Source organism: Pelobates fuscus, chromosome 3 (assembly GCF_036172605.1).
Source record: "Pelobates fuscus isolate aPelFus1 chromosome 3, aPelFus1.pri, whole genome shotgun sequence".
In the NCBI taxonomy this organism is placed as follows: Eukaryota; Metazoa; Chordata; class Amphibia; order Anura; family Pelobatidae; genus Pelobates; species Pelobates fuscus.
The window spans coordinates 282,660,959-282,805,137 of NC_086319.1; the positions used below are offsets into that span (position 1 = coordinate 282,660,959).

General features: G+C 41.6%; 1 protein-coding gene across 2 annotated transcripts; it reads left to right on the forward strand.

The window, feature by feature from the left end:
- The first annotated feature begins 11,934 nt into the window (after nt 1-11,934).
- Nucleotides 11,935-99,707, forward strand: ARHGAP25 (Rho GTPase activating protein 25). 2 transcript variants are annotated; one of them, XM_063448638.1, is made up of 11 exons: nt 11,935-12,263; nt 52,318-52,520; nt 62,421-62,508; nt 69,188-69,301; nt 76,141-76,348; nt 77,379-77,511; nt 81,887-81,960; nt 83,500-83,621; nt 84,190-84,389; nt 88,860-89,425; nt 98,994-99,707. In XM_063448638.1, the coding sequence occupies exons 1-11, from the start codon at nt 12,203-12,205 to the stop codon at nt 99,199-99,201; spliced, it is 1,977 nt and encodes a 658-aa protein (XP_063304708.1). In that variant the 5' UTR covers nt 11,935-12,202; the 3' UTR covers nt 99,202-99,707. The 2 variants fall into 2 exon arrangements, with proteins under 2 accessions (XP_063304708.1, XP_063304709.1); XM_063448639.1 differs by lacking the exons at nt 11,935-12,263; nt 52,318-52,520; nt 62,421-62,508; nt 69,188-69,301 and adding an exon at nt 71,314-71,525.
- Nucleotides 99,708-144,179: the final 44,472 nt, after the last annotated feature.

A 144,179-nucleotide genomic window follows, 5' to 3' on the forward strand; every position in this document is an offset into this window, starting at 1 on the left:
AAATAATAATCTTTTGACAGCAATGATTCCCTTGTGATATCACACAATGAAATGGGTAAAAAAAAAATCTAATTTAAATATATTTCAGTTTTTATTGATTTACTTACAGCATATTCATAACAAGAGCAAAATGACACATAGCAGGGTGTTATTAAGTCAGTTAAAAACATTGGATCATCGGTCCAGAAAATGGAAATGATACAAATTAATCATGTTGCAAACATTTTATCTTCACAATAAACAAAGATCTGGAGGTTGGGGGAAACCTACGATTATACGATGAGATCTGGGAGGGGGTTTTCTCCTAAACTAGTAATGCTAGTGTGAATCCTTTTTTATTTTTTTTTTAATAACATTGTTAAGTAGTTGTAGACAATTTTATAAGATCAATAAGAGAGATCAAGATAAACCCCATTCAACAATTACAAGACCTATGGCAACAAGTCATAATACAGTAACAATTTACAGCTCCTTGCTTTTCTGAGGTCGGATTGGTCTGGCTGGTGATCAGGAGGCCATGAGTGTATCTATGTAGTAAGGAAGATATATATGATCACCCATTGAGAGTTATGTTTATGCAATATACCATGAAACATGGAAATCAACAGTATTAGGCCACTCTCTTATAGCTACTTTTCCAAATGGCGGTGTATTAGAGAAACAGGTAGACATTCTTTGCCACAGGTATTTTTAGAAAGAAAAAAAAACTTTAGACACAACAGGGTAATCCCTAAATCCTGGACTGTTAGGGGTACTTGAGGACTGGGTTGGGAACCCCTGTTCTAATGCAATTCATTGCTTATGGGGAGAAGCTGCCCTCCAGTCCACCGGACGCTGACGATGGGAAGCCCTTTAGAAGTTTTATAGGTCAGGCATCGCAATCCCCCTCATTTTTCTAGGTTGAATCAACACACTGTGTCGCAACTTTGGCAACCGATTGCCCCATGTAAATGTGGAAAACCGCACAAGTGTTTTTTGTATAAGAGTAGTTTTAAAAAGTTACAAGAGGTGTGGGAGAACATTAATTTTCAGTATGCTAATGTGCCCTAACCATGTCAAATGTGGCATTTACCAATGTTTTGGTGAAACAGGTCCTTGGTAGATGCCAGGAGAAATTAACTCTCAGGTATTTTAAACAATTTTAAATAAAATGTTTTAATGGATCATAAAGGGAGGCAGGGATTGAAAGATCCAGAATTTCAGATTTTGTCATGTAAATCTTAAGATTGCTAAGGGACTCAAATTGATGAAATTCCTGTATAATATGAGGAATGAAAATGATAGGTTGTGTAACGAGGAACAAGGGGTCATCCACATAAGCAAAGACTTTGTATTTTCTCTGTGTTGAAACAATGAGTAGGCACATGGGTGTGAATACACATCAGAAAGAGTTATAGTGATATGGCAAAGAGTATTGGGAAAGCGGGGCATCCATGCCTTTTTCCATTGGAAATGTTAATTGGCTCTTATTAAGAACTGTTTAGATTAATCCTTGCAGTGGGTAATGTGTACAGTGCCCCAATCCATTTGGATTTGATAGCAAGTCTAAATGTTTTGATTTTCTTTTTTTGCATCGTTTGGTTTTTTGCATTGGAAGAAGAAGAAGTCTATGTGACTCTAAAACTTATGAGGAGAACTGTAAAGGTAAAATCTTTGTCCCCTGGGTACTGTGGTCACCAGCAATCCGAGATACAAAGATTGTGTTGTGAAAGTTTGTGTTTTTAAGTGATTAAAAGCTGTAATATCATTTCCTAACTGGAGTAATACCAGTATATTTCGGGAGACTGATAATCAGTGTATGTATATTATCTCATTGCTGATCCTCACACATGTAATTGTAGCACACCACACCATTTATTTTGCCTTTTGAGTTTATCACGTTTTTTTTAGTCAACCGGGGTGTTGGTGACAACAAGGAGACTCACTATACTTCTTGTGCTTTTGTATCTGCGATATAGTTAAGCATTTCATCTTGTGTACCTAGTCCCGCAATTAAATCTTAAACCATCCCTCTCTGCTGGACACAACCTTGCTCAGCAATGTTGTCTGGAGGGTAAGGGAGATTCTATCAGTGAGCTGGCCTTGCTTTTGCAGTTGTTGCCATGTTGAGAAAATGAGATAACTAGACAATGGATCCGGCCAGCCATGGTTGGTCAAGCTGTTCAGGTCTGTCTCAGGTTGCAATAGACTCAGTCCTCGGTTAGTATTGATTTATAGGCCAAACGAGTGCAGCTACGGTATTCCATGCCTTTGAGTAGGGTTTGCAAGCACCAAGTCTGGATGCACCAGGACCAGATAACAGTGTGGATTCCTCCTTTTGTTTGAGTATTTATCCCTGTCCATCTTGTGCTCACCTTGATCAGTGTATGTATTCTCTCCTCTTTTGGATCCTCTAAAATCTTTCTCTATCGATGTATTGCTCCCAACTCGAGCCTGTATTTCTTTCTATCTAGTGTCCTTCTAGTGTCATCTATCATTCCATTGTATCTTCTGTACATCAAATGCACAGTCTCTATTCCTCCCCTGTAATGCATGCTCCAAAGTCTCCCCTTGTACAGTCTACAACTCTACATGGTTTGTACACATATCTCCTGGTACAAGGGTAGAGCATGGTATGACAACAAGGTCTCGGCATGGGCCTATACTGTGTCTCGGTCCCTTACTACAGTGTCACCCATACTTATTGTGGCCCTTTTAAGCTCTAAAACAAAAGCATCAGTATGATTCCCTCTATGTAAGCACGTGACCTAAAGAGGAATGAGAAGTTTAAAAGCTGTGATTAAATAAAAAGGAGAAATGTTTAAAACACCCATAACAAGTTTGTAATAGAGAAGTGTTCTGTTTGCACATGTTCATTCAGATCTTCACTGGATCTCACACTATTCAAAAGAAGCTGGGGAAATAATAAAAAAGTATTCTTGATTTAACAATCATGAGACTGTAAAACCAATAATTTTAGCTCAATAAAGTGCAGTTATACGTGGCAGTAAGAATCCCAGACAAAAAGAAATGATACATGGGCCAATGCAATATAATTGGTTGTTATTAGACTCTTGGCAGGAACTGGTAAGCTAAAATACACAGACCTGCATACAATTTTTTTTTAAATGCTGTATTTCTTTCACTTTTTTTTTTTTTAAATCTATATACGATTCTCCAAAGGTACAAAACAACATTTGAAACAATTGTTTGGTAAAAAAATCAAAACATTATTTTCTGCTGTCTGCAAATTTGTTTAAAGCAGCACTGTCGCCGCCTCTGAAAAATTAATATTTCATACAGATAGAATCTTTATGAAACACTCATGACCTTGCCCTTCGATAAATCCCCACTCAGGTCTCAAAATATTTTTAAATAGGTTCTTATCTGCCGTCACATTCTATGTTTCTATGTTTCCTTATCTTTTTTCGATTGATGATACTCCCTCTGTGCTGCTGCCTGATCCCTCCAATGACGTCATTGTGGGGGCATTGCTTCCACGATGAATGTCCAATCCAATGGTCCTCATAGAGTTGTATCAGGGATGAGGTGAGTGTGGCCAGCAAGCAGGGCCTGTGCAAGTATTTTTGGCTACACAGACAAAGATGCATTTTGTCGCCCACCCCTTCCCAATCCAAAAAAGCATCTTTACCTGTATGTCTCTTAATCCTCCTCTTGAATTTCTTCCCCCCTTTTGTGTTTCTTATGCTTTCTGAATATCTCTTACTTCACTCAGCCCCTTTGTGTGTATCTTTCTACCTCAGCTCCTTTGCGTGTCTCTTATTTTACTCAGTTCTCTTTCTCCCCTTTCCCAACCTTTCTGTGTCTCTTCCCCTCTCCCAGCCCATTTGGGTGTCTTTTTCTCCTCTTCCCTGTCCCCTCTATGTCTCTTTCTCTCCTTCCCAGCCCCTCTGTGTGTCTCTTCCCCCAGCACCTTGTCCCTTTCTCCCTCCAGCCTCTCTGTGTTTCTTCCTCCCTCCAGTCCTTCTGGGTGTCTCCCCTCCAGTTTCCACCTGTCTCTTTTATCCCTTCCCCAGCCCATGTCTGTCTCTTTCATCACCCCAGCCCCTTTTGTGTGTCTCCTTCTCCCCTTCCCATCTCCTATGAATGTCTCTTCCTCCAGCCCCTCTGTGTCTCTTTTGCTCCTTTCCCTAGCTCCTGTCTGTCTCTTTTGCTCCTTCCCCAGCAAGTCTGGGGAAAGTAAGTGTGGGAGAAAGTCTGGGCAAAGGCTGTATCTGTGGAGTTGCTCTATATTTGCCTGCATGCATTGGCCAGCTCCTTCACACTACAATACATCAGAAAGCTACTAAGGGATGGAGCAGGAAATTAGGCATTATTCTAGTTTAGTGACCGAATAATGTACATTTTGTAAAAGACAGGAGGCAAATATCTACTTATCTTTTTCTACTGAAACCTCCAGCAGCATAGAAACAGTTAACAATAGATAAATACAAATCAACCAATCAGAGAGCATGACAGCAGTATGTATTGTAAGCAGGCTCCTCCCAACTCCTCTTTCTTTGCTGCTTGCCTCCCAGGTGAGTCTATTCTAAATATAATCTCCTACATTTTGGCTTTTATTCATATATGATATATTTGTGATCTTATATTTTATTATATTATATTTGTTTTTCCTTATACACCTTCAACTAAGTACCCTATTAGTACTTGTTAAATTATTGTCCTTCCACTTTTACTGTTTGGCAGTTTTATACTGCTCCCCTATCCTGTGATGTGCTCTGGCACTCTACATATTTTGCCTTCTCCTCCTCTGGAGCTCCACTGCCGCCGTACTAGTCAGCGGCGGCATTTTTACACTCATTCCCGGCCTAACCCTTGTAGCCATCACATTAGACTGTCAGAAGTCCAACCGGCCCATTCATACGCATCATATTGTGACGCGATGGCTTTTCCCACACTTTTTGTTTGCGGCGACCATCTTACGATCGCGCTGCACTTTAACCATTTTTTTCCATTCGTAAACTGCAGAACACTACAGGGCGGTTGCAAGCTCTGCCTGCTCCTTGTCTAGCGATCAGGTACGTTTTTATTTCAGATTTAATAGTGTATTTCCTCTACTCCAATCCATTACCATGTATTCTTAGTGCTATATATTTTCTTTAATGCAGATTTCTGCCAGATGAACACTGGACAATTCTGTGGCTGACCACTACATATTAAATTGATTTATTATCTAATTCACACAGTGACCCCTGTATTTTTCATTTAATTAAACCTTACAATTGGGTGACCCCCTGTTTACATATATCTAAACTCCCTAACCAGGGATATATTTTGTGGGTGACCCTCACTGCATCAATTTGACTGTGACCATTTTTCTAGTTTACCTAAATGATTTGCCATTTAGCTTATCCCTCCTGGAACATTAACCCTGTTACATATCTTAGTATCATCAGCAAAAAGACATACCTTACCATCAAGTCCTTCTGCAATATCACTAATAAAAATATTAAAGAGAATGGGTCCAAGTACAGATCCCTGAGGTACCCCACTGGTGACAAGCCCAAGCTTTGAATATACTCCATTGACTACAACCCTCTGTTGCCTGTCACTCAGCCACTGCCTTACCCATTCTACAATATTGGAATCCAAACTTAAAGATTGCAGTTTATTGATAAGCCTTTTATGTGCAACAATGTCAAAAGCCTTGCTGAAATCTAGGTAAGCAATGTCTACTGCACCACCCTGATCTATTATTTTAGTTACCCAATCAAAAAAATCAACAAGATTAGTTTGGCATGATCTCCCTGAAGTAAACCCATGTTGTCGCTGATCTTGAAATCCATGTGTTTTTAGATGTTCAACAATCCTATCCTTTAACATGGTTTCCATTACTTTCCCCACTACTGAAGTAAGGCTTACTGGCCTATAGTTGCCCGACTCCTCTCTACTACCTTTCTTGTGAATGGGCACCACTTTTGCTAACTTTCAATCTTCTGGGACTACTCCTGTTAACAATGATTGGTTAAATAAATCTGTTAATGGTTTTGCTAGTACACCACTAAGCTATTTTAATAACTTTGGGTGTATTCCATCCAGTCCCATTGACTTATTTGTCTTTACTTTTGACAGTTGAAATAAAACCTCTTCCTCTGTAAACTCAAATGTAATAAATAGCTCATTTGTCCTTTTTCCTAACTGAGGTCCCTTTCCTTCATTTTAATCTGTAAATACTGAACAAAAATATTAATTGAGGCAGTCAGGTAGACCTTTATCCTCTTCTACATACCTTCCTTCTTTTGTTTTTTAATCTAACTAATATTTGTTTTACTTTCCTTTTCTCATTTGTGTATCTAAATAATGTTTTGTCCCCTTTTTTTTTTTACTGACTGTGCTATTTTCTCTTCTATGTGTGATTTGGAAGCCCTTATAACTTGCTTAGCCTCTTTCTGCCTAATCTTATAGAGCATTCTGTCTTCCTCACTCTAGGTTTTTTATAATTACTAAATGCTAACTTTTTGTTTTTTACTATTTTGGCCACATCTGCGGAGTACCATAGTGGTTTCTTGAATTTTTTGCTTTTACTGACAAGCCTAATGCAATTTTGTTTTGCCTTCAGCGGTGCAACTTTTAAATAATCCAATTTCTCTTGGATTCCATTTAAATTGCTCCAATTTGATAATGACTCCTTTACACGTAATCTAATTTTAGAAAAGTCTGTTTTTTTAAAGTGTAAAACTTTTGTTTTTGTGTGGTGTGACTCAGTCACTGTTCTTATATTAAACCACACTGACTGATGATCACTGGATCCTAAACTTTCACCTACAGTAATATCTGATACCAAATCTCCATTTGTTAAAACTAAATCTAGTATGGCCTCCTTATGAGTTGGCTCCTCAACGACTTTTCTTAGAGACAATCCCAGTAGGGAGTTTAGAATATGTGTGCGCCTGGCACAAGTAGCTAATTTTGTTTTCCAATTCACATCAGGAAGATTAAAGTCACCCATGATGATAACTTCCCCCTTCACTGTCATTTTAGCTATTTCCTCAACTAGTTGATTATCTAACTCTCCTACACGAGTTACTGTGTGATTACCAAAGTCTATCATAACCCAAACGGACTCCATGTTCGCCTCACTAACTTTTATTAGGCTAGATTTTATGCTATCCATCACATACAGGGCCACCCCTCTCCCTTTCTTGCCTTCCCTGTCTTTTCTATATAAAGAGTACCCTGATATTGCTATGTCCTAGTCATTTTTCTCATTAAACCATGTCTCAGTAACAGCGACTAAATCTACATTATCAATTGCCATTATTGCCACAAGTTCATGGATATTATTCCCTAAACTGCAAGCATTTGTAGACATTACTCTAAGCTTATACTTTTTTAACACACTTGCTAAACGCACCTTCTGTCCTTGTTTTGGAGGGCAATTGGATTCATGTTTTATCACCCTTTTGCCCCCCCCCCCCCCCCCACTTTAAATACGTCCTAGCAAAACCTCTGAACTGCTCACTGAGAACATTTGTTCCCTTTTGAGAAAGATGCAAACCATCTTTTTTGTACAGTTTATTTCTATTCCAAACAGAGCTACCATGAGAATGAGGCGAGGTGAATAATTTAAATCAAACAAATCTTAAATTTTTAGTCCTCCTGAATACCTCAGATTACCTCCAGTTTATCTCCAGAATATCTCCAACCACACACTTAGAAGCAACACTCTCCAGAATATCTCCAACCACACACTTAGAAGCAACACTCTCCAGAATATCTCCAACCACACACTTAGAAGCAGCACTCTCCAGAATATCTCCAACCACACACTTAGAAGCAACACTCTCCAAAATATCTCCAACCACACACTTAGAAGCAGCACTTAGATGAAGCAACCAAGCTATATTAGCCAAGCTAATAACAACAACCCTTATATAACTCCTAAAATCACCACCCTCTAGGAATGTTTAACACCTGGGTAGGCTTATACTTATTTGCAAACAATAGCTAATTAACTAGCAATCAATAGTAAGTATTTAGCTAATCAAATCAAATGCCTTACCAAATTACCAACAGGGAATCAAACCTGGTACAATCAGTAACCTTTTCCTACAGATGAATCTTACCTGTAACAGTAAAAAAAATAAAACTCTTAGCAAACTCTTGACAGTTGAAGCTTCTGTAAAACTCTCCAGAATATCTCCAACCACACACTTAGAAGCAGCACTTAGATGAAGCAACCAACCTATGCTGATGACAACAACCCTTATATAACTCCTAAAATCACTACCAACTAGGAATGTTTTACACCTGGGTAGGCCTATGCTTATTTGCAAACAATAGCTACAATGCCACGATGAATGTTCAAATCAATGGTCCTCATAGAGGTGCATCGGGGATGAGGTGTGCATGTCCTGCAAACAGGGCTACATAGGTGAAGATGCATTTTGCCCCCTTTCTTCCCCACCCCAAAAAAATGCATCTTCACCTGTGTGTCCCTTAATCCCCTGTCTTGAATTTCTTACCCCTTTTATGTTTCCTGTCCTCTCTCGTGAATGTCTCTTGCTTCACTCAGCTTCTTCTGTGTGTAAATGTGTCTGTTTTGTCTGTGTGTTGTGTGTGTCTGTCATGGTCCTCTGAGTGTGTCAGTGCCCTATGTTTGTGTGTCAGTGTTCGTGTCCTGTGTGTGTAAATGTGTGTGTCGTTCATTATGTATGCTACTATGTGTGTCAGTGTCCTCTGTGTATAAATGTGACTGTGTTGGCGTGTGTCAGTATTTGCTCAGTGTAACTATTAAGTGTTTATATTTTCATTTTGTGACTTTTATACTTCAGATTAATAGTCCATACACTTCTCCTTATATACTCAATATTCATATTATGTTGTTATTGTTCTTCAATATGGTATTAACTTAAATATCAGTGTCTACATGTCTCATTTAGAATTGAAATAACGGGAGAGGGGAGACCCTGCTGCGACTGTGCATCGTTGGTGGTATAGCAGGAGTGCTCAGGCAAGAAGGAAACTTAGCTCTTTCCCATTCTTGCCCGGCACCCATGGTGGCAGATCCTCTGCCCCTCCTGCAGGCAGCCAAAGGAACTGCAGGAGAGCCTGCGGAGATGACATCAATGTCATAAACAGCGTCTTGTAACACCAGCAGCCTGGAATTACAGGAGAATAATTAAGTGACTGGGAGAGGTCACACAAAAATATAAGCAAGCAAAGGGAAGTAAGTGGCGGATGGAGGGAAAAATATGAAAACAATTGTGTGAGGCAGGGGGCAGAACAGCAGAACAGGAAATGGAAGGGTGGAGAGAAGAGACAAACAAGTGAGGTGAAGTGGTAAAGAAGAGGGGAGCAAGTGAGGGGTTGGGAATAAAGAGAAGGGGTACACACGAGGGAAGAGGGGAACAAGAAGAGGGATACAAGTGAAGGTTGGGGGGAAAGGACTGGTATATGTGAGAAAAGGGGAAAGGAGGAAAAGAGAAGGGATACAAGTGAGGGAAGTGGGAATGGGAAGAGGGGAACAATTGGAGAAAGAGATGGCTATGGGGAGAGGGGCATAATTAGGAAAAAGGTGGTAGAGAAAGATAAACAGGGTCAGATAAGAATTGGAAACAAGATACACAAACACACCCACACACACACTAAATACCCACATATGTACACTAAAACTCCACACAAGCTACTGTGTGCACACTGGCACTCCATAAAAACACAACACTAAATTTATACACTAGCACTCTACACAAATATACCCGTCAATCACAAGCAGTCACTAACACTTCATTTAAATAAACTCCTACATGCACGTTGCTATTCAGCCACATACTCCAAACCACTCCCATTCCCTTTCAACCTAGTCATAGTCCCAACTCATCTTCCAGACGTACCCACTCACCCTGTCACATTCATTCACTTAGCCACATAACTTCCAAATGTCCGAATAGCTGAATTGCTGAATTGCCGAAGTTCCGAAATTGCTGAATTTCTGAAGTGTCGAAGTGCCGAAGTTCCGAATTGCCAGGTCCCAAAGTTCCGAATTTGCTGAATTTCCGAAGTGTCGAAGTGCCGAATTTCCGAAGTGTCAAAGTGCTGAAGTTCCGAAGTGCAAAAGTTCCGAAGTTGCCGAAGTTCCGAAGTGTCAAAAGCTGCTACTTTTAAATATGTTATAATAAAATCTACAGATTTTAACCTTCTACTAAAACGTGAGTGCTGGTCATACCTTGGATGTTGATATATATATATATATATATATAGGAAACATGGGGGGATGGTTGCACTCACCTAAACATGCTTAAATGGGGTGCTGCTATATATAATTGTGAAAAAAAATTAAAATAATTTTTAGTTTATTTATTTTTAATTAATTATTATTACATTTTTATAATAATATATATATAAAACAGTTATTATATATTATATATATATATATATATATACGTGTGTAATTTTACTCTAAGTGTATTTTTATATTAATATATGTATATATTAATATAAAAATACACTTAGTATGATCATATATATATATATATATTTAATTTATTAACTTTATTTTAATTTTAAAAAAATAATAAATTCAACTTTTTTTTTTTACTTTTTCACCAGCAGTGGGACTGCCTGTCAGTTCAGGCAGTCCCCCTGCTGGCAGCACTGTGAACACCTATTGTGGCCATGTGACCGCTCACATTTATATGGGGTCCTAAATTGCAGAGGGGGCACTGTCTGGGCTGAGCCTAGACAGTCCCCTTCAGAAGAAGACCGATCGCCGGCGGAGGAACTGCAACGATCGTTAAGTACATGGTGAGGGAGAGGGAGGGAGGGTAGGGGTTAATTTTTTTATTTAATTTTTTTTTCTTTTAAACATTTACTGAGTGCCTCAACCCCCACGTGTGGCAACCTGGAAGTGATCGCTCCAGGGTGAGCAATCACTCGGGTGCCCAGCAGTGTGGGGGGGGGGGGGGGGGGGGGGTATTCCACGATGCCTTGATATCGAGACATTGTGTGATACCCTTAGAGCTGCTGGAAGTGATCACAATCGTTTCCAGCGCTCATTTTGTCCGCAGACGTACAGGGTACGTCAGCGGTTGTTAACGGCTGTTTTTTGGCTGACGTACCCTGTACGTCTGCGGTCACTAAGGGGTTAAGCAAATATTCGCCTCCTGTCTAATACAATTTAGCTTATTCAGTCACTAAACTAGAACAATCCCTAATTCTGCCCCATCATATAACTTAAACATCTGATTTATATTATATATATTACAAAAATAGAAGAAAGATATTTCTTGTCCACCTCTGTTACCTGGTGGTTAACAAACTTGTCTCACCATAAGATCTAGGGGTTTTAGCCCTACAAGGTAGTAATCAAACAATTTAGATATGGTGAAACACCCCAATATTAAGATATACAATATAACTCTTATTGTAAACACTTAAAATGATCCAAAACAAGCATATATATATATATATATATATATATATAAAAACCCTCCCAATAAGCTGGAAGATTAAAAACACACCCTATATTTCCAGGAAATTAGTATAAGTTCAAAAAACTACCAGTTTAAAGGTTCACTCTGGCATAGTGATAGATGTACAATTCTACATAATTTTTTTTTAGATTTTATATCTTAATATTGGGGTGTTTCACCATATCTAGATTGTTTGATATTTTATATATATATATATATATATACATACAGCACCCGCATTGTTTGTTTGCATTTAAATTCTTCAGGGCAGACAGTTATAATAGCAGTTCTGATATATACTCCAACTTGTTCTGATCTTATCCCCTGATATTTGATATGAAGTGTTTGGTTCCGTTTCAATAGTTTGCTAAAATGCTGTGTGCATCTCACATAGGGGAACTGGCGTCACAGCTCCCCCCCATGAGTTTTTTTTTTCTCTTTTCTTTTCATTATTTTTTTTTTCATCGTGTACACTTATGAAATAAGCTCAACTTCCTCAAATGCACGCAATGTAGCTGTCAGACAGGAGTGTCAAGTTTGCTGTAAGCTGGTGCTCCCAGATGGAGAAATACAACCAATTATAAAGACTGACTGTCTGGCACTTCACCACTTTCTTGGCAAACTGAGGGGAACAGAATACGTTGAATTGGGGACTTTGAGCACCCAGACCATGTGAAGCAACAGGAAGAGAACAGGTTTATATATGAAGTCATCTACATGGTAATCTGGTGGCAAGGCAGCGCCTGAGAAAGACATTTTACAGAGACATCATTAGCAGATCATCCAACAAAATGTCACTGAAATTGCCGCGGGACTGGGATTTCATCCTGAAACCAGATTTGGGGAAAATAGGTACAGGAAACTGCATTTTACTTATTTACAAGTGGCTTACAGTATGGATTGGTGTGAAATCTTTATATGTACATATACAATGCTTATATGCAGGTATTACCATTGTACATGTTATGGCAGACTGGGTGAGGATGAATTGGGTGTACTACATTTCATGTCAGTTATCCCTTGGAGAATGAATGGACGTACTATTAATATTAGTTTTTTTTACATAACTATTTTAGTTATAATCAAAATGACGATGTATATAAATATACATGTTGCCTGAACAAACTTAGTGTTGGGGAAGTACTATTCATGATGCAGAGAGGTAGAAAGAGGATATAACAGAACCATGTATTATTGGAAAACAAGTGCTATTTGCGACAGCTGTGCCAAATTCTGCTTTTTCCCATCAGTGATAGGTAGGAGGCAGAGATGGGGGAGAGTGCTACACTGTCTGTCTACACAGCTTCTTTCCTAGCTAATCAGTATTGGGTGCTTAATTAATATAGCAGCAGCTTTACATAATGGCTGTGGATGATGAGTGTTACTCGTGTTTATTGTGTGTATGTATCTATCTGTCTGTCTGTCTGTCTGTCTGTCTATCCAAATCAATGTCTGAGAAGAGCACCTTTGTGTAGAACCTGGGCTCATCCTCCTATTGCTATGTTTCTTCTAAACGGAGTACCATTAGCAATCCACTTTTCCAAACTTTTACCCTAGTCTAAGGGCAACGACTAGCCACAATGGTAAACATTTCATATCATGTTCCACTAACCTACGACATTAAGACAGTATGTACTCTATGGAGTACATAGCGTACACAGTGTATTATTCATTAATTCTGTAGTGATATATTATATGCAGGACATACCTAACAAGCTAAAGTGTTGGTCAAACATTCATATTGCCTCAGAATAATAAAATCAAGCTATTCCTCCTAATAATGTAATAATAAGTATTGCAGTGCCACTTGTTGAAAACTATGAATTACTTTTGAACATTCTATACACTGTGTATTCACTAAACTGTGAATAAAGTTATTAAAAAATGCATATTAAAAGCCTTAAAAAGTCTCAAGCTTGGCTATTTTTCCACCTTATTTTTAATTTGCCCTAACATTTTCAATTACCTCGTCAATTCTCCACAATTCAAAGGTTAGTGAATGAACTCATTTTTATTTTATTTAAGATTGTGGTCTAGGCATCCAGACAGTCAGAAAAGTTTGAATGTGGCCTTGCTGATCTGCTACTGAGTTTATTGTAATCCTTTTTGTCCTAATAATTGACAAAGCATTCAACTATAAACATGGCAGAGAGTCGATTTGTTTTACAAACCCTTCTAGCAATAAAAAGGTTAACAATTTAAACGCTAATGTTGGCACCTTTTAAAATAGTAACACCGGCAGGTTACTTTACTTTAGTTCACTGCAAATTTCTGCCTGTGCAAATGAGAACAGGTCTGTACATCCTCCCCCTCACCACAAAAATTTGCATTTTTTGGTATCTATATTAAAACCTTCATTAAAACCTCAGACAGCACAGGATGTGAGAATATTGCATAATAACACGGAGGGAATTTATGTAAGCTCAATAGCAGAGAGAGAAAGAGACACCCAGGAAAGAGAAAGAGTTGTATGTCTGTGTGTATTAAATTTTTTCTGATCACAAAAATATTGTGTTAGTTAAATTTAGCAATTTTAAAAAAAATCTATTTACTTATCCCTATATTCAACAAATGAGTATTTGTTATGAGTGAAAAGTAGTTTCCTGTCAATCATTGTTACACTCTCTGTCCTTCACACCTGACAGTCAGCATAAAAGCATGCATAGAAGGGGACAAATGAAACATTTTTTGTTTCTCTTATTCATTTACAATATTTGCCCTTGTTTTGCCTGGTCTGAACTGTATTATGTTATTTGCTAAATCTTTAAGGGAACACTATAGGGTCAGGAATAGGAAGGTGTATTCTTAACCCTTTAGTGTTAAAACAAAGGAAAACTTACCTCTGCCCACACTCTGCCCAATTGGCTGAGAGCATGAAAACCGACAATCACAGCCAATCCAATGATTTCCCATAGGAAAGCATTGGGAAGCCAATGTGCACGCTTGGCAAAATGCCACACAGACCAATCAGCATCTTCTCATAGAGATGCATTAACTCAATGCATTTATATGGGGAAGGTTCAGCACCTCCATGCATAGCCGGGAGATGCACAACCAGGAAGCAACTCTAGTGGCTGTCTGAGTGACTGCCACTAGATGTGTCACTAGGCAGCAATGTAAACACTGCCATTATTCTGAAAAAGCAGTGTTTACATCAAAAAGCCTTCAGGGACTGACTATACTCACTAGAACAACTACATTAAGCAGTTGTGGTTCTGGTGACTACAATGCCTCTTTAATATACATTTAAACGAAAACAGAGAATCTTGTGAAGAAAAGGCTAACATCATTTATATGTGATTCTCAGTGTTATATTCAATGATGGAAATTTCAGAAATAGTGACAGCTCTCCTTTAGAATGGGATATGAACTGACCGTATTGTGTTTACTCTTCGTCAAAAATCTAGTAAGAGTTAATCTTTTTACCACCTGTAAAGGGTCAAATGAAACTTCCTCTGTGAAATTATTAATATGTATCGCTTCATTTCACATCTTTGGCAGCAGAACATCAACACATATAAAAAAGTGTCCTCTCAACACATATATCAGTTGGGCAATAGTGAGTCATCCCCCCTTTCTTTTATTTATTTTAGTCAGTGCTCTATATGACATTATAAATAGAGATTTACTCTTTTATTATTATTATTGTCCTGTACACTCTAAAATCTGATATTACCTACTAGTTAGTGCAGGATTAATGGCGTCATGGAGCTGGAAATTAGCGTGGACCTAACTATAAAATGAAAATTTGTATTTCAGATATATGTACTTGGAAGATCATGCAGCAGACATTGGGCATTAAACTCTTATATTAAAAAAAATAAAATTTGAATGTAAACTGGAACTTTGAATACATGAAATCCATCTTCAGTAGTATGCATACATGTCCATGTACAGTGTACATGAAACCTGCCCTATTGGCCACCACAATGAACCCATTATATGGGTCATGGGACAAGAGGTGGGCCTTCATATGTCCAATGGGGCTTGGGCACATTGAGACATCTGATTTTTTTTGTATCAGGATACATATCAGATGATGCTTAGCACACTACCAAAACCCTTACCTCTGAAGTCTCAAATGATCAAAATCTGTTAGGAAAAAAAACTTTCTACAGAAATCACCATTAAAGTCTATGGGAATTTTTGTAAATAAATAATTTGGAAAGTTTTTTCTAACAGCTATGAATCATCTTGAAAGCTTATCCAAAATTATTTAATCAGTTCCATGCTATGCCCCATATGCACAGAATCAACATCAGCCAGACTGAAAAATCTCATTCCCGGGCTGTCTAGTGACTCTCCCAGAGGTGGAGTTACACCTCTGGCAGCATAGTTCTTTAACTTTCTATATGCAGCATTTCGTAGTGAAACCTACACACGGGCTCCAAGCACATGACCACTTAAAATCACTGAAGTGGTCATGGGACATGGAGTAACCCCTTAATAATGATGCTTAAGCTTTAGCACACTAGCTATTATGAAGAATATTGCACATGATGCTCAGACAGTCTAATGGCAACCACCTCCTGACCGCTGCTCGCACCCGTACGGCCAACTCGCGCTTGCAGGACTTCTCACGGGCGGCTCCTCTCCTATGGAATAACTTGCCTACTGCCATCAGACTCTCCCCTAGTCTTCAATCATTTAAGAAGGGCCTTAAAACCCATCTCTTCAGGAAAGCGTATGGCCTCCCAGAGTAACCTCTACCTCACATACCTATCTCTTGCTCTCTCCTCCAGTTCTGCTTCACTCCTACTTGATATTTCCTATCCTAATGTCTCTAATACCTCACCTCCTATAGACTGTAAGCTCATTTGAGCAGGGTCCTCTTCAACCTATTGTTCCTGTAAGTTTTCTTGTAATTGTCCTATTTATTGTTACATCCCCCCTCTCAAAATATTGTAAAGCGCTACGGAATCTGTTGGCGCTATATAAATGGCAATAATAATAATAATAATAATAATAATATACAAGACTCCACAGGCTGCAGATATCATAGGACTAATATACCAAGGCAAAACAGGTGGTATTCTGGGTATTCTATTGGATGTAATATTGGTTTCTGTTGTGATTGCTGCTTATTAAGCACTTCTATTCTGTCCAGGAATAGCACCAGTTTCTGATAAATCTCCAATATCTTCTATTCTCTAAATGGCACTTCTGATGGAACAGTTAGAGCATTGTGATAAATTTATAGATAATGCTGATCCCTCAAAGTAAAGGAGGTTTAAATGGCTAGGGATTGTGGCAGTGAGAAAGATCAGCTTCCAGATAGTTTGATCCCTCAGTGCATTGCCGTTGCTGGTGGATTTCTTGCTACTGGTAGTTACTGATTGATAGACTTCTGCAAGGAAACCAAAGTCGGCTTGAAAGAACCATTTTCCCAAAAATAGAATTTTTTTTGGGACACCCGAATTTCAGCCATACGTGGTTCAGCACTGCAGAATTTCAGCACCGAAAAACTGATTCCAAAAATGGTCCAATATTACGTATAGGTTTTGTATTAGACTGTTAAGAACATTTTCCCCTCATTTGGTTCACAGATCAAGTATAGGAAAAGAGGAGTAGCAATAAAAAACAGTCTATATTTATATATTCTATATGCAGGGCCGGACTGGGAGAAAAATTCGGCCCGGGCATTTTTTTATCCCAGCGGCCCACTAAGAAGGGGGCGGGTCAGAGGAGGTGTGTTTTGTCATCACTAATGACAAGCACGCCCCCTCTCAAAGTGAGCATGTTGGTTCAATGCTCTTCCAGGGCAGACCATGCGCAGAGCTCTGCTGAAGAGCTCTAGCATGAGAAAAAAAAAACTGTATTTGTTCTGCACAGTGCAAGCAAATTTAATAACATGCTTGCACTGTGTTTCCTTGCAACTTGTCTCTGGTGTCTCTATAACTGGATACCAGGAGACAAAAATGCCAGGAAAGAGTATTGTGCATGTGTTTGGAGTCTGCTTGTGGTATTGCGTGTGTGTAGAGTGAGCTGATCGTGGTGTGGTATTGTGTAATAAGGTTAGTTTTAGACATGTTGTGCCTGTGGTGTAATGTGATGCATATGTGGCTAGGGGCTGTAGAGAATGTATGTAAAGGGGATGTAGCATGTGTGCAAACAGGCTATAGAGTGTGTGTATAAGTGATGTAGTGTTTGTAGAAAGTGTGTGTTTAGGGGTGTAGTATGTGTTTGCTTACAAGGAATCTAGTGTGTGTGTGTGTGTGTGTGTGTGTGTGTGTGTGTATAGGGGATTCAGAGTGTATATGTTAAGAGTGTAGTGTGTGTGTGTGTGTGTGTGTATGTGTATAGGAGTCTAGTGTGTGTTTGAAGGACCCAGAATGTGTAGGAGATCTAGTGAGTGTGTATTCAGAGTGTATATAGGGATCTAGTGTTTATATGTGTGTAGATGATCCAGAGTTGGGTAAGGGATCTAGTGTGTGTCTGGAATGTAATGTGTTTAGGGGTGCAGTATGTGTGAGGGGTGCTGTGTGTGTGTGTGTGTGTGTATGTATATATATGTGTGTGTTTGGAACTATTGTGTATGTGTGTGGTGCAGTGTGTTGGGGGGTTCTGTGTGTATGTGAGGGGTGCAGTATGTGTGCGTGATGGATGCTGTGTGTGAGGGGTGCTGTGTGTGAGGGTGCGGTAAGTGGTATGTGAGGGTGCGGTAAGTGGTGTGTGTGAGAATGCTGTGTGTGATGTGTGTAAGAATGTGGTGTGTGAGAGTGCTGTGTGTGACAGTGCTGTTTGTAATGTGTGTGAGAGTGCTGTGTATGATAGTGCTGTGTATGATGGGTGTGAGAGTGCTGAGTGTGATAGTGCTGTGTGTGAGAGTGCTGAGTGTGATGTGTGTAAGAGTACTGTGTACGATGTGTGTGAGAGTGCTGTGTGTGATGGGTTAGAGAGTGCTGTGTGTGAGAGTGCTGTGTATGATGTGTGTGAGAGTGATGTGTGGGAGAATGCTTTGTGTGATGGGTGTGAGAGTGCTGTGTGTGATGGGTTAGAGAGTGCTGTGTGTGAGAGTGCTGTGTGTGAGAATGCTGTGTGTGATAGTTGTGAGAGTGCTGTGTGTTATGTGGGTGAGAGTGCTGAGTGAGTGCTGAGTGTGATGGGTGTGAGTGCTGAGTGTGATGGGTGTGAGTGCTGAGTGTGATGGGTGTGAGTGCTGTGTGTGATGGGTGTGAGAGTGCTGTGTGTGATGGGTGTGAGAGTGCTGTGTGTGATGGGTGTGAGAGTGCTGAGTGTGATAGTGCTGTGTGTGAGAGTGCTGAATGTGCGAGTGCTGAGTGTGATGTGGGTGAGAGTGCTGAGTGTGATGGGTGTGTGAGTGCTGAGTGTGATGGGTGTGAGAGTGCTGAGTGTGATGGGTGTGAGAGTGCTGAGTGTGATGGGTGTGAGAGTGCTGTGTGTTATGTGGGTGAGAGTGCTGAGTGTAAGAGTGCTGAGTGTGATGGGTGTGAGTGCTGAGTGTGATGGGTGTGAGTGCTGTGTGCGAGAGTGCTGTGTGTGATGGGTGTGAGAGTGCTGTGTGTGATGGGTGTGAGAGTGCTGTGTGTGATGGGTGTGAGAGTGCTGTGTGTGATGGGTGTGAGAGTGCTGTGTGTGATGGGTGTGAGAGTGCTGTGTATGCTGTGGGTGAGAGTGCTGTGGGTGAGAGTGCTGTGGGTGAGAGTGCTGGGGGTGAGAGTGCTGGGGGTGAGAGTGCTGGGGGTGATGGGTGTGAGAGTGCTGGGTGTGAGAGTGCTGAGTGTGATGGGTGTGAGTGCTGAGTGTGATGGGTGTGAGAGTGCTGAGTGTGATGGGTGTGAGAGTGCTCAGTGTGATGGGTGTGAGAGATGGGTGTGAGAGTGCTGAGTGTGATGGGTGTGAGTGATGTATAAATGTTAGAATGGATTTTGTGTGTAGGGGGGGTAAACAAATAAAATAACAGGCATTATGTCCCCCCCTCCCTTCTTACCTTTAGCCTGGGAGGGGGGGACTGGTTCCTGGGACTGGGAGGCAGAGTGGCAGTGTTCCCTGGTGGTCCTCGTGGTGAGTGAACTCTAGCCTGCGGGCTAGAGCTCACTCTCGCGAGATCCGGTCGTTGCCATGGCAACGCTCCGGATCTCGCGAGAGGAACCCGGCAGAGCTGCAAGTTAGAGCTCCGCCGGGTCCTCTCTCCGGGCAGGCTGTCTCCCTCCCTCTCTGCCCGCCGGCGGCCGCATTGGATAGCATGTGGGCCGGTGAGGGAGATCTTTGATCTCCCCACCGGCCCGACATGGAATACAGCGGGGCCGGCGCTCGGATAGTGCCGGCCCTGCATAAACCGGCAGGGGAAGTCCATCGCGGCCCGGTGTGCCCGATGGCCAGTCCGGGCCTGTCTATATGTATTTAAAAATATAAATATCGATTTATTTATTTTTTATTGCTCCTCTTTTTTCTCTCTTTTGGTCATTTGCCATTTGCCACTGGGCATTGGAGAGGACTTATTGCTAGCCTCCTGCCCTGCGACTATGGCCCTGCAGTTCAAACCTGTTATTTTCCCTGCCGAAAGGTTTATTTTTGCCTTTCTGCGGACTGTTAAAGCCATGCTACCCCAGATGGCTATGCCATGGAGGACAGCCGTATACTGAAAGACTGTATGAAAGACTTTGGCTCCATGGCGATTGAACTGTATGTATTTTTATGTCTTTTATTGTCCTTTGTCTGCCATGTGGCTAATGGAGTTTTGCCTCTGTCCTTGGAGATAATTGGATTACTTCTCAATTATCTCCAGGATAGAAGACTCTGAAACTGGTTTGGGCCGGAAAGCCATGCTGGCAGTGGGTTTTTAAAAATACTTTTACTAACTTTTTAACCCCTGGTCTGATTTGTGCCATGTTTTAATATGTTGTTCCCCTCAATGGATTGATTATGAAAATGTATGTTTTATGTTTGTGACATGTATATTTTAGAAGTTATAGAAATGTATAAAACTTATAAGTTTTAGATTGGAGATAATTGAGTAGATACAGTAGGAAACTCAATTATCTCCCAAGCAGAGGGGAGGGAATATGTGGGATGTAACCGATATGTGATTGGTTAATACCTAATTGCCTGTGGGCGCCTCCCTTGCAGGGGAACACTGCATAAAAGCAGAGTCCCTGTCATTAAACCAGAGTTCTTCTTGACCCTTAATACGTAGCCTTGTCTCGTTATTGGAGGGAACTGCTATATCACACTGGGGATTGCTATGCTCTGCATATTACCTGGAGCTTTAATCACTCAGCTCTTTTGAGAGCTTGATCCTGTTACGCTCTCCTTGGAGGAGAGGTCTTTCCCACACAGTCCTGAATGCTGGAGGTTCATTCAGGGTGGAAGGAAGACGGCGCGGCTCCAGTTAAGCTACGGCGGTTGTGGAGTCTGCGGTGGTTGTGGTGTCATCTGCAGTGCGTGGAGTCCTCAGGAAGCGCTAGGAGCATCCGGCAACGGAAGGTGTCCGTTACAGTCACTTCTTACTTAATTTGTGAATTCAATCAACATTTAGTGACTGTTCCATAGCCATCAACCATCTTTTATTTCCAGTCAATAATCTGTTTTTTTTTGTGTCATTGGTGTTTTCCAGAATCACAAATTAAAACAAACTTGCATGGCCACTGCGTGTTTCAGTTGGTTTATGATTTGGGTACATTTAAGCTTGTGTTTGGAGTTTAGAATTTGACTGATCATCCGATTGGCCCAAATTTAGATGAATTGCACTTCGGACCAAAACGAAGTCTAGTTGGACTAGTGATATTACTCCATACTCTAACCTCATTCTGCTCAATGAAGAATTTATATAGGGAAAATCTACGTCAGTAGGTATGTTAACACCTTCTTTTGCTGTACATGCAGGAAATTCCATGTTCAAATATTTAAAATTTAACAATATACAATACTTGATGCCTGTAGCATATTTTGACAGGTTAGTATGGTGAATTAATTTATTGCTTGAATACGTATTTCCACAGAGCTAAGTTTCTGCAGATATGTTTTGTCCCCAATCTTTATCCTGTGATAACCCTTTAACCCCTTAAGGACACATGACATGTGTGAAATGTCATGATTCCCTTTTATTCCAGAAGTTTGGTCCTTAAGGGGTTAAACTGACACACCAATGCCCAAATACTAAAATTGACAATGCTATTTAGTAGATATACTATTAACGAAAAAACACATGCGTTTAATTATGCATTTTCTTTACTGGAAGTATATCTAAAACCAGCATGCAAAAGCTGCATGACTTTGCAAGCCCTCCCCTTCTAACCCAGTCCAGCCTTTCCGTGGTTTCCCAGTGCAAATCGGCATTTTGTTTTTTTAAAGAAGAGGACTCACTCTGCACACATAAAGCACTTCAGCAAGCTAAACTTCTTCAGGTGTTTGGAGTGTTCCTTTAAGTGGTATGAACAGAGTGCCATGGTATTCACCTGGTTGAGTGCACCAGGGTCCAGGGATGGAGCAAACCTTACACTCTATACTTTCTTTTTACTTCTTGGTAGTGGTATTTTCCACCAAATAAAGTACTGTGTTGCCTAACCCTTGACTCCAAATTTAATTAGTAGTCACTGCCTACACTAGCACCCAAGGACAGAGCCACCTAGTTCTCAAAATTCCCTTTAAAGAACTAGCAGGAGACACAGAGGAAGAAGGCCAACTGTATGGAGCTATATTGGAACTCAGCCTCGATTGGTCAAACCTTTAGTGATCGTACACCACACTCTTTGGACAGAGAGTACATAGTTACATAGTTACATAGCTGAAAAGAGACTTGGGTCCATCAAGTTCAGCCTTCCTCACATTTGTTTTTTTGCTGTTGATCCAAAAGAAGGCAAAAAAAAACAGTTTGAAGCACAATTTTGCAACAAGCTAGGAAAAAAATTCCTTCTTGACCCCAGAATGGCAGTCAGATTTATCCTTGGATCAAGCAGTTATTTCCCTACATTGAAAGATTATATCCTTGAATATTCTGTTTTTGCAAGTATGCATCTAGTAGCTGTTCGATCATCTATATGGACTCTGATAAAACCACTTCTTCAGGCAGAGAATTCCACATCCTTATTGTTCTTACAGTAAAAAAAACCTTTCCTTTGCCTTAGACAAAATCTTCTTTCTTCCAGTCTAAACGCATGACCTCGTGTCCTATGTAAAGTCCGGTTTGTGAATAGATTTCCACACAATAGTTTGTATTGGCCCCGAATATATTTGTATAATGTTATCATATCCCCTCTCAGGCGACGTTTTTCTAAACTAAATAGTTTAGAAGCTGCAGGAGTGAACTATCGTGTATGGGTTGTGGGTGTACAATATTGGGAAAGGGGGTTTTGGGGCTAAGATCTCGTGCTGATATCAGTCCCAGACATTTTGCCGCTGGGAATAGTCCATTGTTATGAGGATCACCGCTTGGGGGAATGAATATACATTGTTAATAAAACAAGCCTTGTTAACCCTTTACCAAGTCTCGGCTGGTGTTTGTGTGAAGTGGCTATAATCGCGCTGCGTATCTGGTGGTACAGAGGAGGAGACCTAGCGGAAGTACTCTAAGCTCCGCTACATGATCCTCTAACAAATAACAGAGTATTAACATATTGAACATCCCTTCAAGCTGTATGCATTGGACTTAAGAAACTAGAGATACAGGAAACCACAATTAAAAAATAACATAAATAAATCAGACAGTTTAACTTTTATTCTTTTGCAATTAGCAATAATTGCTTTGCACTAAAGCCCTGGAAGTGATATTAATTTGGGCCTGTGGTCATCATTATTCACTACATTAGAGACTGGTGGATGGTGGTTTCATAGTGACACCCTGCACAACTGATTAAAATAAGTTTATTTAGTTATTGTCTGGAACATTTATGTGAGGAACATTTTCTTCATTCAGCTCTGTGGTTGTTTTGACCCAATCTTTAATTTCCTCTATTTTCTGTTTTGGAAATATTACCCAATATTATTGCATATGTCCCTCTGCAAGTGTCATAAACGAAAAGCACATTAAAGTATTAGCCTGAAATAGCCTGGTGCCTAGCAGGAAATGCTGAAATAGCTGGTGCCCATTGTGCTCCTGGGTTTAAGTCAGTGAGATTAAGCCCACATTTGCTTTTTACTCAGGGATGTTTTTATTGATGAGTAATTTAATGCTACACTATATATATATATATACATAAATGTAAAAAACAGATAACATTTGTATCTTGTAATACCTTATTTTATTGGACTAACAGATTTTTTTAATGACAAGATTTCGGGAGAACCTCCCTTTCTCAAGTCTAAAGCATTTCTGAGCAAGACGACACATAGAATTCAAAGTTGAGTTGTGATACAGGGTTTAAAGTGACATGAGTGCAGATAAGACACAGGTTTGTTAGAAAATAGATACCATTCTTGCAGAGGGTCGTAAATATCTTGTGTGAAGATCACAGAGTGAGGGGAGAGAGAGAGAATAAAAACAAGCAAACAGTGCAGAAGATGGTGCTGGAAGGGGAGAGTAAAATAAATAAATAAATAATTACTTATATTAAGAATGCATGAATTCCCATGCAAGTGTTACAGGATATGCATTAAGGCCTATATCCAGCATACACAGACAAACACACACACACACACGCAGTAGTAGTAGTGTATATGTACAAGTATACAGAAGTACACTATATACAAAGTACATACAAGGATATAATCTTTCAATGTAGGGTAATAACTGTTTGATCCAAGGATAAATCTGACTGCCATTCTGGGGTCAAGAAGGAATTTTTTTCCTAGCTTGTTGCAAAATTGTGCTTCAAACTGGTTTTTTTTTTTGCCTTCTTTTGGATCAACAGCAAAAAACAAATGTGAGGAAGGCCAAACTTGATGGTTGCAATTCTCTTTTCAGCTATGTAACTATGTAACTATGTAACATACAACATACAACTATGTAACATACAACAATATACATATAAATACAACCAAATGCCTGAATATATGTACATGCACACCTACACATACATTCACACACAAGCACCAATACATGTACCTGCCAATGTGCCTACACATATATAGACATGTATATGTATATGTACACATACACCTATTCACATATACATACATGTATGCATGTATATACACACTTATACACACACACACACACACACACAAATATGTATACGCATACACATAAACATATGAACACATATATATACACACAAACACATATACATACATGCACATGAACTCATATACACAAATATAAATGCACAGTCACATATACAAGCATACATGCTTAAAAGTATGGGAAAGCATAGGTCTATACATAGTACTTTGTATATTGTTAGAATGCATTTTAAAATGTTGATACATATGATATGTTGATACCTTCCTCCCAGCCGGCCGACCGACATCACAGGCGCCTGGTCGCGGTCTTAAAGTACCGCGGCACCCAACTGGGCCCCTTTTCAGTAGTAATGTTTAATGCTATGAATATAGCACCGGGGAAACAATTACGCGGCACCTCTGTGGGCTCCAGGGCGCCGAGGCACACAGTTTGGTAACCGCTGGTTTAGACATTAATGGCTGTGTGTTGAGTTATTTTGAGGGGACAGCAAATTAACACTGTTATACAGGCTGTACACTTACTGCTTAACATTGTAGCAGAGTTTCATTTCTTCAGTTTGTTTCATGAAAAGATATAATAAACTATTTACAAAAATGTGAGGGGTGTACTCACTTTTGTGAGATACTGTATATATATATGTATACATATATATATATATATATATACACACATTACTGCCCACATTTTACTGATTAGTGTTGTGACAGAAATGTTTATTTAAAAAAAAAAAAAATGACAGTAAGCAAAAGCCAGGCACTGTACTATAGTGAATAGGACTTAAATTATCCAATAATTAAAATTAAAGAAGAAAGATTGAGGATAAACAGGTAGCAGGACTAGCTGCAAAAAATCTTCAATATGCAGTAGAATTAATACTATAGTTTGCCAGAAGAGAGAGTACTTCCTCAGCCCATGGTAAAATATAACATGTAAAGTTAAAAGGTTGTGAAGAAAAATCTCAGTAATCAGACAGTGGATTACAAGACAAACAGACATGGTAATGCTGTAGGTATGTCATTCAGCTTGTCCAACCAGTTGCACAATAGAGTGTTAAGGTGATAGCTATGTTTTCTTGTCAGTTTGACACCCTTGGTGTAAGGTTTTGTGGCTAGTTTTTATTATAAAACCAATATCATTAGACAAATGTGGGTGACTTTTCCCTACTCCATGCATGGCAGCCTGAGGATGATGGCAATTTTGCCAGTTGGACGATTATATAAAATTTAAAATTGATTTGTTACAGGAACATGCCAAACACCATAATTACAACATCACACTGTTGTAGTTATAGTGCCAGCAGTACAATGGCAATCCCCCCACCCCCTCATCCCCCCATTGTAAGTAGTCAAATTGTGTCAGAATGATTTGAGTTCCTACTGGGGTACTCTTGGTGCTGATCCCTGCTAAACTATTTCCTGTGGAGAGCTGGAAGCTCCTACGTTGGAGGATCTGTTAGCTTCACTGGGGTTCTGTTAGCAAGACGTCAAACCATTCTAAAATGATTTAAAGGAGCACTATAGGGTCAGAAACACAAACATGTATTCCTGACCCTACAGGGTTAAAACCACTATCTAGCCCCCTTGGCCCCTTTTGCCTCCCTAAAGATAGTAACATCTTACTTGTATTCAAGTCTGAAGCTGCCGCCTATGCCTGTGAACTTCCTCTGACCTCTGACATCACTAGAAGTAGTGGCCTGATCCAATCACAGTGCTTCCCCCTAGGATTGGCTGAGACTGACAAGGAGGCAGATCATGGGCAGAGCCAGCACAATTCAAACACAGCCCTGGCCAATCAGCATCTCCTCATAGAGATGTATTGAATCAATGAATCTCTATGAGGAAAGTTCAGTGTCTGCATGCAGAGGGAAGAGATACTGAATGTTTGGATGCATTTTAGACAGCCATGACCCAGGAAGGATCTGTAACAGCCATCTGAGGAGTGGCCAGTGAAGTTATCACTTGGCTGTAATGTAAACACTGCATTTTCTCTGAAAAGACGGTGTTTACAGCAAAAAGCCTGAAGGTAATGATTCTACTCACCAGAACAAATTCAATAAGCTGTAGTTGTTCTGGTGACTATAGTGTCCCTTTAACTCCTTACAATGGGCAGGTACCAGTGTATTGTAGTGGTTACGGTGTTTTGAGTGTTTCTTAAATGTAGATAAAATAGACAACCTGTTTCTGCAGCTGAGTCAGGACATTTTTCTACATCAGTAATGTTTGCTTAAAATTTCGATAACAATTCACTGCAATTTGTTGTTTATTGAATATTTCCTAGAATGTTATTTGAGTATCTGTTTTCTGAATTTGAAATGTATCAGCATGATGTTTGCAAGTAGCACACTGTTTACTCTGACTGAAACTCTTCATTGACATATATGAAACAAGGATGTTCTTACTCATAGACATTCCTAATTGTTAATTAACACTGAAATGGTAAAAAGTGATTGAGCTAGTTCAAACATTTACTCATGCCTGTATTTGTTGTTAATCAGAAAGAGAAAGGAAAATCCCACTTTACCACTGTCTCAACTTGTGTCTTGAGTGCTGATCAGAATTCTTCATGGATTAGCAAGCTGTTATAATGTCCATCCATATGAACTATTGCTGCACTGAGTAGCTTACTGTGTCCAGATCTTGATATGTTAGAGGGACATGGCTGGGCTGGCAAGGGGAAATTCCCCAGTGGGTGCCATCCACACATTCTTTTGTGCATTCAAATTGCAGTAGGTGCACTGGGATGTCTCCTGGTACAACACTGCAGAAGACAGCCATAAGGCAGGATTTACCCGAAGCTTTGGCTAGCCCAGCTCTGTGTAAGCCTGGATTGTCCCACTGGATTAGTTCCCAGTAGACTGTAGTATCTGGGGCCGTTCAGGCTGCCAGACCATGATGAGCATGTACAATCTATCTGGATATGTTTACAAGTGTCTGCATGGTGAGGTGAGACTAGGCTTGGAGATTCGGATCAGTCAGAATTAAAATTCTGCAGAGTTTTTACAGATTCTTTGTAATTTTGAATAATGGAATTTCAAATAGCAGTCTAGTATCATCTGCCACTTAACACCAACTTTGGATCACTAGTTTACGTCTTAGGAGCTGTTTTTCCCCCCACCCTTCACTTTACAGCTTCCCTTGCAATTTTCAGGCTGACCAGAAATTATTTAACCTAATTTATTTTAGCAAAATTCTCGAGATCCAAAAAATTTCAAAAATCTAAACTTTTGTACTTGCTCCCAGGCCAAAAGTTGTCAGCACTCCCCTGGTTAAAAACAGAAAAATATAAGAATAGTATAGTATAAGTATCAGCATTTCAGTAGCCTTCTAACTCAGGGCACTTAAGTTACTGAATAGCACTTTGTAATTTATAACACGAGTGTGATGCGGTTGCAAGAGACCAGTGATGATTAGTGATGTTTAAAGGGATACTATAAGCACCAAAACAGAGGTTTAGCTTAATGAAGCAGTTATGGTGTATAGATCATGCCCCTGCAGTCTCACTGCTCAATTCTCTGCCATTTAGGAGTTAAAGGGACACTCCAGGCACCCAGACCACTTCTGCCCATTGGAGTGGTCTGGGTGCCAACTCCCACTACCCTTAACCCTGCAAGTGTAATTATTGCAGTTTTTTTATAAACTGCAATAATTACCTTGCAGGGTTAAGTCCTCCCCGAGTGGCTGTCTACTAGACAGCCACTAGAGGGAACTTCCAGGTCCCTAGCACAGATTATCTGTGCTAGAGCGTCGCTGGACATCCTCACGCTGTGTGAGGACCTCCAGCGTTGCTCTATTCCCTATAGGGAAGCATTGAAATTCATTTTCAATGCTTTCCTATAGGGTGCGCCAATGCGCATGCGCGGCATTGCCGCGCATGCGCATTGGGACTCCTCGGCCGGTGGGGGGGGATCAGTCTCGCCCACCGGCCGACGGAGGAAGAAGGTGGAGCGGCGGGGGAGGAGCAGGCAGCGACGTGGGACATGTCGCTGCCTGAGGTAAGTGACTGAAAGGGTTTTCACCCCTTCAGTAACCGGGGATTGGAGGGTGGGAGGGAGAGGGACCCTCCAGTGCCAGGAAAACAGATTGTTTTCCTCGCACTGGAGTTTCCCTTTAAATCACGTTGTTTATACAGGCTTAGTCACATCTCTCTGCATGTGTCTTTCACAGCTTCCTAAACACTTCCAGAAAAGGAACCTAGATATTTTAGTTTCTTGTATTGCTCAGTCTATTTAATCTAGAATTTTTCATCTCCTGCAGGAGCCTTGTGTGTGTGATTAAAGTGCAATTAACAGAGGAGGAGATAAAAACTTCTAAAGCAAGTTAACATCTGATTCAAATTGAAACAATTTTCCCCAATATTAGAAATCGCTTCAAATTTTTTGTTTTGTGGTTTTCTACTGGTATATGTGAAAGACAAAACTGGAAACAGCAAAAAACAAATGTGAGGAAGGCTGAACTTGTTTGACACGTCTCTTTTCAGCCTATGTAACTATGTAAACTGGATGAGTTGCTGATGCAGTTACTCAATGATTGTCCTATGATACAAGGGGGGGGGGGTCTACTGTCCAATCTGCCCCGTTGACCAGCATCCACTGCAAGAGACTGTACATGCCAGGATTATTGCAAAATAGCAATGTGAGGTTTGTTGACAACCTTGAGAGTGGTTTATTTCTACTTGGGGTGTATGCATGAGTGTAGATTAAAAGGTATTTAATTTGTTCACACCAGCTGGAATTTGGGCACAGGTCTACTCTGTCGCTTGCACAGCTTAGATTAGTTATAGTTAGTGCTTTAAAATCTAAATAAAAGTCAGGGTGTAAAGGAGATGTATCCTGTTACTTGTCAGGAAGGAAAAGATAGAGGAAATGGAGACAATGATATTTTATTTGGATTTCCAACATTTCATAAAAGTGAATTTGGTAGCCACGTAGAGTACAAGTAAGGCTACAGCAGGGGATACCAGTTTTTCAATCCATAGAGGTCACACCACCCAATCACGTTAGCTATATAGGTTAAGTGCCTTTTCTTTTGCATGCAAAGCAATACTTTTTCAAATTAGGTTTTTGACTTAAATTTACTAGAAAAGAGATGAAAACCGGTAGCACTATTGCATCCATTGGATTTATAATCAGTAATTAAGACTATATGACGCCTGTCATACTGATAATGGTTTAGTCATTCTATTTATAAAACACATTTTATTTTTGTGTAATAATACCTGTACATCCAACTTGTCTTGTTGCAATTAACCTGTTTGTTAGGCCACCTATATGTTGGTGCTGTATAAATAACACATTCTTCTACTTTCAAATACTATGTGCATTAATTAATGGGAGGTATGTGGATTTTTATTATGTATTCTCTTATCTATAAATGGTTTGAGGTGTCACTGGTTAATAGCAAATAACTTTCCCCCTGTGATTAAGTTACTTTTAAACAGTAAGTTTCAATAGAACATTGTTACTTGACTCTCAAAAGAGATTAACCCCTTAAGGACCAAACTTCTTGAATAAAAGGGAATCATGACATGTCACGTGTCCTTAAGGGGTTAAAGGAGTATTTGTGGGTTGACATTTTTTACTGCATTCTAGCAATTGGGACGGGGCACATGGTGAGGAGGGAAGCACATTTTAGGGCTTCTTCTATGAATATAATAAACTGCAAATAAGACCCCCAACTGAGCATAGTTTTGAAAGACAGCTAAACATGCCTCCCTGGGGAAGTGGGGCACAGGGCAGAGGAACATGTTAGTAGTGTTAGGGATACATCTTTGTATTCCTTTAGAGGGACACTCCAGGCACCATAACAACTTAATATGAAATAAAGGTGTTATGGTGTGAAGAAGTCCCTAGGTGCCAGCTTACCTCGAAGGGTTAAACCATTAGCAAACAGTTTAGCAGACCATTAGCTTTTCCCACAAACTGCCATTGCAGTCTGAGGCTTGAATCAGGAAGCCTGAAACTACTGGGAGCCACTTTAAAGCCTTTCTGAATCAGTAGCCCCCTATTTACAAAACAGAGTGATAATAAAATATATATATATGTTGTGAATCGGGCATGTGTCTGTCACTGTGCCAGCTACCATAAATAAGCAACATAATAAAGTATCTGAATTAGTTCATTGCTGATTCCTGCACTCAGAGCAATAATTATGTCGGTGCAAATTAACAAATGGATCAACCCAGGCACTCATTCATCTGAACTAATGGTATCTCTGTAACAGTACTGTACTGCAACTTGATGGAAGTAGTCCATGTAGTTGTAATGAATCTCTATGTTGGATCTGGTAGAAACAGGGAGGTAGTTGGCACGGTGACAGAAAACAGCACAGAGTTTTACAAACATAGATAATGACAGCAGATATAAATCACATCACCGATTCACAACACATATACATTTATTCCTCACTCTGTTGTGATAATAAGGGGCTACTGATTTTGAAAGGCTTGAAAGTGGATCCCAGTTTGAGGCTTCCTTATTCAAGCCTCAGACTGCAACCAGGGCCAGTGCAAGGATTTTTGTCTACACAGGCGAAGATGAATCCCCCCCCCTCATAAAATGCATCTTCAGCGGTGTCTCGTATCAACCCTTTTGAAATTCTTACGACCATTTAGTGTATTGTATGCCCCTTTAGTCTCTTACAACCCCCCTTTGTGTATCTCTCCCCCCCGCCCCTTTGTGTGTCTCTTTCTTTCCAACTTCCCTTTTCTGTGGGTCTCTCCTCTCAGGGCCCTTTGTATATCTTTTCCCTCCCAAGCCATATAGACATAGATATCTAGCAACACACACATACAGGCACACAGTCAGAGAAATATGCAGGCACACAATAAAACAAACACGGTCATACAGGCACACAGTCATACAATCAACACATACAGGTACACTTTTATACAAATACAGATATACAGTCATACAGACACACACAGAGACATGCAGACACTGTCATATAGAGAAATAAAGACAGTCATACAGAGACATACATACACAGACATACAGTCATACAGACAGTGCCGGTGCTAGGATTTTTGACTACACAGGCGAAGATGCATTTTGACGCCCCCCCCCCAAAAAAAAAATAAACAATGCATCTTCACCTCTGTGTCTCGTAGCCCCCTTTTGAATTTCTTACCCCCATTAGTGTTGCATATCCACTCTCTTGAATGTCTTACCCCTTTGGCCCCTTTGTGCCTTACACCCCCCTTTAGTGTGTCTCCTACAACCCCTCTTATGTATTTCTTACTTCCCCGCCAGCCCCTTTCTGTCTCTTTCTTCCCCCCAGCCCCTATCTATCTCTTTTCTCCCACATAGACATAGATACAGGCAAAAATACATATATGCACAAATACACAAACACACAGACACACAACCATACAAGCACACAGACATAATTATTCAGGCACACAGTCACAAAGATATACAGACACACACAGTCATAAAAGGCACACAATCAAACAAACACAGTCATACAATCTACACATACAGGTACATTGTCGTACAAACACAGACATACATTCATACACAGGCATAAAGAAATACAGACACATACATAAAGAAACATAGAGATAGGCATATAGAGACATACATACACAATGATACAGAGACATACATACACAGACAAACAAAGAACCCTGCACACTGATACCGTGTAAATGCTCCGGCCATCCACAGTGGTGGATGCTCCGTGTCAGGCGGACGTCGCTGGATCCACCAGTAAAGTCTTCAAAAGGAATAAACGCAGGCAACACTCCAATAGTAAGGATGGTATATTTACTGGTAGGTGAACCACCCCATAGAAAGTGTGACGTTTCAGCTCATGCAATAAGGCTCTGCTCAGCCAAAACGTTGCACTTTCTATGGGGTGGTTCACCTATCAATAAATATACCATCCTTACTATTGGAGTGTTGCCTGCGTTTATTACTTTTGAATACATACACAGACAGCCATACAGAGACATACAGACTGTATATCTCTGTATGACGGTCTGTGTATGTACACAGGATGGCTAAAAGATAGATCCCCATCTGTCGTGCAACTTCAACAATGCTTTGAAAGCTGGGGCTCTACCGATTCCCCATGCTTGCAGGATTGTATTTAGCACGGAGCAGTATTTGTGTGTTTGACTGTAAGCATGTGTTTGTATGGAGTATGTTTGTATGATTGTAGGGGTGTGTTTGTATGTTGTGTTTGCGTTTGAATGCAAGCATGCATTTATGTGTAGTGTTGATTTTTGAACGCAGGTGTGTTTATATATAATTTTGGTGTCTGATACAGAGGTGTGTTTGTATGTAGTGTTGACATTTGAATGCAGGGGTTTGTTTGTATGTTGTGTTGACGTTTGCATGCAGGTGTTTATTTGTGTGTAGTGTTGGTGTTTGAATGCTGAGATATATGCACATATACACATACACTGACACACATGCACACACTGTGATACACATACACAAAGATACACACACTGACACACATTCAGATACACATATACACAAACTGATGCACATTCAGATAGACAGACGCACAGATACACACAAACACACACACAGATAAACACATACACAATGATAGACATACACAAACACACAAAGACACACTAACAGACAAACACACACACTGACAGACAGACATATACACACAGACACACTGACAGACAGACATATACACACACAGACACACTGACAGACAGACACATACACACACAGACACACTGACAGACAGACATATACACACAGACACACTGACAGACAGACACACTTACATATACACACTGACAGACATATACACACAGAGACACACTGACAGACAGACATATACACACACTGACAGACAGACATATACACACAGAGACACACTGACAGACAGACATATACACACACTGACACACAGACAGACATACATATGCACACACTGACAGACAGACATACATATGCACACACACAGACAGACATACATATACACACACACACACACACAGACATACATACATATACACACACACAGACACACTGACACACTGACAGACAGACATATACACACACAGACAGACATATACACACACACTGACAGACACGTTCAGGAGGGTGGCTTACCTGGGATCCAAAGTGCTGCCTGAGGTAGTTGGGAGTTGGAGGAGCTGGTCCTGCCCAGCCCCCCTCCTCTCTGCCTTCTCTTGCTCTTGCTGCTCGAGTCTTCTTGGGAGGACTTCCTCCCATGCTGGCGAGAAGGTGGCCGGCGGCAGCTCCGCCCCTGCTGGGCGCCAGCCGCGCTGTGTGCTACAGAGGGAGCAGGGATATGACGTGTCATATCCCCGCCCCCTCCACACAGTCCGCGGCGCTGCATTTGGCGCTCGGCCACGCTACAAGAAGTGACCGGCAGGAGAGGGGAGCTGTGCGCTTCCCTCCTGCCGGTCACCCGGACTTTTGCGCCCCCGGGCCGGTGCGCCCTAAGGCGGCCGCCTGTGCCGCCTTATGGACGCGCCGGCCCTGCATACAGAGACATAAAGACGCAGGCATACAGAGGCAAACAGAACAAGACATACAGATACATACAGGCATGCAGAGACATGCATACACAGACAATCAGGGACATATGACATATATACACAGACAGTCACACAAAGATATACAGAACAAGGCATACAGAGACATATGGATACGGTCATACAGAGACATACAGACACAGTCATACAGGAACATACAGAACAAGGCATACAGAAACATACGGACACAGTCATATAGAAACATACAGACACAGGCATACATACACAGTCATGCACAGACATATAGTCAAACAGAGACATACAGACACAGGTTTACAGAGCAGGGGCAGATCCATAACCTATTCTTGGGAGGCGGACTGGTAGTGAGTTGTAGTGGGATGATAGGGGCTGTAATTGAGGAGCTGGGGGCTGTAGTAGGGGGACAGAGGCTGTAATTGGGGGCTTAGGAAATGTAGTGGGGGATAGGGGATGTAGTAGGGGGGTTAGGGACTGAAGTAGGCTGATGGCTGCAAGTGGGGACAGGGGCTGTAGTGTAGGGGATATGGGTAACAATTGGGTAGAGGGGCTGTAGTGGGGGTAAGGCTGTAGTGGGGGTAAGGCTGTAGTGGTGTTATGGGGTATAAAAGGGGATTAGGGGATGTAGTGGAGTTATGGGGTGTAAAAGGGAGTTAGGGGCCGCACGTGGGGGAATAGAGGCTGTAGTGGAAGGGATGTGAAGTAGGGGAGTTCGGGGCTGTAGAGGGGGGGCATAGGGGCTGTGTTGGGGGGCAGGCACAGTAGAGGGGGGACAGGGGCAACAAGGGCAGTAGCGGGGCCACAAGGGCAGTAGAGGGGGTACAAGGGTAGTAGAGGGGTGACAGGGGCTGTTGAAGTGGGACAGAGGCAGTATGGTGGGGGCAGTGGCTGTAGAGGGAAATAGAGGGGGCACAGGGGCAGTAGAGGGGGGGGGGCAGGAGCTGTAAAAAGGGGCTGCTAAAAAAAAAAACAACAACAAAAAAAGTTTTGATTTAAAAACAAAAAAAAAACATACTAAAAGGTCTCCCCCCCCCCCCCCCCTCCCAGAGGCTTACCTTGGGCCAGGGAGTGGAGAACCTTATCCATGGTGGTCGGGTGGGATGGACTACACTGAAGGCTGGAGCTGCAGAGAGAGTCAGGACCGCTGGGGAGTCTGGAAGCAGGGAAAGTCTTGCCCCCTTCTGACATCATCAGAGGAGGCCAGCTGACTTCACTGCCCTGCTCCTGCTGTGCAGGCTGCAGGGAGAGAGAGGCAAGTTGAAAAATCAGAGTCCCCAGCTGGAGGCAAGGGATTTGGATTCTGCACTCCCCTACTCTGGCGCACTAAGGCGGCCACCTGTGCCACCTTATGGACTCACTGGCCCTGACTGCAATGGAAGTTCGTGGGAATAGCTAATGGTCAGCTAAACGGCTTGTCAATGGTATAACCCCTTAAGGTAAGCTGGCACCCGGGGACTTCCTCACACCATAACACCTTCATTCCATATTAAGTTGTTATGGTGCCTGGAGTGTCCTTTTAAAGAAACACGTGTGTGTTAAGAATACAAAGATATATTCCTAACACTTACATGTTCCTCTACCCCTGTGTCCCACTCCCCCGTGATGTAAGAGATTAAATAACTCTTTATTCACTTCCCCAATTCCCAATTCTAGGTTGCGTTCCACCTCCTCTGATGTTACCTCAGTGCTGGGTTGCACTCAGCCTTCTCCGGCGCAAGCACATTAGGCCCTACCCATAGGAAATCAGTGTCTCATTTCTTTCCTTTGGGGTTTTCCTTGACGCTGGATGTCCTTGAGAACACCCAGTGTCATTTCATAGAGTCAAACTCTGTGAAACTCCAGGGAGTGCTAATAGTTAGTGTCTGGTAAACAGCCACTAGAGGCAGTCTTAGTACTGCAATGTATTCATTTTTAGTTTCTCTAAGACTACAATGATTTACATTGCAGGACTAAGGGGAACAAGAACACTGCACCCAGACCACTTCAATGAGATGAAGTTGTCTGGGTGCCTGTTGTGTCCCTTTCAGGCAGCTCATGAGTTGTTCTACTTAGTAGCAAGGATCATTTTATTTGCAAGTGTAACACATTTTTCAAATATGCCAGGTTTTTTTTTCTGCCAACTAGTAATTTGACCTGATAGAGAGGAACAAGACATGGGGGTTTCCAACTGGAGAAATGAATTAATAATTTAACAGTGTGGAATTAAATCACAAGTTTACAGTCTTTGGAAAGTTCCTAAAAGTAAATTGTAGGGTAACAAGGCTTTAATTTCACTTGGATCTGGATGTGGAAATGAGTTATATAGCAGCCGTGACATCTACTGCCTACTTTATACCAAGGAGATCAATACATTTTTACTTACCAACACTGAATTTATTTGTCTATTAAACACCACAATACTGATTTTCTAAGTGATTTTTTTTGTGGTTAGCATTGAATGGTTGGAACTGTATATGAAAGTCATAGGGTGGACATGCAGGTCCCATCGGTTGTATAATGCATCGAGTTGGCGAGTTGGCAAGAACATTTTCGGTATCATTGATATTTGTCGGAGACGCGCAGGTCTCCACATTTATCGGTTAACATTTACTTGGTGGACTCGCAGGTCCCATAATATATATCCATTACTAACTTAACATGTGAGGTTATGTTGGGACAATAATTATGGTCTCCTATCTGTGTGACAAATATCTGGTTGATGTGTTAATATTTGCTTATAATGGGTGTCTGCCTTGGAAGTGGTACTCGTGGATACTGGTCAGAGGATCATCATTAACTAATATTAATAGTGACTTTCACCGTATTTACTTAACTTAGACTCGTAGGTCTCGTGGCTAAGGTACAGTGCAGGGACTCGCAGGTCACTTGTCAGGCATTAGGTGTGTAATTCAGCAGAAGGACGCCCTCAGGCCCTCAACCCTTACACAGCTATGGGTGATATGTGTGTGTTTGATGGGTACCTTTCATCAGGGCTAGTGGGGTCGTGAAAGTTCAGGACACCAACCTGCAGTGGACCTGGGGATCATTATGTATGGTTGGTTGATCATTTCCATTGGCATGTCTCCGGACACTTGTGAGTTGGGTGTCGAAGATTGCTGTTGATGCCTCCCTCCCCGTGTCCCCCTCCCCCACCATAGTCCGCAAGTCTGCTGTCTAGTGTCTTAGTGTTCATTTGGGAGAGCTGTCTGGATGAGAGAAGATTCGGTTTTGTCAGTGCAAGTGCCCGGAGTCTCCTCTCCCCCCCCTCTTTGCAATGTATTCTATCCATGGTCTCCACAGCTCGACATGCTTGTAACTCCATCCCGTCACTGATGCCCTTCTGATAGCTTCTGCTGAGTAGACCTCCTTCATTCATTCGTACCATTTCCCTAGTGTCGGGGTTTGTAGTTGTTTCCACAGCGCTGGTATTGGTGCCTTTGCTACATCGATCATATGTCTTAAGATGGAGTTTTTTGTGTCTTGATATCGGTTTCCGGTGTTGAGTGTATTAGGAGGTGTTCCATTGTCAAGGTTGATGTGGTGTCCAGTATTTCCGCGATTTTAGACTTTATCGCATCCCAGAATGGGGTGATGCCAGGGCATTCCCACCATATGTGTTGAATGGTTCCCTCATCCTCTTGGCACCTCCAGCATGTTGCTGGGATAGTCGGAAAGATCTTGTGCAGGAGTGCTGGGGTCTTGTACCATTGCAATAGGAGTTTGTAGTTAACTTCTTGGTAGCGGGTACTCACTGAGGACTTATGGTGTAGGATGAGTATCTTTTCCCACTGGGTCTGAGTGAACGTGGTTCACATGCTTTGCTCCCACTGCTGTTTGAATGTGTGTCTGTCTGGGTGGTCCCCCAGAAGGGAATACTGGTAGGGGGTTGAGAGGGTTGAGATAGCCTTATCAAGTTTCGTTTTATTCAGGCATGGGGCTTCAAAGTGTGTAAGGGTTCTGTGAATGGATGGTTTGTCTTTGAGTGAGTTGTAGAAGTACTGTAATTGTGTGTATGGAAATGAGTGTAGTTGTGACGGGGCTTGATCAGGGATCAGCTGTGCTAGTGGTTTCAGTCCTTTATCATCTAGGATGTCACATATAGGGATGAAGCCCCAGGCTTTAGACGTCAATCCTCTGCTAATCGAGTGATTATTAGTCAGCAGTATCATTTGACTCGACTTTGGGGATAAGTGTGTCGCTTGATGCGTGTTGGTCTATGTTTTCAAGGTTTGTGATGCGGGGAATGTTCAGTCCGGGCCTTCCAGTTTGCTTAAATGCGTGGACCATAAATCTGCATACAGGTGTGCATCTCTGGTGGCCTCGTCCAAGTCAATCCTTTATTTGTGTCGTGGCCGTGAATGCCATTCTAAAATGCATTGTAGTATAGAACCGTGGTGGTATTTCTATATGTCTGGGAAAGCGAGGCACCCTAGTTGTCGTGGCAATCAGAGAATTTCATGCCTGAGTCGCGGGCGACTCCCATTCCAAACGTATTTGATGATTGCGGTTCTTAGAGATGAGGATAATGCAGTGGGTGGGGACATTGCCAGTGTTTGAAAAAGATAGAGGAGTCTGGGTAGGATGTTCATTTTTATAACTGTTCTGAGGTCGATCTACGAGATATGTTGATAGTTCCAAGTATGAAGGTCTTGTAATATCTTAGTCAGGAGTGGTATAAAGTTGGTTTGATACAGATCTTGCGGGTCGTTTGTGAGCCAGAGACCGAGGTATTTCATCTTGGACTCACACCAGTGAAACCGGTACTGTGTGCGTAGGGATTCGTACTCTCTGCTGGGGACCGTGAGGTTTAGGACCTCACATTTTGCCAGGTTCAGTTTGAGGCCCGAGAATCGGTCATAATTTGTAAATTCTTGCATCAGACATGGCAAAGAGATCTTGGATTGCATGACAAAAAAACAACATGTCATCCGCATAGGCTCCTGTTCTGTGCGGGGTTCAGTTCGAGGCAAAGACTCTGATGTCCCTGTTGCGTCGGATTGCTTCGAGGAGGGGCTCCAGTGACAGGGCGAATAGCAGCGGAGACAGGGGGCATCCCTGCCTGGTGCCGTTCTGGATTGGGAAAGTATCAGTGAGCGCTCCCTTCACCCTCACTCATGCGTTTGGTCAACTGTATAAGGCTGTGATCCATTCGAGAAGGCTCCCTGAGCGTCTCTGTTAAGAATTTTTAGTTCACCCAGTCAAATGCCTTCTCTGCGTCAGCGGAGAGCAAAAGCATGGGGACTCTTGTTTTTCTCACGAGGTGCTGTGTGGAGAGCACTCGTAGTGTTCTGTCCTCTTTATCCGGAATGAATCCCATTTGATCCGAGTGGACCAGTGTAGGGAGGAACGCGTTCAGTCTGCTTGCTAGGACCTTGGTGAAAAGTTTAATGTCCACATTTAATAGTGAGACCAGTCTGAAGCTGCTGCAGAGTTCCAGGTCCTAGCTGGGCTTGGGGAGAATGGTTATTGTTACTGCCAGCGTTTCGTCGTGGAACCTGCTTCAGGTAGTGAGCGCTTTTAGTGCCTTGGAAAGTTTAGGGATGAGCGTGTCTCCGAATCTTTTGTAATACTCCAATGAGAATCCATCCGATCCCAGTGGCCCTCAATTCTTCTTCCGAGATTTGTGCGTCTATGAAGTCCGCCTCCTTTCAGGTCACAGTTTTGGGGAGGAAGGTTGTGAGGTATTGTTGTATTGCCTCTATTTTAGTGAGTGCTGGGTCAATGGGGTCCTGATGTCCTAGGTTATGTAAAGTCGAGTAAAAGTTGCGGAATTCTCTCGCTATAATCTCCGGATGCTGCGTCGTCTTGCCCTCTGTGAGTTCTAGTTTATGTACCTGTGCATGTATCTGTTGTCCTCGGATCTTTCGCGCCAGAAGTTTACCCCCCCTTGTTCGCATGTGTGTAGAAAAATCCCCTGGATCCCTGTATATGTCTGCGGTGTTTATGGACGATCGGAGTTTGCAGCTTTTGACTATGTTCCAGCAGTTCCCAGTAGTCATCCTCTAAGAAGGTTATTTTGTTTCTCGCCTAGATGTCCTCGATTGTAGTTAGTAAGTCTTCCATCTGCCGCAGTGTTTCCCGTTTTTTTTTGCTAGTTGTATGATGAGGCCTCTCAGGATGCTTTTGTGGGCCTCCCAGATGGTGGAATCAGAGGTCTCACCCGGCGTATTGTCTGAGAAGTAGGACCCCAGTGCCTGCGCAATTTGTTCCCTGATTTCTATGTCCACCAGCAGGATTTCATTAAGTCTCCAGCTCGATGCTTTGGGTCGTGTGAGCGACAAGTCTATTTCCATTAAAACTGATCTGTGGTCGGACCAGGTGGCCGATTCGATGGTTGCTTCCAGCAGTTTTGGAAGTAGTTCCTGTTGGAGGAACAGGAGGTTGATCCTTGAGTATCTCGCGTGGACCCCTGAGTAGTGTGTATAATCCTTTGTTGTGGGATGTAGTGTTCTCCAGCAATCCACTAGGCGTAAGTTTCTGATGGCCCTTCACACGCTTCGGATGGCCCTCTGTGGGATACTACTGTGACCGGATTAGGAGTCCATCTTGGGATCTAGTGTGACATTAAAGTCACCCCCCAAGATGAGTGTGCCTTCCGTGAACTCCGAGAGGATGTTCAAGGTTTTGCGGATGAATTGTGACTGATTCCGGGTTGTGGACGTATATGCATGCTAGTGTTTATGTGCGGTTTGCGATGGTTCCTTTTATGAATACATATCTGCCCTCTGGGTCAGCTACCTTGCCCAACTCTGTAAATGCTAACCTTGTTGCTAGGAGAATGGCGACACCCGCCTTTTTTTGAGGAAGGTTGGTTGTTGAAGAAGTTGTGAGAGTACGTTCCATCCTTTAGGGCAGGTGCAGAACCCTCCAGGACGTGTGTCTTCTTGAGGAACGTGATTGGAATCCGTTTTTGTCGAAGTCCCCTGAGGAGGTGTGTCCTGTGTTCCTGGATGTCCAATCCCCTGCAGTTTTGGGTGAGGATTTTCAGCAGGCTAGAGTGGTAGGACATTGCTGCACCTCAGGAGACCATGGGGAGGACACGCCACAGGGTTGCAGCATTAGCACCTTCCCCCCCCCCCCGGGTTCCGATCTAGTGGTAGTTGGTTCAGGTCCAGAGGTCTACAGAATCCCCGGAAGTGAGTAGTGCCGGTGCATTGGGCACGCCCCTCCTCTGGATTTCGCCCACCTATAAGGGCCTTGGCTAGGTGGGTGCTCCCGGCTCTGGCAGTAGTGTAAGATGAGGGGGTGAATGGGCCAGGGAAGGTGTGTCTTGAGGTCCTGTTATGGATGGTGGGCATGCGTTGGTTTTCTAATATTTGTGTGGGTGGGGTCCCCCAAGAACGGACAGTCCCCCCAGATACGGCCTATGTCGGGACGCACAGAGTGAGCCCCTCACATGTTTTCGGTGCTTTTGGTGGACTGGGGCAGGGAAAGGAGAAGGAGTCAAGACTGTAAGGCCAAGGGAGTGAGTGGCCTCTCCCGTCAGCAACAATAGCCTCGCCTTTGCGAGGGGATCCGTGTGACTGCGGGAGCAACAAGCACAGTGCCCTGTGCCACGCTCATTCCCCGCAGTAACAATTGTTCACACAGACAGATTCGAGATGTGTGTCTGATCCCGAGAGGACAATTATAGATAGTATAAATTAATTAGTGTCAGAACAGTAAAAGAAACTGTGGTTCAAACAAGGATATAACGTCAAGTTAAGTCTGGATGTATCAAAGCCCCTCCACTTAGGTCACCTGACCCACCTGTGAGGACTATGTGTGGGTGACGAGTTGTGGTCATGTGTTAGTGTTTTCGTGGGCCCTGTGGGGTGCACACATGCTTGTCCCAGAGCTTAGTGTGTCTGCCCTCTCCTAGTGCCGTCTACCCGCCACGTACCCCCCTTCATCTCTGTGTAATTTCCCTCCTCCTTGAGCCCCCCCTCCTTTTTATAATTATTATTATTTATTTTTGTGTGCTTTTCCCCGTCGTTCTCCCTCCTTTCCCTCCCTTCATCTCACCCACCTCTATCCTCCCCTATTCCCTCCTTTCTATACTCCCCTCCCCTCCCCCTCCTGTTAGATTTTTGTGTGTTTTTTTCCCCCACACCTCAGTTCATCTGGTGTTCCTTATCTTAGCGCCCCTCCCCCCGTGTGTTTCTTTTAACAATGCATCTGGTGTGGTCACTAGCTAGGTAAGTCATGAGATCCCTTGTCCCCTAGAAATGTCATGGGTGTTTGCATCAGTATGAGGTGTGTGTGCATGTTCTCCCCCTAATCCCCTCTCTCTATGGTGCGTGGCAGCATTGACATACAGTATATGTGCACCATATGCCCTTTCCCCAGTAAACATCAGTAAATGTTTATGAGCAAGTGGGGGGTGCATGGGACTGCTGTTCTGCCCCCCCCCCCCCCCCCCCCCCACTCCCGGGCAACAAGCAGGCCCATGGGATTTAAGATATTATAATCTAAAAAAAATTAAATTATTAATGTTATTTATAAATCAAGCTGCACCAAGGTCAAGTCTGCATTTTTACATTTTTTATAAAAATGAGAAAGTCATGGAAGAGGTTTTGCCATATCATCAGTGTATGTGAAGATATACAGAGCTGTGATTATAATAATGCTGTAATTGCTGGGTCTCAGGAATAGAGAAGCTTAAAGCTTGGCCATTGTTAAAATGGTACAGAGTGTGGATATATTTAGTGTAACCAGTTTCCTGTTTTTCTGGTTGAGTTGTTCTGCAGTTAATACCCAAATAAACACGCATACATGATTTCTCACAATTCTTCTCTATGCTGTTTGATATAGCAACTTGGTTAAGAAACTCTATGATATGTATTAAATTCCTCAATGAGGACTAGGAATCTATATATGAAATAGTAATTTTTAACAATTATATAAAGATCCTAAAAAAGTGATAATTTATACTACTTTATTCAGAAAAGAATATATACTTAAATGAACAGCCTAATTATCTCAACAAGTTAAAATCAATGCATAGGCTATGATGCAAAGATAAGCTTCCCGCCCTATCTCACTCACATCTATGAAAAAAACAACCTGTGAACCGACTGTGAGTAGTTAATATCAGTTGTCTGATAAGTGGAACCACTGCTTGGACTTGAATTACATATTCCAGAAATCTATGCTTGGCAGGTGTTTATGGGATAGGATCAGACATTGTCAGCCCCACATTCTGTTTAGCACTTACATGAAAAACGCCCACGCTGAAAGTCTCTTTTCTCCTTGGGAGGCGTCAGGCAGTTGAGCACCAATGTTTGTCGACACAATCGAGCTTCCCAGCATGGGTTGTTCCACCGGTGGCGAAGAGCGTACACGCACATCCAATAGGGTGCCGCAGCTCCAGATTTGGCCAGGTCGACTGGGGAATGTGGCCTTGTCTTCATGCAGCCCTGCTCTTTAGGAGTGCGTGTGCCAGATCAGGCGCATCTTAAAGAGGAAGTGGGTATCACTACTAGGAAGGGGTGTTGGTGATGCAGGCATGATGCGTGCGAGACTGCCCCCTCTACCTATATCTTGCTTGCTCTCCCCAGCCTTCACTGATCAGTTATACTGGGCTCCTGGTTGCTCAACTTGTATCCAGTTGTGTTCCTTCCCTTATATATTGTCTACCTTGTATTTGACCTTTGACATAAACACCATGTATGAACCTGTGCTGCCTGACCTTACTCGTTGCTATCATGAACTTGTATCTGCCTTATTCTTATTGATACTTTGCATTCGTTTTATCTCTGTCTATTACCGCATTCTAGGCTCTATCTACTTAACCCTGACAGTAATCAACGGTACTCATGAGCAATGGCCTCCAGTTCTGCAATATTCCTGGGTCTATGGGGTTCAAATCAGGTGACTGTGATGGCCACTTTAGAATATTCCAGGACTTCTTCTGCAATCAAGACTTGGTGGAATTTGAGTTATGCTTGTCTTCTTGGAAGGTACAATGACGCCCAAACTTCAACTTCCTCATAGACAATTTGATGTTTTCCCCTAGGATTTTCTGATTATCTTGCCTTCTACATGCTGCAGGTTTACAGTTACAGAGGATGCAAAACAGCTACCACCATGCTTAACTGTAGGCAGAGTGTTCTTTTCAGCTTATGCTTTATTCTTCTCCCTCTAGACAAATGTCTGATACGTTCCAGTTTTGTTTCTACACTACACAAAACAGAATTGCGAAACTTCTGTGACTTATTTGTATGATTTTGAGCATACTCGAGCTTACTTTTCTTGTGCTTTTGGGTCAGTAGTGGTGTACGTCTTGGAGTTCTGGCATGGCAACTTTATGTATTTAGTACGCTCCTTGCTGTGCTCACTGAAATCTCAATGCCTGCTGCTACCAAGTCTTGCTGCAGGTCTTTTGCAGTCACTTCTCAGAAATCTGGTTGCAACCATGAATAGCTTCCTTTTTTTGCTCCATCCAGGTAGTGTAACCACTGTTCCTCGAAGTAGAGAACTATGCTTCCATAGTTCACACTTCTGAAGAAGCCTTATTAGGCGAAACGCGTAAAGTGGACTTTTATACTTGTTATTATACTTGTTTGTTATATATTAAAGTACTTTTTATAGAATACTTTTATATTTCAACTACTTTTATTTACTCCCTGGATCCTGCATATCCTTGGTGGGGATTATATCACCTAAGCTGTTTAAACTAGAGCAGGCTTTATGCTCTAGCAATTGTAAGTACATTACTATTTATTTTATCATATTATCAGTACTTACTTCACCATTTGCTGCTATATTTCCTTTTTATTACCAACACACCTCTGCACCTTGGAAAACATCTGGAGCTACCATCACCACATATCCTAAGACGGGGATTGTACCGTCCAAGCGCATCACAGCCGAGCTCTGTTATAGCTCATCCAAATGTGAGTGGACTGTGTATAGCTTTATCTGATATTCTTTGTACTGATTTACTGTACTGCACTATTATTATTTTTTTATCTTATTTTTTTTGAGGTTACCATCTACTTTTGAAAAATCCATCAAATATATGTATGTATACTTTTGTATATAATAACCTCTAGGCGCGGTATACACTCTTTTTCTCCTATTTTTATCCACATACAAGGTTTTGGGAATCCTTGCTTTGTACACTGCTGCCTGCCCACTACTTACTATAGCGAGCGCCTATTATCCTCTTGTTGCTTCCAACGCTGTCTATAGGAACATTCAGTGCCTTCACTATCAATTTGTATCCTGTTCCATGTTTGTTCCTAACTTTGTGGACCATTCTCTTTACTAAGCCGTATTTCTAACATGAAGTCAAACGTAACACTCAACAAACCCCTAGTCAGTTCAGGTATTTCATTGTCCCAGCTCACGCACACCTAGTGCAACTAATCAAGCCCTTGATTAGTTGCTTCAGGTGTGCTTGAGGTGTGCTGTTGTGTGGCATTCTATTCAGGGGGTTGAATAAATTTGCGACTAGACAAGTCATTATAGGTTGTATTTTAAGTTGAATTTGGGGAAACCTCTTGAAGCAATCATTGTGTTGACCTATTCCAATTGCTTTTGTTTGATTTGTTCCTTGCTTATTTTTTTTTTGTTTCGGAGTAGCTGTAAGAGCAGTTGCCTGGTTATAGGTATAATTAAGTGTCAACTGCTCTATTGATCTTCCAGTGCCGAGCAGTATCTAGCAGCTAAGGAAAATTGTGATGCTCGCTCCCTTTTGTAAATGGAATGGTGCCGGGGAAAATCCAACCATAAATTTGCAGCTGAATGAAAATGTATCTTAATTTAAGTTGTGAAACACCAAGCCATAAGGGACGGATTTGAGAACATTCCCACTAGACCTGGTGCATTAACCCTTAATGGTTGTTTCATCGCCTGCATATAGCACAGGTGATTTTATAAATCTTATTAAAGCGGCACTATCATGTCGAACTTACCTCCCCAATTGCTTCCTCTTCTCTCCCTCTCTCAGGATCTGTTCTTAATGTCTTGCTATCTGCTCTAGTTTTCTTTAAAACATAAGACAAAGTAGGGACTACTTTGTCTGATGTATTTTTTGTGAATAACCTTGAAAGGATTTGGTTAGTAAACCCCTTATTGTGGTAAATTGAAAACAACAACAACAAAAAAGCCCCCCTCCCCTAACAAATTGCTAAATTAAGACTAAAAAAGCAAAGGTGTGGGGAATTTTTTTCCAAATCAGCTGTTGCTGTCTACATTTTGCAGCACAGTTTTCCATTCACTTTTTTTCATTGTTTAGTGAATAAACCCTTATATTGTAAACTTGCAGAAATCTGATCTTATTTCAGTTACATGAACTTCCTGATTCTTAGTAAAGCTTAGCCTAATGCATTTAAATGAAACTCAGGAAATTCATTTGTCCAGCTGCAAGGACTAGCTCACAAAAACATGCATTGTTATAACTTTTACAAATAGCATATAATTTTCTCTTCTTTTACTTCACCTTTTTGTCTGGAGACCAATTACATAGTCTCTCGAAGAGCAAATCAACATAGCATATTATTGGGAAATGTAAATAACATGTTCAAACCACATGCAGGAAAAAAGCCATTTTACAATCTCCTTTCTGGGTAGGAAATCAGTAGAGATGATCTACAACACGCATGTTAAAGACTAACACGTGCCACATAAACAAGCCACAAAAAAAAAAAAAAAATTCTTATAGAAACTAAGGTTTATTTTGAAAAGTACAGTATAAAAAAAACACAGTATCCCCCTCTACTAAACCACAGCACCCCCTCTTCTAAATCCCAATACATCCCTCTACTAAATCCCAGTCCCCTCCCCCTCTACTAAATCCCAGTCCCCCCCATATCCGAAATCCCAGCACCCCCTCTAGCCAACAAACAGACTCCACTCACATTGCCGCTGCCAGTATGCGACTCCGGAGTCCTGCCTCTGGTATACCCCAAATGGCGGCGTCCGCACCCTGGGCCAAATCTAAACCTCCCGCTACTTCTTGAAGCCTTGTGAAGGTGGAGCACGTCGATGTCACGTCGGAATGTGATGTAGCGTTGCGTGCCTCCATGCACCTCCAGGTACTCCACTGTCCAGTTGCAGCCAATGCAAAACTGACCAACACACACACTCACTGACACACACACGCTGACAGACACACACAGACACACACACACTCACTGACAGACACTGACAGACACACTCACTAACAGACACACACACTCACTCACAGAGAGACACACACACACACTAACACACACACACAGACAGACACACTCACTGACAAACACACACTCACCTACAGACACACTCACTCACTGACACACACACTCACTGACAGACACACGTACTCACTGACAGACACACACACACACATTTACACATTCTTGCACACACATTATTTTCTTTATTGTTCCCTACCTTTGGGAGCTGATGTGGGGCCTCTCCCTGGGCTCCAGTGGGGATGTTCTATCTGGAGATCTCCTTCCTGCTCCTCACTGCTCCCTTGCGCACAGTTTAGTGATGCCGGCTTCCGGCTTCACTACAGATGGTGCACGAATGAGCAGTGAGGAGCAGGAACACTAAACTCCCTCGCTGGCCCTCTTCCCCGGCTGGGTAAATTTAGCAGAGTAGGCACCTGCAATGTGGGGAAAGGAGGTGCCTACTCTGCTTTAACACTAAGCATATACTTGCGGCTCGCCAGGCCGCAAAGATGTCCATTGTGGGCCGTGGGCCGCGAGTTTGACATGCTTGATCTACAACAAATAAAATGTGTTTGCAAAAGCTTTTAATGCTAAATATTTATATAAAAAGTTTCTTTTTTTTTTTAAACTGTCAGTGTCAAAATATTATCGCTGGTGAAAGGACTTTTGTAGAGTGTGCTTAGTACTTACATTGAAAGTGAATAATTTCTATTTATGTATCTGATTTTATCAGTTAAATCCCACAATTCTGCCCTTTTCAGATATAGTGCAGCTACATTTCCTTCTTCCATAGTAAATGCATGAATAGAATTCATTGTGTTCCAGCTGACACTCTCAGCTAATGAATTCTATTTAAACCCATGCGGAATTGATATACTAAACTGAACTAGGAACTTATGCTTTAGCAATATCTGTAGAGGTGCCTGACCAGAGGTAAGCACCACATGGACAGGTAAGTATGAAATTGTTTATTTTTAGTTAACATTTTTTTTTTACAACTTCTCACTAATACTTTTAAGAACACTGTAGTGTCAGAAATACAAACATGTATTCCTGACCCTATAGTGCTAAAAACCCTATTTAGCTGCCCAGCCCACACTTGACCCCCTTAAAAAGATAATAAATTTATCTTTATTCCAGTTCTGCGCAGATCCACTAGTGCTGGCTTCACCCTGATCCACCTCCTTGGCTGAGATCATCAGAATTGGCGATGTAAGCCAATTTTATATCGGAAAGCATTGATTTGGCGCCAATTTTATATGGTGAGGCATTGGTTTGGCTGAGATGGACAATTCGGATGATATCAGCCAAGGAGGCAGAGCGGGGGACTGAGCCTAACGCTGTGCTGGCCCATCAGCATCTCCTCCTAGAGAGGCATGAATCAGAGCATGAAGACGCTGAACGTAACTGACCCAGGAAGTACCACTAGTGGCCATCTGAGTGACTACCACTGGAGGTGTTCCTAGGGAGCAATGTAAACACTGGAATTCTCTGAAAAGGCATTGCTTACAGTAAAATGCCAGCAGGGACTGACTATTCTCACCAGAACAACTACATTAAGCTGTAGTTGTTCTGGTGACTATAGTGTCCGTTTAAAAGAATGAGCAGATGAAGGTAGGAAATTATTTTTAGGGTGGCTGGACCTTGGGGACCTGAAACCATCAGGGGAATATTTAAATATTAGAACCTTCTAGCCATATATCATTTAAATATACATTGATTTTAGAAAGAGCCAAACATCTATTAAGGCATCTCTGATTACTTTCTGGTGTCTCATCTATTTTACTTTGTTTACATATTTCTAGGTCGTGTGTGAATGATCTTTTAATGTTTCAAGTGTCAATAGTTTTTTTTACATACTTTGTTTCTATACATCTTTATGAATGTGTGATGTATAAATACCGGTAGTTACAATATTTACAAATTATATTTGTAATACCCTCTCTGTTAGTATATACTGTTACAACAATTTTAACGTTTTATAATGAGTATACAACTTTGCATCTCCAACTAACTTTTAAAAATACTGAACTTGGTTCTGTCTTCCTTCCCCTAAAACAACTGACCATTTAATTATCTGTTTCTACAGATATTACATTTCACCCACTACTGTCCTGTGCCTATGGTAGGATGACAGTATTGGGCAGTCAAGGAACACTGTATGGAACTGATAGGTAGCTTAGAGTGGCTAAGTGGATCTGGTTAGGGTTTGCCTCATATACATTTTACATCTGAGAAATGGAAACCCACTAATATAAGCCCAATTTAATAATATTGGATAATCTTTTCATATGATTGAATTTTTTTTAAAATAAACTTATTTTCAGTTATTTATCAAGGCAAAGCGGTGCTATTTTGGGTGTAAAGAGCTAAATGCTGAGAGACAGTCTATTGGTTTTCATCAAGACTGCACCGGAAAAGCCAGTTTTTCTCTTGATAAATCTCCCCAATATGTATTATTCTCAAAGTTTCCTCACTAAGAGGAACTAGATGTTGTGTCTTGATTGCATCTTATTACACTTTAATTATATTGTACATTGCTAATAAGGCAGAATTTTACACCTTATGGACACAGTTTAAGATTGCTTCTTTTGTACTTAGTGACACAAACAATTTTGGTATGTTTACTATGAGTGTGTTCAACCACAATTTCCATTCTCATTTATTATAAAAAAAAAATGCAAACAAAAATGCAAAAACAATTTTTTTTTTACACTTTGTCAATATTAATGTGTATGTAATTAGTGCAGCTAAAGAAAAGTAAATTTAAAATAAACATATTTATTGGTCCTGATTTATAAAGAATATAATATGCCAGGAATTTCAGTTCAAGGAGTACAATTTCAATATGTAATGATTTTAGAATATGGTATGTTTGTCTTCTTAGTTTAATAGCCATCAGAGAAAACAAAATTGATGCACAAAAGTATATAGTTATATAAATTAGATATCCCAGGTTCATATATATTCATAGAAAGTAGACATTACAAAACCACAAATTGTGTTTAGCTACATTTTCAGAGTACAATACTCCTGATGTATACCTTTGCCATTATCCAGTGAAGTAATAGTGTAACATAAGATTTATAGTTAGAATTTTGATAGAGGAATTTGATGGGTCTATTTCTTATTTTGGGGAATTGTAGCCAGTGGCAGAACTACTGAAGAGAATAATTTTGCCCTCCCCTTCTAGTACAAGGGTGACCAAAAAGATACTAAACAATCCTGCAACTCCCACAATGCTTTGCAAGCTGGTGATCTCCCATATGCTCATCTTTGCATGGTTGTGTTTGTGAGCAGGGTTTGTGTATTTGAATTTACACAGGTTTTTGTATGGAGTATGTGTGTGTGAATGTAGGAGTGTATTTACCTGTAGTGTTGAGATTTGAATTTATGCCACTGTAATAATATAACATGCACTCAGAATCATCAACTGAGTACAACAATTCTTCTGTAATGTATACCTTTGCAAAGTTTTTGCCAAGATACAGGGCTAAATGAGTTAGGACCAAACTTCTGGAATAAAAGGGAATCATGACATGTCACTCAGTTCATGTGTCCTTAAGGGGTAAACTAAAAATAATGGGAAGATCGCTCTATGTTGACAACCCTGACACTAACCCATTAGGTTAACCATAATTCTAACTATAATGCTAACCCAGGGATAGGCAACCTTCGGCTCTCCAGATGTTTTGGACTACACCTCCCATGATGCTTTGCCAGCAATATGTGTGTAAGAGCATTATGGGGGATGTAGTCCACAACATCTGGAGAGCCGAAGGTTGCCTATCCCTGTGCTAACCCTACAGTAATACTAACACTAAACTTTAACCCTAACCCGAGACAGTAAATGTAACCCTAACGCAAAACATGCAAAACAATACTAACTAACCCTTAACACTGACATTAACAAACCCTAAACCTAACCCTAAACATTGACTGTAATTGTCACTCTAAAAACTAACACTAGATAACTCCAACCACTAAATAACCCTAAATGACCCTAATTCTAAAGCTAACCTTAACCCTAAAGATAGTGTAAGACGGATTGCCTCTGCTGATGTAAGGTATTCCCTTTAAGTGCAGAGTCCTCTGCAGTATGCACTCATAGCAGAAGAGGAATTTGCTAACCAGATTCTCTCCCTGGACTGTTGTGGAGAGATGCCACTGGACTTCCTTCTGCACCCTCTTCCTGGACCTCACTCTTCCATTGTGGAGGAGTGTCACCGTTGCCAATTTGCAAGTTACGATCTGTCGCTGGGAAGGTGTGCCATCTGTACAGCCTCCATGTATATCACTCTGCTGCAAGGGAGAGCTGCAAACTAACTCCACTAGAGGTATGGCTAAGGTAGAGATTACACACTTCGTTAGCCATACAATTCATATCAGCAATGGCGGCTGTTATAGGCCAAAAGCTGTCAATTCACACTCTCATCCAATCATCCAATCACCACTGCTCATTATTGCTACGGTTATAGCTGCAGTCCAAGCAGAACAGAGGGGATGGTCTGCTGAGGACTCTTGTGTATCATTAAACCTCTAAAAACAGGACAACACTGAACAGAAGGACAGTGCCAGGGGACACCAGACATTATAAACACTTCAATGAGATGAAGTAGTTTCTGTTCCTAGCTATGATATAATGTGTGTAAATCCCATGTGAAAACATGTAGTTATGCAAGCCCCATTTTCTCAGTTGCAATTTCTGGTCCAGGTCAGATATTATTTCTAATTTACATCTATAATGCTTAGAAATGCATTTTATTAACACTTTCCCCTATTAATTTTTTTTAAATAAAGTATAGTAGTTAAGTTTGTATGAAAAAAAATAAATTAAACAAAGAACAATAAAAAAAGTATTTAAAAATGGTTATAATGAAAAAAGTGACAATCGGTTAACTAAAAACTGGACTTGTTTTTTATCTGCCCTTCAGCTGTCTCAAAAATACTCCTACGCCTCAGAGGAAGTATATTTTGAAACTTATTTTTGTCCACTTCCTTAAAGATTCTGCAGTCAGACGAAATCTTCACTCTGACCCTCAATTCATATAACATCTTATGGTGGTTATGTAAGATGGTGCTCAGAGAAGTTTGAAGTTAATAAGCAATTTTTTTTTCTGGTTTTATTACTTTTTTATTACTGAAGTTTGGTTTACTCCAGTGAGTAACGGACTCTTCTTCTATGCTCACTCTACAGCCCGATCGGTCAGTATGATGTCCGGTGACCAGACAACTTTATCTAACCGTATACACATTGCTAACCCCCTGGAGAAGCCGGTGAAGTGTGGAGTTTTAAAAAAGCAACAAAAATCAATAGTCAAGAGTTGGCAGCAGAAATTCTTTTCACTGAAAGGACAGATGCTATTTTACTTCAAGGATGAGGCTGACAGCAAATATCAGGTATGTAAGTGTTTTGATTTGTTTGTTATACATTGTACAGCCCTACCACATACATTTGCACTGTGTAACTAGTTATAATAATGATTAAGCCTACAGTTTCCACTTAAACCAGGAAGTGTTAAATACAAGACAATACTAATAATAACAAATGTAAGACTGTGAGTTTCTCGTGTGATGCAGACAATACCACAGGAAAGGCATAACGGTGAATGATAAGCAACAGAATATAGGTGTGCAAAATAATAATCTGTTAACCCGTTATTGTTAAGTATACAATTCAAAAGGCCAAATTAAAATACACTGGACAGAATCACAAAACTGAGGACTTGTGCATAGAATGTCGAGTTGTTTGCTGGCTTGCTGTGGTCATAAAATTAAGACACAACCATAACACCTAAACATAAAGTACCTCCCACCTTTCAGGACAGCCAGTGAGTGACGTATACAAGCATTGCCTTGGCTGGAGAATGTGAATGTCCCATTTGGATTTAAAATACAACAGCATATGCTAATCATCTGCTACTAAAAATAAAAAATAAAAATTGGCACACAAAAAAAAAGAGTCAGAATAGTGGCTGTTCTGTCGTGTTATGGCTTATACTACTGTGCTAAAATAGAGAATAAACATGTGCACCGTAAACCTGACTTGCACAAAATAGTATAATGCAAGAAAACATTACCGTGTATTTTTCTACAAGTGGTCAGCCAACACTATGAATATATTTGTGCTGTTAAGAAATTTCCTAATAACTATGTGTTTAGTAAATTACTACATATGTTAAGAGGACAATCTCTCTCTGGAATTTACACCATTGGATGAAACCATTGGATGAAACATTGAACATCAATCACCTAACACGTGCATTGTATTACAAAACAGAGTATTCTGTAACGCCACAACAGCGGTTACATGCATTCCGGCGACATACATGGTCATGGCAAAGATAAACAGCACATTTTTGTTTTTATAAGTAGATATAACACGCTAGGAACAATGGTAAACTAAGGAACATGGTAAGTGCTCGTTTGTGACACTCTTCTATTTTGTTGGGTCATGAGTGGATCGACATGCTTAGATTGTGAAACATCATATATTGTCAACTCGCTCAAAAATAGGTAATTACAAGGAAACAATGCTTGAATGGAAAAGGTATGCAAATAAGACATCTTAGCGTGATTACACCCATTCTGTCGGGTTATCAAGAGTGGCATTTCTATGATGCAAATCTAGCTAAATTAAATATGTCAGTGCAGCAATGGCTAAATTCAGAAGCTTAGGAAGCCTGAGAGAGTTATCAGGTTGACAGTGTCATTGTAGAAAAGTGCTTGGGCTACAGCACACATTGTATGCGTTGGGATTTATCGAGTAAAGTAAAGAGGATAATAATAATAAAGCAAGTGTTGCTATGGAGGTTGCCTTTAGGTTAATGAGCCAATGCCCCTAGTTGGTGAGGCGCAGCCATCAGCTGGCTGGAGTCCAGCAAGCTGGGGTCGAGCGCCCCATCGACCCTCAGCCACAGCCCGCCCTGATCCAGTGATTCCCGGTGTACCAAGCCACCTAAGTGGATAATAGCCAATATGCCTGGCTAGACAAGGTATGCGTGACAGTAGCAGGGTTTGAGGCATGGTAGGGTGCTTTAGTATGTGCTAGACTAAGTATGCAAGCGGGGCGCAATACACGCTTGTGTGGCATGAGTATGCGAAAGGTGAGGTAAACAGTTAAATGGTTAAATCGCCGGGTAATCAGGCTTGTCAGCATGTAGTTAGCAGGGGATAGGCTATACAGGCACATGTCTAGTGGGCGTAATAAGACATTATAATATTGTGCAAAGAATATACTGAAAAATTCACAGCCAAACATAAATGAATAAACAATGAAGAACTCTTAAAAGTTCGATGTTGTTTGCTGATCTCAAAACATAAAATTATAAAAGTACACCACCGAAAATCTGTATGGACATGGTGATAGGGCAGCAAGCTAGCCCCCAGTGTGTTACCGAAAGTCAGCCGACTCCCCTAGCCGGCATTCTCATGGCGCCTGCAAGTGAGGCACAGAGATAGTGTCCACATGTCGGTAGTGCTTCTCCCGGCTGGGGTCTTAGGGCAATGTCCTCTGGAATAAGGGGGGCTTGGCGTGTAGTGGTGGTCTCGCCGTTCTGTTCGGGTGTTCCCACTGCGACTCAGCTTCCCGGCTCTCTGGCTCCGGGCCTTAGCGAGAGCCCTCGCCTTGAGTCCATGGAGCCTCCCAGACATGGTGGTTGGCTCGGGGTCCCGCGGGTTCTCCCTATCTCGGGTGTCCCCACGGGTGTATGGACAGCATGGGGTAATCCCCCGATGGGCTCCCAGCCCAGAAGGACGTCGGGCAGTCCGGGCGGCAGCTTTGTACACCCTTTTGACGGGCGATGCTGGTTTGGGATTTAATTTAGGCTTACAGGTTTCCTCCTGCTCTTGTGCTGGTAGGCCCGCATTGCTGCGTTTGGGTTGTGACTCGGTAGCTCTCCCGGTGGCGCCATGCTTGTTGCTTTTGTGGCACTTGCTTAGCCGTTGTGAGGCTGTCGGCTTCAGTTTGGCCTCCAGCTTACGCCAGAAGTCGTTGAAGATTGCTTCTAGTCTTTGCCGAGTCTCATGCTGTGGGTCTGTGGGCTCGGGGGAACATTTATTTATTTTATTGATTATTGCCATTTATATAGCGCCAACAGATTCCGTAGCGCTTTACAATATTATGAGAGGGGGATTTAACTATAAATAGGACAGTTACAAATAAACTTACAGGAACAATAGGTTGAAGAGGACCCTGCTCAAACGAGCTTACATTCTATAGGAGGTGGGGTGTAAAACACATTAGGACAGGAATTTACAATCAAATAAGGTGGGCTGCCCTTTTGGAGAGGGCAAGAGACAGGTATGTGAGGTAAGGGTTAGACATGAGGCGTCCGCCATGTTGGGTGCCGCATTGTGTAGCATATTTCCCCATGTGTTCCCCCTCTGCACTCGCTCCGGTCTCGATTTCTCTCTCAGGTGTGGACCGCGATCACCCCTGACGGTCCAAGGGGGGGGGGGGTAACGGGGTTCCTTCTTGCGTTGTGTCAGCATCTCGCGGCACCGGACCGGGGGATCGGCCGCCTCTCCCGCTCTACGGTCGCCAGGCCTCATGGCGCAAGTCTGTCTGCCAGCCAGTTTCAAAATGATCGCAAGCTGCAAGGTCGGTTTAGTGCCCTTTCATGGGTCAAATGAAGCTATTTGGGCTGCCTTTTCATAAGCTTTTAGGGCTAAAAAGTGGTATTTTGCCCTATTGTCTGAGGAGCTCTGCAGTGGCACGTCTATCAGCCTCGCTGGTCAGGCCCCCCAAACGTTTCTTTTAACATTTTATAAAAGATTTAGCAAATTACATCAAAGCCCAGGCAAAGCTAGGTCAAACATTACAAATTAGGAAGAGATATAGAAACAATGTTTCATTTCTGCTTTTTCTGTGGTGCATGCCAGCTGCATAGCATTTATAACAATAACTGATCGAGAGATAAGATGGAGGCACACAGTTACAGGATAAAGAGGTGCGGATTTCTACTTTTAATTCAACAAATACATGTTTGCAAAATATCGGGGAAATATAAACATACTATTAAAAAGCCTGGAATTAACAGTTCCTCTTTAAATGTAAAAAGTCATTTTATTTATTTAACTTTTCTTTTTTATTAGTACATACCTATCATTCACCTTAGCATTCAATGGATTTTATTCATTAAACATGGGAATTGTGAGGTGTTCTCCAACATATATAATTTGGCTTGAGATTTGCAAATCCATTCTCAAATTACAGATTTTCACTAGTATCCAGTTTTTAAGGGGTGAAACTCTAAGAATATTTTTTTTTTGTATCTGAAATAAATACACGTGACTTTCATAAATATGAATGAGTATCTTGTCATTCTTTTACAAATATTAGAAATTACAGTTTTGGTCTTTCAAAGACTTGGACAGGCAATTTTTTTTCATGGCGCACTGGGAGAGGCAGATGCACCGCACTCACCTACTGGGCGCCACATGGGTCTCGGCGTCTCATTGGTCACATGGGTCTCGGAGTGAGGTACATGCTGAGCTCTCATCCCAGCCACTGGCAAAGTTTGCAGTTTTTCAGCGGCCCGCCAAACGTATTCCTCGCCTGCCAGCCAGCTCCTGCAGGCTCTCCACTTGGTTTGCGGCGTGTAAGAGAAGGGAGGTGCACCCTGTCTGACCTATGGCTTGCCTTCCCTCCAGGGGGCACCTTGTTTTGTATGTATAGTGTATCCCCCACGCTGCTCCATGGTCCTTTCAGGATGTCAGAGCCCTGGGAGATCCATTCTAGTATTTCTGGCATCAGTGTGGGGGTATTGGTTGAGAGGGCAAACTGAAATAGCATCCCACCTACATAAGGGAGTGTGTGGACACCTATAGACACGTCCTCGTGGGAGAACTCCCATTCCCTGTCCCCTAATTAAACCCTTGACCTTCCTGGGTTCTTGGCTCAGTTGTCCTGTGAACCTCTATAGCAGTGATTCCCAACAGAGTCCTCAAGTACCCCCTAACAGTCCAGGATTTACCCAGACAAAACTGGGTAATCCCCTAAATCCTGGACTGTTAGGGTCACTTGAGTTCTGGGTTGGGAACCACTGCTCTAGAGGATACAAACCTCATCTGCCTTGTTTAACTCTTTCTTGCCTGAACCTCCTGCGTTGGTGAACCCTTACTTGTCTGTACATGCCTTGCTTAAAGGAACATTATAGTCACCAGAACAACTACAGCTTAATGTAGTTGTTCTGGTGAGTATAATCATTGTCTTCAGACATTTCATTCAGAGAAAATGCTGTGTTTACATTGCCTCTGTAACAAAAATATACCCCAACACACAGGATTCAACTAAACAGAAGACAACACAGAGGGGAGATACGTCTAACGGACCTTAGAGTGGCCGGACTCAATGCATATAGGAGAAGTACAGAGACAGGAGCGATGCGAGGTCAAGGGCACAAAGAGACAGCGTAAACTAGGAGTAGCCGGGGTCTGGTACACAGTAAACAGCAAGCCAGCAAACAGAACAGATAAAGAGATAACATAGTCAGAAAACAAAGCCACGGTCAAGTACGAAGGAACACAACTGAATACAACAAGCGCTAAAGGGAACTGAAACAGAAACCATGATAGGGCAAGGAACTAAGGGAAAAAGGTGAGTATATATATCTTAACATCTATTTTGATTGGTCCCTGTCACATCCACGCCCCCAAAAGGTAAGTGTGTGGGGAGTGTGGCATGACAGGGACCAATGGGAGGCCTTTGCCAATTTAGGCTCCCACTGTCCCTTTAAGAGCGCGCCCGAGACCTGCGTCGCGCTCTTAGCGTCAGGCGGGACACGTGACCGCTTTTCGCGGTCACTGCCCGCCTTCCTGTTGCAGCCGTCGGATGAGCCGCGCGCGGCTCGTGCAGCAGCAGGGCCGCGCGCGGCTTGAACAGAGGACCCCGGCCGGCCCCTGGAAAGGGTAAGTACCGCTACAGCCTCCTAGGGACACCTCCAAGTGTCCACTCCTCAGATGGCCATTGGAGGTGCTTCCTGCACAGTAGGCAGCACTGTCATTCAGCGTCTCCATGTTGAAATTTTCTCATAGACAGCGTTGCGTTTGGCCCTGCCCCCATCCTGCCTTCTTGCCGATTTTCAGCTAATGATGTCACCAGGGAGGCGAACCCGCGTGGCGCTGGAAACAAGGTGAGTTTTAATATTTTCTAAGGTGGCTAAACGGGGCGCAAGCCACCTAAATAGTGGATTAAACACTATAAGGTCAGGAATACATGTTTGCAGGGCCAGATTAAGAGCCCAGTGGGCCTGGTGCTGACAATTATGACGGGCCTAATTACAGGATCATATCGACCAAAAACAGTAAAACACTCCCAAGTGCCATGTATCTGATGGAGATGGTGCTTTTTTTTTTAAATCAATGGGCCTATTCCATGGGCCTGGGCCTGGAGCTGCAGCTCCATCAGCCCCTATGTTAATCCGGCCCTGCATGTTTGTGTTCTTGACCCTTTAGTGTTCCTTTAACCTTTGCCCACCTGAACCTGCCTTGATTAACCCATGCCTGCTTTTATTAACCCTTGCCTGGCCGAACCTGCCTTGATTAACCCTTGCCTGCTATTATTAACCCTTGCCTGGCCGAACCTGCCTTGATTAAACCTTGCCTACCTGATCCTGTCTTGGTTAACCCTTGCCTGCTATTATTAACCCTTGCCTGGCCGAACCTGCCTTGATTAAATCTTGCCTACCTTATCCTGCCTTGGCTAACCCTTGCTTGCCTGACTCTCTGGTTAACTTTTTGCCTGTCTGATTCTGTCTGGATTTCTGGTTACCCTCTGTCTGTCTAAACTTGTCCTGGACTGCTTGGTTAACCTTTGCCTGTCTGATCCTGTCCTGGACTGCTTGGTTAACCTTTGTCTGTCTGATACTGTCCTGGACTGCTTGGTTAACCTTTGCCTGTCTGATCCTGTCCTGGACTGCTTGGTTAACCTTTGTCTGTCTGATCCTGTCCTGGACTGCTTGGTTAACCTTTGCCTGTCTGATCCTGTCCTGGACTGCTTGGTTAACCTTTGTCTGTCTGATCCTGTCCTGGACTGCTTGGTTAACCTTTGCCTGTCTGATCCTGTCCTGGACTGCTTGGTTAACCTTTGCCTGTCTGATCCTGTCCTGGACTGCTTAGTTAACCTTTGCCTGTCTGATCCTGTCCTGGACTGCTTGGTTAACCTTTGCCTGTCTGATCCTGTCCTGGACTGCTTGGTTAACCTTTGCCTGTCTGATCCTGGACTGGACTCCCTGGTTTGCCTAGTTTGTCTACTTTATTTACCTGCTAAAGACTAACTGTGTGCTAATCCTTCCTGGATTATCCCATTAAAAGGCTTCCCTTTTGCTTCTTGGTCCTGTTTAACCCCTTAAGGACACATGACATGTGTGACATGTCATTATTCCCTTTTATTCCAGAAGTTTGGTCCTTAAGGGGTTAAACAATAAAGACTTTATGTTGAAGTGACTTTGCTTTGTCCTTTCTCTGCATACTGAGCTCATTCACCCCAAACCGTTACAATTATTTTGCAATAGAAGATCCAGATAGTGCAAACAAAATCCTGCACCTGTTGATATGTGCTGGAATGTTATTGCTGCAAAAATGGAGCAGATATTAAATAAATGCTTGTGACAAGGGAAAGGGCAGGAAATAACAGTTTACCATGTTACAACGTGGTTTCTTTACTAATAAGCTTTTTAAATCAAACACGTAGGAGGTGAAGGTGTTTTTAGCTATTTTGTAAGACCAACCCAACTTTTGTCAACAAGACCCTCTGCTGTTGTCCTTGTACCTTGCCTTCCAGTGACCTGAGACTATCTGAGTGTACACCAGACATGGAAAAAAAGATTATGTGATAAGAAAATTGCCAGGAATTGAATAAATGATTATAAAGTAGTTCCTCATCAATGTACAATGTAGTTAAAAATAGCCTAACCTCAGCCCTCAAGCTGTTGTAATCTAATTTGGGGAAAAAGTGCAAAATCTTTCACTATATCACAAAAAGTTAATAATTTAAATACAATATAGTGTTGCTTATAATAGCACCAATTAAGATAGTAAAGTGCTTAAGTGAGTTGAAGGTGCATATAAGAAATATATATATATTTAACTTCCCTTCTAGTATTGATTATAACCCGAAGATCTCCTCAAATGTTCAACAAGTATGCATACAATATATAGGGTGAATCCAACTAGGGGAAATAAGAATAAAACATAGTGCAACTCTGTGGAACCCAAATAGAGTAATTTTGTGCCAGTGGGTCACTCACACTTTATATTAAAAAAAAGGGCATTCAGCAATCTTCGGAGATCTAAAGTTGTGTCTCTCTCTTGATTGTTGATGTTGCAAGTCTCAATGGCATGTAAAATAAAATGCATCCAAATGAGATAACTGAAGATTTGAAGTATAGTATAAAAATGTAACTACTAGCATCAAATACAGGTAAAATCAATCTATTTTGCTATGATATAGCTGTGGTGAGTTATTCTGAGCAATGTCTTTCAACAGCTTGGTGTTCAGGGCTGGATACCAAAGGCCTATATAACTTACTATATTTGTGACAGCTTGGATTTTTGGGATTGATTCCGGATCATTCAGTTCAGCTGCTGTAGGCACCTTGAAAGGTTTAATTACTGTGGATACGACAGGCTTGTTAAAACAAGTTAAAGAAGATTCGCTGCAGTGGTTGTGGTGCAAGGAGCACCCTGTAACCATCCAATGATGCAGTTAACCTGTTTTAGATCTATTTGTTGCTCCCAGCAAATGAACTATCCCTGCAATGCAAGGTTTAACACAGGGGAACTAACGGAAGCTGCAATGCAAGAGCTTCCAGCTCTCTGAAGGTTACTTGACTGCTTACAAAGAGGAGAGGGGGGCACTGACTGTGTCAAAATGTTTTATTTGTTGTATAATTTTCCAATTTATGTAAAGTGGTCTGGATAAGGGAACTATATAAGCATTTACAGCATATTAAAACTTCAGATGTTAAGGGCAGCACTGCGTATTTACCCTGGTTTCACAATTAAATTGGCATCAGATGCTTTTTAGTGCTATAGATTTGAATCAGTGCCATTGCAGGGGTCGCAGCCGTGACCAGGCCCATGACTCCAGGGGGCTCCTGCTGATCGCCTCGGCTGACAGTACACACTTCCTGTCAGACGGGTACGGTGGCAGCCACGAACGGGTACAGTAGGGGCAGGAGGTAATGAGACTAATTGGGGGCTATGGAAGAGAGACACATGGAGAGTGGGCTTGGGGAGAGATACACATAGAGGAGGGCTAGGGGATAGAGGAGGGGAGAGAGACACATGGATGGGCTAGGGGGGCTAAGGGAGACAGACATATGGGGGGGCTGGGGAGGCTAGGGAGAGAGACATGTAGGGGCTCTGGGAGCTAGAGGAGAGAAGACACATGGAGGGGGCTAGGGGAGAGAGACACATAGAGGGGAGGCTAGGGGAGAGATTGTCCCACTGGAGATTGTCGGCCACTGAATTACAAACTGCATGGAGAGAGAGGCTCTAGAGGTAAGGTGAGTAACCACCGCACTGATCAGATGCAGTCACACTGAGGTGCTGATCAGGCACCGTGACAGAGAGACACATGGGGGGCCTAGGCGAGATGAGATGGGGGGGGGCTAGGGAAGAAAGACACATAAAGGGGATGGGGATGTCAAAGGGAGAGAGACACTGAGGGGATGGGGGAGAGAGACACATGTGGGGGAGCTAGGGGAGAGAGACACATGGAGGGAATGAGGGGGTTTGGAGAGAGAGACACACGGAGGGGCTGGAAGGGGCTAGGGGAGAAAGACACATGGGGTTAGGGGATGAGACATATGAAGGGTCTGCAGGAGCTAGGGAATGAGACACATGGAGGGGCTGGGGGATAGTGAATGAGACACACAGAGGGGCTTGGTGATAGGGAATGACACATGGAGGGCCTAGGGGGAGGAAATGAGACACACAGAGGGGCTTGGGGAGGGAATGAGACACATTGGGGGGCTGGGAAGGGAATGAGACACACAGAGGGGCTGGGGGCGAATGCCAGGGCAATTTTTGCACCGGTGCCTGATGACTCCTACTTACACCTCTGCTTTGAATTTTAATTAATCACTTACTGGTAATAACTATCTTGGAAATTAATATCACCATTATTGTGAGGAAACTGGTATTAGAGCAGTTTAAATAAAAAGGATTATATTGTATTTTCAGTAGAATATGACAACAGGTAAAAGCATAGGTATTTGGTAAGCTATACAGTTTCAGAATAGAGTTTGCCTTCATTCTGTTAAGAAACCTTTCTTTTTATTTCACCCTGTCTAGGGATTTATGTACTTACCGGGGAGCCGAGTCACAGAGTTTTCTTATAGCCCAGATGATGCTGTGAAGTTTACTTTTGAGATTATTCCAGGTATGTTGGTCTGAAAACCCAGGTAAAAATCCTGATTGACTGATGTGAAATCCAAAGGATTTTTTTGGGGATAGGGCGAAAGCAATCTGTATCCCAACTGCAGTTTGTAAATCTCCAATCTCCAATCCCTTCATCCTTATCCATTCAGATGGCGTTGTTCCACACAAACAAGAAAACATATCTACTGGCACAGAAAGTTCATCAACCAGGAAATAAGTATATGTAGTATATTTGCTTGAAAAATACTTGGAATCTCAAGTGTCATTGTCACATATCATAAAATGTAATCTAACTACACAGCTAATGTGTATGTGTATGAGAGTCCACTCTCATTTATTGGCATAGTGTTAGAAATTCACAGATATGTTCTGTCTGACTCTGAATGGAAGTCGCAAATCTTATGTACGGCTCTTACCATGCCATACCTCCCAACATTCCCTGATCCAGCTTAATCAGCACTCACTGTATGAGCTTCTTAGAGCGGGGAAGGCTAAGGAGGATGTTAGTAGGCCTGGTGTGCATACATGCATACTGGTGTGCATACATGCATACTGGGACCACTGAACGTCATCAGTGATTCAAGTGGGATCATTGGAATGGCCCACCTTGTTCTGACCACCTCCTGAGTTCATAATTCTCCATTGCAATGATACATAACATCCTCAATGTACATAATTTTACACTCAAATTATGTCTTTTTTTCCCCCTCCAACTAATGTGCAAGACAAACAGGTTAAAAAAAAAAAAAAAAGACTAGTTGGCTACTTAAAAACATACATCATAGTAAATTTACCACTCATTTAATAAAGATACTTTATCTGGATAATTCATTTCAGCTCATTGGGAGACTTAATGAACGGGCACGTGTGTGACGTCAAGTGCCCCCTTCTTATGCCCAATGTAGTTATGAGTGTCATCTTAGTGTCAAAAAAAGAACAGTTCCTGCCAGTTCGAATGAACAGAAGGTGTTTGTGTCTGAATGTGGAGTCCCTGCATGACCCATTAGTTCTAAAACTCTAAAAAATGCTATGCAGAGATATATGTGAAAAGCAGCTTCCTTTGGAACAAAACCACAGGGAAGAGGGAAATAAGAACTAAGCAGCAAGTGTTGTGATATGTTTTAGAGCCTTAAACTGTTTTAAAATAATTAAATGCGTAGTAGGGCATTTTGGCTTTAATACTCATTAAATATTATGTCTAAATATATCTTAAAATAATGTTACTTAGCAAAAGACTAAACCTAAACTGAGCAGAACTGTACATTTGTATTATTTCCCTTATCCATTTGAAACACAAACACAACAAATAAACCTTTACGAATACCTATAAATTTAAGACAAAAATAGATTCATTGAAAAAATCCTCCAAGTCAGCTATGCCTTCTCTTGAAGCTAATTTGGCCTTAAATGTTAAATTCACTTTGACAAATAACCATGTTCAGTTTAGTAAATAACCCTGATGGTTGTATGTGCTGTGCACCATGTTACCACAATTCCCTGCACATGAATGAGTGTTAATGGGCAGTGTGCAGATAACTGTATGACGATTTATAACTGTTAGATGTCACACTGTGCAGCAAAAAAACAATACCAAAAAGTAAACAAAAAAAACTGCACAAATAAATGTAAAACAAAATATACAACTATCAGCAACTTTGAGTTATTAGTGCAGTCAATATTTCAGTAAATTGCTGGCCTTCAGGGGGAGCAGGTCTGCAACTAATGGGTCTATCTGCCTCCTTTAAATTCTGCATTCCCCAACAGGCCGCGCTACTAATTGCATTGGCCAAGAAAATGACTGACTCTTCATGTCTACAGGATCTTTAACAGTCACTTACATTATTGATATTGGCTCATTTCCCTCAATACACTATATTTGCCTCCTGGTCAGTGGTCAACCAAACACGCTTTCCATTAACACTTGTCCAGTGTAAAGACATGAACTCAAGAGGTATATGAGGTTAGGCTTAGTAACTGCGTGACTAGAAAGGAAATCATATGAGCGTTTGTGAAAGAAACAGTGGGTTCAAAAAAATGGCTTGGTGTCCGATTGTTTGAGGGAAGTGCTCTAAGAAGAAATTAGAATTTTTGGGGGAATGGGAATATGTCTGAACTGGGAGGTCTCAAAAGGAATTGAAAAATATTTGAGAAGAAGTCTGAGAGAAATGGGTAAATTTCTGTCAAAACAAAGATTTCAAGGCAAGCATTGCTATTGTGCGCTACCCAGAAAGTGTGCTGTGTTTGTTGGGAAGTCCATGTGACACATTTAATTTTTGCTGCCAAAATCAGCCTATTCCTACTAGTGTCCCACATATTTTATCAACATATTGGTTAATTCGATCATTATTTGATTACAAATTACAATAATGGTAACAAATTAGTCAGAATCAAGCTTTAAGTGCAGCATTCTAGAGTCACAAAACTAAGTATCCTATAATATTGTTTTTATTTATTTGGTTTACTTAATTATATTTTATTCCAATATTCTTTGACATTGCCTAGCATGCCCTTGCTGTATACTGATGTCATTTCTAGCATTGTTAACTTTGAGATAGTACTTACTGTGTTAATAGCTATAAAGCCTGTCTCGCCTTTCATTCACCCCATGGATTTCCACAATCCAGCCAGAAGCCATGAAGGCCTTTATTATTTAAAATTGTTTTCACTTCCAGTAAATACATGACATTTTTGGCAGTGCAGCTCAATAGCTTTTGATTTGTCAAGACAAGCTGTACATGCCACACTGTTTTGCAATGTTATATTATTTGAAATGAGTTAACGTTTCATATTTTACTGCCAGATGCCTTAAAAAGACAGCACAATAATAAGTGGACCAGGTTAAATAAATATAATTTGACAATATCTATACATTGTATTGCAGATTTGATAGAACATGTACAAAATGGTAAAAAAATAACTATTAAAAAAAAATGAAAGTCTTTCTCTCTGTGAATCAATTCTTCGGCATAGTGTATGTATGCTGAAGAGCCCCTCACCCCTCAAACTGACCTACTCTCCAGGCAAGGTTAATCCCTAGCCAACGCAGTTAGTCACTCCATTCAGGCGCCATTCCAATGAGAGTTCATTTTAAGTTCCTCATTCATTCTGAGGCAGAACTCTGTGATTATTATGGGTTTTTATTGTACAAAAGCCAGTTGACCTTGCAGCAAAGATATGTTATAGTGCATGATGCAACAATATATCAAACTAAGATGCCAATGTAAGAAAAAAAAAATAGCAAACACTTAATATGTTGTTTTGCCATGACAACATGCTCATTCATTAATTGATGTTCTACTAAGTTAATTTTAGCATAATATATCTTTGAAACATGTATAGCTACAGACATAGGCAAAAACAGCTGTTTGTTTAAATATAGATTTTTTTTTTTTAAATTAAAAAAAAAAAAAAAATATAGATTTTTTTAATACATAACAAATTGGCACATTTACACAAGTATATTTTGAATTTGGAGATTATTTGGTATTCTGTACTTGTGATACTGAAATATTTGTATATGATTCATGAATCCATTTGTGTCTAATTCATTAGGAATGACAAATACAAACAGATAAACTAGGTTTGCATCTTTCTAACATGCCTTTGGAAAAATAAAATGTTTGTAAATAGTTACACGACGGCTTGTACTATAAGTGGAATTTCAAGGTGCTATTGCAGCCTGCAAAACCTCCTATACAATACTCAGATTGCTCAGCGCCCTCTACCTGTGACTTCTAGAACAAGGCACTGACGTTTAACCTACATTGTAAGTTGCACTGGAGGAAGGAGAAAACATATTTATATTCCCTGTGCAGAGATACATGGAACAGAAATGGAATAGGGAAATGTGTGGATTTCTTTGAAACACAGAATTAGCATTCGCTTGTATATACATGTTGATTGGAAGGGGTTAAGCAACGTATCGTGTTCACACAGACACACATTTATATATGCAGAGCTGTGTAGCTTCACAGTATCAGATATGTTGCTTGGGATGCCATCTGGTTGTGTTCATGACTCCCCTATTGCTTCTCTTAAGCACTTACGTTGCTCTGCCACAGGGAGACACTGTGTGTCATTGTACAACTGCACCACCATTAGCTCTGTCCCTGTTTAACAGGTTTATGTAGATAGATCCCCTAATAGCCAGATTTAGCGTTTATGGTGCCAGGAGTGCCATGACCCTCTCCCAGAATACGTAATTAAAGAAAAAAAAATGTATTACTGGCATCTATAATGCACCAAAATATACCGCAGCGCTGTACAATTGGGAAAAATACAACACAATAAGAACAGACCGATACAAAAGGCAGAGGGCCCTGCACGTGAGCTTACAATCTAAAGGTTAAAATGGGGAGACGAGACAAGAGGTAGCAGAGGAATTTGTATGTGATGGCAAAGAGAGTATTAATAGCATAATTGCAGAAACTGATAACATGTGAAGGGAATGAGGAGGTGATTGACTGTGGTTCCAAACAGCTGGACGAGCATGCTATAAAGTTAGAAGGAACCAGGGTGGGAGGGTGAGTGGGTAGAGCTGAGTAAAATGGCCTCATTGCAGTAATGGATGTAAAATTGGGCCTTAAAGCTGCAGTCTTCAAATTAAATGGCCTTGTTGCAGGGATGGATGTAAGATTGTAAAAGCTGTCACACTCAGCAAATGAGGTGACAATGCTTAACCCCTTAAGGACCAAGCTTCTGGAATAAAAGGGAATCATGACATGTCACACACGTCGTGTGTCCTTAAGGGGTTAAAGGACCACTATAGTGCCAGGAAAACATACTCGTTTTCCTGGCACTATAGTGCCCTGAGGGTGCCTCCACCGTGCTGGACGGGGAGCTTTCCTCCTCCTTTCCTCCTTCCTCCCGACATCATCGGCTGAATGCGCATGCGTGGCAGGAGCCGCGCGTGCATTCAGCCGGTCGAATAGGAAAGCATTTACAATGCTTTACTATGCACGCTGGCGTCTTCTCACTGTGATTTTCACAGTGAGAAGCACGCAAGCACCTCTAGCGGCTGTTAATGAGCCACTAGAGGTTTTGGAGGCTGGATTAACCCTCAGTATAAACATAGCAGTTACTCTGAAACTGCTATGCTTATAAAAAAAAGGGTTAATCCTAGAGGGACCTGGCACCCAGACCACCTCATTAAGCTGAAGTGGTCTGGGTGCCTAGAGTGGTCCTTTAAGGTCATTGGAGCTAAAAGAAAATCTGGGAATGGATTTTAGAGGGGTGACCTCATGGTTTGTGATATTAGCAGATTAGTTTGGTCTGCTTGCTGCACAGTTCCGTAAAATGGAATGTAGGTCACAATGCATGTTTTTATGTCTGCAACAGTAGCTGCAATCTAAGACCATCATTATTTTATCATTATTTTAAACTCAAAATCTTTCCCCCCCTTTAGCAACTATAATATTGCTAAGTGTTAAATGAAGAAACCTTGAGTAAAATAAAAATGTAATGTTGTTTCTGCATAGGATTGGCTGAGGCAAGATATATCATAAAGTTAGAATCTTCTGGTGTTTAATGAAACACAAAGATAAGCCGAGATATCATATTCATATCATATTCTGATAGGACACAGGGTGAACACTGCATGATTGTAATTAGCGACACATAATAAATGCATTCTTCACGGCTGTATTCAGTAAGAAAATAAAATGAAAATTTATTCTAGTATAATCCTGAAGCACGCACATTTTTTTTTTTTATAAGCATCCTTTATTGAAACCATAATTTGATCATCATGCAGTAGCAGGAAACCACAACCTTTATGTGCAGAAACATTTAAGAAACATGTATCTCCAAAACTTGCTGCTTATCTAAACAATAGCTAAACCTATAGGAGTCAGGTGATTAGATGATACAATGTCTCTTGGAAGGGTACATTTTCATGACATTGGACACTAAATGTTGCCTACATATCTATCACTTGAAATCACCACATTATGTATAATCAAGCTTGGCTTTGGAAACTTGTGGAGCAGAGCAGATACTATATTGTAGTTGCATAGTTACATAGTTACATAGCTGAAAAGAGACTTGCGGCCATCAAGTTCAGCCTTCCTCACATTTGTTTTTTTGCTGTTGATCCAGAAGAAGGCAGTTTGAAGCATAATTTTGCAACAAGCTAGGAAAAAAAATGCTTCTTGACCCCAGAATAGCAGTCAGATTTATCCTTGGATCAAGCAGTTATTACCCTACATTGAAAGATTATATCCTTGAATATTCTGTTTTTGCAAGTATGCATCTAGTAGCTGTTTGAACATCTGTATGGACTTTGATAAAACCACTTCTTCAGGCAGAGAATTCCACATCCTTATTGTTCTCACAGTAAAAAAACCTTTCCTTTGCCTTAGACGAAATCTTTTTTCTTCCAGTCTAAACGCATGACCTCGTGTCCTATGTAAAGTCCGGTTTGTGAATAGATTTCCACACAATGGTTTGTATTCGCCCCGAATATATTTGTATAATGTTATCATATCCCCTTTCAGGCAACGTTTTTCTAAACTAAATAGGTTTAAATTTATGAACAAGTCACAGTTTCCTTTGTTATACATCTAGAGGTTTCTTAAACATCAATACAGGCTAAGAGCTGAGTATTGTTTGGAATGCTTACGACTCCAGCACCAGTTCAACCTAATTGTGCTGTTTTTTTTTTTTTTTTATTGAATTGCTAGGAGCATCTATGGATCAATGCAAATCTGAGCCCTACGTCCTGATGGCTACTACACAGGCCGAGATGGAGGATTGGGTAAAAGCTATTAGGAAAGCTGCAGGATTCGTATCTGGAGGTAACACACTGCAACCAAGGGCAGATTTCTCACTGTTATAATCATGAACAATGACATGGAAACAGAGTTTTAAGTAATATTCCAGAAATAATTTACCAGCTTTTTAATGCTTTACAGATAAGACACTTTAAAAAGTACTTATGTAACATTTACAAATAAACATAAGGGTTACTGGAAGCACCAAGACCCCTTGAATGATTTGAAGTGGTCATGGTACTTTTTGGTTTTCTGTGTGTGCAGCTTTTCACTGAGAACTCCACCTCTGCTAGCATGCTGACACAGTTTTATTCTGGTTAAAGTGTGAAATAAAATCATATTACAAATAGTAGGACAACATAGCCATAAAAGAACTTAATGGAATTATCTAAAATAAACAGCAATGGTGAATGTGGAGTGAGATCTGGCACTATTCACGAATACATGCAGCTTAACCCGGTGCCACAAATCACTCAAAACAGGCACAATGAAAAATTGGTACAATATAAAAAAAGAAAACCGTGGGAAGCTCAATAAATGATACCCAAACACAGTATATAATACTTTCCTGTGTTTTGGAAAATAGTATGTGCAAGTATTAGTTTTATCTGCAAAGATACAAATACAGAACTTTCATAGTGCAGCTGTATAGCTTCCATCTTTACAGAGAACCACAAAGCTGGCTTTGGCTGTAAAAGCATTAAAGGACCACTATAGGCACCCAGATCACTTCAGCTCAATGAAGTGGTCTGGATGCCAGGTCCCTCTAGTGTTAACCTTGCAGCTGTAAACATAGCAGTTTCAGAGAAACTGCTATGTTTACACTAGGGTTAATCCAGCCTCTAGTGGCTGTCTCACTGACAGCCGCTAGAGGCGCTTCTGCACTTCTCACTGTGAAAATCACAGTGAGAAGACGCTGGACGTCCATAGGAAAGCATTGAGAAATGCTTTCCTATGGACTGTTTGAATGCGTGCTGACGTCAGCAGGAGGAGTAGAGTTCCCCAGCGCTGAGTGTTTTAACCGCTTCAGCCCCCTTCAGTCCAGCAGGAGTGGGACCCTGAAGTTGGGGGGGACCTAAAGTCCCTATAGTGCCAGGAAAACGAGTTTGCTTTCCTGGCACTATAGTGGTCCTTTAAGGACAGGTTCCTTCACTGCTCATTTGTTCTATACCCTTTACACAATCATGAAATTATGGAGGTAATTCCAATAATGTGTGGTAACTTACTAGTTATTATTTTAATAGGAACCAAAATAAATAAATGGACAGGATTAAAAACACAGGGTAATTGCATAGATACCCAACACAGAAAAGTCTAGTAAGGAATCGGCAAAGGCACAACGTGTTTTGGCTCAATTAGCCTTCTTCCTGGTGCATGTAATGGAATTAGTTGAGTGGTCCCTAGTTTGGGTTCCAGACATTGCCCCACTATGTCATTTATCCCATCTCTTTTGCTACCAAGGACTACCTGGGACATCTGCAGCACTTCTTAGTAAAGGCTGTACCCACTGGAACAATCATTTGACCAGGTTTGCCCCTCTGCCTACTCATTTTTCCTGTTATATGTCATTTCCTCTGCCAAAAAGAATTATTTCCAGTCTCAAACTAAACATAGTGCATGCTGATGATAGCTATGTGTATCTTTGGTATTTGGGAAAGAATCAACCGTAATAAATATTTATTAGAATGCCTATTTTACCCACTATATATCAAAAAGTCATATGTGTAATTCTAAAATAATTGTTTTCTCTACCTGCACTTTAAGTCTGATTATGATTGTGCCATTTTCCATTTCTGATTAGAGTGGGACATGAGAGCAGGGTGGCATTCTAATCTCCGTGTTCCAGATCTGAGTAATTTGTGTTTTATACGGAATATACTTTTAATACTTGTGGGCATGAAAGAATTATCAGTTCTACTCTAAAATTTAGATTTCACAAGGAGGTGGTGGGGGGGGGGGGTCAGTAATGTTGGTTTTTATTCATTACTTTAAAACAAAGAGAGCCTTTTGTGTGAGAGGCAGGTATGGGCAGGTTCAAGAGCCACAGCAAGTTTTGAGACAACAGCACATTCTCATAGCATATTCAAGTTGCTTTAGAGAAACACGGGCCTCTGGTGCTCTTGGTATTTAAGAAAAATGCCTATAACAAGGAAAATGGCAGGATGGGATTTTGATTGCGTTTCGGCTTTGAAGATGAGACTGATTTGCCTTGCTTTCAGGAGGAAAAGTGCAGTATCGCAGAGAAAAGGTAGCGATACCTTAACGTCTGTGTATATTTGTAATATGTTAACAACAAATGTTTTAATCCTTGATCATGCTGGAGAATCAGACAGTGCATGAACTAGTTTAGCTATAGTATTAGAAATACTATGCAAATAAATATTTTAGTAAGAATATGTTACATTTCAAATGTCTGCTTTTGCAAGAAACCTCTATAATAGATCTCCAAGCCTTGAACAGAACTATTATGAGTATAATTTTCATTGTTCTTATCCCATAGATTTTGAAAAAGTTTCAGTATTAATTTATAGTCGATAACATTTGGGAAAAATATTCCTGGGGCACTTTGAGGGAGATTTATTAAAGCATTGTTGGAACTTTACATCTAATGTTAATTGAATATTGGCCACAATTCCTTAAATATGTTAGGCTGTTTTTTTCTTTATTTCTTATTTTATGCACTAACCATCATTTTTTTAAGTCTTTCCCTGTTACATTAGTTCCAACGGCTGCATTTCTCTTGTTGTGTGGTTTTCAGGAGATGGGGCCAAAACTTAAAAGCAACATATAGAGTTAGACTATAGACATTTCTGTTCAGACATTTCTGTTCAGTTACAGAGCTAATGAACAGTGGGCCCTGGTGCAATGCATTTTTTGGATTCCCCTATAGAGCAGGAGTAGCCAAAAGGTAGATTTGCAATGGCTGTACAACATCCATGATACCTCGCCAGCTGGAGATCTGTGTTTTGCCCACCCTTGTGTGGGTTGTATATGAGTGTAGTGTCTGTGTATTTGAATATAAGTGTGTTTTTGTATGGAGTAGGCGTGTGTCAATGTAAGAGTATATTTGTGTGTAGTGGAGGTGTTTGAATGCACAGGGAGAGGAGAGGAGGTAGAAGAGGAATAGGGTTGACCCCACCCATCGCCAGAGCAGGGCCCTCTTTGTAGATAATGGCAATTCAAAGAGCCAAATGTTCCATATTTTATTGAAGATTTTAGTAGTGTCATGAATCAGGGCAGATAGTTTCTACATCTTCATTGTGTCTTCTTCTTTACATATCACTATATTCAGTGATGGAATATTAGGTCTATCCCAGTTCTCTGCAATTGCTCGTCTTGTGGCTAGCGTATCTGTGGCAATTCATTTCTTTTGACTTCTGGGAAGCCAAATCCAGGGCTCTAATGGGATGTGTGAGTGTAGTTTCCTGGACACTAGCTGTGATACTAAAGCCATAGTTGGGCAATTTGTGTGCATTCCCACCAAAGGTGGTAGTATGTGCCTTTATACCCTCAACCTTTCCAGCACAAATCTGAATCTGTTTTGCCCATTTGCTTTAACCTGAGAGGGGTGAGATACCACCGCTTTAAAGTTTTGTATCCTTCATTGAAGGATTTGGTTATGAGCAAGTAGAGTATGGAAGTCTGGCTCTTTTGAATCAGGCATTGCATGCAAGTTTTTCAAGGGGGGTTAGTGCTGATATGCCTGCTTTTTTATTAGTAGACATGACTAGGAAACTTCGAATTTGAAGATAGAAAAAATAATTAAAGGTGTAGTTTGTGGAAGGTCTGGGAAGGGTATTATTTGTTGGGTTTGGAAAAACTGGTAAAAGCAAATTAGATCACTGTCCTCAAATTGAGTAAAATGTTGAGGAGTCATGCCTGGAGAAAATTGTGCATAGCATAAGACTGGAGTAAGTGGGATGGGGTTGGTGGTCAGAGAGCATTTAGCTGTTATTTCATCACAGGTTTTAATGACGTTTTGCAGTGTGGATGTGGTTGGAGGTATTGGGGTGCTAGCTTGCTTTGGCAACTAGATGTAAGGTGAGGGGAAGTCCCTATAGAAAATGGTGTGTTCTAAATCCACCCATCTTTTAATCCCATATGGTACATGTAGATGTTGGACCTGAGCTATTTGAGCCATGTGGTAGTATTGCATGAAATGTGGAAGGCTTTGCCCTCCAGCTCTTTTTGAAATGTAAAGGATTAGTCTTTATGGATGCCATTCTTTCCAACCAAGAGATTGAGAGGCCAGTCCTGGATTTAAAATCCAATAAGGATTATTGAAGCAATGGAGTGTAGTTAAGTCATTAAGTCTGGGATAAGTCTATCGGAAGATGGGTCCCTAGGTACTGTATATCTGTGGTTTGTAAATTAAATGGGTATGTTTGTTTAAGATCTCGGAGTGATTTGACATCGATGTGGATTGGTAGCACTTCAGTTTTTTCTATGCTTAGTTTGTATCCAGATATCACGACATATTCATTTAGTGCTGCTAATAGCGGTGGCATTGAGCGTGAATGATCAATAATGGTCAGCAGTAAATTGTCTGCAATTTTATATTTCTCAGTCCGTAATTTAATTCCGTTCATCTCAATATTGTGTAAAAGTGATTGCAAAAGTGGTTGTAATGAGAGAGCAAATAGTATGGGGGATAAGAGGCAGTCTTGTCACGTGCCATTGTGAATCCTGAATGAGGGTAGGTGGGTACCCACATACCCAAAATAACATAGGCATAATAACCCAGAGCAGGAGATACAGCAACCAGGACGTTTCGGCAATAGCCTTCCTCAAGGGGGATCTAAAACCTTATGGTTCCTGTTCCTATTTATATCTCATTAATCAAACGAAAAATTTAGGGCAGGGCCGGCCCATCCATAGGACAGACTGGTGGCACTTTTACAGGGGCGGCATTTTGCCTGCTCTTATATATGGACTCCCTGGTGGTATGATGGGCTGCTGGTGAACTCCGTGGTGGTCCAGTGTGTTGTTAAAGAAGCCTGGCACACTGTGAATGTCAGAGTACAGGTGCCGGGTTTCAGCATCCGACTGCTCTAACAACACTCTGGACCAGCAGCAGCCCATCGGACCACCAGGGAGTCCACCAGCAGACCACCAGAGAGTCCACCAGCAGCCCACCGGACCACCAGGGACCCACTGAACCACAGGAGGTAAGCAGGAGGGGGAAAATAAATATAGAGGGGTGGTGAGTGACTAAGTGGAAAGAATGACCGTATGTGGGGAGGCTGTGTTAAACACAGTCTCCCCACACTGACTAAAACTGCATTTAGTATATATAAATACTATATATATATATATAGTATTTATATATACTAAATGCATTTTTATATATATATATATACATATACACACAGTATATATATATATATACTGTGTGTATATGTATATATATATGTATATATATATATATATATATATATACACTAAAGTATTTATATATACTAAAGTATTAAGTTGTACAGGTGGTTTGGGCTGGCTACAGCTAATGCAAGTGGGCTGCTGCTGGTCCAGGAACCGTCTTCCCTCTTACATCGCCCCTCCTTCTCTCTGTCTCTATCCTCCATGTGGCGCTCTATGCCCTGGGAGGAAGTGAAGTGTAATCATTTCCTCTCAGCTCAGAGGTAGCATGTGAGAATGGCAAGCTGGCATGGGCCCAGGTACAGAGCGCAGACCATTTGTTGACAGAAAAGGAACCCAAAACATGGAACAGTCTCGTTAAAAGTGGGACTGTTGTATATATGTGTTTATGTTTATAATGACTCTGTAGCCAACACAACCTAACAGCCACAGACGTGGGTCACTACGGCCGACAACCGAGAGCCCTTAATCTCTCAACCACTTAAGCTACACCCAGAGGCGTAAAATCTATATGACCCAGCAAACCACCTAGATGTTGATGACGCACCAACCCCGAAACAAGCGTTCCGAAATTCGCGCAGTCTCCAGCCTCCACACTATCCTATCCCCTAACATAGACCTCCCATATGATTTAAGGAGCGTAACGATGCCCATACACAGGCCACAACCCAGCCGGCATAGGAGACGCAAGACCAAACACTTCCATAGCCCTGACAGACCATACCACTCAGAGTACGCTAGTGCCTAAGCCATTTTATTATGCACAACCCTATAGAACCTTTTTGACAACTAAAGTTATTTACGCCACTTATGCTACTAAGCAGTCATAAAATACTAGCCCCAGGCTCCTCAGCCGAGCACAAGCTTTCTGTCCAACATATACGTTGTTACCTCAGCTGCGGATTCACATTACACAGATATGTTTCTACTTCAATGTTATGTTCGTTTCAAAAACTAAAATGTGCACCTCAATCCTGTCACGATAATGTACCTGTTGATAAGCCTGTCCTGCTATCGTGGCACATCAGGCCTGTTTGTACACCCTATTGCACGAAAAATAAAGAATTAAAAAAAAAAAAGTGGGACTGTTGGCAACTATGTTAATTCATTCCAGTGAAAGTGTAAATTACCCACTGGCTCTCAAAGGGTACATGAAGTGTACTGAGAAAAAAAACACTCTTGCTCTGAATTCTTTCCTCAGCTTAACTCCTGGTTTAACTCTTTAAGGGTTAATGATATTTCACAATATTATAATCTGGTTGCTTCTGTCAGCATGGAATGCCTTAATTATTTAGTATTTGCAGCTCTATAAAATCCTGCATTTGTTAAAAGACTGGGTAACAAAAGGTGGTTTTGTATCTATGATAACCTTACTGTTAGCCCATAAACACAGTTGCAAATAAGATAAAAACCATAGGGCCACTAAGCAATCCTGTATGGTGACTGCTTGGTAATGAAAATTGACAAGGTATCTCTTATATTCTCAGCTGTGTTTGGTCAACGATTGGTGGACACCATCGCTTATGAGAAGAAATTTGGAAGACATTTAATTCCTATATTAGTGGAAAAATGTGCAGACTTTATTCTAGAGAAAGGTCTCGGTGAAGAAGGCGTATTCCGTCTTCCCGGCCAGGATAACCTGGTCAAACAGCTAAAGGAAGCTTTTGATGCTGGAGAGAGGCCATCATTTAGCAGGTAACACTAGGGGCAATATCTTTAAAGGAGATTTTTTGTCCCAAATAAAAAACGTAAATGTTTGTAATTTTAGGGTATGAAAGCATAACCGTTTAATGTGAGATGGCAATGAATTCTAGTGAAAGCCACGGACTATGGAAGTATAATAAATTAACTGAAACAGCAACTGTCAATTAATGCATTAACTGCTTCTTTCCTTCAGGATTATTTATTTGTTAAAGTGTGAATTGTTGATAATTTAAAGTGATTTTCATGTTTAGGCAAAATAGCCAAATTAGAAAAAAATGATTTTCAGTTTCAGTTTTGATCTAAATTATGAAATTTTATTTGACTTCCCTTTCAATTCACTATTTAATAAAAAAAACTTTCATATAGTCCTTTTTTTCATTTAATTTATGAAAGGGGCCATGTGATTTTACCCCGACTTTATGCATGGTGAGTGGAGGCCAAAGTCCAACAGGAGGTGAAGATAACCTCTTATTAAAGATATCCGTTAATTTTAATAGTCAGCTCAAGGAGTACAAGACTCCAAAAAATAAACTGTAGTAAATGTATATATTTACATTAATAGGATTGACATAATTCACAATAACAATAAATATATAACAAAATGGATAAAAATAGCCAAGTTTGCAGTTCATTTTCGATTTTCCATATTACTTGCTCTCACAAGTAAACCCTTTTGTATTATATATTAAAAAACGGAAAATAAAGTTCTTGTCGAAACTCAAATTCCTAAATGCAAGGCTCTCCAACTATGACTCTCCTGCTACAACCCCATAATCCTCTGCTGACTGTGGATTGATGTGGGTTGTAGTCCAAGAGAAGATCAAGGGATGTTGTTACACCTGTGGTTTTTAGCCCATTCATCAACATACCCTAACAGCCCAGGATTTGAACATTTCTGTTCTTGCAATTGCCTGATCTTGCTGTGCCTCGAGGAATACAATGGAATCCAGGTGATCTACACGGTGCTTAATGTGTGATTTTAATGGGAATGTTAACTGTATGATACTTTTCTCTCTGTCAGAGATACAGATGTCCACACTGTGGCATCATTATTTAAAATGTACCTACGGGAATTGCCAGAGCCAGTCGTCCCATGGTGTCAGTTTGAAGATTTTCTTGGCAGTGAAAGAATGATCAACATTGATGAAAAAAAGGTAGGCGATGGAAATTAAGAGAAAGTATCTTGCTGGGATTTGATAATGCATCAAAAAGTACCAACATGGAAAGCAGACCATGTTATGGTTATTCACTAAACATTGAAATTGTCAGGAATCGATCAGAGAATTTAGCATTTTATGCTAAAATAGTATCAATTTAGTGGCCAGCTCCTGACAAGACACAGTTTAGAGAATATCCATGTCTGTACGTAATGTATCATAAAATCCTGCATTCATTCATTCAATTCATACAATAACGCAAGCATATTTAATCAAAATAGGATATGCTGATAACTGATATATGTATATCAAATTAAGTTAAAGGAAGACTCCACACCCCTATTGCACATCAATTAGTTAAAGTACTTTATGCGTGAAGGCTGCGTCCTCTTTAATTTTACAAAACAAGCAGATTTAAATTAAAATCTACACTTTTATAAATTAACCTTGCTACACCCCCCTGACTGTCAAACAGACAACAAGTCCTGTTACTTCCTGTTGCTCAGTGGAGCTAACCTCAAGAGGTAGTAAATTGCCAAGAGCACCTGCCTTGCAAAGACTTTTCTTTGAGCTGGATTGGGATGTCTGTGATTGGACAGCCACATAAAGTCTGGGTGGGGTTAGAAGGGGAGGGCTTGCAGTGGCTGCAGATAACAGATCTGTAGCTTTTTTCAAGCTGATTTTAGGCTATACCCACAATAAAAAAAAATGCAGATTTGTTAAAATAGGCAGAATATATAATTCAAATGGAGACTTCTTCCCTTCCCTTCACCCACTCTTTAAGCTTTTAAGGTAAGAGAGAAATACAAAACATAGTGTGCGACTATATATACACTAAGGAAATACTTTATTAGATTGCACTCACGGGAAATAAGTAGGCATGTGCATGGGGAAAATGTTCGGTTCGGTTCGGCATTCCGAAATTCGGGATTTTCGCAATTCGGGACTTCGGCAATTCGGCACTTCAAGACTTCGGAACTTCGGCAACTTCGGCAACTTCGGCACTTCGACACTTCGGAAATTCGGCAACTTCGGAACTTCGGCACTTTAGCACTTCGGCACTTCGGAAATTCTGCAACTTCGGCACTTCGACACTTCGGAAATTCTGCAACTTCGACACTTCGGAATTTCGGGACTTCGGCACCTCGGGACTTCTCTTGCAGCCGCTTGGTAGATAACTCCCTAATTCCCACGGTATTAGGGAGTTATCTACCAAAAGGCTGAAAGAAAAAAATTACTTAGTATTAGCACATTTTGCCCCTACTCACTATACCGCGAGTAGGGGCATGTCCAGTAAACAGTGAGCAGCCTGTGACTGCTCACTGTTTAAAAAAATAAAATAAATAGTACCCCCCGGCCCCCACCCCTGAGCGGCGGGTGGGGGCCCTAACGTAAAATGATGGGTGGGACCTATTGTCCTCCCCCTGGCCCCCACTCCTGAGCGGCGGGTGGGGGCCCTAAATCAGAATAAGGGGAGGGGACCTAATGTCCTCCTCCCTGGCCCCCACCCCTGAGCGGTGGGTGGGGGCCCTAAATACTAATAAGGGGGGGAACCTAATGTCCTCCCCCGGCCCCCACCCCTGAGCAGTGGGTGGGGGCCCTACAGTAAAATAAGGGGGGACATAAGGTCCTCCCCCCTGGCCCCCACCCCTGAGCGGTGGGTGGGGACTCTAAATACTAATAAGGGGGGGACCTAATGTCGTCCCCCTGGCCCCCACTCCTGAGCGACGGGTGGGGGCCCTAAATTGTAATAAGGGGGGACACCTAGTGTCCTCCCCCTGACCCCACCCCTCAGCGGCGGGTGGGGGCCCTAAATACTAATAAGGGGGGGAACCTAATGTCCTCCCCCCTGGCCCCCACCCCTGAGCGGTGGGTGGGGGTCCTAACTACTAATAAGGGGGGGGCTAAGGTCCTCCCCCCTGGCCCCCACCCCTGAGCGGCGGGTGGGGGCCCTAAAATTTTTTTTCCCCCCAGGTGACTAGGGGTCCCCAAACCCCTAGTCACCCCCTCCCCCAATAAAAATTATCCCCCTACCTACCCCCCTCACCTTAAAAACTAATGAGGGGGGGACCTTTAACTAAGTACCTGTAAAAAATAAAAATAAAACTTACCATTCAATGTTTTCTTTCTTCTAAAATCCTCTTTTTTCAGCCCCCAAAAAGGCCAAATAAAAAAACATAATAACCGACGCACTTATAAAAAAAACAAAAAAAAAACGAGCACAAAAAAAAAAATCCATCTTCACTCATGGAGGGCTCCGCACAGACTGAGCTCTGCAGGGCGGGGGAAGGCTTATAAAGCCTTGCCCCGCCCTGCAATTAGGTTCAGAGCACTCTGATTGGTGGGTTTAAGCCATCCAATCAGAGTGCTCTGACAGGTAAGTGAAGAGACTGACAGGTAAGTCTCTACATTTACCTGTCACAGCACTCTGATTGGTTGGTTTGAAATCCACCAGAGTGCTCTGTGTCATTTTACACAGCGTGGGAAAGTTCTTTGGAATTTTCCCACGCTGTGTAATTTGACTCATAACTCTGATTGGTTACTTACTTTTTTTTTTTTCTACAGTGAGCAGCCACAGGCTGCTCACTGTTTAATAGACATGCCCCTACTTGCAGTATAGCGAGTAGGGGCATAATTTACTAATACTAAGTAATAAGTAGATAACTCCCTAATTCCCACGGTATTAGGCAGCTATCTACTAAAAGGCTGAAAGACCTAAATTGGTCTTTCAGCCTTTTAGTAGATAGCTCCCTAATACCGTGGGAATTAGGGAGTTATCTACTTATTCATTCCGGTCATTACATTGACAGGCTAAGTAACTTACATTTTATATGAATGTATGTTACTTGATTGTTGTAAGTGTTGCAAATGCTTACAGCTGAATCCTGGCTATGTTTGTATTCTTTTTATTTACAATTATTTACAATGTAACATTTTTCTTCTTTCACTGGGTAAGTTTATTAGTACTTAGGCAATACTGTGCTTCGGCACTTCAGCACTTCGACACTTCGGCACTTCGACACTTCGGAATTTCTGTAATTTCGGAACTTCGGGACCTTGGCAATTCGGCACTTCGGCAATTCGAACATTCGGAAGTACCCGAGTGTCCGAATTGTCCGAAATTCGTCCGAATACATATTCGGACCGAAACGTATTGCACATGTCTAGAAATCAGTAGTTAAAAAGTCCATCAAAATCGCAATGTATCTTCAATATCCAGGAAGAAGCTGGTAAACTTCCAGGATGAGAAGCATGCGAGTATGAAACAAAATATACAATAAAATCTGCAACATAAAAGCAATCCTAAGACTTCGTCAGGGGCATCCGGCTAGTGCAATCTAATAAAGTATTTCCTTAGTGTATATATAGTCGTACACTATGTTTTGTTTTCTCTCTTACCTTAAAAGCTTAAAGAGTGGGTGAAGAGAAGAAAATAAGTCGCCATTTGAATTATATATTCCGCCTATTTTACTCCTACGTTTGTGGGTGTATCTTAGTTTTCATTTTCTATGGTGTTTTATTTTATCTACTCCATTTGTGGTCCCTCTTTGTTGTTATTTATTTTAGATTGTGTATTTTCTATTCATATCCATATTTGCGGAGACACAGAGAAGTCTTCACACTCCTTTTTTTTTGTTTTGTTTTTTGCAGTGCATATAAATATAACAACATGCATGAGGTACCCCAACGGCATTCCTCACGCTTATTTTTATGCTTTGTAACAATGGGGTATTCGAGGATACATGCACACATTACTACCGTTTAAGGGGTAATTTATTATTGTTTATTCACCAATTTCACTACTGGTATTGCATGCCACAAGGGTAATATTGTATTTATTTCAGCTTCTGGGTGATGGACAGCTAACATAATCATCTGTCCTTTATTAAGTTAGAAATTTCCACAGGTTCTACCCAGAAATATAAACAGGTGACAGGCAGCTAGCAGACAACCTACTGCCTAGACACTGCTGGTAGGAGGGGAGGCAAAGGGACACATCCATCACTGCCTGCCTCTTCAGACTGCTGCTTACATCCAGTTAACCCACTTGGACTTATTATGGGCACACCCTGCATTTGAGTAATGTGTGAGGAGGGCCATAATAGGCTGTCACTGTCACAATGTGGTTTGAGCCATGCCATGGCTGAAGCTTTATAGAGAGGTCACCAAATATCACTTAATGCTCAATACACAAATACAATACGTAGATCTGAGCAATAGTAATGTTTATATCGCTGTTAATCAATGCTGATGTGTGTGAGTGCACAAATACAAACAAACAGGATATTTATTATTATTTTTCTTTTGTTACTTTTACAGTATTATTTTTTTTTTTAAAATATATGTTCTACCATTCTGTTCTATGCTGTAGGGTCACAAACAACTAATGAAACAAATTAAGCTCCTTCCTAAAGAGAACTACAATCTACTGAGCTTCATATGCAGGTATTATTTTTTTTAATATATATTGTAAAACAAAATGTGTATTTATTTGTTATGGAGATACTTTGTTACACAGTCTGCTACAGTGCTTGATGATTCTAAGCTGTGCCAGTCCTAAAGGGGCATATGGTGCTTAGCTTTTTACTGCCAAGAGCTCAAAACCTGATGGACAGAATACTCTATCATTCTATTCTTTTGGTATAGTAGAATATCTAAGTGGTTGTATGACCTACATTATATAACAGTGATAATCCCAAATAAACATGTAGTGTGTTAGAGAGAACACTCTGAAGTAGTGTGCAAATACCAGGAGCTGACCTGTGATTATGGCTAAAATATGGTGGTAATAGAAAGTGCAATATAAATATAAAATATAAGATGTATATAAAGATATAAATATACATGAGCAAATACAAATATAATTTTAGGAATAAAAAGGAAGGAATAAAAGGATAAAAATAATGCTAATAGAAAAGGATAAAATTGTGACAGATAAAAACAAAGATAAAAATAGATTAGGAATAATGAATGATATTATGCAGCAAATAATATGTGCAGTGCAAATATCTCTATCCCTGATCCAAAGTAGTTGATACTGACACCAAATGCTATACTTTGTATATTACAAAGATACAATCAGGATAAAAAAAGGATATGTAATGTAGCAATGCAGTATAGAAGACTGTTTGCTATAGTAATATAAACAGTGTATCACCAAAATGGAAAGCAATGGTACAAACTGGATGTAAATTACAAAAAAACTGTTTATTGATTAAAAAGTTAAAAATATAGATCAGGAATAGTTCATACAGTTATTACCAGTCTTATGAGGGTCAGTAATATGCAAGGACCTTCGAATTTGGCTGGGATTGATGTGGATTGCCTTGACAGACTTGCGCTTGAAATCCAGTCGCCGTGTGTGCGTGTGATTCTGTGTGTGCGTCCCGACAAGGATCTCGCTCCGGGGGACGTGCACTGCAGACAGCTCGACTCTACAAGTGCGCCAATGGTCCTGTGTGGATACGGACCTCTGCTGATGTGTGCTCTGTATGCTGGATCTGTAGTGTGTTAGGCCAAACACATATAAGGAATTCTGAATACTAGTGGGAGAAATACCGTTCCTATTCCATAGTAGTTCAGTAGCCCTGCTGGGAAAAAAAATATTTTATGCATGTTTTATGCTTTTTATTTTACATAATTATCATTACATTCACATAACTCAAATGATCTGTTGATATTATTCAGACATCTATACATATCTATGTTAATACATTTGCTTTGCTTAGTTTTGCACTATAGATTTTTGTTTTTCTCATTTATGTGATTCTATTTAATTTGAAAGTAGTCTTATTTTATTTCTTCTTATTATTTGCATAGTTATTTTAGTATTTTGTACATATATATTATATAGTCTATAAATACATTAAAATTACAGATGTTCTCCTGCACCATTTTTTACTTTCGTTTGTTGATTTTTGAGTAGTTTTTCTGTTGTGATTGTTGTTTGATCAATGAGCATACACTTTACCTGTGCCTTTGCAGATTTTTATACGAAGTACAAAAACATTCCAGCGTAAATAAGATGAGTGTGGACAACCTTGCCATGGTGATAGGAGTGAACCTTATGAAGCCAAAAACAGAGGATCCAGTAGCCATAATGCAAAGTAATTACCACTATTTATTCTATTGTACCTGTATAGTACATTCCCTGTTATTGTAATACTTTAAGACAGTATTCAGAGTACTATAAGTATCACTTTAACTTTCTTTTTCATTTTCTCTACTGATTTGTGGTTTGGTTTAAAATATGTATGCAAAGTTACAATCATTCCATGACACATGTTAAAGCATTTCAATAAAACAATAGAAAAAGTTCAGTGTTAGACCTAAATGTAATATATATATATATATATATATATATATATATATATATATACACATATGCATAACTTTCTACCAAACCATTTGCCCTTGACAAGTACAATACAATTCCTGTCCAGTCTGCCCAAGACAAGACTAGTTGGAGTTACACTATGAAGGGGTGCTTGATATCATATTATGAAGGCAGTTGAACTAATTGGGGGTCTAATTCGGGCAGACAAGGACATATAAGTGTAGGTTTTGCCATAGATCAGTGCCCCCAGACAACACAGTGAAGATCCGACAGTATTACCTGTTTATTAGGTGGGATAATTGCACAGATAATACATATTCCTCATAACGTAAACGCAGGTACTCCTCAGATCCAGAAGCTCATGACAGTGATGATCAGCTACCATGAAAAGTTCTTCCCCAAAACCAATGATTTGCCAGCTGAACCTGCACCCCAGAAGAATGACTGCAAAAAGTTACAGGTCCCACGGAGTTCTGTGGGATGGGAAACATCTGAAGAGACTGTGTCACCTGGAGAAGTCCTCCCCAAAACACAAACGGTAAGACCTAATGAGGTATAGCAAATTAAGCTTTATTTTATTATCTCATTTTACGGATTAATTAAAATAAACAAATGCTATATTTGTGGGGATAATTACAAAGTTATTCTACATAAGGGAAAAACATACCAGATCTTTGAAAGTACAATATTACTAGTTACCTTTATGGTAGCTATTTTGGATCACTGCAGCGTTTAAAGGGAAACTCTATATCTGAAAATACATATTTTTTTTTTAATACAGATCATTATTTGTTGTAAAAACAGGTATGCATTTACTAATATTTGCATAAAATGTCCTACTCCCTAAAAGCTTTCCTTTCATTAGCTGCAGCACTGCAGGTAAATAAGCCCCTCCCACAATCCCAGGCAAAACCTTTATATATTTATATATATATTAAGCGAGGTATGGCTACACATGATATTTTGTGCCAGCAGAAGAAGAAATGAAGCATTCTGCTGTGATGTGAGGCCAAAGGGGCTGGCTCATATCGGCACATTTTTTTTATCTATGTCTACTAATGAAGTAATACGTTTAAATGAAGCATGGCCCCTAGTGGCCAATTAATGTTTCTTGCTCCTTTAAGCATCATGATGATCTGGAATAGTTACCATCAAGTTTACTATGTACACTTAATATTGTACTCGTAAAGTCACTTTGCACTCTCTCGCATATGTAAGATTAGGCTACGAATTTATACTTGAATAGAATACTGTAGACAAAAGATTTGATTTTTAATTATCATACGTGGTCGGAAGAGTCCAAGGTAAATAAACGTCGAAGGAAGTTGGTTGAAGTCTAGGGCTTCATTTTCGATTAAACTTGACACGATCAATAGCAGGCAACTAGTAAAATAAATTATCCTTCAATAATCCTTATTTAAATAGTTGATTATAGTGGGGCCTGGCTGCTGAACAGAGCGTACGCTTGATGCTCCAGCTCCTGCTCTGCACAGCAAATAACTTGGAAAAAAAGGACACAACACGACCTAAAAATGCCAAATAAAGGACACAAGTCGAGAGGGCACCAAACAAGCAAATCTTGGAGGCACTCAAGGGTTATGTGCAGCCTAAAAACGTGGTAGGCGCGGAAAAGACGTCCGTTCCCCCGCCGCCATACATGCCTGGAATCTTCAATCGAGGCCCTTGCCCCCCCTCGGCCCCCCTCGGTCCGGTGGGGGTTATCCCGGTACCAGGCAACCGTCCCAGTGCCCGGTACCAGCCACACTCACTCACCCAAAGGCTAAATTATGTGTTTGCGGCCTTCTAGTTTCACATCCCAAAATGACAGAAAAGCTCTCCTCCGCTTCCTCAACAATCCACGCTGGCTATGAGCCGTACAGTGGACCCAGTCATGCTGCCGACAACAGCCGTACCGAAGGGTCGGAATGCTGAACAACGACCATCACCGCCGGGAAAAAGGGATTCTGCAGAAAAGCACCGTATCCCTGCTATTGGGCCAACCCCAAACTCACCTTATATCCATCCTGCATTGCTGCGGCCTAGGGGAACACTAGCTCCCTGCTGCACAAACATGGCAGATCCCATCTTAAATCACTGCGGCCCAGAGGCAATCAGCATGGAGTCGAATGGCAAGCCTTGCTGGACTGTGCCCAGATCCCTGCCTCGGTGGACACTTGCTGCCTGATGCTCCCACATGGCAGATCCGACATCGGTTAACCACAAGTCTGCTTCCTTCTATGAGGTCTCACGTCTGTCATGGGGACGGTTCCTGCATCTTGACTCAGCTCCTATATAGTCAGTCGACTAATGTGATATAACATACCTAACATGCTTATTAGATCCAGCATGTTTAATCACCTTATTTTTTATAATTCTAGATTTTATGACCCCTAACTACTAGTTAGGCATGTTTATAGATAGCCTGTTACCTAACAACTCAAGCTGACAAATAAGATTACCTGACAATCTATTTTTTATATTTCTTTCTTATCGCATACTCCTGTCCTATAAGCTTGTATTACAATTAGTTTTCACATAACCACTCACTTGTCTAAGTAAATCACATTGAACACATAATCTGTTTTACTGTTATACTTTATCCCTTGGACAAGTTAGACCAGCAAAAAAAAAGTGTGCAGTGATCTTTTATGCCCTGTACTTGTTAATGCATGTATATTATCATCCTTGCTACTGCTGTTTGGGCACTGCATAAAGTATGTTAACTACTTGCACCACAAAAATAAAGAATTAAATAAATGATTACAGCCAGAATGCTTTGAATTTTAAGACCCCAATTGTATTTTTATATAGCCCATCAAATCAGCAGACACTCATTATATAATCAGAGGTGTGCTCAGTACATTTGATTCAGGTGTACACTAAGAGGTAACTACCATCTAAATTATACTTACAAATACTAACAGGATTATTCACTAAAGTAAGAATTATCTGGAATTCTTAACCTGTTTCATATATATATTTATTTCCATTCTTTATTTTTGACGTGCAGAAAGATAAAATGGATAGTGTACATATTCAGGATAATAAATCACATATACGGTTATCCAGCAAACAATATGAGGAAACTGCACTTTTTTTTTTTTAAAAACACGAAAATTATAAGAAAAGTTACTCAATACATAGAAATTGCCATATAGCTAAAGAGTGGGTCAAGATATATGCAGTAGATGCTTAGACAGGCTATAGTAGGTAGAACCAGACTTGTTACAGATATGCTATTGGAGTATAGTAATTACATTTACCACCCCTGATTGCAGAACGTTTAGGTGCCACACCACTCCCAAACAGAGAGAAAATAAGGAAAATGAAAACTAGATGCATGGCTTTAAAACATAGGTTAAGTGTAAACTCGGGCGGAAGTCCTGTGAGCATATTCACCCGACTCCCTTAAGTGGCAATGCTTTTACTCCATCAGGAAAAACATCACTCAGAGGCAGGGTGTATCTCCAGCCTCGGACTTGCAGGAGGGCCAGCATCTGTGTACCACAGACTCTGGTGTTCTTGTGACCAAGTCTATCCCCTTCAGGGAGAGGTCGGTGGATTTAGGTGTCAGTCGCAGCCGTCTGAAGGGATTCCTCCGCCTGGCTGGGCGATGCTGGGAGGTCTTGCCTCGGGTGGCCCTCAACCCAGATAGGTGAGTATGGGGTTTTGTTTGCCGCTTTCTTGTTGCGTTATCCTGAGGAGGCCTTTCTGCCTTGGGTCGGTGGGTTCCCCGCTTTCCCTGCCGGAGTCTGATCTTGCTGGCTGAAGTTTGAGCCAGAACTGTTGAAAGTGCTCGTCGAGACCCATCAGGAAGAGAGTGATAGGGTCGTAGAGTGTCCTCTGTTGAACTCACACCATGTGGTGGGTCAGAGTGGAAGACAGTCGCCATCTTAAGATGCCTGCGGTTGAAACTGAATCTGCTCTGCTGGAGCGGTGAGGCTGTATCTAACAGCTTTAGATTGTCCAGGGGGGATAGGAGTGCCACGGATCAGGGCCTGGAGTAAAAGCACGAGGAGATCGGCTACCTCTCCCCATCTCCAGTCACGGTAGGCCGCAGCAGGCTTGACCGGGCACCTGGTGTCGTAGATTGCCCTGGAGCCCCTGACCCGTGAAATATTGTATGGTCAGCGTGAGAGTGTGATGGTTAGGATTAATACTTCCAAGTCTGCTTATGTTGCAGGAGCTCAGACACCACACGTCTCGCCAGCTTGCAGGTCAGGCTCCTACCGCTATGTTTCATATATTTTACTACTTACTACTTCAATTTTTTTTCTTTTGCACTACATTTTTTTCCTCAATTATTTTTTCCCTTGTTTTTTTAATTCACATTTCATATGATTTACTGCTCTCTTTATTAGATTATTTTCTCTTCCCAAATACTAGATCCCATTTTTTTTTATTTATTTTTTTTGTTTAATTTAGATTTAGGATCCTTCTTTCTTTTATTTCTTCATTTTTTCTTTTTTCAAATGTTTAACAATGTTTATCTTTCCATGCCACTGTATTTGGTGCTGGCTTTATTATATATACAAAAAAAAGAAAATTAAAAAATGGAGAAAATAAAGGAGTTTATAACTTACCCAAAAATGTAATAACTACATTTCAAATTTCAAAATTTGATATACTATTATATTTAAACATTTCTTGTGACACTTCATTATCTATATTTTTGATGTGTTGTATTATTATTTTTTTCTACTAACAAAAACAAATACAACAAACCATAACATTTATAGCAAGCTATCCCAAATTAAAACAAGTGTGCTTAAAGAGACCTAAACAGCAAACAGGGAAGAGAATTTGGCCATGCGTTAGGGTGTGTCTGCTTAGATGTCAGGATCTCTTCACAGAAAATCATGTGGCCTTCTAGCAAATAGATGTGCAGATAGATGTGACACATAACCTTGAGTTGATCCACCAGTGGTCATTTGGTGACGAGAGATGACACGTTTTAATCAGCAATGAGCATTACATATTTCTTAGTTGAGATTTCATCTCTTTTCAGAAAGATGTGAGTAACTCTCGTGGTTCATCTAGCTCAGAAGATGGCATAACAGCCCTGGAAGAGGGATCATTGTTAAAGAATAAAAATGGGTCATGGAAAGCTGTTCCAAGAAAACGAACTCAAACTTTACCCAATGCAAAGTTCAATACTGCAAGCAAGCAGTTAGACAGCACTGCTGATGAACTTAAATCTGAAATATTCCGTGGAGACTTTTGGATGTCCCCTGTATCATCCAATGGGCACCAGGCTTGCGGTTTGCCTTCTACTGGACACAAGAGAACTCTGTCAGAAGATTTAAAGTGCCAACGTAAATCAACCTATGATAATGTTCCATGTCCACAGGGTGACAGTGGGAATAGACCAATATCCAATCCAGCAGACTTGTGTGAAAATAGCTGTGAAGCTCAGCAACTTCAACAGCAAACAATGACCTATCCAAAACATTGTTTAAAAAGCCCCGGAGCTGAGAGCAAGGGCTGCAAAAACTATGCCATATTGCCCAATTTAACTGAACATCATATAGAAGCAGACCTTGAAAAGAAACAACTTGAAGAACAAATAAAAAGGTAAGAAATATAAATTAGAAACATAGATTCATGTTTAAGTATAGTAAATATAAATCAGTGTTTTCTCTGAGAGCAAGAATAATAAATGAGGCATTTCAACATAGAAAAATTGTAGATATTGCCAAACTACTATGGAAGGTTAGGCCAAATATTGGAAGGGATGATAGCATCTAGCCGCTGAGACATGTTTTAAATGTAGAGGTCATATCATGACATGGTTTAAATGTACAAGAAAAAGTAGTGAAGTAAGCATTATATTGTGCTTCTTGAATACCAAAGTGAAAAAACACAACTTTGAAAAGACAACGGGGAAGATTTAGGAGGGCAAAACAGGTGTTATTATGGGTGCAAAGTGTTTAATGTTGTCAGGCATTAAAATGGTTTCAAGGACGAAACTAATGAAGGTATAGGAGATGCAACGGCACCAGGGCCCACCAAATTTTAAGGGCCCACATGTGGCCACTCACAGTGGCGTACACATGACCCATGGGGCCCCGGTGCGAAAATTGATCTGTGGGCCCCCCTACCCCCCCGCGCTTACTCTGCGTGGGCGGGGGCCGCAACACATGGCAGCGGGCACCTGGTCGCAGGGGTTGCAGGGCTGCGACCGCGGTATGTACGCCAGTGCATGCAGATGCACACACACTTAAAGGACCACTACAGACACCCAGATCACATCAGCTCAATGAAGTGGTCTGGGTGTCAGGTCCCTCTAGTTTTAACCCTGCAGCTGAAAGCATAGCAGTTTCAGAGAAACTGCTATGTTTCACTGAGGGTTAGTCCAGCCTCTAGTGGCTGTCTCACTGACAGCCGCTAGAGGAGCTTCCGTGATTCTAAAACACTGAACGTCCATGGGAAAGCATTGAGTAATGCTTTCCTATGGGCAGTTTGAATGCGTGCACGGCTCTTGCCGTGCATGCGCATTCGGAGCTGAGAGGCGGAGGGATCCCCAGCGCCAAGGGAGTCCGGCGCTGGAGAAAGGTAAGTGCTGAAGACACACACACTCTCACGAACAGACGCATACACACTAGCTAACAGACACACACATTTACTGACAGAGACACACTCAGCGACAGACATACATACACACTCACTTACAAAACATACACTCTCACTGACAAACACACACTCACTAACAGACATCAAACAGACTCACTAACACACACACAAACACACTCAGTAACAGACACACAGTAACACACTCACTGACACTCACTAGCAGACACACACTCAACAGACACACTCACTGACACTCACTAGCAGACACTCACACTCACACGCACAGTAACACTAATAGTAACATTAACACACAAACTAACACACACTAACACATACTCACACACACTAACACACACAGTAACACTAACACACACACTAACACACACAGTAACACTAACACACACAGTAACACTAACACTCACACTAACACTGACACACACACTAACACTTACACATGTTTTTTTTAAATTTAATCCCCCCAGCCTCCTTACTTTTTGGAGTGCTGAGGGGATTCCCTGGGGTCCAGTGGTACTGCTGGGCTCCTGGGCGGCCGGTCACTGGGCGGGCAGGCAGGCTGGCGGGCGCGCGAGGGAGCACTCTCCCCTGAGTGCTTCCTTTTCAGCTCCCTCGTGCGCCGCGTAGGGATGCCGGCGCCGGAAGATGACGTCATCTTCCGGCTCCGGTATCAGTGCAGTGCGCGAGGGAGCTGAAGAAGAAGCACTCAGGGGAGAGTGCTCCCTCGCACGCCTGCAGGACCGGCCAGCCGGTGACACCAGGGCCAGCCCTCCAGGAGGAGAGGCTGGCCCAGTGGGTACATACCAGGTCACAGGGGCGGCCACTGGCCACTCATCATGGGAGGGAGAGCAGTGAGGGTCCAGTAGAGGTGAGCTGTGGTGAGCGCATACCATGGTTTCCTACTATGAGGTAAGATCCCATAAGTGTCAATAAGCGATGGATTCTAGCCCCACCACTTCTTACTCCAGAATGTATTTTGCCATCCCAATGGATGATGGAGGAAACAGTCTTGGATCTGAAGCAAGGCAAGAAGCCCTCCCCTGTGGTGGATGTGTGAGTAGTCCATCTGTCAGAAGAAAGGGAACCAGGTAGGAGGACTGTTGCTTAACGCCTTGCTAGGAAAGGTGGTAAGTGCTGTTTGCTAACCTGGTACTTTAATTTGTCAAATTTTTTTCATTTCCTGCAAAAATATTGTGAACTGTATGAGGTATCTGTGAGGTGTCTGTGAAATGAATGGTGTTGTGTTTATGTTGTGTATGGAGTGTGTCTGTATAGAGCATGGAGTATAAACATACAAAATTAAGTATTGTGCTCAAAATCCCACTACTCCTGGGTGGCAGCAATGACTATAGTACACATCAGCCCCAACATACAATACAAAAACAAAGGAAAAGTTACTTGCAAACTATCCCAGATCCCTATGCACATTTAAATAACTAGAGGTTGTTAGTTTCACTAAACGTTTCAGTAAAAGGTAAGCTCACCTGTCAGGTCAAGGCAAACCTCAGGTGAGTCCTACACTAGCAATTCACCTTGCTTCTTTAAGCTAGAAGGCAATATCTCTAATGAGACAGACATAATTGCATGGAGATATTGTGTGGAGTATGTCTAAATTGCATAGAGTGGAGTGCGAATACGAATAATACGAAGGGTGTCCGTGAACTGCATAGTATGTCTCTGTGTAGTACATAGAAGTTGTGTATGAACTGCATGAAAATTGTCTAGGATTTGTATGGAGTATGTCTGCGAGTTGCATGGTGTGTGAATGTTTGTCTGAACTACATTTTGTGTGTGTCTGTATCACTGGCAACTTTCCTACTGAGCCACCAGTGGACCTGTTTAGTCATAGTCAGAAGGAGTCTGCCAGGTAGTTAGGGCAGAAATATGACAGAGCACAGGACTTTAGTAGCCAAGATAGGGATCTTGCGCAGTGTATCAATAACAAAAAAAAAAAAAAACAAGAAGATCTATTTGGGGGGAAGCAAGAGGGAGGGAATAACATATTAGGGGAATGTGCAAATCTAAATCAAGATGGGTGATGCTTAATTGGCAGGCAAATGTGCAAATTTAATTTGGCAATAGAAAGGGCACATAGGCAAGAAAAATGTAATCTAGGCAGGGAGACACTTAATTTGCAAGGAACAATGGCAGATTAATTTTGTGAAGCATGTTGCCGACAGAGTGGAGGGATTATTGGGAGGGGCTGGAGATGACCCAGCTGTCATGGTCCATCTTGGTACCATTGACAAAGTCAGAGGAAAATGGAAGGTCCTAAAGAATGAGTTCAGGGAACTAGGAAGTAAGCTAAAGAAAAGGACCTGCAAGGTAATTTTTTCAGAAATATTACCTGTGCTGTGCGCTACAGCAGAAAGGCAGCGGGAGATTAGAGAGGTCAATGCGTGGCTAAAGTCTTGGTGCAGGAAAGAGGCTTTTGGGTTTTTAGAGCACTGGGCCGATTTTGCGCTTGGGTACAACCTGTATAGTCATGATGGATTGCACCTAAACGGAAGAGGCAGTGGCGTACACACAACCCATGGGGCCCCGGTGCGAAAACTGATCCGTGGGCTTCCCCTACCCCCCCGCGCTTACTCTGCGTGGGCGGGGGCCGCAACACATGGCGGCGGGCACCTGGTCGCAGGGGTTGCAGGGCTGCGACCGCGGTATGTACGCCAGTGCATGCAGATGCACACACACTTAAAGGACCACTACAGACACCCAGATCACATCAGCTCAATGAAGTGGTCTGGGTGTCAGGTCCCTCTAGTTTTAACCCTGCAGCTGAAAGCATAGCAGTTTCAGAGAAACTGCTATGTTTCACTGAGGGTTAGTCCAGCCTCTAGTGGCTGTCTCACTGACAGCCGCTAGAGGAGCTTCCGTGATTCTAAAACACTGAACGTCCATGGGAAAGCATTGAGTAATGCTTTCCTATGGGCAGTTTGAATGCGTGCTTACTCTGCGCGGGCTGGGGCCGCAACACATGGCGGCGGGCAACTGGTCACAGGGCTGTGACCCGTGCGACCGTGGTATGTACGCCACTGCATGCATAAACACATACACTTAAAGGACCATTACAGACACCCAGATCAAATCAGCTCAATGAAGTGGTCTGGGTGCCAGGTCTCTCTAGTTTTAACCCTGCAGCTGAAAACATAGCAGTTTCAGAGAAACTGCTATGTTTCACTGAGGGTTAATCCAGCCTCTAGTGGCTGTCTCATTGACAGCCGCTAGAGGATTTTCTGCGATTCTCCCTGTGAAAATTACAGTGAGAAGACACTGAACGTCCATAGGAAAGCATTGAGTAATGCTTTCCTATGGGCGGTTTGAATGCGCGCGTCGCTCTTGCCACGCATGTGCATTCGGAGCTGAGAGGCGGATCGGGACGGAGAGATCCCCAGCGCCAAGGGAGTCCGGCGCTGGAGAAAGGTAAGTGCTTAAGACACACACACACACTCATGAACAGACGCACACATTTACTGACAGACACACACTCAGTGACAGACGCACACAAACATACTCAGTAACAGACACACACTCTAACACTAACACACACTCTAACACACACACACACACACTCTAACACTAACACACACACACTCACTAACACACACACTCACTAACACACACACTCACTAACACACTAACACACTCACTAACACACTAACACATTAACACATTAACACACACACTAACACAAACACACTCACTAACACTAACACACTCAGTAACACACACACTCACTAACACACACACTCACTAACACACACACTCACTAACACACACTCACTAACACACACTCACTAACACACTCACTAACACTAACACACTCACTAACACTAACACACTCACTAACACACTCACTTACACACTCACTAACACACTCACTAACACTAACATACTCACTAACACACTCACACGTTTTTTTTTATTTAATCCCCCCAGCCTTCTTACCTGTGGAAGAGCTGAGGGGATTCCCTGGGGTCCAGTGGTGTTGCTGGCCCTGCTGTCACCCGGCTGGCGGGCGCGCGAGGGAGCACTGTCCCCTGAGTGCTCCCTCTTCAGCTCCCTCGCGCGCCGCGTACTGATGCCGGAGCCAGAAGATGACGTCATCTTCCGGCCCCGGCTTCAGTGCGGTGCGCGAGGGAGCACTCAGGGGACAGTGCTCCCTCGCACGCCCGCCAGCCGGGTGACAGCAGGGCCAGCCTCGGGGGGCCCTGAGGTGGCCGGCTCCTGGGCCCCCCAGCAGAAGAGGCTGGCCCTGTGGGTACATACCTGGGTCGCAGGGCGACCGGGCCCCCTGGTGGGCCGGGCCCAGTCGCGTCAGCGACCCCTGCGACCCCGGTATGTACGCCACTGGCAAGAGGGTCTGCTGTGCTGGGGGAATAGGATGGCTAGAAGGTTGGAGGAGATTTTAAACTAGTGGTAGGGGGGGAGGGTCAAAGCAATCTAGAAAATGGAGATAGGATGGAAAGGAGATGTGCTTTAGCTCAGAACAAAGGGGGTGGAGATGGGGGAGGGGAAAGCTCAGAACAGAGGAGTTATGTAATATTGATAATTCACAAAAAGTACAAAAGACTCATGATAATATTAAATGTATGCTTACTAATGCAAGGAGCCTATATAACAAAATGGGAGAACTAGAGGTAATAGCATACACTAAACAATATGATATAATAGGCATAACAGAAACATGGTGGGATGAGACACATGACTGGGCAGTTAATTTAAATAGGTACATTTTATTTAGGAAGGATAGGAAAAACAAGAAGGGTGGTGGGGTATGTTTATATGTCAACCATGAGTTAAAGTCAAATCTTAGGCATGTGGAGTGTGATGAGGAAAATGTGGAGGCTTTATGGGTAGATATCTGCTTGGGGCAAACAAATGGAAATCAATTATTGGTTGGGATATGTAATAAACCACCAAATGAAAATATTATTGAGGAAGGACAGCTGTTAGAGCAAATTGAAAGAGCTGCAAATCGAGGTAACACGTTAATTATTGGAGATTTTAATTACCCAGACATAAATTGGGAAGAGGGACTAGTACTTCAGCAACGGGAATCAGGTTTTCGAATGTGTTAAATGACACCTTTATGTCACAACTGGTACAAGCACCAACTAGGATGCTTGTCTGGATCTCGTCATAACAAACAATGTTGATCTTTTAACCAATATTCAAGTAGGGGAGCATTTGGGAAATAGTGATCACAATATGGTAAATTTTGAAATAAACTGAAAAAAGCAAAAGCAAGTGAGGTATACTAAAACATATAATTTAAAAAAAAGCCAATTTCAATAAGATTAGGGCAGCTCTACAACATATCAACTGGCATAAACTCCTTAGTGATAAAAAAAACACTGAGGATAAATGGAAACTATTCAAACAAATATTAGAAAGGTACATTTCTCAGTATGTACCATTGGGTAATAAATATAAAAGAATCCAATTAAAACCAATGTGGCTTAGTAGAGAAGTAAAACAAGAGATTAAAAATAAGAAAAGGGCATTTAAAGCATCTATATCAGACAAATCAGAGGCATCCTATTTAAGATATAAGGGAGCCAATAACGCTTGCTAAAAGGCAATTAAAGTGGCTAAACTAGAAAATGAGAAATTGATAGCTAGAGAATGCAAAACCAACCCCCAAAAGTACATCAATTCTAAAAAAACAAAAAATGAAAGTGTAGTTACACTGGAAACAGAGTTGGGTTTATTAGCTAATGAAGACCAGGAAAAAGCAGAAATTTTAAATAACTATTTTTCTTCCGTATATATTAATGAGGATCCTATGGCAAGAGATATGCAAACGATTGCTGCAAAAAACTTGCAGATAACTTGTGATTGGATAACTCGAGACAAGGTGCTACAGCTATTAAAGAAAATTAATGTAAATAAAGCTCCGGGGCCTGACGGTATTCACCCACGAGTACTTAAGGAGCTAAGTGGGGAAATAAGTGAACCTCTGTATTTAATTTTTCAAGATTCTTCTGTTTCAGGTGTTGTACCGGAGGATTGGAGGAAGGCAGCTGTTGTTCCTATATTTAAAAAGGGTTCAAAATCCTTGCCTGGAAATTATTGACTTGTGAGCTTAACTTCTGTAACTGGGAAAATATTTGAAGGGCTATTAAGGGATAATATTCAGGAATTCATTGTGAAGAACTTTGTTATAATCAGCATGGTTTTATGAAACATAGGTCATGTCAAACTAACCTAATTGCATTCTACGAAGAAGTAAGTAGAAGTATAGATCAGGGTGTTGCAGTGGATGTGATCTACTTGGATTTTGCCAAGGCATTTGATACAGTTCCTCACAATAGGTTAGTCTTCAAACTAAAAGAAATTGGTCTAGATGAATATTCTTGTTCTTGGGTAGAACATTCGCTTAAGGATAGAGTACAACGAGCTGTAATTAATGGTAAATTTTCAGGCTGGACAAAAGTGGTAAGTGGTGTCCCTCAGGGTTCTGTTTTGGGACCACTTCTATTTAACATATTTATAAATGATCTAGAAATAGGCATTGAAAGCCATGTATCAGTGTTTGCAGATGACACAAAACTTTGTCAAGTAATAAAATGTGAGCAGGATATTGCTTTGCTGCAGAGGGATTTGGATAGATTGGGGGACTGGGCACTAAAATGGCAGATGAAATTTAACATAGAGAAATGCAAAGTTATGCACTTCGGGGTTAAGAATGCACAAGCAACTTACACGCTAAATGGTAGTGAATTAGGGATAACACACGAGAAGGATTTGGGAATTGTTATAGACAACAAATTAGGCAGCAATATGCAATGTCAATCTGCAGTTGCTAAAGCCAGTAAGGTTTTGTCATGTATAAATAGGGGCATAATTTCTCGGGATGAAAATATAATTTTGCCTCTTTATAAATCGCTGGTAAGACCACACCTTGAATATTCTGTGCAATTTTCGGCGCCTGTTCTAAAGAAAGATATCATGGCACTAGAAAAAGTACAGAGACGAACTACAAATTGATAAAAGGAATTGAGCATTTTAGTTATGAAGAAAGGTTAAAAAAAATTAAATCTGTTTACTTTGGAAAAACGGCGCCTGAGAGGGGATATGATAACTTTATACAAATATATTCGGGGCCAGTACAAACCTTTATCTGGAAATCTATTCATAAACAGGGCTATACATAGGACACGAGGTCACACATTTAGGCTGGAAGAAAGGAGATTTCATCTAAGGCAAAGAAAAGGTTTTTATGCAGTAAGAGCAAGAAGGATATGGAATTCTCTGCCTGAAGAGGTGGTTTTGTCAGAGTCACTACAGATGTTTAAACTGCAATTGGATAAATACTTACAAAAACATAACATACAGGGATATAATTTCTAATTAGTGGGGTAATAGCTGCTTGATCTAAGGAGACATCTGACTGCTATTTTGGGGTCAAGAAGGAATTTTTTCCTAGTTTGTGGCAAAATTGGAAGCGCTTCAGACTAGGTTTTTTGCCTTCTTTTGGATCAACAGCAACAACATATGTGAGGAAGGCTGAACTTGATGGACGCAAGTCTCTTTTCAGCTATGTAACCATGTAACTATGGAACTGGTATGGGGATGTAGGGTCTAGTGAGTGTAAAGTTGGGTATTAGGCTGTGGTAAGTGAGAACCTGTTGGGGGAATTAGAGGTTAATCTTCTGTAGCAATAGGGGGCCCCAAAAAATCTTGCACCAGGGCCTTTTGCTCACTAGTACCTACTGATTGGTAGCCATGGTGATGGCTCTTTATTTTGTATAAAATAGCACCTGTTATGACCCTGATAAACCTCTCCTAATAAATATTGCTGTGATGTTACCCTAGTAGTGATACATCTCAACAACGGAGTGTCAGAAAAAAAAATAACTTATAAGGATTTATTAACTGAACCCTAAACTAGATATAATAATGACCTTACAACCCCCCCCCCCCCAAAAAAAAACAAAAAAACAGATGACCTAAAAGGGAAAGTAAAATGCAAAGAAAAATGCTTATACAATATCTACCAAATTCACATGTACAAACTCACTTTTTCTGCAAACAAAGAACACATACAAAGTGCAGATGGTTTTCTTACTTAACATAAACATTATCTTATTATATATTCTTTATTTGTAAAATCCACATACACCAGAGCCCCTCCTGTCTCGTTCTAGGTTTAACAGCACAAAATGAAGAAGACACAGACCCCACCATTCTACCCAATGATCCAATATACACACTGCAGCAGTAGAGAGACTGTGTCTAAATAACATTGTATCATTCACATTTATTATATGTAATGTCCAGCTCACTCCCTCTTCCATGTTCTCATGTGGGAGCTCCAAATCCGCCAATTAACGTTTACTCATTTTTCATATATGCCATTTGGTGTTACAGTTATTAGTTATTATATTGGTCTTCTTGAAAACCTGTAACACAGTTGCAATAACAACGAGGTTGTCAATAACAAATATTACAAAATCAATGTAGCTTATGAATGAGCTCTCTGTGAGAGGGATGGCATACCATCCAACCTGTATGTCAACACATGCCACTTATACATATGTTTTTACAGTCTACAGGAAGACAATTATGAGGCATGGAAAAAAGTGGTGAAATTAAACGAGGAACTGGAGAAAGAAAAGAATAAACGTATGGCCCTGGAAATAGCCCTGCAGAATGTCGAACGGTCTCGAGATGATGCTGAAAAAAGGAACAAGCTCCTTGAGAAAGAAATCCAGGGATTTGTAAAAGCCATGAGTGCTTCTAATAATGGTCCATGAAAAAAGACAGTGTGGAGTAACCATGGAGTCTTGCAGACTCTAAGCGAGATCTAGTTGAAAGAAATCTTTTATGGATTTTGGAGTATATTCTGAAATATAACACACATTCATGATTAGTTATTTCAGATCATTTTGTGGTAAATAGAACTTGTAGGCAACATCTGCAAATGTCAAATTGTCTCCAAAACCTACGACTTATTTCATGACGTGACCTTCTACCGTAACATAGGTTTCTGAAAATAAGTCTACATACAATACTATAAAAGAGTAAATCACAGAAGGCAAGTATGGAAGATCTATTTACATTTCTCTTTAGAAGAGAACCTAGAAAAAGATTCTTCTACTGTTGGACTTAAATCGAAGCTGTAATCTGATGGAAATAAACTGTAAAATACATACTTTCTCGAATGATGAAAGAAAAAAAACTTTTTGTAACTTTTATACATATTTCACATATTCTACATGCTTTTTAAATAAATTGACATTATGCGTTATTGCCTCTTCAACAGAGTTTGTTTATTCATACTGTCTCACAAGATGAAGTTTATTCTCTTCTTATGTCCTGTTGGCTGTAAGTAGGAGTTCATTCAATCATGTAGCTGTTCTAAGACCTGGGTGATGATATAATTTCCTGTTTTTATATTAAAGCAGTTATTCTGTCCATGTACAGTAAGCACAGCAGTATGTAATTGTTTCATGCAAACTGGAGTTCAGAATACATTTAACCTACTCTATATTGAGGGGGTGTATTACTATTGGTATTACAGCTAAAGAAATAGCAATTATGAAACAAAATTTAGTGTTAGTTATGCACAAATACGACACTCAAAATGAGTCATTATTACTGACAGACCAACATTATAGAACGGTCTAAAAATACACAGTCATACATCAGACATGAACCTCTTATAAAAACAGTGTTCAATTTTACATTGTCCTTTATCAAAGATTCAACCCTCTTATAACCAAACCCCATCAATATCTTCAGCTGACATTTGCAGAGGCAGATTAAAATTGCCCAGGGTTCTAGGCCGGATGCCCCCCCTCCAAAGCTCTGTTCTGTGAGAAGTGCATGTATATGGTGTTGTATATGTGTGAGAGTATGTGTAGTGGCTGAATTTTGTGTTTTGAGGAGTCAAAGTGTCATGTGTGTTTAGAGGAGTGTTGCATGTGTAGTGTCTGTGTGTGTGTGTGTGTTTGCCCCCTTCCTGCTTACCTTTCCCTGGTGGTCTGCACCAATATCAGATGCAAATCACTTTAACAACTCAGAGCTGGCTGTGGCACTTTGAGTCATTGGGAAGCACTGGGGAACTGCAAGGGAATTGTTAAAGTGATCTGCAGTGGATACAAGTGCAGACCTCAAACCTCCTTCAAGTCAGTGACAGGACACTGGGCCAGCAGGGAGATCTTTGTGACCTCTATGTCTGCTCAAGGATATACCCTCACAGCCAAGAGCTGGCGCTCCAGGCCCAAATAGGGCACAAGGTGTTCTAGCAGGCTGCCTATGCAGTATTATGAGTAATCTGGACATTTCCCCATACCCACAGTTCTTTTACTGCAAATAATTCCTTTGCATCTAAGTTTGCTTTATTTCATTTTGGTATATACATAGTCAGGGCTGTGATTCAATGCCCATATATGAATATTCAATATCATTTAATATATTTGTATTGCCCACAAGGTGGCAGTACAGGGTAACTATATGTAAAAACCCAAAGAGCCAAAGTTAGAAGACAATGCTAAGAAAATGGTAAAAGAGCTGATTGAGAAAGAACAGGGAATCCATTGGATTAATAGAAAGTATTCTCTTTACAGCACAATCTAGCATTGACTTGACAATATAGACTAGTCCAGGGGTCCTCAAACTGCGGCCCTCCAGATGTTGCTGAACTACAACTCAACTGAATTGCATAGATACCCGAAGAATCATGGGAGTTGTTGTTCAGCAACATCTGGGGGGGGGGGGGGGGGGGAGGGGACAGCTTTTGAGGACCCCTGGACTAGTCCCTGAATTGGCCATTCTAAGGTATCTGGATAAGCAATGTTATAGAATTGCATCACAGTCTTTTATGAATGGCATGAAATATTTTTAGCACCATATTTAACTGGTAACAAAGAAACATTAAAATAAGTGTTTATTATATTTTCTTGTGTTTTATCTTGTTTTCGCTTGGCCATTCATAGCACATTAGAAAACATTACTCTAAACATACACTAGGTGGCGCTATCTTTACAGATATGTCACATAAACAGCCAAAAGTAGTCAGCACCCTACAATAGCCATCGTAGAAGAAATTTATTCCACCAACTATATTTATTGTGCAAAGAATAGCACAGTTCATAACATTTTAGGAAAAATAAACACAGCAGGCACTTGAAACAGAGCAGGATTAACCATAAGGGCCTTAGGTGACTGCCTAGGGCCCAGGGTTAGACAGGGGCCCCAGAACCATGCGTATGGGAAGATTGAATGGAGGGCCCCATATCAGTAACATACCTAAGGACCCGTGGGATCTTAATTCTTTTCTGACTTGGTGCATTTCATGCCCTCCACCACTTAATAATAGAATAGACATAATTAACTTGCAATTCAGGATATTACATCCATTTATGCTGTGGAATAGAGGTAAATAAAAAAACTTGGTAGTCTAGCAGACTCTCTATATTTGGTGGGACCGGCCGAATGCTTTCCATGACTTTATCTGATTTATGTAAGGTAAAATGTTAATAAACAATTATCAGGATCCCAGTAAGTCCCCTGTCTCAAAGTGGGAGAACCATCTTAATGGTCCATTTTATGCTCCCAGCAAACAAATAAAGTACCCAATGAAATGTTTAGCAACAATACAACAACTTTTATATTTAGCTTGTTCCCTCATCTTTTTGAAACTCCAGAGGTGCAGCATAGCATTTTTTACATTGTACGCATGCTGTGTTATCTAATACGCACTATTTAGTAGATCATGCCCATGAGACAGTACAGCATGTGCACCAGATAGTTAACTTGTGTGCACGCATTAACTATTTTGTGCGCATTAAATAAATAAATAAATAAAGAAAGAAACAGTATAACTTTAGAAATACAAATGTATGGGGGGCGGGGCCGGCCGCCGAGCCGAATGGCCTCAGGGGAGAGCAGCTACCGCACAACACGATCCCATTAATCTGCTTTCTCGGGAGAAAAAATGCTCACCATCTGCGACCCTCGATACACATGGGCTACCGGGCTACCGGAGCCGAGGAGAGGCTTGCCGCAAGGGTTTTAGTCCCTCGGAGGAGAGGCCCCTGCTACGCCAGGTGGGCGCCTGCCTGGCGGTGAGTGGAGTGGACGGCCGCCGCTCCACTATCCTGCCCAACGGAGCCCAACAAGCGCATGGAACACCGGCGGACCCGGTCCCGATCCCCCCCCCTAGGAACGGGGGGGGGGGGGGTGATCCCGGTCCTAGCCACATAGCCACGCTTGGAGGCTCTGCCCGATCACCAAGCAGGCCCAGGGCTCAACCTAAGATGGCGGCTGCCAAGAGAGCGGGAACCAGGCTACAGAGTCCACGGCAGTATACGTGCACCATCTGGCCTGGCACACGTGACAAAAAGCACCAAGCAACCCATACCTTGCAGAGGCACCCAGGACTGGAGACACACCAGGAGCAAGCAAAGGGAACCCTCCGGGCCCCACACTTAGCCCAGCGCCGGTAACCGACACCATTGAAGGGACTCGGGCGGCACCCTCCATGCAGCCTACCGTCTCATAGCCCCTCGCAATTACTTACTCACCATATGTTTAGGAATAGCATTTATTGCAACCACATTTCTCTGTGCCATCGAAAAAGAAATCCTAAACTGGGCAACTGCACACAGTGGGCAGGGATACAATGGTACCACATCTTGTTGTATTGCATAATATGCTCATTGTTCATCTAGCTACAAGTTACACTCAGTTTACATGTGACACCTAGCCTATAACCCATTACTTGTACTTTGAATAACCCTGCAATATTATCTCAAAGCTAAAGTGTTTTAGGCAGCATGTATAGCCTGTCAGTTTATTTTAATTTACTATGCCTGTCTCTGTTCACTCATGATTTCCTTGACACACAAAAGTTGAGTTTTACATCATCTTAGTTTCAAATCTTTCTGTTTAAGCATGTGTACCATTTACCTATTCAACTTCCTATATATTAATAAGGCATCTCACCAACCATTTAAGCGTTAATGTCAATTCTTTAGCCTAAGCATGTATGTTTTTTGCTAAACGCCTCATCGCAACTTAGCACCGCTAAACCGCCTAGAGCCTCGACAAACCAGCCTAGTGTGACACTCGACTGTATAAACCTTGTACATCACTACTATGCCATAACCTGTTTTACTTGTGTTCCTATCTTGTTATAAAAAAAAGTGCAGTACCTCTTGACTACCTGCGCCAAATGTTTAATGTGAAATGTAATACTGAACAAGTCACTGTTTACCCCTGTACTTAACTCTGCACTCAAAAAAAAAAGAATTAAAAAAAAAAAAGAAATACAAATGTATATTCCCAATGCACTACTCAGCTATTTATGCAAGTGCCTCTAGTTGCTGACAGCATGATGGCCACCAGAGACCGATTAACCCTACAATGAAAACATGCAGAACATCAATGTTCTGAGTTGGAGGGTTAAAACAGGGGGCACATGACACCCAGTCTACTTTAATAACATGAACTGTCCAGGGTGCCTACAGTGTTTCTTTAAATAGTTTGAGTGTCTGACCTAGTTAATTGCCCGTACACGTAACCTACTGACAGGTTTCTGATTCGGGTGCCTTATGGTCTGCTTATAGTATGAGGGCCTCCAGTGCCCAAGATATAGTAGCTAGCGTGCCCGAGTTATTAATGTTATGCACTCTAATTATTTAATTATTTTGTACACGACCTTGTGGCCACACTGTACTTATCTGTGGGCATGAACTAGTAACTTGTGTACTAGAGATATTTTATCTGGCACCTCTAGGGCTCCATATATCTTCATATCTAATGGTGGAAAGAGGTTACACTTTAAGTGCACTTTCACACTTATTGTATACGTTTATTGCTATTTGTTTGTTGTTAGGTATATCTAGCCATTACCTAGTATAAGTAAATAGGGCAAATGTAAATGGATTCACATCTCCTTGCAGTGCAGACAGCACCTCATAGCTCAAGCCACATTTTAATTTAATACCTATATGTGTAAGAGGGAAATAGCTTTGACATAGTGTAGGGTACAAAGAAAATGCATGTGTTGAAAACTGTTGAAACGGTAGAGACAGACAGATTGACCTTTATTACCTGAGATAATTTAGTTTAGGCACCATAACCACTACAATGCACTGTAGAGATTATGGTGCCAGGAGTTTGGCTATTTTGGTGTAAAATGTAAACAACACATTTATTTCACTTTTAATTACCAGCCAATTGCAATTTGGTTTTGTGAATAAACCCCTTAGTTTTACAGCTATAACCCTCTTTGGAATTATTAAACGGTGAAAAAAAACACGAGATGTGCTACTATTTAGATAGCAGGAAGATGTCTGCACTGCAATTAATGGGCTAGTTAGTCATAGCTTGATAAATGCAGAGACATTTTTAGAATGTGACATTTTTACCTCTATATAAATCATAGCCTGACTTCTTAAAACAGCACAGAAACACAACATATCCTACTCCCTTCCTCAAAGAATGCTAACTTATTTTAGCTAATTATGTAAACAAAGCTGAAGTAGGAATAACTTTCACACACACAAGGAAGCAGCTTCAATAAGAAGAAATTTGGACCAGAGACAGCCCTAAAGTGCTCTGTCAATCCTATTTATAGTGTTGATTTTGGCTGGGCTATTGCAGAAATGTTTATAATATTAATAATACTAATTTTAATGGACATTTCCAGTAATAAATATGATGTTAATGTGTCGTTTAGTGATCATTAGTTTTACTGAAGCAGATGGTTTACATGGATTTTCATGGCTGCACCCAACATATCTTTGGAAATGGAATATTTTGAGTAATGCCAATAGAACTTTAACTGACCCATTCCACTACCATTATTGAGTTGCTGTTAATGTTTTTTTTTTACATGGCATCACCTTTCATCTAGGGAATTTACGTTAATTTAATTTTAATAAAATCGACTACGGATTTGTTTCCATTGTTAGTGATTTTTACAGATTAGCTTTTAATCACAAAATAGGCTTTTGCTAACTTTAACGAGTAGTGGCTAGTTTGCAGCTCTAATATCTCCACTAATGACTGATAAGCATTGGGTTTTGTTACTTCCAGGGACTCTAAAAAGAGTATAATGGGAGATAGCTGGTTTCCAAGACTATCAATAAATTTTGCCACTGTGCTGCCAACCCAAATCATGCCCCCAAAATGGGCTTACATTTGTACATCTCTACACATTACCGGCAATTCATGAGAGAATGTTTTTTCTTGGCACATTAATTATTACCCTTCATCTTACTGAACAAGTTGGGGTATGGGCCACTTATATGTCCACTGTCCAGTTATGATAAAGTTCCACAGGACCCAACGTTTTTTTCATGTATGTTGTTTTTTTTTAGCTCTTCTGACATTCATTTTGTGTATTACGCTGCTCTGCGACACTGACATGATTAATTAGAAGTTTGTTGTGTTGTATGTATGCCAATTCAATCTTTATACATGCAAAGTTAAGCACACTTGATCTCACGTGGTTTAAATATTACAATGATATTTAAAAAGCTGCAGCATAAAAAACATTGATCTACAATCATGCTGCACATTTACCCATACTCATCACACAGAACACATATAGTACAAATGCATAAACATCCACGACCACAACAGTATGTAAAACTGTCTTGGGCATATCTAAGAAAATACCCATTTCCTTATGGCTGACTCTTGTTTCCTTTTAACCTTGTTGTATTCTATTTATTTCAAGTGACTGTCTCTCTACCACACCCCAAGCGGGTATCATGAAGCATTGTTTGCAGCCTCGGTTAGTAGAAAGACTGTAGATCATTTTAGAAGTAGTTCTGGATGTTGGTTGACTAACCGATGTTTTGATGAACGTGTCATTGTAATTCCTTGTGCCTGCTCAGGTAAAGTGGATTCTGTGAATGCTGTCTTTTCATTTAAAACATTTTAAAACTTTTTTACGATGCACTTGTATTTTATGAAAGAGTCTATCTTCATATTGTTTGAACCTGGTCTAACAAAATAACATTGCCAAACTAAGACTAAAACATGGCCCATCTGGTCCATCATGGTTTTGCCATTTTGGTGCTGTTACGTGTTTTTCTGGTCCGGTAGTAAGGATAGCCAAAAAACTGATCTTCCAGTACTTCCAAGTAACCCACAGTAATCATTTTACCATGATTTCACAACTCACCTGGGTCGGGGACCTGTAGTGCATCTGCCCCATCTGGCCTTTTCAGCAGAAGAAGCCAAATGTTTCTTTAAGAGCAACTGCAATCCTTGGTTGAGAGCACTCTGCTGATGCTTTAAACCAATGATTGCAGTCCTGTATTGGTCCTGCTTTGCTCTAAATTGACTTCTTCAAATAGAGAAGACCAGATGTAGGGCACACACCAAGCAGAAACTAGGAAAGGTGATAAATTGTGCTAAAAGAGTTTGACATGTTGCATGGGATGGTGCCAGGACAGTCCTGGTAATTTAACCACTAGAAGGGTTGTAGTGATTATGGTGCTGGTAGTGTCCCTTTCAATTGTATTTATATCTGGTAAGGAACCCCAGCTCTGATATGACGTCAGACAATTAGTAAGTGACAAAGTCAGGTTGAAGCATTCTTCCATCACAACCGATTTGCTGATGTCTTAAAATCCTTGAGAAAATCTTCAATGTATAAGTAGTATTGTTACAAAGCACATAACACCACGTAGTAATAATGTACTGTATCTCTGATATGCACATGTTGTCAAAGGATCCTTTATTTGTTTATATATTTGTTTAGCGTTCATGTTAGTAAATTGATGATGTTACCATAAAGTCTGGGCAATAGGCTAAGCTATCGGCTATTCTGTGCCGATGGCTATCTGACTCTAACATAAATAAAGAAGACTATTATCGCAAAGTTATTCACGCTACGTTTCTGCAAGAAATGTACATTCTTAATTTTATCATTGTAATAATTAACCCAACATGCAGAGTGAAAACCACCAGTAGAAACAGAGACAGAAAGAACGTCCCTAAGCCTGTCCTTAAAATAGCCGGATAAAAGAGATAACTACAAGAAACGTCAGAAACAAGCCAAGGTCAAGGAAAGACAGAAATACACAAAAACGAGGAACGAAGCCGAGTCAGGGAAACCAGAAATCAGAATAGTCGAGAGCAAGACAGGTCAAAACCAAAGAACTATCACAAAAGGGTTACAAGAACGCACTAAGAGGACACTAGTGACACAAGGCACACTAGGAACCACAACAGGGCACTGTGTTTAGGGCAGATTGGGCTTTTATATGACTGGTGGTGTGATTGTCATAACCATGCGCCCAAAAGCTACGTGTGCGCTGGGCTCTGTTGTATACCAGTGCACTTAAAAGATAACAGTTTTACATGCATGGTTGTAAGAAATGGGTTTGAGCTAATTCTGCAAATCAAAAACTTACATTATGAGTTTATTATAGCTTAATCTATTCATCCACCTGTCTGTCTGTCTGCCTGCCTACCTGTCTGTCTGTCTGTCTGTCTGTCTGTCTGTCTGTCTGTCTGTCTATCTATCTATCTATCTATCTATATAGCTCTATTTTGCAAACAGCAAAGTCATATCATACCCATGAAACATTTACTTACTTCATTGCGAAATCACTTAATACTTTTTTGGTTTCCCTTCAATTCTCCATTTTTATTTAATCTCCTAGCATGTGCTCCTGATAAAACTCCCCTTAATTTAGAAGGGCTCTCTGCCTAATGTGAAAATGGAATTACATTGTAAACCTTATTTGATTATAAAACTGACTGTTGACCAGTACGTATGTTTAAGAGAAGCCAAAATGTACAAGTTTTGTTATAAACAACAAAACTGGATTAGTAGAAATGCTGAGAAAGTCTTTAAAGAAACATTTCTTTGCAAACAAATGCAAATGTAAATCTTCATGACAGTGAGGTACTGTAATAATAGGCAAACAAAAATACTTAACTCACATTGTTGGTGTCTATGGAAAACAATCCAATTATAATCTATCAGGGACGTTCACTAAAGTGTAAATAAAGGGGAATAGTTAGTAAATTTTACAATCTAGGCCACAGGAGTCCAACTCATAACAGTTCAGCAATATTTTTAGTTTTACTATTAGCGCAAAATTTGAAATTCTTTTTGCATTTTCTTGAATTTCCCAAAATGTACTATTTAGTTAATGACTATGCATGTTTTATTTTCTGTAGTTATTAAAAGAGCACTATAGTGCCAGGAAAACTAACTTGTTTTGGCACTATAGGGTTATTAGGCCCCACTCCCTCAGGACCACCCTCCCGCTGGGCTGAAGGGGTTAAACCTTAATAAAAAAAGGGTTACCTTAATCTAGTGCCGGGCTCCCTCGCCGCTGGTGACCTCTCCGCGAATTCAAACCACCCATAGGAAAGCATTACTCAATGCTTTCCTATGGATGTCCAGCGTGTCCTCAATGCAATTTTTGCTTTGAGGATTGCGGAAGCGCCTCTAGCAGCTGTTAGTGAGAAAGCCACTTGAGGCTGGATTAACCCTGCAGTGTAAACATAGCAGTTTCTCTGAAACTGCTATGTTTACAGCTGCAGGGTTAAAACTAGGGGGACCTGGCACCCAGACCACTTCATTGAGCTGGAGTGGTCTGGGTTCCTATAGTGGTCCTTTAAGGGATCATCACCTATCCTTCCTGATCAATTTCTGCTACATGACTCTGGGTTTGATTTTATTTGCACAAAAAAAAGTTTCAGAAGTACAAAATGTTGTCAAGGTGCTGTGGGGAAGGATTTTTAGCTTCTTCTCAGTTTTACAGTTTACATCCCGTCCAGGCCCCTTTGCTCTTAAAAGACCTGCAACTGTAAATATCAACATGTTTGGAATGAGTGGCGGATCCACCGATATTATGGTACTGTGAAGTAGTGGTGGGCTTAACACAATATGACCATAGGGTGGGACTGAATCCCCATATTTGTTTGCTGAGATAGGCGATTTTAAGTAGCCTTATAAGATTTAAATATTTATTTGTATGTGTGCGCTGTAACTTAATCTGTATTATGTATGAACTTTGGTCACTACGGCAGCACCATTCCTACAAAATGCATGTTCTGGGTGTGCCCCCAATTCCTTTTTGTCTTGACTTGTATAGGGAACATATACTCATTAAATCCATAGACATAAAACATTTCACCATGTGGACACAATAATCTAAATATAGGAAAATCACTACAAGTGGTTGGTGAAGCTGGCCTGGCCCTGTTAATTTGACCTATTGTAGAAGGTTTTGATTATTTTCTAAAAGGATATGGTTAATTTGTGTTTTACTTTGCTATCTCAGTGACTCCTGGCATGCTGAAATTACATAGGGGTCGGCACTGCTTAGTGTTAATTGCTATTATTGGAAACCCAGGAATCGAAAGCGTGTACTCCTTGAGCGTCATGTCGTGGTCATTGCTATCTGACCCTCTCAGTCTCCTCTTGCACAACATGTAACAACTTTATATTTTTATTATACAATTCAACAAAGGTATAATAAAACATATAATATGTAATCAAATAGTTATACTAAAAAGCAAATAAAAATGTGAATGACTTTATTGGGAACAGAAGTGTTAGCCCATCGTTTATTGAACCTTACATGAACATTCTAAGCTTGCACCATCCTCAGCAAGCTAGACTGGCTTTCCACACGTCTTGTTAACTGATAGGCACTAAATAATGACTACTAGTATTCCAAATTTAATGGTGTGCTGCAATAATAATGTGTTTGCTACAAGGATTCTCATTTTAAGGTAATTATGATAACCCTATATAAGAAACGATGCATTCTGGTTGAGCACGAAGTACAAGGCCGAACGAGGCTTCCTGATAAGCATGTGATGTGTTGTTTTAGAAAATGATTCCATTTTAATGAACAACAGCCATAATGTACTTTGCTTATAACACGCAGCACACGCCTCCATGCCTTATTGTAGCACCTAATGGGATGTTATTTGGTACAGTACGTGCTGGGAGAAAAGCCTTTTCATAGACTAATCCGTGATCACTAAGTCTTATCTCTTCTTCTGCCAGCAACACAGACTGATTGTTGGTTGCTACAGCAAATCACACAAACTGCTGGTGTGCCCGCCTGTGTTACTGTATATACTATACATGGGCCACCTTGTATTCACTTAACACATAGCTTTTCATCACCCTCTGCGAGGTGTCAGCTGCACGCATGTGGACATTTCAGGAAATGGATGGAGAAAGAGGCTTCAGTGTTCATATAGGGCAAGGGGAACTTTGTTATTCATTATTCTTCCTACAGTTGGAACAACATCCAAACCAATCCAGCCCATTCTCTAGTACCTGCTTGTAACTATTAAACAGAATAAGCTATTATTCTAGCAATATACAAAGGTACTTAGTAAAGATATTTAGGGGTATAAGTAAATCCTTTTGCTTTAGAGATTTCAATTTGTTAATGAAAATTTCCGCTTAAGGAGTTGCAAAATGGAAGTTGCTCCGATATCATACAGTATGTTATAACATTCAGGAAAGTACATGAAAACACAGAGATCTGTTCCCTTGGTGACCAGGCTGCACCGATTGTGGAGTATTTGTGCTCGAATGCAGTTATTGGCAGTTGGAGCCGTCAATTAAAGGAACACTATAGTGTCAGTAATACAAACATGTATTCCTGACCCTATAGTTTTAAAATCGCCTTTTAGGTGGCAGTCTTCCATTCCTGCCTTTAAGAGGTGGGTTTACTCACCTTTATTCCAGCACCGTTTTGCACAGCTCCGCCTATGGCTTCTCACTGTTTAGTCGACATGCCCCTACTCATAGCATAGCGAGTAGAGGCAGAATGTCTATCTTATTTACTAATACTAAGTAGGCAAACTGTACTCCTTCTGTTAGAGCGAAATTTGGTGAATTCGCCGACACCCTATTTAAATGACAGGACGTTCGAACAGAAAATAAAGTACGCAAGAACACAAGAGAAGGAGAGGTGAGTATTGTGTGAAAATTACTCTGACCACAGGAAATGGAGCAGACTTAAGCTCCTCCTTTGGCCAAAGAAGGTCAAACGTAGGAAAAATACATAAAACAAAGTAGTCCCTCCTCCTAGATCATATAGGAAGAAAAGAAGAACAGATTCTAAAAGAGGGAGAGAAGAGGAAGTGATTGGGGAAAGGTAAGTTCGGCATGACAGTGCCACTTTAATGTTTCTGTTTCTCTTCCTTTAATGCATTGTGTGCTGTGGCTGTGATGTCATTTGATGCATCTTTAATTTAAATTTATAAAAAAATGGATAATCACATGACCAAAATCTTAAAATATGCTATACAGTTGTGCTCAAAAGTTTGCGTACCCGGGGGCGGAGCCTGACGACCAACCTGTATAGATGCCATTTTCCACAGCTCCCGGACCGCCGCCCGCAATCTTGTTAATATCACCCGAAAGAGGGACCATCCGACCAAACAAGGCACATAGCCAGACTCACAGCAACGGGGCGAACAGGCAGATGCCCTTCTTCCAAGCCGCCAAGCAACCTAGGCTGCGGCGCAAAACCGCGGCCTACCACGCGGCGCCAATCCTCAACCTAGAGGCGCTTTTCGGCAGACAGGGGGAAGGCTGCGACTACCAGGCATTCTCCCCACCGGACACACCAAACATGGGCCGCCGCACACCCAAACCTGCAGCCGGAGCCAGCTCCCAAGGTAGGGACATAGGGGACAAGCCATACTCCCAACCTCACCAGAGGACTCAGCCCCCACCACCAAAGGGGACCTGAAAGCACTCCTGGCAGACATCCAGAAGCTCTTAGCCGCTGATGTAGCCCTGATCAAAAGGGACATGCAACAGGTCACAGATAGAGTCACTAACACAGAACTGGACATAGCAAGAGTCCACAACAACATAACCACCTTGCAAGACTCGGTCCAACAGCTGCAAACGGAACAACATGTACTAGCAGCACAAATAATGTCCCTAGAAGACAAACAACGCCGCGCACACATTAAGATCCGCGGCATACCCAACACCATCACCACTGAAGAACTGCCGCACTACACGTTGCGCCTCCTGTCGAAAATTCTGACACACCCAGTGGCGAAGAAAATAACACTGGATGGAATATACAGAGTAACCAACTCAGTCCGCATTTCACCTAACACCTCTAGGGACGTTATCTTAAGATGTGTCACCATACACGACAAGATTCACATAATGACTGCCCTGAAAGGCAAAACGCCACTAGAATTCTAAGGAGCAAAACTATTGTTTTTCCAAGACTTAACCAGGGCCACATTACTCAGACGCAAATCTTTTGGCACAGTGACGACTGCCCTGCGCAAAGCCAACATACCATACAGATGGGGTAACACCGGTTCCTTACTTGTCCATCACGCGGGGACCACCCACAACCTCCCCTCCCCGATGGGAGCCCTACCTTCTTGACTGCACTGGGACTTCACCCGGGACAACATCACACTGCAGAAGACACACAAACTACTACCTGCGACATAATAGCCAACACCTCAACGGGCCAAATGGCGAAGAACCAGCAACCTCAGAATACCTGAACCTGCTCTGGACTTTGATACAACAAATGAGAGTCTACAGCCGAGAGTTACTCTGCTATTTCGCTATTGTATTACTTTGTTATTCTGTTCACGTTATTTTGCTTACATATCACAACCACATCAAACTCACACATGCAAAGTATCCCACACAAGAATGCAACCACAACCCCCGACCACAAGGGGTCCACACATTTACTCCCGCTTACCAAACAAACAAAAGGCCCGCAACAAACAAAAGGCACTACGAAGTCAAAAGGCGTCCCAAAGACCCCCCAACCATCCCACTCAGACCAGGGGTAACATTATGCATGACAGATCGCACCTGGAATAGAATCCAGACTAACACATATGCGCACCGCGCACAGTACCTAGGAGATACACGCACCCTGGCACCACCTAAGCACCAAAGGAACAAACATAAGAACGCACATGCGTAGACCCCTAGGCAGAATGGTACCCTCCTGCACCACAAAGGAGTGTACACCACACCACATGCCTGTAGTATCCCGGGAAAGCAATACATACCATTTACCAGCCTTCTACAAACCAGCCAGACCCGGGCTTGTCCCCTAACATGGTCATGACACAAATGTGCTCACCACAAGCATTTCACTGTACAGCTTGAAACAAACCACAAATGTTGCGTAAATAATTGAAACCAATCTATACGTGAAAAATTTAAATTATACGTGAAATGCCTAAATTACCTTTCTTGTACAACTGAGCACGAAAAATAATAATAAATAATAAATATAATAAATAATAAATAATAATAAATAAAGAATAACAAAAAAAAAAGTTTGCGCACCCTTGCAGAAATTTTGACATTTTGGCATTGATTTAGAAAATATGACTGATCATGCAAAAAATAATATTTTATTGATACATAGTGATCAAATAAAGCCATTTATTATCACGAAGTTGTTTGGCTCCTTTTTTTAAAATCATAATGATAATAGAAATCACCCAAATGGCCCTGATCAACAGTTTACATACCCTTAAAAGTTTGGCCTTGCTACAGACACACAAGGTGACACACTCAGGTTAAAATGGCAATTAAAGTTTATTCCCCATACCTGTGGCTTTTTAAATTGCAATTAGTGTCTGTGTATAAATAGTCAAAGAGTTTGTTAGCTCTCATGTAGATGCACTGAGCAGGCAAGATACTGAGCTATGGGGAGCAGAAAAGAACTGTCAAAACACCTACATAAAATGGTCATGGAACTTTATAAAGATGGAAAAGGATATGGAAGAATATCCAAAGCCTTAAAAATGCCAGTCAGTACTGCTCAATAACTTATTAAGAAGTGTAAAATTCCAGGATCTCCTGATACCAAGCCAAGGTCAGGTAAACCAAGGAACATTTAAGCCACAACTGCCAGAAGAATTGTTTAAGGTAAAAAAAAAACACAGGTAACCTCAGGAGAAATACAGGCTGCTCTGGAAAAAGACGGTGTGGTTGTTTCAAGGAGCACAATACGATGATACTTGAACAAAAATTAGCTGCATAGACGAGCTGCCAGAAAGAAGCCTTTACTGCACCAATGCCAGAAAAAAGCCTGGTTACGATATGCCCGACAACACCTTGACACTCCTCACATCTTGTGACACACTATAATTTGGAGTGACAAGACCAAAATAGAGCTTTATGGTCACAGCCATAAGCGCTATGTTTGGAGAGGGGTCTAGTGAAAATTGATGACAAGATGAATGCTGTATGTTATACTGGCAGACAATTTGCATTCTTCTGCACGAAGGCTACACATGGGACGCTCTTGGACTTTCCAGCAGGACATAATTGAAAACAAGAGAAATCTCAATGTATCTTTCCTGGTAAAATATTTTATAGATAAATAATGACCCTAAGCACAAGGCCATGTTGACCCTCCAGTGGTTACAGCAGAAAAAGGTGAAGGTTCTGGAGTGGCCATCACCGTATTCTGACCTTAATATCATCTAGACACTCTAGGGAGATCTCAAACGTGCGGTTCATGCAAGACCACCAAAGACTTTGCATGACCTGGAGGCATTTTGCCAAGACGAATGGGCAACTATACCACCTGCAAGAATTAGGGGCCTCATAGACAACTATTACAAAAGACTGCACGCTGTCATTGATAGTAAAGGTGGCAATACACAGTAATAAGAACTAAGGGTATGCAGACTTTTAATTAGGGGTTGTTTTATTTTTTTCTTTGTTGCCATGTTTTGTTTTATCATTGTGCCGTTTTGTTATAACCTGTAGTTGAATATGAATCCCATACGAAATAAAAGAAATGTGTTTTGCCTGCTCACTCATGTTTTCTTTAAAAAATGGTACATATATTACCAATTCCCCAAGGGTGTGCAACTTTTGAGCAGAACTGTAAGTGAATTTCAATGTTTTACCCAATGGCTTAATTTCCCAATAAATTATGTTTTCCCTTTAAAGTAAATAATATAAAGATATAAGAAATGTTGGAGCTGAAAGCTAACAATTGGAGAACAAATGACAGATAATTTTTATAAAAATGGATATATACTATGGCAAAGGAACAATGAAAAGAAAATACCTCAGCATATGTGAAGCAAATCATTACTTGAATCCCTGTCCAGAAATGCTATGTTTTTTGGCATTTAAGTCACTGCTTATACTCATCTATCTTGCTTCCCCTGACTTTAACAGTTCGCTATATGAATCAGTCTAGTCTTCAAAAAGAGAGGGAATTCATCAAGACCACCCATTGCCCCCTTTAATAATTCTTATCATAATGCTATTAACCACCCACACGCACATTTGATCTCTCTTTCGTTGGCTCTGTTTTCTCTCTTTCTGTCTCTTTTTGTGTGTCTCTGTCTTTTTTTAAAATGTCTCGCTTCTGGGGTGTGTCTATAAGTCCCCCTTTTATTTAATCTCTCTGTCTGTTTCAGAACATGCATTTATTGTGTTTCTCACTCCAATTCCTCTGTTTTACAATGTATCCATCCTGTTGTCTTCGTCCCGTCTCTCCAAAGTCTATATTTTTGGTTTGTTGGATGGCATTCAGACTATAACCTCAATTTCATATTTTTAGATAAGTTTAAATGATTTAATATTTTGAAAACTATTTTGATATATTGATTTATTATTTATATATATGGTATATTTTATGGCATTTTAATTTAAAAAAAATAATAATTTAAAACATTTATCCATAAAATATGCCCTTTAATATTTCAAGTTTATCTTGAAATATGAAATCAAGGCCTATATGTTAATGACATCTCTTTCTCACCTTCTTCCTCTATGAAAGGAATGCTAAGGTTTTACCCCAACATGCAAGCTAAGAGTAAGCAGTATCCTATACGAAGACAGTACATACTACTGGACATTAGAGTGGCCGGCTTAATGTAATGAGTATAGCCAAGTTCAAGGATTAGAGAGTATAGGATAAATGAGTATACTGGGCCGGGAGAAAGGATTCCAGAAATAAGGACAGTCAGCATACAGAGCCAAGTCAAAACCAGAAAACACAGTGAATGCAAGAATGCCATCTTGGGCTACTGAAACCACAACATGGCATGGAAGTGAGGTCAGAGAAGGGCTTCAGACAGGCCCTGATTGGCTGGGGAACAATGATGAGCTAATTATATATAAATTAGTGATAGGTGGTTGTCCACAAGAGACAGACAGACAGAAAGACAGACAGAAAGACAGACAGAATGACAGACAGATAGATAGATCACATTTTGTTCAAAAATGAAGATGACATATTTATAGTTATGTTCAGGCATTTTAAGGATTGAAGTAATTTCCCATAATGCCTCTAAGCTCCTATTATCTATCACCTTCATATCAGAACTCTAGCAGAGTGTTAATATAAAAATTAGCCCTTAGGTTCTTAGAATTCTCCCCGTCGGTCCCACAATCTGTCATAAAACCATAAATGCCACGTCAATGCTGTATTTGAGGTAAACACACTCTATAAACTTTGCCATAACAACAGAAACAAAGCAAAGAAAACTAATCCCCAAACCACTCAAACACCATCTGTCTGAATATTAAGGCTCTCTAGAGTGGGGGAAACAATAGATCTTATCTCAGCTAAGCACCCAAAAGTCTGCTGTAAAAGGCTCTGAAACCCCACATGATTGCAAAATCCTAAGTGATGTGTGTCAGAGCTGTCCACTGCTGTCAGCCATTGAGAGCTTTAATTGCCAAGTTATCTTCTCCTGTATGGGAGAGGAGCTCTTATCCGTGCACCTCTCTTCTCTCTACCCGCCTGTAGAAGAGTTACACTTGGTGAGTTATCTCGTGGCTCTCCCCAGCAGGCTTGTGGAGAGAAATCACTCAGGCCCTTTCTGCAGCATCGTCCACATCTGTCACTAGATCCCCTCTTCAAGCTGTCATGGGCTCCTCTAACTCACGGCCTCTCAATGCCGAAAATATAACCCCTTCTGCTCCTAATGCACTGATTAGTCTATGCATGTTGGCAATACGATAGTATATAATTCTACAATAAATGTGAGTTATGATGCATTGATAACTTTTCAATGATAGTATGATAAAGTCATTTTATTCAACTTGTAATAAAAAAAGAAAATGTGTCTGTTTGAAAAGCTAGCTCTATAATAAGGCTGCAATCCCACATATCAGCTGGTTTGTTAAACATCTTTACCTCTTATTGTGGCAGCATTGTTAAACATTCCAAACATTTATTGGTGTCTTTATAGAAAATACAATGGAATGTATACATTGTGTTAACGGAATCATTAGTAAAAGTACAAGCAAATCTAGATTATTACAGATCATTGATCTTACTTTGGCTGAGTACAAGAGTCATTCACAGGGAAGGCTTGAATTTCAGAAATACGTCGTGCTGACGTTATAGCTACTACTACAAGGTTTTATATGTAAGCAGGTTAGCGTTCAGACTGTCCAAAGGTGAAAACGGACTTTCAGTAAAGGCATCCAAAACCAGCGGAAGATCCCATGGAGGAGAGTAATTCCTTTTGGGGGGTCTGATTCTTAAGGCAGCCTTAAAGAATCTTGCAATCTGCGGATCCGAAGACCGGGAAAAGTGGCATAGAGCAGATAATGTTGAAAATTGTACTTTCAATGTACTAAGGCTAAGACCTTTATCAAGTCCATCTTGTAGGAATTCCAAAATTTGCTAATTTGTGGGCTTGACAATTTCAATAGCTTTAGAGGATGCCCAATTCTTGAATGTCTCCCAGATCCTATGATAACAAGTCGATCTTTTTCTTGACTTCAAGAGAGTATCAACTACTGCTTCAGAGAGACCCAAGTTCTTAAATCTCTCCTTTTCCAAAGCCATGCCACTAAGTTCAGAATCTCTGGGTTGGGGTGAGAAACAGGACCTTGGGTCAGAAGATCTGACCTCAGAGGTAATGGCCAGTGGTCTGTCAGGCTCAGCTTGATGAGCAAAGGGAACCAGGGCCTTCATGGCCAATTCGGAATCACCGCTATTACTTTCCTTCCTTCTGTCCAAACTTTGCACAAGAAGCGATGTATCATCGGTAGAGGAGGGAACACATACCCCAGATCAAATATCTAACGTTGTGATAGGGCATCTTGCCCTGCCGACAGCTGATGTGGATGCAGAGAGTAAAATTTCTGAGTCTGGCAATTCTCTGCTGTGGCCATAAGATCGTTCTGTGGTATGCCCCACCGGACAGTTATCTCCTTGAATACCTTCGGGTGAAGTCTACATTCTCCAGGAAGGATTTCTGATCTGCTTAGGAAGTCTTCCGTTTTGTTCTCTGTACCTGGAAAATACACTGCTTTCAGACTCAGAAGCCTGCTGCGGGTGCCACGGTGTTTTTTATATACAAGGCCACTGCCTGGTTGTCTGTCCTTATTAGAACCCATGATTGTATAATGAAAGGAAGGAAACCTTCTGAATAGCACATAAGTCCCTCAGGTTGGAGTGTAGCAGACTCTCTTTGTGTGTCCACTTCCCTTGTTTCCATAGGGATTTGAAATGGGCACCCCATCCATGAGAACTCACATCCGTCGTTATAGTTTGCCAGTGAGGTTCTTCCAGAGGTAATCCTTAAAATAAGTTTCTGTCTTCTTCCCACCAGATTAAATGATGTTTTATTCGAGGGGAAATAAATATTTTCTGTTTCCAGTCTGCCCTTTCTTTGTTGAACTGACGAAGAAAGTATTTTTGGATTGGTCTGAATCTCCATTGAGCCCACTTCACAACCCTATTGTGGAGGTCATTGAGCCCATCAGGCTCATAAGGTACCTTGCTGATGTTCAATTGATCCCTAGAGTATTTTTGACTTTGTCTTTTATCTTGCTGACTCTTTCTGGAGACAAGTAGACCTTTGCTTTTGAGATGTCTATTACTGCTCCTAGAAAAAAAAATATTTGGGAGGGTGTAAGTGCGCTCTTTTCTGTGTTTATCTGCCAACCGGGCTTGAAGAATTTCTATGACAGCTTGAGTGTGAAGAATAACTGTCTGACGAGAAGGACCCACTATCAGTATATCGTCTAGATAATGGGAAATTTGAATTCCTTGATTTCTCAAGAATGCAATCAGAGTAACGAGTTTCTTGATGAACGTTCTTGTGGCTAGACTCAGACCGAAAGGAAGGCCCCTGAATTGGAAGTGTTTTCCCAACACCCAGAATCTTAGAAACTTTAGATGGTTCTTGTGCATTGGTATTTGATAGTAAGGGTCCTTTAAGTCGATAGACATCATCCATTCTCCTTCCTTTATGTTCTTTATGATAGTAGAAATGGATTCCATCTTAAAAGTTCTTTTTTCAACATGGAATTTACATTTTTTATGTCTAGGATCTGTCTCCATTTCCCCATAGGCTTTGGTGCTAGGAACACTGTAGAATATATACCTCTGTATCGGTCTTCTTTTGGGACTTCCTCTATTACCCCTTGGTGTAGAAGTTTGTGAACACATTCTTTCATGGCATGTTCTTTTCGGCTTTTTGATACTCTTGATCGTATGAAAATGTCTTCTCTTGGAAGATTCTTGAATTCTATTCTGTAGCCTTCCCTTATAATGGAGAGCACCCATGCGTCTGTGATGTTTTGGGTTCAGATAGGGTAAAACCACTGAAGTCTTCCACCAATCTGCCCTATCTGAACCTGCCAACCTAAAGAAGATTTTACTTGAAGTTCTAGGTCCTTTCCCTCTTGGGTTTTTGGTAGAATATGTCTGTTGGTAATTTCTCCAGCTAGGAATTCTGGTGTATTCTCTTCCAAGTTTGTAAGATCTACTACCCGGAAAAGAACTGATCCGTGTATCTCTTATTTCTCCCAGAAGAAGATGCTGTTTTTTGTCTCTCCTGAGGTAGAAAGGTTTTTTTGCCGTCAGCTGTCTTTTGTCATCCAACACTTTGCCAAATAATAAATCACCCTTTGGTAATATCCAAAGACGCCTCTGAACAAAATGCATTATCCATCTTAAATTCTTTCAGGCTTTCCACCAGGTTTTCTCTGTGTACTCCCCTCTCAATATCCTCTTCAAGGTTTTCCAGCCAGACCTCTAGAGCTCTGGATAATGTAGTCAAGGCCACCGCAGAATGTAGAGCTGAGCCCAGGGACAAGTATGCTTTTATCAGGTCTGCATCTAACCTCTTTTCCATCGGTTCTCTCAGGTATGCCATAGAATCAAATGGCAAAGTTGTTCTTTTATCCATTCTTATGACTGCAGCATCAATTTTGGGGATAGAAACCCATGCCTTACTGTTGCCTGAAGAATACGGATAAACCCTGGATATCTTAAACTTCAGTATGGATTTTTTTCAGGTTTGTTCAATTCCTGGAATATAACATCTTTGATCGCAGAATGTACTGGAAAGGTAGGTCTGGTTGACTTCAAGTCCTCAAAGTATCTATCAGCTTCCCGGGAGTCAGGTCTTTCTTCTGGCAGCCTTAAGGTTTCTCAAGAGCGTAATAAGCTTATCAATTGACCTGGCATCCAAGGATCTAGGGGAATCCTGTGAGTCCTCTTCTTCTTCTTCCTAAAATTCTAGAGCATCTCAGTCAACTTCTGATTCTGATGATTGAGTATCAATTCTAGTTCTTTTGCTAGATGGTCTTCTTTCAGAAGTATTCCTAAAGCCTTCCAATATAGCCTGAGAGATCCATATTTTCAATTTTTCCTGGGGAGATCTCGAGTTGTGCTGCGGCTGAAATATAAGGCCATAAATATTTTTCATTAGCCTATTATAGAACTTTTTTTAAGAACCCCCTGATGGTATAATGTATTTCGCTCACCTATTTTTTCTAGAGTTTGATCTTCTGGAGGCAGAGGGAGAAGCCATACTAAAAGAAAATATTATATAAGCAAGGCTAAAAATAAATACAGCTAAAATTAAAATGATCAAAGTACAAAGAATTTCACTATACCTGAAATATAGATATAAATGCCCAGGACAGCAATTTCAAAGGTCCAAAACTGCAGAAACAGGTTCAGGGTGTTGCACAGAAACAGACTGTCAAATCTGGCGTCAAAAAAAGCATTTTTACATTTTGACACGTTATCTCTTTAATGCTAGGATTCACGCATGAGAAGTGCAGCCGAGCATCGATCGCGTCATCATTGCGCAACCTGATCAAACCATGCCTCCTTGCTTCCTCTACAGGGAAACGGACGGGACATCAAACTGCAGGTAATTCTGCAGAGGGGAAAGCAGGGAGAATAAAGAATCCCACATAAGCAACCAAACAATCCTGAGTCCAATACATCAGTACACTAACAGAGCAACACAAGGTAGATTGAAGAGATGAATAAAAACATGCCAGCTGACTATGGCTTCTCCAAACCTACTGCCCCAGAGATCCATGCAATGAAGTGAAGGGGGGTTATCTAAGGGGAAAATTTTAAGGTACTCACCGACCCCTATTTCATCTGAGTAATCTTGAGTCCTTGCTTGGTTCAGGTCTAATCTGAAACCTAACTCAGTTAGTCCTGCCGTGCAGGCTGATTACGGAGTTCTTCAAATGAAGAGAGGCTGAACTTCATTTGGTAGACCCACGGAAATGCAGGAAGGTGGGCAAAAAAAAAACATTTCCATGTTTAATAAAAGGTAATCCCTGTTTGTCTGGCTAAGGACAGGAAAAACGACTAGGGTATGAAGGGAGGAGGGGCCTTTTATACCTAAATAGTCTGATTAATTATTTTTAATTCCTGTCCTGTGTTGCCTGGGGGAGGAGCTACCTATGAGTGATGCTTCCATGATTAGCCTGGAATGTATGATCTTCAATAAATTTAAAACAGTGTAACAAGAAAGAACTGAAGACACTGATTTGTGGTAAAGAAGAAGAGAAAAGAAAAGAAAATATGTCAGAGTATTGAGAAATATAATGTAAAAATAAGCAATAACACAAAGCACCAAGAAATCAAAATAAACTGACACTTAACTGAGGCCTTAATTTAATTTTCTAAAATAATTTTTTTAAATATTTTTTCAAAATATTAAAATATCAAGAAATATTATTATATTATATAATAATATTATTTAAAAAAAAATACCATTACTAAAATATAGATCAAATATATATAACAAAAAAACAGCTATAATTAAGTGACAAAACAAATATATGGGGTGGAGCTTGACTTATAAGCTGGCTAGACATGGATTGCTTGACCTCCTGCATTTTGGTTGAAATTAGGGTATTGCACCTGATTAGTTGACACCCACGTCACTTTATATGTGCAGCTCTGGTCAGAGGAACCCGGGCTAGTGGATCGCTATCTCACCCCAGAGTTTACTCCATTGAGAGCCCAGGAACTTTGTTGCAGCCTACCGGGGACGGAACTAAGGGGAAACGGACGATCTCCTTGAGTTTCAGTTTGCGATCTGGACCCTCGGCACTCCCATGTCCCCCTCTCCCACCAAACTATCTATAATTAATTTGGTATAGTGCTGTATGGCTTTTTTTTACACTTGAGGTTATATCTAATGTTAATCTAATCTACTACGGTACTAGTGCTGATTGCTAGTCTCTTACATTGCCAGCATGACTGTCTTCCCCAGGACCATATTCTCTCTAATTTGTACTAAGCACACTGTCAGTTAGTGCATTTTGACTAATCTAAGATTATTACTAATTCTATTCTGACATATCTCCATCTTGACTACAAATCGCTTATTATTATTACAAACATTTGTGCAGCTAATATGAATGTTATGCTACTATGTTATATTGCCCCGTGGCATAGCTAGAGCTTTTGACGCCCGGGCTGCCCCTGAGTTTGCCGCCCCATCTCGATCCACCTCATGTCCGGTGCAGTCGCGGACGTCTGTGGCTGCACCAGAGATCCCTCTTTTAAGTACTCAACGTCTCCAGATCTAGACCTCGAAAAGGAGTGTGAGCAGATTAAACAGCTAACCGAACCACATTAATGGAGTGATAGGACTTTCCTTCTGAAAAAGCTGAGCGGAATACTTCAATAGGTGCCATAAATGGATCAAAATGCCTTTCCAGGCACCAGAAACACCAGGATGCGCATGAGAAGAGGCTTAAATGCCTAACATGGATACACGGAAGGCGAAAATGGAGAGATAAGATGTTCTAAACCATTAACTACATTAAGGGATCAAATAAAAAGTAATAAATGCATTTAATATAAAGCGAAGTGCTTGGACAAGATGACATTATTTGAAGGCGAGAACATAAATCTTCATGGAAAGGGTAGTTAATATGAAAAATGTCTTCCAATGGATGTAGTAAAGGAATATATACAACAATTCAAAATAACAAGTAAGCAAAATAAATCTCAGATTTCACAAGAGAATCACTGGATCGACCAAATGGTTTGCATCTACAGTCACACTCTATATTTATATGTTTCAGAACTTAGCTGTATTGCATGTAATCTTTTACAGAACTTTAATCTGTATTTGAGTGATGATGATTTATACACAATAGCTTTAGCACTCTTAGGTGTTTGTTTGCGTGTATATCAGCTCATACATCATTTGAATAATTTAGCATTTTATTTGGTGTTTAGAGACAGAATCTAAATAAAAGATGACCCTTAAATAAAATGTTTTCCAAATTTGATAAGGAGACATGTAATTTAGATATACATAATATATAAATATATTACTATATCTCTCTTAGGTTGAGAAATTGAAAAGAAAAACAACATGTCTTTACTTTAACTTAATATCTTTTAAACTATCATCATATGGGTAGCCAATGATATCTGTGTTTGATTATGATCATTCCTAGCATTCCATCTTCAAAGCTGAAAAAGAAAAAAAACCATAAAACAAGTTATTGTTTGGAATTGTCTTATATTGAAGATCATATATATATATATTTGCCAGATATCTGAGATTAGATACACACATTTTCAATGTTCAGGTATGTTGTTGCTTAAAGGAACACTTCACTGACAACTCCCCCAACCCCCATCCCATCGCACCCATTTGTTAATTACTATATTGTACATATACCCCCAATGAAAATATGCATACATTTATTTATGCATTTTATGGTTGGTGCAGGTCTAAAACAGCTTGAAAAATCTGCAAATTAATATACACAAAAATATACACAAGGGGGGATGTGGCTTAGCAGCTCACCAATATGGACATGTGAGCTGCCTGCTCCTCGTGAGAGATCATTATTCAGCGACTATCCCAGCGATCTTCAGCTATTCATCAATGTAAAGGGTTTAAATTCTCCTCATAAACGCTGGTTAACTCTCACAGAAGCAAAAATAAACAAATGTACAAATGCCCACGTGCTCTTCTGCAAAAAAAAAAAAAAAAGGCATTTTAAATGGGGCAACAGGCCGAAATTCACTTTGAAATCTATACAGAACTTCTTACACTCAGTACAGCTGCCTCAATTACAACCAGATGAGATCACTCTCATCTCTGCTCCCTTCACTGACATGGAGATAGCGGAGGCTATAAAAAATCTCCCAGCCAACAAAGCCCCTGGCCTATTCCAATGTTTATTACAGCAAATTTGCAGACCTTCTTATTCCACACATGACGACGCTGTTTAATAAATGTTATAACAAAGGCACCCTTTCGAGCGATATGTTAATAGCACATATTTCTACCCTATCCAAACTTGGGAAATCACCCACTGTATGCCCACATTTCCACCCCATCTCCCTCTTGAATTCAGATGTAAAACTCTATGCCAAGAGTTTAGCAAATAGGTTGGCAGGAATAATCCCATGCATAATTCATGCTGACCAATCAGGCTTTGTGAAGGGTAGACAGGGCTCGGATAATACCCGCAAACTCCTCAATATTCTTTCTCACGACTCGGATAATACCCGCAAAGTCCTCAATATTCTTTCTCACATGCAATCCTCCAAAGGTGAGGGGCTTCTCTTAGCGCTAGACACAGAGAAGGCCATCGACTGGCTAAATTGGAGATATATGGAAAGTGTCCTCAATAAATTCGGCTTCTCACCTGCCTTCACAGCAGGCATCCTAGCCTTATACAAAATGCCGAAAGCTAGGGTCTCCAACACAGAATTTCTATCCAAACACTTCCATATCACTAATGGGTAGTGATGTCGCAAACACAAAATTTTTGTTTCGGCAGAGGCGAATTTCCGCAAACGTTCGCGAACCGGCGAACCGGGCGAACCGCCATTGACTTCAATGGGCAGGCGAATTTTAAAACCCACAGGGACTCTTTCTGGCCACAATAGTGATGGAAAAGTTGTTTCAAGGGGACTAACACCTAGACTGTGGCATGCCGGAGGGGGATCCATGGCAAAACTCCCATGGAAAATTACATAGTTGATGCAGAGTCTGGTTTTAATCCATAAAGGGCATACGTCACCTAACATTCCTAAATCACAATGGATATGGATTGACACCTGACATATGACATATTGACACCTTGACATATGGATTGACACCTGTCCTCAGAGACCCTGATACACACTGACGCAGAGCAGAATAGGGACTGTTCCCCTTACATAGGGTCACTTGGCAGATATGGATTGACACCTAGCCTAATGATCCCTGATACACACTGACACAGAGCAGAATAGGGACTGTTCCCCCTACATCGGGTCACTTGGCAGATATGGATTGACACCTGTCCTCAGGGACCCTGATACACACTGACACAGAGCAGAATAGGGACTGTTCCCCCTACATAGGGTCACTTGGCAGATATGGATTGACACCTATCCTAATGATCCCTGATACACACTGACACAGAGCAGAATAGGGACTGTTCCCCCTACATAGGGTCACTTGGCAGATATGGAGTGACACCTGTCCTCAGGGACCCTGATACACACTGACACAGAGCAGAATAGGGACTGTTCCCCCTACATAGGGTCACTTGGCAGATATGGATTGACACCTGTCCTCAGAGACCCTGATACACACTGACACAGAGCAGAATAGGGACTGTTCCCCCTACATAGGGTCACTTGGCAGATATGGATTGACACCTATTCTAATGATCCCTGATGCACACTGACACAGAGCAGAATAGGGACTGTTCCCCCTACATAGGGTCACTTGGCAGATATGGATTGACACCTATCCTAATGATCCCTGATACACACTGACACAGAGCAGAATAGGGACTGTTCCCCCTACATAGGGTCACTTGGCAGATATGGATTGACACCTATCCTAATGATCCCTGATACACACTGACACAGAACAGAATAGGGGCTGTTCCCCCTACATAGGGTCACTTGGCAGATATGGATTGACACCTATCCTAATGATCCCTGATACACACTGACACAGAGCAGAATAGGGACTTTTCCCCCTACATAGGGTCACTTGGCAGATATGGATTGACACCTGTCCTCAGGGACCCTGATACACACTGACACAGAGCAGAATAGGGACTGTTCCTCCTACATAGGGTCACTATTTTTAGCCCAAGGCAGCTCATCTCATCAGGCCTTTTTTAGTTGAATGTATCGCCCACTGTCAGTCCCTTCGGGATCCATCCCTCATTCATCTTAAAAAAGGTGAGGTAATCTAGACTTTTTTGACCTAGGCGACTTCTCTTCTCAGTGACAATACTTCCTGCTGCACTGAAGGTCCTTTCTGACAGGACACTTGAAGCGGGGCAGGCCAGAAGTTCTATCGGAAATTGGGATAGCTCAGGCCACAGGTCAAGCCTGCACACCCAGTAGTCAAGGGGTTCATCGCTCCTCAGAGTGTCGATATCTGCAGTTAAGGCGAGGTAGTCTGCTACCTGTCGGTCGAGTCGTTCTCTGAGGGTGGATCCCGAAGGGCTGTGGCGATGCGTAGGACTTAAAAAGCTCTGCATGTCCTCCATCAACAACACGTCTTTAAAGCGTCCTGTCCATGCCGGCGTGGTCGTGGGAGGAGGAGGATGACTTTCACCTCTTCCCCTGTTAGATTCCCGTTGTGCTGTGACATCACCCTTATACGCTGTGTAAAGCATACTTTTTAATTTATTTTGCAAATGCTGCATCCTTTCCGACCTGTTGTAATTTGGTAACATTTCAGCCACTTTCTGCTTATACCGGGGGTCTAGTAGCGTGGACACCCAGTACAGGTCGTTCTCCTTCAGCCTTTTTATACGAGGGTCCCTCAACAGGCACGACAGCATGAAAGACCCCATTTGCACAAGGTTGGATGCCGAGCTACTCATTTCCTGTTCCTCCTCCTCAGTGATCAATGAAGGTAAGTTCTTCCCCCCAGCCACGTACAACACCACGGGTACCAGATAGGTGACAACCAGCACCCTGGGATGCCTGTTGTGGTTAATCTTCCTCCTCCTCTTCAAAGCCACATTCCTCCTCTGACTCCTCTTCTTCACAATCCTCTTCCAGCGTTGCTGCTGGTCCAGCAAGCGATGCTGATAAGGCTGTTTCTGGTGGTGATGGTGACCACAACTCTTCCTCTTACTCTTCACGCTCATCTACGGCCTGATCTAGCACTCTTCGCAGGGCACGCTCCAGGAAGAAAACAAATGGTATGATGTCGCTGATGGTGCCTTCGGTGCGACTGACTAGGTTTGTCACCTCCTTAAAAGGACGCATGAGCCTACAGGCATTTCGCATGAGCGTCCAGTAACGTGGCAAAAAAAATCCCAGCTCCCCAGAGGCTGTCCTAGCACCCCGGTCATACAAATATTCATTAACGGCTTTTTCTTGTTGGAGCAGGCGGTCGAACATTAGGAGTGTTGAAATCCAACGTGTCGGGCTGTCGCAAATCAAGCGCCTCACTGGCATGTTGTTTCACCGCTGGATATCTGCAAAGTGCGCCATGGCCGTGAAGGAACGTCTGAAATGGCCACACACCTTCCTGGCCTGCTTCAGGACGTCCTGTAAGCCTGTGTACTTATGCACAAAGCGTTGTACGATCAGATTACACACATGTGCCATGCACGGCACATGTGTCAACTTGCCCAACTTCAATGCCGCCAACAAATTTGTTCCGTTGTCACAAACCACTTTGCCGATATCCAGTTGCTGCGGAGTCAGCCACTTTTCCACCTGTGCGTTCAGGGCGGACAGGAGTGCTTGTCCGGTGTGACTCTCTGCTTTCAAGCAAGTCAAACCCAAGAGGGCGTGACACTGCCGTATCCGGGATGTGGAATAGTACCTGGCGAGCTGGGGGGGTGCCGTTGATGTGGAGCAAGACGCAGCAGCAGAAGAGGACTCAGCCGAGGAGGTTATGGAAGAGGATGGAGTAGGAGGAGTAGAGGAGGTGGCAGCAGGCCTGCCTGCAAGTCGTGGCGGTGTCACCAACTCCTCTGCAGAGCCACACATTCCATGCTTGGCAGCTGTCAGCAGGTTTACCCAATGCGCAGTGTAGGTGATATACCTGCCCTGACCATGCTTTGCAGACCAGGTATCAGTGGTCAGATGGACCCTTGCCCCAACACTGTGTGCCAGACATGCCATTCGAGTACAGGTTGGGGATTGCCTTTTGTGCAAAGAAATTCCGTCCGGGTACCTTCCACTGCGGTATCCCAATAGCCACAAATTTTTTGAACGCCTCAGACTCCACCAGCTTGTATGGTAAAAGCTGGTGGGCTAATAGTTCAGACAAGCCAGCTGTCAGACGCTGGGCAAGGGGGTGACTTTCTGACATTGGCTTCTTACGCTCAAACATATCCTTGACAGACACCTGACTGTGGGCAGATGAGCGGGAACTGCTCAAGGTGAGAGATGGAGTGGCGGATGGTTGAGAGGGGGCAAGGAGGACAGCAATGGTTGACGTGGCTGAAGATGCTGGACCAGGAGGAGGATGGCGGCTTTGAGTTTGTGTGCTGCTTGTACTCATGTGTTGATCCCATACGCGTTTGTGATGTGCGATCATGTGCCTACGCAAAGCACTTGTACCTAGGTGGGTGTTGGACTTCCCACGACTCAGTTTCTTTTGGCACAGGTTGCAAATGGCATCGCTGTTGTCAGAGGCAGACACACAAAAAAAATGCAATACTGCTGAGCTCTGCAATGACGGCATTCTGGTGGTGGACACAGCATGCGTTGATTGGCGTGCTGTCGAGCTGACCCCGGGTGCCGATGCATGCTCTCTGACTGTGCCACTAGCTCCTTGCGACGACCTCCCGTGCTTCCAACTCGTCTCCTCCTCCTCCTCTCTGTCTCCCCATCTGAACTTTTGCCCTGTTCTTCTTCTTGCCGAGCGTGCACCCACGTGACATCCATGGACGCATCGTCATCATCAACCGCTTCACTTGTATCTGACAACTCAGCAAAGGAAGCAGCAGCGGGTACAACATCATCATCATCACACCTTACGTCCATGTGTGTAATGCTGCCTGCCTGACCCCGGGTGCCGATGCATGCTCTCTGACTGTGCCACTAGCTCCTTGCGACGACCTCCCGTGCTTCCAACTCGTCTCCTCCTCCTCCTCTCTGTCTCCCCATCTGAACTTTCGCCCTGTTCTTCTTCTTGCCGAGCGTGCACCCACGTGACATCCATGGACGCATCGTCATCATCAACCGCTTCACTTGTATCTGACAACTCAGCAAAGGAAGCAGCAGCGGGTACAACATCATCATCATCACACCTTACGTCCATGTCTGTAATGCTGCCTGCCTGAGACATATCCCTGTTATCTACATCCTCTGGCAATAATGGTTGCGCATCACTCATTTCTTCAAATGGATGTGTAAATAACTCCTCTGACATACCAAGTGAAGCGGCTGTGGTGCTAGTGTTGGTGGTGGCGGCAGGCGGGTGAGTGGTATCTTGAGAGGTGCCCGAAGCTAAGCTGGAGGAGGATGGTGCGTCAAGGTTCTGAGCGGAAGCTGTAGAAGATTGGGTGTCCTGTGTTAGCCAGTCAACTATGTCCTCAGAACTTTTCAAGTTCAGGGTACGTGGCCTCTGAAAACTGGGCCTTATTCTAGGGCAAAAGGGAATCACAGCACCACGACCACGATGACCCCTGCGGGGTGGCCTGCCTCTGCCTGTCATTTTTTTTATGGATTAGTGGTACTATGCGTGCAAGCTACTGTGAGACCAGATATGAGTGGCAATGTGCACTGGCAGAGGTTGGCAGAGTACACGCTGTAGGCCTGACACCCGCTTGAAGACAACTAACTGTTATTCAATCTATAACAGTGGAAAAAGTTTTTTGGTTTTAAATGCACGCTATAGTGACACCAGATATGAGTGGCAATGTGCACTTGCAGAGGTTGGCAGAGTACACGCTGAAGGCCTGACACCCGCTTTAAGAACACTGACTGCTATTAACTTTCAGTGAAAAACTTTTTTTCTTTTTAAAGGCACGCTATAGTGACACCAGATATGAGTGGCAAAGTGCACTTGCAGAGGTTGGCAGAGTACACGCTGAAGGCCTGACACCCGCTTTAAGGACACTAACTGCTATTAGCTTACAGTGAAAAACTTTTTTTCTTTTTAAAGGCACGCTATTGTGACACCAGATATGAGTGGCAAAGTACACTGGCAGAGGTTGGCAGAGTACACGCTGAAGGCCTGACACCCAGACGCTTGCAGACAACTAACTGCTATTAGCTTACAGTGAAAAACTTTTTTCTTTTTAAAGTCACGCTATTGTGACACCAGATATGAGTGGCAAAGTACACTGGCAGAGGTTGGCAGAGTACACGCTTAAGGCCTGACACCCAGACGCTTGCAGACAACTAACTGCTATTAGCTTACAGTGAAAAACTTTTTTTCTTTTTAAAGGCACGCTATTGTGACACCAGATATGAGTGGCAAAGTGCACTTGCAGAGGTTGGCAGAGTACACGCTGAAGGCCTGACACCCGCTTTAAGGACACTGACTGCTATTAGCTTACAGTGAAAAACTTTTTTTCTTTTTAAAGGCACGCTATAGTGACACCAGATATGAGTGGCAAAGTGCACTTGCAGAGGTTGGCAGAGTACACGCCGAAGGCCTGACACCCAGACACTTGCAGACAACTAACTGCTATTCAATCTATTACAGTGAAAAAATGTTTTTTGTTTTTAATGCAAGCTTAAGCTATTGTGACACCATATAAGTATCCACTGTGAGCCTGACACAGAAGCTGGCAGGCAGGCAACTGCAATTACATTACACAGGAAAAAAAAAAAAAAAAGCAGACTGATGTTCTAGCCCTAAAAAGGGCTTTTTGGGGTGCTGTCCTTACAGCAGAGATCAGACGAGTCCTTCAGGACTGTAGTGGACACTGAATACCCTAGCCTAGCTATCAATTTCCCTATCAAATGAGCAGCAGCTACACTTTCCCTCCTCTATCTAAGAATGCAGCTTCAGAATGAATCTAAAATGGATGCTGTGCAGGAGGTGGGAGGGTCTGGAAGGGAGGGTCTGCTGCTAATTTGCTGGAATGTGTCTGCTGACCGTGAGGCACAGGGTCAAAGTTTACTCAATGATGACGAATAGGGGCAAATCGAACCGCGCATGTGTTTGCCCGCCGTGGCGAACGCGAACACGCTATGTTCGCCAGGAACTATTCGCCAGCGAACAGTTCGGTACATCACTACTAATGGGTCATGGCAGGGATGCCCCCTCTTTCCTTTCCTATTCATTATTAGCTTAGAGCCACTGGTGCACAAGATCAGACACCACCCTGATGTACAGGGGGTACAACTGGGGAAAGAAGTCTTCAGCCTGTCGATGTTTAGTGATGACATCCTGCTGACTTCAAGTAGCCCTGTTGCCTTCATCCCAGCCCTACTTCAACTTTTAAAAGAGTATGGCACAGTTTCCTATTACAAGCTCAATTAATCAAAAAAAAGTGTTACCAGTCTGTATACCGACACAACTGGTGCAGCAACTAACACAAAGTACTCGTTCGACTGCAGGAAATCCAGTATTATTTACTTAGTGGTCAAACTGGCTTCCTCCCTCCCTTGGGCACTTTACTGATTATTATTATTATCACCATTTATATAACGCCACCAGATTCCGTAGCGCTTTACAATATTATGAGGTAGACATCATTATGAAAGATATCTTATGGACAACTAAACATCTCAGGCGTAAGAATGTACAGCTATTCCCAACTACGCTACTCTCTATCCACCAATGGGATAATTTCCGTTTACGGCAGGACGATGGCAACAAATTTAACCTAGTAGCCCCCATCATGGCTCTGTCAGAGATAACCCTATGGTTTACATTTCGCACATGGCTTCACAAAGGCATAACACACATAAGCGACAATTGTAACAAAGGTCGCCTCATCCCCTTCCCAGACTTGCAAAGCAAATATAACTTGCAAACTCATATATTTTCCAATACCTTCTACTAAAGAGCATTATCATGTCACATGTCCAAACGGGCACTGTCATGAGCCACGTGTTGACTGATGCAACAGGTATTATTTTTGACAGATGTTGGTCATCACCTAAGAAACCCAAAGCCCTCTCAGACTGTTTGTGAGCCTTGACGGAAACACTATGTAATACAGAATTCCCGTTTGCTAAACAATGGTCACTGGAGCTCGGCTGCGAGCTGACGTCCAGGTATTGAAAGGGGTCACTAGGTGCTATTCCCAAATTGGGGTCCGCAGAAAATTGATCTACCAGTGATACCTCATGCCGCAAAGATTACATAACATGTTCCCCCACACCTCCAGGCTATGATGCCGATGTGGAGAAAGCGAAGGCACCATGACACGCATCTAGTGGTTGTGTCAAAACATAACCCCACTGTGGGACATAGTGGCTCAGATACTGACACATATTGGTGCATATGACCTAGCCGTTGATGTATATACCTGTTTATTGTTACAATTTCTCAAACACTTATCGGCAATTTCCAACCGGCCTATTAATAATCATGGCCACAAGACACATTATTGCTCTCCATTGGAAACAACAATTCTGCCCCTCTCAGTCCCAACTCTTAGAAAAGATCCACTTATTTTATACATATGAAAAAATGGCTGCAGAGTCTGCCAAGCGATATGCCTCCCTCCAGAAGGTGTGGCAACCGTTGGTGGACTAATACACCAAAGAAGGCACAAACACACCTCACCCCATAACCTCCTCAGAGGGAACGGTTAAGCAGAGGGTTCGACGCGCACCTCCCTTCACAATAACAAGATATATATCGAGAGTTCAGCAGGCCTACTGTGGTTGACCTCCCACACCCCATACCTGGCTTCTCCTTTTTTTTTGGTACCCTGTTTCCCCCATTCCACAGTGCAGACACATGGCAAGACATAGGTACAGTCCAAAAACAACCTAGAGGTGGCCCAGTTGACGATTAACCTAAGATCATTTAACCATCTGATGCTCATTGTTTAGCTAGATCTTGTTACTCGTACATATATACTGTAACCAATTGTATGATCCATCCTCTATGTACATATCTTCCTTGCATGATTTGAGCAGGGTCGATACCCGCATTTACAAGACTGTAATACTTGACCAGCCTGCATACTCTTCCCAACCCTTCCCCCCTTTTCTTTCTGTATCCCTCACCCTTGTTTTATGAAATAATAAAAAAGCAATAAAAAAAAAAAATACACTAAAAGTAGTTATCTATTGTTTAGAACATTTTTATTTGAACATTTGGAAACTTTGCCTGAGCCAGTACACTCTAGGCTTAGATGAATATTGAGTTTGGACTCTTTAACCCCTTAAGACCGCAGGACGTTCTATGCCGTCCTTATTTAGATGGCTCTAAAATCCGCAGGGCGGCATAGAACGTCCTGCGGTCTTATGTACTTACCCGGTCGCCGGCGATCCCACGCCGGCGATTGCGGTATGGGGGACTTACCTGGGAGCCCAGGGAGTCCCCCTCCGTCCTCTTCGGCCCCCCAGGGCGCGCGAGGGAGCAGAGGTGAGATTAGAGCTCCCTCGCCGCATCTGATCTCAGCACTGCCGCCCGCCGCGCCGGGGGCCGAGATGGTAGCCGGCAGGAGGGAGAGCTTCCCTTCTGCCCCACTGGACCCCAGGGAATGATTATCATCCACACGAGCTCTCCAGGTAGAGGGGCTGGGTGGAAAATGTTTATTTCTAAAATAATTAGTGAATGTATGTGATGTGTCTGTGTGTGAGTGTCTGTGTGTGAGTGTGTGTGTCTGTGAGTGACAGAGTGTGTGTCTGTGAGTGACAGTGTGTGTGTCTGTGAGTGACAGAGTGTGTGTGTCTGTTAGTGACAGAGTGTGTGTCTGTGAGTGACAGTGTGTGTGTCTGTGAGTGACAGTGTGCGTCTGTGAGTGACAGAGTGTGTGTCTATGAGTGACAGAGTGTGTGTGTCTGTTAGTGACAGAGTGTGTGTCTGTGAGTGACAGTGTGTGTGTCTGTGAGTGACAGTGTGCGTCTGTGAGTGACAGAGTGTGTGTCTGTGAGTGACAGTGTGCGTCTGTGAGTGACAGAGTGTGTGTCTGTGAGTGACAGTGTGTGTGTCTGTGAGTGACAGTGTGTGTGCGTATGTGAGTGACAGAGTGTGTGCGTCTGTGAGTGACAGTGTGTGTGTGAGTGAGTGCGTCTGTGTGTGTGCATGTGTGTGTGTGAGTGAGTGCGTCTGTGTGTGTGCATGTGAGTGTATGAGTGTGTCTGTCACTGTATGATGAGTGTGTTTGTCAGTGTATGTGTGTCTGTCAAATCAGTGAGAATATGTTTGTCATTGAGTCTGTGTGTGACTATCAGTGTGTCTGTCAATGAGTGTCAATGAGTCTGTGTCTGCCAGTGACGTCTGTGTGTTTGTCATTGAGTGTGTGACTGTCAGTGTGTACAGAGTGTAGCGGAGCGGAGCGCGGTACATGAGCTTCTGTTTCCTGTACCTCACAGGAGGTGCTCACAGAGAGAGCACTCCCTGTCAGTTCGGCCGGGTACAGAAAACTGAAGCTCCTATAGGGGATCTGCTCCGCTAGGCAATGCAACAATAGAGGTAGGAGGCACACCAGGAAGGGGAGTGTGACCACTAAAGGGGTGTGGGCAGGGCCACCATCAGAAATTTTAAGGCCCCTAACTTAGCTCCGTGTCTGGGCCCCATGGGAGCCCACCCACAGGAATACACACACACACAGATACAAACACACGCACTGATACAAAAGGACACAGATACAAACAAAGATACATACTAACAGACATGCATATTGAAACAGACATACACGCATATAGGCATACATACTGACACACACATACTGAGACATACACACATATACAGACACACAGGCATACATATTGACAGACAGACACATACTAACATACATACAGACACACACACACGCATAAGGACATACAGACACTGACATACATACACACAGACATACATTCATACTGGCATACATTGACACTGGCATACATACATACTGACAGACATATATACAGACACTGATATCCATACACACACACATACATACATACACACAGACATACATTCATAATGACATACAGACATACAATGGTACTGGTATACATACATATATACATACTGACATGCATGCATACAGACACTGCCATCCATACATACACACACACAGACATACATTCATACAGACATACATTGATACTCATTGATACATACATATATACATACTGCCAGACCTACATATATACACATACTGCCAGACATACATACATACATACTAACAGACATACACAGTGACACAGACAGCTCATTTGTCAGCCACCCTCCTGTTTCTTACCGTTTCTTTGCAGGAGGGTGACTGGGGCTGATGGGAGTCAGCGTGGCTCTCCTTCTTCAAGGCCTACATGCTGGCTCTCCTCCTGCGCAGAGTGAGCTGGGAGGAAGTGACCGGCTGTCACTTCCTCCGAGCAGCACTTGCGTTGCGGCTGCATTATTTTTTTTTCAAGGGGCCCTGTCGCGCTATTACACGGTCACAGCGCTGACAGTGCCCCTGAAGATATAGGGCCCATCGGGCATGCGGGCCCCGCTGCAACTGCACTGGCGGCAGTTCCGTCGCTATACTTGGGGCTCAGTCAATTTAAAAAATTTACACTGAACCTGGAGAGTATGCCTGCAAAAGATTTACTTGATATGTTTCACAGTTCCGATTCCAAGTCACATATTACTTCCCATTATACTCTCTGGGCATTCCATTGTATAATTTACCTGTCATTCCACAGAAAAGAGCTATAATCCTAGTTACTTTTAATTTTACAATCTACTGCTGTACTTGGGGAACACCTGTGGTAAAGATGAATTTGCTACATAACACAGATTTACCTGCAAATTAGTTTATGTGTTGCCTCCCATTATACTCTATGGGCATTCTCTTTAGTCATTCACCATTGTCATTCTATAGAAAACAACGATAATCCCACTTAATCTCAATTTCATAAATTGCCACTAAACTCGTAGAGTTTGCCTGCAAAGGATTCACTTGATATGTTTCACAGTTCAGATTCCAAGTCACATATTATTTCCCATTATACTCTATGGGCATTCCATTGTATCATTTACCTGTCATTCCACAGAAAAGAGCTATAATCCCAGTTACTTTTAATTTTACAATCTACTGCTGTACTTGGGGAACACATGTGGTAAAGATAAATTTGCTACATAACACAGATTTACCTGTGAATTAGTTTATGTGTTGCCTCCCATTATAGTCTATGGGCATTCTCTTTAGTCATTCACCATTGTCATTCTATAGGAAACAATGATAATCCCACTTAATCTCAATTTAAAAAATTGCCACTGAATTTGCAGAGTATGCCTGCAAAGGATTTACTTGATATGTTTCACGGTTCAGATTCCAAGTCACATATTGCTTCCCATTATACTCTATGGGCATTCCATTGTATCATTTACCTGTCATTCCATAGAAAAGGGCTATAATCCCAGTTACTTTTAATTTTACAATCTACTCCTGTACTTGGGGAACACCTGTTGTAAAGATGAATTTACTACATAACACAGATTTACCTGCAAATGAGTTTGTGTTGCCTCCCATTATTCTCTATGGGCATTCTCTTTAGTCATTCACCATTGTCATTCTATAGAAAACAATGATAATCCCACTTAAACTCAATTTAAAAAATTGCCACTGAACTCGTAGAGTATGCCTGCAAAAGATTTACTTGATATGTTTCACGGTTCAGATTCCAAGTCACATATTGCTTCCCATTATACTCTAGGGCATTCCATTGCATCATTTACCTGTCATTCCATAGAAAACAATGTTAATCCCACTTAATCTCAATTTCAAAAATTGCCACTGAATCTGGAGAGTATTGTGGCAAAAGATTTATTTCATATGTCTAATAGTTTTGTCTCTAATTGAAATATTTTGTTTCCATTATTCTCTATGGGCATTCCTTTTACTTCCATTATTCTCTATGGGCATTCCACTGCCTTGTTAAATTCTATGGGCATTCCAATCTGTGATTCCTTTTAGTATGTCTCGTTTTCCAGCTTGCAGTCAGTCTTAAATTATTAGCCCATCATTCACAATCTTATTTTGTGCAAGTAAACCTTTGGGAAAAATAAAACCATAGTGCATCAAATATTTATTTTTTAAATTGTGTGTATCTTATGGGATACAGTGCAATCTACAGTTTTTACAAACCTGGGCCTGAACAAATCACTGCAATATATCTTTTGAGAAAAGAAAAAAAAAAGGAATGCGCTTTACTTTTTACTTTCCATTTACCCTAATAATTTTTACTTCATGATTTACTAAATTTTAAAAATACTCTTTGCTGGTTCTTTTAAGAATGCACTTAGAGAGTGTATAAACAGCAAATACTTTGTGTTAACACACAGGACTTGCATACATACATACATGCACACACACACAGCTCATTTTCCAGCCACCCTCCTGTCTCTTACCTTTTCTTTGCAGGAGGGTGGCTGGGGATGATGGGAGTCAGCGTGGCTCCCTCTTCACTGCCTGGCTCTCCCTCTTCACGGCTGGGCGCGCGCTCCTCCCGCGCGGAGTGAGCTGGGAGGAAGTGACCACTTCCTCCCAGCAGCACTTGCGGCTGCTTTTTTTTTTTTTTTTTAAAGGGGCCCGGTCGCGCTATACAACGGCCACAGTGCTGACCGGGCCCCTGAAGGAGGGGGCTCATCAGGTGGCCCTAAGTGTGTGGGCCACCCGATGGGCCCCACACGTGGGGCCCGGGCGGCCGGGCCCCCCAGGGCCGCCGGGCCTGTGATAACTGTTATGGTTGTCACCCCCTGATGGTGGCCCTGGGTGTGGGGTGCACCAAGGGACAGGGAGGGAATGGGACAGAAACACCAAGAGACAGGGACAAGAAGGGGGAGGGGAGAAGAACACTAAAGGACAGGGAAGGGACCACTAATGGTCGGGGAGGGGAGAGGGGCTGGTTAAGAGGCACATAGGTGAAGATGTTTTTGATTTTTTTGGGTGTGGGGGGGGGGGCGGAAAAATGCATCTTCGTCTATGTACCTAAAAATCCAAGCACCGGCCCTGGTTGCAGTGTCCCAGTCCCACTCAGTCCTACAATTGGGTGACATTAGAGGAGGTGGAGCGCCGATTGGGTAAGTGTTAAAAGTGTATTTTAACCGTTACAGTACCGGGGGGAAAGGAGAGGGAGGGGGGAGTCAGAGGGTACTATAGTGCAAGGAATACAAATTTGTATTCCTTACACTATAGAATCCCTTTAAAAGTCCAAATGTGATATTTATCTGAGTCTAGTGTTTGTACTAGCTCAGATATATTTCCAAGTGTTCAAAGTGCTTACTAAACAATAGATTTTTAGTGTTTTATCAATGCTCCGCTTTCTTAGTAGTAACTGTTGCTGAGACAGCTTATATATAGGGCCCTGTGTAAGTATTCAACGTTTTCAGGTTTTGATGTTTTACAATATTTAACTGTTTTTTGATAGATTATTTATTTATTTACAGTTGCTAGGATTGACTACTCATGGACAGACACAGGTTTATGTTTAAAGGACCACTCTAGGCACCCAGACCACTTCAGCTTAATGAAGTGGTCTGGGTGCCAGGTCCTTCTAGGGTTAACCCATTTTTTCATAAACATAGCAGTTTCAGAGAAACTGCTATGTTTGTGAATGGGTTAAGCCTTCCCCTATTTCCTCTAGTGGCTGTCTCATTGACAGCCGCTAGAGGCGCTTGCGTGATTCTCACTGTGAAAATCACAGTGAGAGCACGCAAGCGTCCATAGGAAAGCATTATGAATGCTTTCCTATGTGACCGGCTGAATGCGCGCGCAGCTCTTGCCGCGCGTGCGCATTCAGCCGACGGGGAGGAGAAGAGGAGGATCGGAGGAGGAGAGCTCTCCGCCCACTGCTGGAAAAAGGTAAGTTTTAACCCCTTACGCCTTTCCAGAGCCGGGCGGGAGGGGGTCCCTGAGGGTGGGGGCACCCTCAGGGCACTCTAGTGCCAGGAAAACGAGTATGCTTTCCTGGCACTAGAGTGGTCCTTTAAGCCACAATTATAGAATCACGAGGGCAGATTGCAAACATTGTAGCAGAATATTGTAACCTTTTTCAGCAGGGCTGCTATCAGAAATTGTAAGGCCTCTTACAAAGCCTTGTGTAGTGAATGCATTGTGTGTAGTGGATGCAGTGTGTGTAGTGTTTGTGTGTTTGTGTAGTAGATGCAGTGTGTATTTGTGTAGCATATGCAGTGTGTGTGTTTGTAATGGATGAAGTGTGTGTGTGTGTGTGTAGTAAATTCAGTGTGTGTTTGTGTAGTGGATGCAGTGTGTGTAGTGGATGCAATGCATATGTTTGTGTACTGGATGTCTTGTGTGTGTGTGTGTGTAGTAGATGCAGTGTTTGTTAGTGTAGTGGCTGCGGAGTGTGTAGTGGCTGCAGTGTGTTTTTTTTTGTGTTTGTTGTGTTGGATAAAGGCTATGGGGTGGGAATAAAATTTCAAACATTTATAATTGTGCCTATTGCCCCCTCTCTGCCTCTTACCTAAAGCCAGGAAGGGCAGACACTAGATTTCTTGCTGGTCGGGTGGGACAGCATACTTTTAGCGTGAGGAGGGGGTCCAGGAGTCTCATCTTCCACCTCCAGCAGCCAGTCCTCTCCTTCTCTTAGTGAGCCCAGTATGCGTTGCATGTCATGTCATGTAGACATGTGGCAACCTGCAGCAATGCTTTGACAGCCGCGGCTCATGAGAGGACACTGGTATATATATATATATATATATATATATATATATATAGAGAGAGAGAGAGAGAGAGAGAGACAGAGAGAGAGAGAGATAAAACAGTAGTCTCTCTATATATATATGCACCAGATCTTGTGTATTATAGATAGATAGATAGATAGATAGACATATAGATAGATAGATATATATATAGATAGATAGATAGATAGATAGACAGATAGATAGATAGATAGATAGATAGATAGAAAGTGGTACTCTCTCTCTCTCTCTCTCTCTATATATATATATATATATATGCATGTATATGAAATATATAATGCAGATTGGAATTCTGGAGAACTGAAAAGGGAATTGCATATTTTGAGGCACATGTGGACACATTGGAAGAAATCTTTACCTCTGTTTTATTTCCAGCATAACTATTTTTTTTCTTAAAGTTTGCGTTTCCCTTGTCAATCCTACAGTAATGGCAGTTTAGTGAATAGCTCTGACATTGTATGTCTCATGTACTTACTTGTAATAGAACGATAACGATATACATTTTTCATGACAGTCATGGGAACAGCTAATGATTGTGTATCTGTGTCTGCCAGGTTTGAGAGATTACATGTAGCGTTTGTCGGATCCATTGTATTGATTTCGCTGATTGCAACAGACATAACCAGCAGTCATTTCAGCCTTCGTGGGAGTCCTTCTGGAAGCTGGATAATAAAGCTTTGACGTTTAACCCAGAATAAAGATTAAGCCAAATTTTATGTTATGATTTTTTTATTTTGTAAATGATCATTCTTGCCAACATAAGCATGTTAGACAGCAGTGCTCTAACTTTGCTGTGTCAGCAAAATTAGACAGGAAGATGTCCAAAATTTAACTAGGACTCACCATTTCAGTTTTTTTTTTTTTTTTGCTATAAAATTAGCACATGCCTCTGGAGCAGTAATATTTTATTGATGAACAACTAAACAGTTCAAATATAGTTTGCCCTTACAAAATCAAAGTGAAATTACTTATTTATCTTAAAGTGCCAACACTACAAATAAACCTGAAAACTGAGATTGTGATGTGACCATCTCCATTACCTGACAAGTCTGTCTTCCTCCAATCCTGTGCCACCTATCTGTCCTACCTACTACTTCCTATCCTCCATCCCTGGATCAGTAATGTTCTCTGCAGATCTACACCTGTCTGTATATAGAGTATTATTGCCACTCCCTGTGCAAGCCTTGGACACACTCAATCCCATTGCAGCCACCAGCTGGCTCACCCACTTTACTAAGGGGTCAAAAATATATATTTTGTGCTTTTTAAACACAAGCAAAGCTTTGTTTCCAGCATGAGTTAATGACAGCAGTGGCAGAGGTTACCGTAGGATTCTCAGCCCCTACACTGATATTACCAAAACGAGGGCATGAAAATATCCCCTTGTTCTCCTAACCAGAGATCCAATCTGATGACAGTAAATAGTGGGAGAGAATTGATATGTCCATGGGAGGTATCTGGGGATAGGGGACTGGAGACAGTGACAGCCTTTCAGTTTGTAAACACTTCCCACCAACTTGTTCTCCAGGATTTCAGACCTTGTGCTGCCCCACTAAGTAACTGCCTGCTACATACCTGAGGGGGTACAGTAATGAGCACTGCATACTTAGCTTAGTCCTAACCCAGGATTGGGAGGAGTATTAGAGAATATCTCAGTGTGTCTAAGGAGCACATATAAAAAGATGTGGCAAACGTATGACCTCTGCGTGCTATAGGTTCACCATCATTGGTTTATGCCTTCATGCAGTGCAGGACTTTAATATCCGTTGATGGCATAGACAGTCATGCGTAAAAATACCAGCTGGGTTAAATCCCTGCTGGTACAAGAGACCCCTCAGACTGACAGATGAGCTACGTGCAGCACTCATAATGAGCACTGAACATAACCCTTTAAATCCTTCTAAATCACCATGGCTTGGCGTTCACACATGCCCCTGTGATTCTGAGCTTACAACATCCACACACTAAAATATGGGAGCCCCAGGTATCTTTCAATACTTGAGGGCCCATTCTGTCATCTTGGGCCACAATTAGGAGTGCTCAACGTGAGCACTAAGCATAGCCCTTTATATCCCTTTAAATCCTCATAGCTGAGTAGGTCATGCAGCATGAGAGGGAGATCTCCTTTTCATTTTGCAATCAGACAGTACAGATCTCTCACAGAGCTCTCTGTACTAAGTGATCTGGAATATCCATCTGCTTATGTCAGAACTGAGGAAAGCAGAGAGAATCCCTCAAAGGTAGGGTTAGGGCATGGCATCAGGAGCTGAGTTTGGAGTTGGATTATGGTTTAGATTGGGGGCAGGATCAGGAGCAAGTCTAGAAATAGAACTAAGGGCAAAGGTACATGTGTGGAGTTAAATGAAAAGTGTCATATTACTCTTGGTTAAATAGTCTGGGAGATGTACTTTCTAAAAATATATTCTTTGGTGTAACAGTTTTGGTGTAACAATTCTGTGACCGAATTAAAGTTGCAATCTCAGCATGATAGATTTTGCGAAGTTTGAGCTTTAAAACGGTAATTCACTCCTTGTAGTATCTGTTTTATAACTCCTAAATGATTTTATAATTATTATGTTAATTGAAATACTAGACATATTGGGCATTTAAAAAAAAAAAACAAAACTGGTGAAGCCCTGCTGCAAGTGCCCCTGTGGACGAGCCTTCACCAACTATTTACCTACCATGAAGATAATGTATTTCAACAGACTTAATTGACTGCAGTTTTTTTTCCCCCAAAACCACATTTACTGAACACAATTGAATTAAACATATTATAAATAGTTTACACAAAAATATCCGTGACTGTGTGTTTTATGTGTTTTGTTTTTTTTGCCTGTATCATGATGCAATGCAGTTTGCAAGAGCTCTGCTCATCCATGGGGTAGTCAAATGGTTAATAGATTGGTCTGCTTTCAGCTTCAAAAGCTGGTTGCACGTATGTGCAGCTGGTACACATGCGCTGAGTTTCCCCCTTGCCCTTTTTAATTCTCTAGCCCCTCCGGACTCCTATTCTGCAGCTTGTACAAAAAGCTGTCCTCCCCACTAATGAAGATGGATCGGTTCCTGATGTAAACAAGGAAGCTTTCACAGGGCCGTTTTGTGATCTGGCCTTTACTTTTTTCTTTGGCTTTGCTTCATCTTACAACAAAAACACAATTCTCTCCCCCTGGAGCTGTAGGAGTGATGGATTCCCAAGTCTCCCCAAAAACATTATTTGTTTCCATTACACTGCAATTTTCTTTTGGGTCCATTGCAATCTGTTGTCCTGTTCTAACTGCGCTTGGCAACATGTGAAGAATATGCCAGACAAGAAAGGGGGAATTTAATGTTTAAAAAAATTAATCTGTTTAAATTACAAACATATTACAAGTGTGTTGAAGTTAAAGACAGACCTCAAAAATACCCTTCACATATCCAATTAAGACAACTGCCATTATCAGCAAGGAACATACAAGTCTTAAGACAGGGCCGGACTGGCCCACCGGGATACCAGGAAATTTCCCGGTGGGCCGTCGGCACCTGGGCCGGGGTGACCTGCGGCCACAGGGAGAAGTTGAATGGCGGCCGCAGGGGAAGCTCTTCTGGCGGCCGCTGGGGGAGCAGGCTGTTCTGTCTCTACTCCCCCTCCCTCGCGCGCAGCTTAATGAGACCGGGGCCGGAATATGAAGTCATATTCCGGCCCCGGTCTCTTTCTAGCGTGCGAGGGAGGGGGAGCAGAGAC

Coding starts and splice junctions, on each gene's coding strand:
- ARHGAP25 (XM_063448638.1), top strand. CDS start 12,203: ATGTCACTGAAATTGCCGCGGGACTGGGATTTCATCCTGAAACCAGAT. Junction 52,521..62,420: donor AGGCTGACAGCAAATATCAG/GTATGTAAGTGT, acceptor CACCCTGTCTAG/GGATTTATGTACTTACCGGG. Junction 89,426..98,993: donor CTTGAAGAACAAATAAAAAG/GTAAGAAATATA, acceptor ATGTTTTTACAG/TCTACAGGAAGACAATTATG.